The sequence below is a fragment of the Schistocerca nitens genome, chromosome 6 (genome assembly GCF_023898315.1).
Source record: "Schistocerca nitens isolate TAMUIC-IGC-003100 chromosome 6, iqSchNite1.1, whole genome shotgun sequence".
Lineage (NCBI taxonomy): Eukaryota > Metazoa > Arthropoda > Insecta > Orthoptera > Acrididae > Schistocerca > Schistocerca nitens.
Genome location: NC_064619.1, coordinates 728,925,622 through 729,069,800, shown reverse-complemented (window position 1 = coordinate 729,069,800; position 144,179 = coordinate 728,925,622). Strand labels below are relative to the sequence as shown.

Genomic DNA, 144,179 nt, shown 5'->3' with positions numbered 1-144,179 from the left:
ACAGAAACGTTACTCGATTTAGAAGGAGAAGTCATAGAACCCATAGTATTTCGTAGCGACGCAGTTTCTGTGTTAATTCGTCAATGTGAGGCAGCGAGGGATGCAGTAAAGAAGGAATAGTGCATCGGAAAGGAGATACTCGAATCCCAAAAGAAAATCCTGGCGTTTCCATAGAAACGGTACTCGATTTAGATGGAGAAGTCATAGAACCCATAGTATTTCAGAGCGACGCAATTTCTGTGTTAATTCGTCAATGCGAGGGAGCGAGGGATGCAGTGAAGAAGGAATAGTGCATCGGAAAGGAGATACTCGTATCCCAAAAGAAAATCCTGCCGTTTCCATAGAAACGTTACTCGATTTAGATGGAGACGTCATAGAACCCATAGTAATTCATAGCGACGCAATTTCTGTGTTAATTCGTCAATCTGAGGGAGCGATGGATGCAGTAAAGAAGGAATAGTGCATCGGAAAGGAGATACTCGTATCCCAAAAGAAAATCCTGGCGTTTCCATAGAAACGTTACTCGATTTACATAGAGAATTCATGGAACACATAGTATTTCATAGCGACGCAAATTCGGTGTTAATTCGTCAAATCGAGGGAGCGAGGGATGCAGTAAAGAAGGAATAGTGCATCGGAGGAGAGATACTCTTATCCCAAAAGAAAATCCTGGCGTTTCCATAGAAACGTTACTCGATTTAGAAGGAGATCTCATAGAACCCATAGCATTTCATAGCGACGCAGTGTCTGTGTTTGTTCGTCAAAGCGAGGGAGCGAGGGATGCAGTAAAGAAGGAATAGTGCATCGGGAAGGAGATACTCGTATCCCAACAGAAAATCCTGGCGTTTCCATAGAAACGTTACTCGATTTAGAAGGAGATCTCATAGAACCCATAGTATTTCATAGCGACGCAATATCTGTGTTAATTCGTCAAATCGAGGGAGCGAGGGATCCAGTAAAGAAGGAATAGTGCATCGGAAGAGAGATACTCTTATCCCAAAAGAAAATCTTGGCGTTTCCATAGAAACGTTACTCGATTTAGAAGGAGAAGTCATAGAACACATAGTATTTCATAGCGACGCAATTTCTGTGTTAATTCGTCAATGTGACTGAGCGAGGGATGCAGTAAAGAAGGAATAGTGCATCGGAAAGGAGATACTCGTATCCCAAAAGAAAATCCTGGCGTTTCCATAGAAACGTTACTCGATTTATAAGGAGATCTCATAGAACCCATAGTATTTCATAGCGACGCCGTTTCTGTGTTAATTCGTCAATGCGAGGGAGCGAGGAATGCAGTAAAGAAGGAATAGTGCATCCGAAAGGAGCTACTCGTATCCCAAAATAAAATCCTGTCATTTCCATAGAAACGGTACTCGATTTAAATGGAGAAGTCACAGAACCCATAGCATTTCATAGCGACGCAATTTCTGTGTTAATTCGTCAATGTGAGGGAGCGAGGGATGCAGTAAAGAAGGAATAGTGCATCGGAAAGGAGATTCTCGTATCCCAAAAGAAAATCCTGGCGTTTCCATAGAAACGTTACTCGATTTAGAAGGAGATCTCATAGAACCCATAGTATTTCATAGCGACGCAGTTTCTGTGTTAATTCGTCAATGCGAGGGAGCGAGGGATGCAGTAAAGAAGGAATAGTGCATCGGAAAGGAGATACTCGTATCCCAAAAAAAATCCTGTCGTTTCCATAGAAACGTTACTCGATTTAGAAGGAGAAGTCATAGAACCCATAGTATTTCGTAGCGACGCAGTTTCTGTGTTAATTCGTCAATGTGAGGCAGCGAGGGATGCAGTAAAGAAGGAATAGTGCATCGGAAAGGAGATACTCGAATCCCAAAAGAAAATCCTGGCGATTCCATAGAAACGTTACTCGATTTAGATGGAGAAGTCATAGAACCCATAGTATTTCAGAGCGACGCAATTTCTGTGTTAATTCGTTAATGCGAGGGAGCGAGGGATGCAGTGAAGAAGGAATAGTGCATCGGAAAGGAGATACTCGTATCCCAAAAGAAAATCCTGCCGTTTCCATAGAAACGTTACTCGATTTAGATGGAGACGTCATAGAACCCATAGTAATTCATAGCGACGCAATTTCTGTGTTAATTCGTCAATCTGAGGGAGCGATGGATGCAGTAAAAAAGGAGTAGTGCATCGGAAAGGAGATACTCGTATCCCAAAAGAAAATCCTGGCGTTTCCATAGAAACGTTACTCGATTTACATAGAGAATTCATAGAACCCATAGTATTTCATAGCGACGCAAATTCTGTGTTAATTCGTCAAATCGAGGGAGCGAGGGATGCAGTAAAGAAGGAATAGTGCATCGGAAAGGAGATACTCGTAACCCAAAAGAAAATCCTGGCGTTTCCATAAAAATGTTACTCGATTTAGAAGGAGATCTCATAGAACCCATAGCATTTCATAGCGACGCAGTGTCTGTGTTAGTTCGTCAAAGCGAGGGAGCGAGGGATGCAGTAAAGAAGGAATAGTGCATCGGAAAGGAGATACTCGTATCCCAAAAGAAAATCAGGGCGTTTCCATATAAACGTTACTCGATTTAGAAATAGATCTCGTAGAACCCATAGTATTTCATAGCGACGCAATTTCTGTGTTAATTCGTCAAATCGAGGGAGCGAGGGATGCAGTAAAGAAGGAATAGTGCATCGGACGGAGAGATACTCTTATCCCAAAAGAAAATCCTGGCGTTTCCATAGAAACGTTACTCGATTTAGAAGGAAAAGTCATAGAACCCATAGCATTTCATAGCGACGCAATTTCTGTGTTAATTCGTCAATGTGAGGGAGCGAGGGATGCAGTAAAGAAGGAATAGTGCATCAGAAAGGAGATTCTCGTATCCCAAAAGAAAATCCTGGCGTTTCCATATAAACGTTACTCGATTTAGAAGGAGATCTCACAGAACCCATACTATTTCATAGCGACGCAGTTTCTGTGTTAATTCGTCAATGCGAGGGAGCGAGGGATGCAGTAAAGAAGGAATAGTGCATCGGAAAGGAGCTACACGTATCCCAAAAGAAAATCCTGTCGTTTCAATAGAAACGTTACTCGATTTAGAAGGAGAAGTCATAGAACCCATAGTATTTCATAGCGACGCAGTTTCTGTGTTAATTCGTAAATGCGAGGGAGCGAGGGATGCAGTAAAAAAGGAATAGTGCATCGGAAAGGAGATACTCGTATCCCAAATGGAAATCCTGGCGTTTCCATAGAAACATTACTCGATTTAGAAGGAGATATCATAGAACCCATAGTATTTCATAGCGACGCAGTTTCTGTGTTAATTCGTCAATGCGAGGGAGCGAGGGATGCAGTAAAGAAGGAATAGTGCATCGGAAAGGAGATACTCGTAACCCATAAGAAAACCCTGGCGTTTCCATAGAAACGTTACTCGATTTAGAAGGAGATCTCATAGAACCCATAGCATTTCATAGCGACGCAGTGTCTGTGTTAGTTCGTCAAAGCGAGGGAGCGAGGGATGCAGTAAAGAAGGAATAGTGCTTCGGGAAGGAGATACTCGTATCCCAACAGAAAATCCTGGCGTTTCCATAGAAACGTTACTCGATTTAGAAGGAGATCTCATAGAACCCATAGTGTTTCATAGCGACGCAATATCTGTGTTAATTCGTCAAATCGAGGGAGCGAGGGATCCAGTAAAGAAGGAATAGTGCATCGGAAGAGAGATACTCTTATCCCAAAAGAAAATCCTGGCGTTTCCATAGAAACGTTACTCGATTTAGATGGAGAAGTCATAGAACCCATAGTATTTCAGAGCGACGCAATTTCTGTGTTAATTCGTCAATGCGAGGGAGCGAGGGATGCAGTGAAGAAGGAATAGTGCATCGGAAAGGAGATACTCGTATCCCAAAAGAAAATCCTGCCGTTTCCATAGAAACGTTACTCGATTTAGATGGAGACGTCATAGAACCCATAGTAATTCATAGCGACGCAATTTCTGTGTTAATTCGTCAATCTGAGGGAGTGATGGATGCAGTAAAGAAGGAATAGTGCATCGGAAAGGAGATACTCGTATCCCAAAAGAAAATCCTGGCGTTTCCATATAAACGTTACTCGATTTAGAAGGAGATCTCGTAGAACCCATAGTATTTCATAGCGACGCAATTTCTGTGTTAATTCGTCAAATCGAGGGAGCGAGGGATGCAGTAAAGAAGGAATAGTGCATCGGACGGAGAGATACTCTTATCCCAAAAGAAAATCCTGGCGTTTCCATAGAAACGTTACTCGATTTAGAAGGAGAAGTCATAGAACCCATAGTATTTCATAGCGACGCAATTTCTGTGTTAATTCGTCAATGTGACTGAGCGAGGGATGCAGTAAAGAAGGAATAGTGCATCGGAAAGGAGATACTCGTATCCCAAAAGAAAATCCTGTCGTTTCCATAGAAACGTTACTCGATTTAGAAGGAGATCTCATAGAACCCATAGTATTTCATAGCGACGCAGTTTCTGTGTTAATTCGTCAATGCGAGGGAGCGAGGAATGCAGTAAAGAAGGAATAGTGCATCCGAAAGGAGATACTCGTATCCCAAAAGAAAATCCTGGCGTTTCCATAGAAACGTTACTCGATTTACATAGAGAATTCATAGAACCCATAGTATTTCATAGCGACGCAAATTCTGTGTTAATTCGTCAAATCGAGGGAGCGAGGGATGCAGTAAAGAAGGAATAGTGCATCGGAAGAGAGATACTCTTATCCCAAAAGAAAATCCTGGCGTTTCCATTGAAACGTTACTCGATTAAGAAGGAGATCTCATAGAACCCATAGCATTTCATAGCGACGCAGTGTCTGTGTTAGTTCGTCAAAGCGAGGGAGCGAGGGATGCAGTAAAGAAGGAATAGTGCATCGGGAAGGAGATACTCGTATCCCAAAAGAAAATCCTGGCGTTTCCATAGAAACGTTACTCGATTTAGAAGGAGATCTCATAGAACCCATAGTATTTCATAGCGACGCAATATCTGTGTTAATTCGTCAAATCGAGGGAGCGAGGGATCCAGTAAAGAAGGAATAGTGCATCGGAAGAGAGATACTCTTATCCCAAAAGAAAATCCTGGCGTTTCCATAGAAACGTTACTCGATTTAGAAGGAGAAGTCATAGAACCCATAGTATTTCATAGCGACGCAATTTCTGTGTTAATTCGTCAATCTGACTGAGCGAGGGATGCAGTAAAGAAGGAATAGTGCATCGGAAAGGAGATACTCGTATCCCAAAAGAAAATCCTGGCGTTTCCATAGAAACGTTACTCGATTTAGAAGGAGATCTCATAGAACCCATAGTATTTCATAGCGACGCCGTTTCTGTGTTAATTCGTCAATGCGAGGGAGCGAGGAATGCAGTAAAGAAGGAATAGTGCATCCGAAAGGAGCTACTCGTATCCCAAAATAAAATCCTGTCATTTCCATAGAAACGGTACTCGATTTACATGGAGAAGTCACAGAACCCATAGTATTTCATAGCGACGCAATTTCTGTGTTAAATCGTCAATGTGAGGGAGCGAGGGATGCAGTAAAGAAGGAATAGTGCATCGGAAAGGAGATACTCGTATCCCAAAAGAAAATCCTGGCGTTTCCATAGAAACGTTACTCGATTTAGAAGGAGATCTCATAGAACCCATAGTATTTCATAGCGACGCAGTTTCTGTGTTAATTCGTCAATGCGAGGGAGCGAGGGATGCAGTAAAGAAGGAATAGTGCATCGGAAAGGAGATACTCGTATCCCAAAAAAAATCCTGTCGTTTCCATAGAAACGTTACTCGATTTAGAAGGAGAAGTCATAGTACCCATAGTATTTCGTAGCGACGCAGTTTCTGTGTTAATTCGTCAATGTGAGGCAGCGAGGGATGCAGTAAAGAAGGAATAGTGCATCGGAAAGGAGATACTCGAATCCCAAAAGAAAATCCTGGCGTTTCCATAGAAACGTTACTCGATTTAGATGGAGAAGTCATAGAACCCATAGTATTTCAGAGCGACGCAATTTCTGTGTTAATTCGTCAATGCGAGGGAGCGAGGGATGCAGTGAAGAAGGAATAGTGCATCGGAAAGGAGATACTCGTATCCCAAAAGAAAATCCTGCCGTTTCCATAGAAACGTTACTCGATTTAGATGGAGACGTCATAGAACCCATAGTAATTCATAGCGACGCAATTTCTGTGTTAATTCGTCAATCTGAGGGAGCGATGGATGCAGTAAAAAAGGAATAGTGCATCGGAAAGGAGATACTCGTATCCCAAAAGAAAATCCTGCCGTTTCCATATAAACGTTACTCGATTTAGAAGGAGATCTCGTAGAACCCATAGTATTTCATAGCGACGCAATTTCTGTGTTAATTCGTCAAATCGAGGGAGCGAGGGATGCAGTAAAGAAGGAATAGTGCATCGGACGGAGAGATACTCTTATCCCAAAAGAAAATCCTGGCGTTTCCATAGAAACGTTACTCGATTTAGAAGGAGAAGTCATAGAACCCATAGTATTTCATAGCGACGCAATTTCTGTGTTAATTCGTCAATGTGACTGAGCGAGGGATGCAGTAAAGAAGGAATAGTGCATCGGAAAGGAGATACTCGTATCCCAAAAGAAAATCCTGTCGTTTCCATAGAAACGTTACTCGATTTAGAAGGAGATCTCATAGAACCCATAGTATTTCATAGCGACGCAGTTTCTGTGTTAATTCGTCAATGCGAGGGAGCGAGGAATGCAGTAAAGAAGGAATAGTGCATCCGAAAGGAGATACTCGTATCCCAAAAGAAAATCCTGGCGTTTCCATAGAAACGTTACTCGATTTACATAGAGAATTCATAGAACCCATAGTATTTCATAGCGACGCAAATTCTGTGTTAATTCGTCAAATCGAGGGAGCGAGGGATGCAGTAAAGAAGGAATAGTGCATCGGAAGAGAGATACTCTTATCCCAAAAGAAAATCCTGGCGTTTCCATTGAAACGTTACTCGATTAAGAAGGAGATCTCATAGAACCCATAGCATTTCATAGCGACGCAGTGTCTGTGTTAGTTCGTCAAAGCGAGGGAGCGAGGGATGCAGTAAAGAAGGAATAGTGCATCGGGAAGGAGATACTCGTATCCCAACAGAAAATCCTGGCGTTTCCATAGAAACGTTACTCGATTTAGAAGGAGATCTCATAGAACCCATAGTATTTCATAGCGACGCAATATCTGTGTTAATTCGTCAAATCGAGGGAGCGAGGGATCCAGTAAAGAAGGAATAGTGCATCGGAAGAGAGATACTCTTATCCCAAAAGAAAATCCTGGCGTTTCCATAGAAACGTTACTCGATTTAGAAGGAGAAGTCATAGAACCCATAGTATTTCATAGCGACGCAATTTCTGTGTTAATTCGTCAATCTGACTGAGCGAGGGATGCAGTAAAGAAGGAATAGTGCATCGGAAAGGAGATACTCGTATCCCAAAAGAAAATCCTGGCGTTTCCATAGAAACGTTACTCGATTTAGAAGGAGATCTCATAGAACCCATAGTATTTCATAGCGACGCCGTTTCTGTGTTAATTCGTCAATGCGAGGGAGCGAGGAATGCAGTAAAGAAGGAATAGTGCATCCGAAAGGAGCTACTCGTATCCCAAAATAAAATCCTGTCATTTCCATAGAAACGGTACTCGATTTACATGGAGAAGTCACAGAACCCATAGTATTTCATAGCGACGCAATTTCTGTGTTAAATCGTCAATGTGAGGGAGCGAGGGATGCAGTAAAGAAGGAATAGTGCATCGGAAAGGAGATACTCGTATCCCAAAAGAAAATCCTGGCGTTTCCATAGAAACGTTACTCGATTTAGAAGGAGATCTCATAGAACCCATAGTATTTCATAGCGACGCAGTTTCTGTGTTAATTCGTCAATGCGAGGGAGCGAGGGATGCAGTAAAGAAGGAATAGTGCATCGGAAAGGAGATACTCGTATCCCAAAAAAAATCCTGTCGTTTCCATAGAAACGTTACTCGATTTAGAAGGAGAAGTCATAGTACCCATAGTATTTCGTAGCGACGCAGTTTCTGTGTTAATTCGTCAATGTGAGGCAGCGAGGGATGCAGTAAAGAAGGAATAGTGCATCGGAAAGGAGATACTCGAATCCCAAAAGAAAATCCTGGCGTTTCCATAGAAACGTTACTCGATTTAGATGGAGAAGTCATAGAACCCATAGTATTTCAGAGCGACGCAATTTCTGTGTTAATTCGTCAATGCGAGGGAGCGAGGGATGCAGTGAAGAAGGAATAGTGCATCGGAAAGGAGATACTCGTATCCCAAAAGAAAATCCTGCCGTTTCCATAGAAACGTTACTCGATTTAGATGGAGACGTCATAGAACCCATAGTAATTCATAGCGACGCAATTTCTGTGTTAATTCGTCAATCTGAGGGAGCGATGGATGCAGTAAAAAAGGAATAGTGCATCGGAAAGGAGATACTCGTATCCCAAAAGAAAATCCTGGCGTTTCCATAGAAACGTTACTCGATTGACATAGAGAATTCATAGAACCCATAGTATATCATAGCGACGCAAATTCTGTGTTAGGTCGTCAAATCGAGGGAGCGAGGGATGCAGTAAAAAAGGAATAGTGCATCGGAAAGGAGATACTCGTAACCCAAAAGAAAATCCTGGCGTTTCCATAAAAACGTTACTCGATTTAGAAGGAGATCTCATAGAACCCATAGTATTTCATAGCGACGCAGTTTCTGTGTTAGTTCGTCAAAGCGAGGGAGCGAGGGATGCAGTAAAGAAGGAATAGTGCATCGGAAAGGGGATACTCGTAACCCAAAAGAAAATCCTGGCGTTTCCATAAAAACGTTACTCGATTTAGAAGGAGATCTCATAGAACCCATAGCATTTCATAGCGACGCAGTGTCTGTGTTAGTTCGTCAAAGCGAGGGAGCGAGGGATGCAGTAAAGAAGGAATACTGCATCGGAAAGGAGATACTCGTATCCCAAAAGAAAATCAGGGCGTTTCCATATAAACGTTACTCGATTTAGAAATAGATCTCGTAGAACCCATAGTATTTCATAGCGACGCAATTTCTGTGTTAATTCGTCAAATCGAGGGAGCGAGGGATGCAGTAAAGAAGGAATAGTGCATCGGACGGAGAGATACTCTTATCCCAAAAGAAAATCCTGGCGTTTCCATAGAAACGTTACTCGATTTAGAAGGAAAAGTCATAGAACCCATAGTATTTCATAGCGACGCAATTTCTGTGTTAATTCGTCAATGTGAGGGAGCGAGGGATGCAGTAAAGAAGGAATAGTTCATCGGAAAGGAGATACTCGTAACCCAAAAGAAAATCCTGGCGTTTCCATAAAAACGTTACTCGATTTAGATGGAGACGTCATAGAACCCATAGTAATTCATAGCGACGCAAATTCTGTGTTAATTCGTCAAATCGAGGGAGCGAGGGATTCAGTAAAGAAGGAATAGTGCATCGGAAAGGAGATACTCGTAACCCAAAAGAAAATCCTGGCGTTTCCATAAAAACGTTACTCGATTTAGAAGGAGATCTCATAGAACCCATAGCATTTCATAGCGACGCAGTGTCTGTGTTAGTTCGTCAAAGCGAGGGAGCGAGGGATGCAGTAAAGAAGGAATAGTGCATCGGAAAGGAGATACTCGTATCCCAAAAGAAAATCAGGGCGTTTCCATATAAACGTTACTCGATTTAGAAATAGATCTCGTAGAACCCATAGTATTTCATAGCGACGCAATTTCTGTGTTAGTTCGTCAAATCGAGGGAGCGAGGGATGCAGTAAAGAAGGAATAGTGCATCGGACGGAGAGATACTCTTATCCCAAAAGAAAATCCTGGCGTTTCCATAGAAACGTTACTCGATTTAGAAGGAAAAGTCATAGAACCCATAGTATTTCATAGCGACGCAATTTCTGTGTTAATTCGTCAATGTGAGGGAGCGAGGGATGCAGTAAAGAAGGAATAGTTCATCGGAAAGGAGATACTCGTATCCCAAAAGAAAATCCTGGCGTTTCCATAGAAACGTTACTCGATTTAGAAGGAGATCTCACAAAACCCATAGTATTTCATAGCGACGCAGTTTCTGTGTTAATTCGTCAATGCGAGGGAGCGAGGGATGCAGTAAAGAAGGAATAGTGCATCGGAAAGGAGCTACTCGCATCCCAAAAGAAATTCCTGTCGTTTCAATAGAAACGTTACTCGATTTAGAAGGAGAAGTCATAGAACCCATAGTATTTCATAGCGACGCAGTTTCTGTGTTAATTCGTCAATGCGAGGGAGCGAGGGATGCAGTAAAAAAGGAATAGTGCATCGGAAAGGAGATACTCGTATCCCAAATGGAAATCCTGGCGTTTCCATAGAAACATTACTCGATTTAGAAGGAGATCTCATAGAACCCATAGTATTTCATAGCGACGCAGTTTCTGTGTTAATTCGTCAATGCGAGGGAGCGAGGGATGCAGTAAAGAAGGAATAGTGCATCGGAAGAGAGATACTCTTATCCCAAAAGAAAATCCTGGCGTTTCCATAGAAACGTTACTCGATTTAGATGGAGAAGTCATAGAACCCATAGTATTTCAGAGCGACGCAATTTCTGTGTTAATTCGTCAATGCGAGGGAGCGAGGGATGCAGTGAAGAAGGAATAGTGCATCGGAAAGGAGATACTCGTATCCCAAAAGAAAATCCTGCCGTTTCCATAGAAACGTTACTAGATTTAGATGGAGACGTCATAGAATTCATAGTAATTCATAGCGACGCAATTTCTGTGTTAATTCGTCAATCTGAGGGAGCGATGGATGCAGTAAAGAAGGAATAGTGCATCGGAAAGGAGATACTCGTATCCCAAAAGAAAATCCTGGCGTTTCCATATAAACGTTACTCGATTTAGAAGGAGATCTCGTAGAACCCATAGTATTTCATAGCGACGCAATTTCTGTGTTAATTCGTCAAATCGAGGGAGCGAGGGATGCAGTAAAGAAGGAATAGTGCATCGGACGGAGAGATACTCTTATCCCAAAAGAAAATCCTGGCGTTTCCATAGAAACGTTACTCGATTTAGAAGGAGAAGTCATAGAACCCATAGTATTTCATAGCGACGCAATTTCTGTGTTAATTCGTCAATGCGACTGAGCGAGGGATGCAGTAAAGAAAGAATAGTGCATCGGAAAGGAGATACTCGTACCCCAAAAGAAAATCCTGGCGTTTCCATAGAAACGTTACTCGATTTAGAAGGAGATCTCATAGAACCCATAGTATTTCATAGCGACGCAGTTTCTGTGTTAATTCGTCAATGCGAGGGAGCGAGGAATGCAGTAAAGAAGGAATAGTGCATCCGAAAGGAGCTACTCGTATCCCAAAATAAAATCCTGTCATTTCCATAGAAACGGTACTCGATTTAGATGGAGAAGTCATAGAACCCATAGTATTTCATAGCGACGCAATTTCTGTGTTAATTCGTCAATGTGAGGGAGCGAGAGATGCAGTAAAGAACGAATAGTGCATCGGAAAGGAGATACTCGTATCCCAAAAGAAAATCCTGGCGTTTCCATAGAAACGTTACTCGATTTAGAAGGAGATCTCATAGAACCCATAGTATTTCATAGCGACGCAGTTTCTGTGTTAATTCGTCAATGCGAGGGAGCGAGGGATGCAGTAAAGAAGGAATAGTGCATCGGAAAGGAGATACTCGTATCCCAAAAAAAATCCTGTCGTTTCCATAGAAACGTTACTCGATTTAGAAGGAGAAGTCATGGAACCCATAGTATTTCGTAGCGACGCAGTTTCTGTGTTAATTCGTCAATGTGAGGCAGCGAGGGATGCAGTAAAGAAGGAATAGTGCATCGGAAAGGAGATACTCGAATCCCAAAAGAAAATCCTGGCGTTTCCATAGAAACGTTACTCGATTTAGATGGAGAAGTCATAGAACCCATAGTATTTCAGAACGTCGCAATTTCTGTGTTAATTCGTCAATCTGAGGGAGCGATGGATGCAGTAAAGAAGGAATAGTGCATCGGAAAGGAGATACTCGTATCCCAAAAGAAAATCCTGGCGTTTCCATAGAAACGTTACTCGATTTACATAGAGAATTCATAGAACCCATAGTATTTCATAGCGACGCAAATTCTGTGTTAATTCGTCAAATCGAGGGAGCGAGGGATGCAGTAAAGAAGGAATAGTGCATCGGAAAGGAGATACTCGTAACCCAAAAGAAAATCCTGGCGTTTCCATAAAAACGTTACTCGATTTAGAAGGAGATCTCATAGAACCCATAGTAATTCATAGGGACGCAATTTCTGTGTTAATTCCTCAAAGCGAGGGAGCGAGGAATGCAGTAAAGAAGGAATAGTGCATCGGACGGAGAGATACTCTTATCCCAAAAGAAAATCCTGGCGTTTCCATAGAAACGTTACTCGATTTAGATGGAGAAGTCATAGAACCCATAGTATTTCAGAACGTCGCAATTTCTGTGTTAATTCGTCAATCTGAGGGAGCGATGGATGCAGTAAAGAAGGAATAGTGCATCGGAAAGGAGATACTCGTATCCCAAAAGAAAATCCTGGCGTTTCCATAGAAACGTTACTCGATATAGAAGGAGATCTCACAGAACCCATAGTATTTCATAGCGACGCAGTTTCTGTGTTAATTCTTCAATGCGAGGGAGCGAGGGATGCAGTAAAGAAGGAATAGTGCATCGGAAAGGAGCTACTCGTATCCCAAAAGAAAATCCTGTCGTTTCAATAGAAACGTTACTCGATTTAGAAGGAGAAGTCATAGAACCCATAGTATTTCATAGCGACGCAGTTTCTGTGTTAATTCGTCAATGCGAGGGAGCGAGGGATGCAGTAAAAAAGGAATAGTGCATCGGAAAGGAGATACTCGTATCCCAAAAGGAAATCCTGGCGTTTCCATTGAAACATTACTCGATTTAGAAGGAGATTTCATAGAACCCATAGTATTTCATAGCGACGCAGTTTCTGTGTTAATTCGTCAATGCGAGGGAGCGAGGGATGCAGTAAAGAAGGAATAGTGCATCGGAAAGGAGATACTCGTAACCCATAAGAAAACCCTGGCGTTTCCATAGAAACGTTACTCGATTTAGAAGGAGATCTCATAGAACCCATAGCATTTCATAGCGACGCAGTGTCTGTGTTAGTTCGTCAAAGCGAGGGAGCGAGGGATGCAGTAAAGAAGGAATAGTGCATCGGGAAGGAGATACTCGTATCCCAACAGAAGATCCTGGCGTTTCCATAGAAACGTTACTCGATTTAGAAGGAGATCTCATAGAACCCATAGTATTTCATAGCGACGCAATATCTGTGTTAATTCGTCAAATCGAGGGAGCGAGGGATCCAGTAAAGAAGGAATAGTGCATCGGAAGAGAGATACTCTTACCCAAAAGAAAATCCTGGCGTTTCCATAGAAACGTTACTCGATTTAGAAGGAGAAGTCATAGAACCCATAGTATTTCATAGCGACGCAATTTCTGTGTTAATTCGTCAATGTGACTGAGCGAGGGATGCAGTAAAGAAGGAATAGTGCATCGGAAAGGAGATACTCGTATCCCAAAAGAAAATCCTGGCGTTTCCATAGAAACGTTACTCGATTTAGAAGGAGATCTCATAGAACCCATAGTATTTCATAGCGACGCAGTTTCTGTGTTAATTCGTCAATGCGAGGGAGCGAGGAATGCAGTAAAGAAGGAATAGTGCATCGGAAAGGAGATACTCGTATCCCAAAAAAAATCCTGTCGTTTCCATAGAAACGTTACTCGATTTAGAAGGAGAAGTCATAGAACCCATAGTATTTCATAGCGACGCAGTTTCTGTGTTAATTCGTCAATGTGACTGAGCGAGGGATGCAGTAAAGAAGGAATAGTGCATCGGAAAGGAGATACTCGTATCCCAAAAGAAAATCCTGGCGTTTCCATAGAAACGTTACTCGATTTAGAAGGAGATCTCACAGAACCCATAGTATTTCATAGCGACGCAGTTTCTGTGTTAATTCGTCAATGCGAGGGAGCGAGGGATGCAGTAAAGAAGGAATAGTGCATCGGAAAGGAGCTACACGTATCCCAAAAGAAAATCCTGTCGTTTCAATAGAAACGTTACTCGATTTAGAAGGAGAAGTCATAGAACCCATAGTATTTCATAGCGACGCAGTTTCTGTGTTAATTCGTAAATGCGAGGGAGCGAGGGATGCAGTAAAAAAGGAATAGTGCATCGGAAAGGAGATACTCGTATCCCAAATGGAAATCCTGGCGTTTCCATAGAAACATTACTCGATTTAGAAGGAGATATCATAGAACCCATAGTATTTCATAGCGACGCAGTTTCTGTGTTAATTCGTCAATGCGAGGGAGCGAGGGATGCAGTAAAGAAGGAATAGTGCATCGGAAAGGAGATACTCGTAACCCATAAGAAAACCCTGGCGTTTCCATAGAAACGTTACTCGATTTAGAAGGAGATCTCATAGAACCCATAGTATTTCATAGGGACGCAGTGTCTGTGTTAGTTCGTCAAAGCGAGGGAGCGAGGGATGCAGTAAAGAAGGAATAGTGCATCGGACGGAGAGATACTCTTATCCCAAAAGAAAATCCTGGCGTTTCCATAGAAACGTTACTCGATTTAGAAGGAAAAGTCATAGAACCCATAGTATTTCATAGCGACGCAATTTCTGTGTTAATTCGTCAATGTGAGGGAGCGAGGGATGCAGTAAAGAAGGAATAGTGCATCAGAAAGGAGATACTCGTATACCAAAAGAAAATCCTGGCGTTTCCATGGAAACGTTACTCGATTTAGAAGGAGATCTCACAGAACCCATAGTATTTCATAGCGACGCAGTTTCTGTGTTAATTCGTCAATGCGAGGGAGCGAGGGATGCAGTAAAGAAGGAATAGTGCATCGGAAAGGAGCTACACGTATCCCAAAAGAAAATCCTGTCATTTCAATAGAAACGTTACTCGATTTAGAAGGAGAAGTCATAGAACCCATAGTATTTCATAGCGACGCAGTTTCTGTGTTAATTCGTAAATGCGAGGGAGCGAGGGATGCAGTAAAAAAGGAATAGTGCATCGGAAAGGAGATACTCGTATCCCAAATGGAAATCCTGGCGTTTCCATAGAAACATTACTCGATTTAGAAGGAGATCTCATAGAACCCATACCATTTCATAGCGACGCAGTGTCTGTGTTAGTTCGTCAAAGCGAGGGAGCGAGGGATGCAGTAAAGAAGGAATAGTGCTTCGGGAAGGAGATACTCGTATCCCAACAGAAAATCCTGGCGTTTCCATAGAAACGTTACTCGATTTAGAAGGAGATCTCATAGAACCCATAGTATTTCATAGCGACGCAATATCTGTGTTAATTCGTCAAATCGAGGGAGCGAGGGATCCAGTAAAGAAGGAATAGTGCATCGGAAGAGAGATACTCTTATCCCAAAAGAAAATCCTGGCGTTTCCATAGAAACGTTACTCGATTTAGATGGAGAAGTCATAGAACCCATAGTATTTCAGAGCGACGCAATTTCTGTGTTATTCGTCAATGCGAGGGAGCGAGGGATGCAGTGAAGAAGGAATAGTGCATCGGAAAGGAGATACTCGTATCCTAAAAGAAAATCCTGGCGTTTCCATAGAAACGTTACTCGATTTAGATGGAGACGTCATAGAACCCATAGTAATTCATAGCGACGCAATTTCTGTGTTAATTCGTAAATCTGAGGGAGTGATGGATGCAGTAAAGAAGGAATAGTGCATCGGAAAGGAGATACTCGTATCCCAAAAGAAAATCCTGGCGTTTCCATATAAACGTTACTCGATTTAGAAGGAGATCTCGTAGAACCCATAGTATTTCATAGCGACGCAATTTCTGTGTTAATTCGTCAAATCGAGGGAGCGAGGGATGCAGTAAAGAAGGAATAGTGCATCGGACGGAGAGATACTCTTATCCCAAAAGAAAATCCTGTTGTTTCCATAGAAACGTTACTCGATTTAGATGGAGAAGTCATAGAACCCATAGTATTTCAGAGCGACGCAATTTCTGTGTTAATTCGTCAATGCGAGGGAGCGAGGGATGCAGTGAAGAAGGAATAGTGCATCGGAAAGGAGATACTCGTATCCCAAAAGAAAATCCTGCCGTTTCCATAGAAACGTTACTCGATTTAGATGGAGACGTCATATAACCCATAGTAATTCATAGCGACGCAATTTCTGTGTTAATTCGTCAATCTGAGGGAGCGATGGATGCAGTAAAGAAGGAATAGTGCATCGGAAAGTAGATACTCGTATCCCAAAAGAAAATCCTGGCGTTTCCATAGAAATGTTACTCGATTTACATAGAGAATTCATAGAACCCATAGTATTTCATAGCGACGCAAATTCTGTGTTAATTCGTCAAATCGAGGGAGCGAGGGATGCAGTAAAGAAGGAATAGTGCATCGGAAGAGAGATACTCTTATCCCAAAAGAAAATCCTGGCGTTTCCATTGAAACGTTACTCGATTTAGAAGGAGATCTCATAGAACCCATAGCATTTCATAGCGACGCAGTGTCTGTGTTAGTTCGTCAAAGCGAGGGAGCGGGGGATGCAGTAAAGAAGGAATAGTGCATCGGGAAGGAGATACTCGTATCCCAACAGAAAATCGTGGCGTTTCCATAGAAACGTTACTCGATTTAGAAGGAGATCTCATAGAACCCATAGTATTTCATAGCGACGCAATATCTGTGTTAATTCGTCAAATCGAGGGAGCGAGGGATCCAGTAAAGAAGGAATAGTGCATCGGAAGAGAGATACTCTTATCCCAAAAGAAAATCCTGGCGTTTCCATAGAAACGTTACTCGATTTAGAAGGAGAAGTCATAGAACCCATAGTATTTCATAGCGACGCAATTTCTGTGTTAATTCGTCAATGTGACTGAGCGAGGGATGCAGTAAAGAAGGAATAGTGCATCGGAAAGGAGATACTCGTATCCCAAAAGAAAATCCTGGCGTTTCCATAGAAACGTTACTCGATTTAGAAGGAGATCTCATAGAACCCATAGTATTTCATAGCGACGCCGTTTCTGTGTTAATTCGTCATTGCGAGGGAGCGAGGAATGCAGTAAAGAAGGAATAGTGCATCCGAAAGGAGCTACTCGTATCCCAAAATAAAATCCTGTCATTTCCATAGAAACGGTACTCGATTTACATGGAGAAGTCACAGAACCCATAGTATTTCATAGCGACGCAATTTCTGTGTTAATTCGTCAATGTGAGGGAGCGAGGGATGCAGTAAAGAAGGAATAGTGCATCGGAAAGGAGATACTCGTATCCCAAAAGAAAATCCTGGCGTTTCCATAGAAACGTTACTCGATTTAGAAGGAGATCTCATAGAACCCATAGTATTTCATAGCGACGCAGTTTCTGTGTTAATTCGTCAATGCGAGGGAGCGAGGGATGCAGTAAAGAAGGAATAGTGCATCGGAAAGGAGATACTCGTATCCCAAAAAAAATCCTGTCGTTTCCATAGAAACGTTACTCGATTTAGAAGGAGAAGTCATAGTACCCATAGTATTTCGTAGCGACCCAGTTTCTGTGTTAATTCGTCAATGTGAGGGAGAGAGGGATGCAGTAAAGAAGGAATAGTGCATCGGAAAGGAGATACTCGAATCCCAAAAGAAAATCCTGGCGTTTCCATAGAAACGTTACTCGATTTAGATGGAGAAGTCATAGAACCCATAGTATTTCAGAGCGACGCAATTTCTGTGTTAATTCGTCAATGCGAGGGAGCGAGGGATGCAGTGAAGAAGGAATAGTGCATCGGAAAGGAGATACTCGTATCCCAAAAGAAAATCCTGCCGTTTCCATAGAAACGTTACTCGATTTAGATGGTGACGTCATAGAACCCATAGTAATTCATAGCGACGCAATTTCTGTGTTAATTCGTCAATCTGAGGGAGCGATGGATGCAGTAAAAAAGGAATAGTGCATCGGAAAGGAGATACTCGTATCCCAAAAGAAAATCCTGGCGTTTCCATAGAAACGTTACTCGATTGACATAGAGAATTCATAGAACCCATAGTATTTCATAGCGACGCAAATTCTGTGTTAATTCGTCAAATCGAGGGAGCGAGGGATGCAGTAAAGAAGGAATAGTGCATCGGAAAGGAGATACTCGTAACCCAAAAGAAAATCCTGGCGTTTCCATAAAAACGTTACTCGATTTAGAAGGAGATCTCATAGAACCCATAGCATTTCATAGCGACGCAGTGTCTGTGTTAGTTCGTCAAAGCGAGGGAGCGAGGGATGCAGTAAAGAAGGAATAGTGCATCGGAAAGGAGATACTCGTATCCCAAAAGAAAATCAGGGCGTTTCCATATAAACGTTACTCGATTTAGAAATAGATCTCGTAGAACCCATAGTATTTCATAGCGACGCAATTTCTGTGTTAATTCGTCAAATCGAGGGAGCGAGGGATGCAGTAAAGAAGGAATAGTGCATCGGACGGAGAGATACTCTTATCCCAAAAGAAAATCCTGGCGTTTCCATAGAAACGTTACTCGATTTAGAAGGAAAAGTCATAGAACCCATAGTATTTCATAGCGACGCAATTTCTGTGTTAATTCGTCAATGTGAGGGAGCGAGGGATGCAGTAAAGAAGGAATAGTTCATCGGAAAGGAGATACTCGTATCCCAAAAGAAAATCCTGGCGTTTCCATAGAAACGTTACTCGATTTAGAAGGAGATCTCACAGAACCCATAGTATTTCATAGCGACGCAGTTTCTGTGTTAATTCGTCAATGCGAGGGAGCGAGGGATGCAGTAAAGAAGGAATAGTGCATCGGAAAGGAGCTACTCGTATCCCAAAAGAAAATCCTGTCGTTTCAATAGAAACGTTACTCGATTTAGAAGGAGAAGTCATAGAACCCATAGTATTTCATAGCGACGCAGTTTCTGTGTTAATTCGTCAATGCGAGGGAGCGAGGGATGCAGTAAAAAAGGAATAGTGCATCGGAAAGGAGATACTCGTATCCCAAATGGAAATCCTGGCGTTTCCATAGAAACATTACTCGATTTAGAAGGAGATCTCATAGAACCCATAGTATTTCATAGCGACGCAGTTTCTGTGTTAATTCGTCAATGCGAGGGAGCGAGGGATGCAGTAAAGAAGGAATAGTGCATCGGAAGAGAGATACTCTTATCCCAAAAGAAAATCCTGGCGTTTCCATAGAAACGTTACTCGATTTAGATGGAGAAGTCATAGAACCCATAGAATTTAAGAGCGACGCAATTTCTGTGTTAATTCGTCAATGCGAGGGAGCGAGGGATGCAGTGAAGAAGAAATAGTGCATCGGAAAGGAGATACTCGTATCCCAAAAGAAAATCCTGCCGTTTCCATAGAAACGTTACTCGATTTAGATGGAGACGTCATATAACCCATAGTAATTCATAGCGACGCAATTTCTGTGTTAATTCGTCAATCTGAGGGAGCGATGGATGCAGTAAAGAAGGAATAGTGCATCGGAAAGGAGATACTCGTATCCCAAAAGAAAATCCTGGCGTTTCCATATAAACGTTACTCGATTTAGAAGGAGATCTCGTAGACCCATAGTATTTCATAGCGACGCAATTTCTGTGTTAATTCGTCAAATCGAGGGAGCGAGGGATGCAGTAAAGAAGGAATAGTGCATCGGACGGAGAAGTACTCTCATCCCAAAAGAAAATCCTGGCGTTTCCATAGAAACGTTACTCGATTTAGAAGGAGAAGTCATAGAACCCATAGTATTTCATAGCGACGCAATTTCTGTGTTAATTCGTCAATGTGACTGAGCGAGGGATGCAGTAAAGAAAGAATAGTGCATCGGAAAGGAGATACTCGTATCCCAAAAGAAAATCCTGGCGTTTCCATAGAAACGTTACTCGATTTAGAAGGAGATCTCATAGAACCCATAGTATTTCATAGCGACGCTGTTTCTGTGTTAATTCGTCAATGCGAGGAAGCGAGGGATGCAGTAAAGAAGGAATAGTGCATCGGAAAGGAGATACTCGTATCCCAAAAAAAATCCTGTCGTTTCCATAGAAACGTTACTCGATTTAGAAGGAGAAGTCATAGAACCCATAGTATTTCGTAGCGACGCAGTTTCTGTGTTAATTCGTCAATGTGAGGCAGCGAGGGATGCAGTTAAGAAGGAATAGTGCATCGGAAAGGAGATACTCGAATCCCAAAAGAAAATCCTGGCGTTTCCATAGAAACGTTACTCGATTTAGATGGAGAAGTCATAGAACCCATAGTATTTCAGAACGTCGCAATTTCTGTGTTAATTCGTCAATCTGAGGGAGCGATGGATGCAGTAAAGAAGGAATAGTGCATCGGAAAGGAGATACTCGTATCCCAAAAGAAAATCCTGGCGTTTCCATAGAAACGTTACTCGATTTACATAGGGAATTCATAGAACCCATAGTATTTCATAGCGACGCAAATTCTGTGTTAATTCGTCAAATCGAGGGAGCGAGGGATGCAGTAAAGAAGGAATAGTGCATCGGAAAGGAGATACTCGTAACCCAAAAGAAAATCCTGGCGTTTCCATAAAAACGTTACTCGATTTAGAAGGAGATCTCATAGAACCCATAGTAATTCATAGCGACGCAATTTCTGTGTTAATTCCTCAAAGCGAGGGAGCGAGGGATGCAGTAAAGAAGGAATAGTGCATCGGACGGAGAGATACTCTTATCCCAAAAGAAAATCCTGGCGTTTCCATAGAAACGTTACTCGATTTAGATGGAGAAGTCATAGAACCCATAGTATTTCAGGACGTCGCAATTTCTATGTTAATTCGTCAATCTGAGGGAGCGATGGATGCAGTAAAGAAGGAATAGTGCATCGGAAAGGAGATACTCGTATCCCAAAAGAAAATCCTGGCGTTTCCATAGAAACGTTACTCGATTTACATAGAGAATTCATAGAACCCATAGTATTTCATAGCGACGCAAATTCTGTGTTAATTCGTCAAATCGAGGGAGCGAGGGATGCAGTAAAGAAGGAATAGTGCATCGGAAAGGAGATACTCGTAACCCAAAGGAAAATCCTGGCGTTTCCATAAAAACGTTACTCGATTTAGAAGGAGATATCATAGAACCCATAGCATTTCATAGCGACGCAGTGTCTGTGTTAGTTCGTCAAAGCGAGGGAGCGAGGGATGCAGTAAAGAAGGAATAGTGCATCGGAAAGGAGATACTCGTATCCCAAAAGAAAATCAGGGCGTTTCCATATAAACGTTACTCGATTTAGAAGGAGATCTCGTAGAACCCATAGTATTTCATAGCGACGCAATTTCTGTGTTAATTCGTCAAATCGAGGGAGCGAGGGATGCAGTAAAGAAGGAATAGTGCATCGGACGGAGAGATACTCTTATCCCAAAAGAAAATCTTGGCGTTTCCATAGAAACGTTACTCGATTTAGAAGGAGAAGTCATAGAACCCATAGTATTTCATAGCGACGCAATTTCTGTGTTAATTCGTCAATGTGAGGGAGCGAGGGATGCAGTAAAGAAGGAATAGTGCATCGGAAAGGAGATACTCGTATCCCAAAAGAAAATCCTGGCGTTTCCATAGAAACGTTACTCGATATAGAAGGAGATCTCACAGAACCCATAGTATTTCATAGTGACGCAGTTTCTGTGTTAATTCTTCAATGCGAGGGAGCGAGGGATGCAGTAAAGAAGGAATAGTGCATCGGAAAGGAGCTTCTCGTATCCCAAAAGAAAATCCTGTCTTTTCAATAGAAACGTTACTCGATTTAGAAGGAGAAGTCATAGAACCCATAGTATTTCATAGCGACGCAGTTTCTGTGTTAATTCGTCAATGCGAGGGAGCGAGGGATGCAGTAAAAAAGGAATAGTGCATCGGAAAGGAGATACTCGTATCCCAAAAGGAAATCCAGGCGTTTCCATAGAAACATTACTCGATTTAGAAGGAGATTTCATAGAACCCATAGTATTTCATAGCGACGCAGTTTCTGTGTTAATTCGTCAATGCGAGGGAGCGAGGGATGCAGTAAAGAAGGAATAGTGCGTCGGAAAGGAGATACTCGTAACCCATAAGAAAACCCTGGCGTTTCCATAGAAACGTTACTCGATTTAGAAGGAGATCTCATAGAACCCATAGTATTTCATAGCGACGCAATATCTGTGTTAATTCGTCAAATCGAGGGAGCGAGGGATCCAGTAAAGAAGGAATAGTGCATCGGAAGAGAGATACTCTTATCCCAAAAGAAAATCCTGGCGTTTCCATAGAAACGTTACTCGATTTAGAAGGAGAAGTCATAGAACCCATAGTATTTCATAGCGACGCAATTTCTGTGTTAATTCGTCAATGTGACTGAGCGAGGGATGCAGTAAAGAAGGAATAGTGCATCGGAAAGGAGATACTCTTATCCCAAAAGAAAATCCTGGCGTTTCCATAGAAACGTTACTCGATTTAGAAGGAGAAGTCATAGAACCCATAGTATTTCATAGCGACGCAATTTCTGTGTTAATTCGTCAATGTGACTGAGCGAGGGATGCAGTAAAGAAGGAATAGTGCATCGGAAAGGAGATACTCGTATCCCAAAAGAAAATCCTGGCGTTTCCATAGAAACGTTACTCGATCTAGAAGGAGATCTCATAGAACCCATAGTATTTCATAGCGACGCAGTTTCTGTGTTAATTCGTCAATGCGAGGGAGCGAGGAATGCAGTAAAGAAGGAATAGTGCATCGGAAAGGAGATACTCGTATCCCAAAAAAAATCCTGTCGTTTCCATAGAAACGTTACTCGATTTAGAAGGAGAAGTCATAGAACCCATAGTATTTCATAGCGACGCAGTTTCTGTGTTAATTCGTCAAGGTGACTGAGCGAGGGATGCAGTAAAGAAGGAATAGTGCATCGGAAAGGAGATACTCGTATCCCAAAAGGAAATCCTGGCGTTTCCATAGAAACATTACTCGATTTAGAAGGAGATTTCATAGAACCCATAGTATTTCATAGCGACGCAGTTTCTGTGTTAATTCGTCAATGCGAGGGAGCGAGGGATGCAGTAAAGAAGGAATAGTGCATCGGAAAGGGGATACTCGTAACCCATAAGAAAACCCTGGCGTTTCCATAGAAACGTTACTCGATTTAGAAGGAGATCTCATAGATCCCATAGCATTTCATAGCGACGCAGTGTCTGTGTTAGTTCGTCAAAGCGAGGGAGCGAGGGATGCAGTAAAGAAGGAATAGTGCATCGGGAAGGAGATACTCGTATCCCAACAGAAAATCCTGGCGTTTCCATAGAAACGTTACTCGATTTAGAAGGAGATCTCATAGAACCCATAGTATTTCATAGCGACGCAATATCTGTGTTAATTCGTCAAATCGAGGGAGCGAGGGATCCAGTAAAGAAGGAATAGTGCATCGGAAGAGAGATACTCTTATCCCAAAAGAAAATCCTGGCGTTTCCATAGAAACGTTACTCGATTTAGAAGGAGAAGTCATAGAATCCATAGTATTTCATAGCGACGCAATTTCTGTGTTAATTCGTCAATGTGAGGGAGCGAGGGATGCAGTAAAGAAGGAATAGTGCATCGGAAAGGAGATACTCGTATCCCAAAAGAAAATCCTGGCGTTTCCATAGAAACGTTACTCGATTTAGAAGGAGATCTCATAGAACCCATAGTATTTCATAGCGACGCAGTTTCTGTGTTAATTCGTCAATGTGAGGGAGCGAGGGATGCAGTAAAGAAGGAATAGTGCATTGGAAAGGAGATACTCGTATCCCAAAAAAAATCCTGTCGTTTCCATAGAAACGTTACTCGATTTAGAAGGAGAAGTTATAGAACCCATAGTATTTCGTAGCGACGCAGTTTCTGTGTTAATTCGTCAATGTGAGGCAGCGAGGGATGCAGTAAAGAAGGAATAGTGCATCGGAAAGGAGATACTCGAATCCCAAAAGAAAATCCTGGCGTTTCCATAGAAACGTTACTCGATTTAGATGGAGAAGTCATAGAACCCATAGTATTTCATAGCGACGCAAATTCTGTGTTAATTCGTCAAATCGAGGGAGCGCGGGATGCAGTAAAGAAGGAATAGTGCATCGGAAGAGAGATACTCTTATCCCAAAAGAAAATCCTGACGTTTCCATAGAAACGTTACTCGATTTAGAATGAGATCTCATAGAACCCATAGTATTTCATAGCGACGCAATTTCTGTGTTAATTCGTCAATGTGACTGGGCGAGGGATGCAGTAAAGAAGGAATAGTGCATCGGAAAGGAGATACTCGTATCCCAAAAGAAAATCCTGGCGTTTCCATAGAAACGTTACTCGATTTAGAAGGAGATCTCATAGAACCCATAGTATTTCATAGCGACGCAGTGTCTGTGTTAGTTCGTCAAAGCGAGGGAGCGAGGGATGCAGTAAAGAAGGAATAGTGCATCGGAAAGGAGATACTCGTATCCCAACAGAAAATCCTGGCGTTTCCATAGAAACGTTACTCGATTTAGAAGGAGATCTCATAGAACCCATAGTATTTCATAGCGACGCAATATCTGTGTTAATTCGTCAAATCGAGGGAGCGAGGGATGCAGTAAAGAAGGAATAGTGCATCGGAAGAGAGATACTCTTATCCCAAAAGAAAATCCTGGCGTTTCCATAGAAACGTTACTCGATTTAGAAGGAGATCTCATAGAACCCATAGTATTTCATAGCGACGCAATTTCTGTGTTAATTCGTCAATGTGACTGAGCGAGGGATGCAGTAAAGAAGGAATAGTGCATCGGAAAGGAGATACTCGTATCCCAAAAGAAAATCCTGGCGTTTCCATAGAAACGTTACTCGATTTAGAAGGAGATCTCATAGAACCCATAGTATTTCATAGCGACGCAGTGTCTGTGTTAGTTCGTCAAAGCGAGGGAGCGAGGGATGCAGTAAAGAAGGAATAGTGCATCGGAAAGGAGATACTCGTATCCCAAAAGAAAATCCTGGCGTTTCCATAGAAACGTTACTCGATTTAGAAGGAGATCTCATAGAAACCATAGTATTTCATAGCGACGCAATGTCTGAGTTAGTTCGTCAAAGCGAGGGAGCGAGGGATGCAGTAAAGAAGGAATAGTGCATCGGAAAGGAGATACTCGTATCCCAACAGAAAATCCTGGCGTTTCCATAGAAACGTTACTCGATTTAGAAGGAGATCTCATAGAACCCATAGTATTTCATAGCGACGCAATATCTGTGTTAATTCGTCAAATCGAGGGAGCGAGGGATGCAGTAAAGAAGGAATAGTGCATCGGAAGAGAGATACTCTTATCCCAAAAGAAAATCCTGGCGTTTCCATAGAAACGTTACTCGATTTAGAAGGAGAAGTCATAGAACCCATAGTATTTCATAGCGACGCAATTTCTTTGTTAATTCGTCAATGTGACTGAGCGAGGGATGCAGTAAAGAAGGAATAGTGCATCGGAAAGGAGATACTCGTATCCCAAAAGAAAATCCTGGCGTTTCCATAGAAACGTTACTCGATTTAGAAGGAGATCTCATAGAACCCATAGTATTTCATAGCGACGCAGTTTCTGTGTTAATTCGTCAATGCGAGGGAGCGAGGAATGCAGTAAAGAAGGAATAGTGCATCCGAAAGGAGCTACTCGTATCCCAAAATAAAATCCTGTCATTTCCATAGAAACGGTGCTCGATTTAGATGGAGAAGTCATAGAACCCATAGTATTTCATAGCGACGCAATTTCTGTGTTAATTCGTCAATGTGAGGGAGCGAAGGATGCAGTAAAGAAGGAATAGTGCATCGGAAAGGCGATACTCGTATCCCAAAACAAAATCCTGGCGTTTCCATAGAAACGTTACTCAATTTAGAAGGAGATCCCATAGAACCCATAGTATTTCATAGCGACGCAGTTTCTGTGTTAATTCGTCAATGCGAGGGAGCGAGGGATGCAGTAAAGAAGGAATAGTCCATCGGAAAGGAGATACTCGTATCCCAAAAGAAAATCCTGTCGTTTCCATAGAAACGTTACTCGATTTAGAAGGAGAAGTCAAAGAACCCATAGTATTTCGTAGCGACGCAGTTTCTGTGTTAATTCGTCAATGTGAGGCAGCGAGGGATGCAGTAAAGAAGGAATAGTGCATCGGAAAGGAGATACTCGTATCCCAAAAGAAAATCCTGGCGTTTCCATAGAAACGTTACTCGATTTAGATGGAGAAGTCATAGAACCCATAGTATTTCAGAGCGACGCAATTTCTGTGTTAATTCGTCAATGCGAGGGAGCGAGGGATGCATTGAAGAAGGAATAGTGCATCGGAAAGGAGATACTCGTATCCCAAAAGAAAATCCTGCCGTTTCCATAGAAACGTTAGTCGATTTAGATGGAGACGTCATAGAACCCATAGTAATTCATAGCGACGCAATTTCTGTGTTAATTCGTCAATCTGAGGGAGCGATGGATGCAGTAAAGAAGGAATAGTGCATCGGAAAGGAGATACTCGTATCCCAAAAGAAAATCCTGTCGTTTCCATAGAAATGTTACTCGATTTAGATAGAGAATTCATAGAACCCATAGTATTTCATAGCGACGCAAATTCTGTGTTAATTCGTCAAATCGAGGGAGCGAGGGATGCAGTAAAGAAGGAATAGTGCATCGGAAGAGAGATACTCTTATCCCAAAAGAAAATCCTGGCGTTTCCATAGAAACGTAACTCGATTTAGAAGGAGATGTCATAGAACCCATGGTATTTCATAGCGACGCAATTTCTGTGTTAATTCGTCAATGTGAGGGAGCGAGGGATGCAGTAAAGAAGGAATAGTGCATCGGAAAGGAGATACTCGTATCCCAAAAGAAAATCCTGGCGTTTCCATAGAAACGTTACTCGATTTAGAAGGAGATCTCATAGAACCCATAGTATTTCATAGAGACGCAGTTTCTGTGTTAATTCGTCAATGCGAGGGAGCGAGGGATGCAGTAAAGAAGGAATAGTGCATCGGAAAGGAGATACTCGTATCCCAAAAGAAAATCCTGTCGTTTCCATAGAAACGTTACTCGATTTAGAAGGAGAAGTCATAGAACCCATAGTATTTCGTAGCGACGCAGTTTCTGTGTTAATTCGTCAATGCGAGGGAGCGAGGGATGCAGTAAAAAAGGAATAGTGCATCGGAAAGGAGATACTCGTATCCAAAAGGAAATCCTGGCGTATCCATAGAAACGTTACTCGATTTAGAAGGAGATCTCATAGAACCCATAGCATTTCATAGCGACGCAGTGTCTGTGTTAGTTCGTCAAAGCGAGGGAGCGAGGGATGCAGTAAAGAAGGAATAGTGCTTCGGAAAGGAGATACTCGTATCCCAAAAGAAAATCCTGGCGTTTCCATAGAAACGTTACTCGATTTAGAAGGAGATCTCATAGAACCCATAGTATTTCATAGCGACGCAATTTCTGTGTTAATTCGTCAAATCGAGGGAGCGAGGGATGCAGTAAAGAAGGAATAGTGCATCGGAAGAGAGATACTCTTATCCCAAAAGAAAATCCTGGCGTTTCCATAGAAACGTTACTCGATTTAGAAGGAGAAGTCATAGAATCCATAGTATTTCATAGCGACGCAATTTCTGTGTTAATCCGTCAATGTGAGGGAGCGAGGCATGCAGTAAAGAATGAATAGTACATCGGAAAGGAGATACTCGTATCCCAAAAGAAAATCCTGGCGTTTCCATAGAAACGTTACTCGATTTAGAAGGAGATCTCATACAACCCATAGTATTTCATAGCGACGCAGTTTCTGTGTTAATTCGTCAATGCGAGGGAGCGAGGGATGCAGTAAAGAAGGAATAGTGCATCGGAAAGGAGCTACTCGTATCCCAAAAGAAAATCCTGTCGTTTCCATAGAAACGTTACTCGATTTAGAAGGAGAAGTCATAGAACCCATAGTATTTCATAGCGACGCAATTTCTGTGTTAATTCGTCAATGCGAGTTAGCGAGGTATGCACTGAAGAAGGAATAGTGCATCGGAAAGGAGATACTCGTATCCCAAAAGAAAATCCTGGCGTTTCCATAGAAACGTTACTCGATTTAGAAGGAGAAGTCATAGAACCCATAATATTTCATAGCGACGCAATTTCTGTGTTAATTCGTCAATGTGAGGGAGCGAGGGATGCAGTAAAGAAGGAATAGTGCATCGGAAAGGAGATACTCGTATCCCAAAAGAAAATCCTGGCGTTTCCATAGAAACGTTACTCGATTTAGAAGGAGAAGTCATAGAACCCATAGTATTTCATAGCGACGCAATTTCTGTGTTAATTCGTCAATGCGAGGGAGCGAGGGATGCAGTAAAGCAGGAGTAGTGCATCGGAGAGGAGATGTATCCCAAAAGAAAATCCTGTCGTTTCCATAGAAACGTTACTCGATTTAGATGGAGAAGTCATAGAACCCATAGTATTTCATTGAAACGCAATTTCTGTGTTAAATCGTCAATGTGAGGGAGCGAGGGCTGCAATAAAGAAGGAATAGGGCATCGGAAAGGAGATACTCGTATCCCAAATGGAAATGCTGTCGTTTCCATAGAAACGTTACTCGATTTAGATGGAGAAGTCATAGAACCCATAGTATTTCATAGCGACGCAATATCTGTATTAATACGTCAATGCGAGGGAGCGAGGGATGCAGTAAAGAAGGAATAGTGTATCGGAAAGGAGATACTCGTATCCCAAATGGAAATGCTGTCGTTTCCATAGAAACGTTACTCGATTTAGATAGAGAAGTCAGAGAACCCATAGTATTTCACAGCGACGCAATTTCTGTGTTAATTCGTCAATGTGAGGGAGCGAGGGATAAAATAAAGAAGGAATAGTGCTTCGGAAAGGAGATACTCGTATCCCAAATGGAAATCCTGTCGTTTCCACAGAAACGTTACTCGATTTAGAAGGAGAAGTCAATATACCCATAGTATTTCATAGCGACGCAATTTCTGTGTCAATTCGTCAATGCGAGGGAGCGAGGGATGCAGTAATGAAGGAATAGTGCATCGGAAAGGAGATACTCGTAACCCAAAAGAAAATCCTGTCGTTTCCATAGAAACGTTACTCGATTTAGAAGGAGATCTCATAGAACACATAGTATTTCATAGCGACGCAGTTTCTGTGTTAATTCGTCAATGCGAGGGAGCGAGGGATGCAGTAAAGAAGGAATAGTGCATCGGAAAGGAGATACTCGTATCCCAAATGGAAATCCTTTCCTTTCCATAGAACCGTTACTAGATTTAGAAGGAGATGTCATAGAACCTATAGTAATTCATAGCGACGCAGTTTCTGTGTTAATTTGTCAATGCGAGGGAGCGAGGGATGCAGTAAAGAAGGAATAGTGCATCGGAAGGAGATACTCGTATCCCAAAAGAAAATCCTGTCGATTCCATAGAAACGTTACTCGATTTAGAAGGAGAAGTCATAGAACCCATAGTATTTCATAGCGACGCAATTTCTGTGTTAATTCGTCAATGCGAGTTAGCGAGGTATGCACTGAAGAAGGAATAGTGCATCGGAAAGGAGATACTCGTATCCCAAAAGAAAATCCTGGCGTTTCCATAGAAACGTTACTCGATTTAGATGGAGACGTCATAGAACCCATAGTAATTCATAGCGACGCAATTTCTGTGTTAATTCGTCAATGCGAGGGAGCGAGGGATGCAGTAATGAAGGAATAGTGCATCGGAAAGGAGATACTCGTATCCCAAAAGAAAATCCTGGCGTTTCCATAGAAACGTTACTCGATTTAGAAGGAGATCTCATAGAACCCATAGTATTTCATAGCGACGCAATTTCTGTGTTAATTCGTCAAATCGAGGGAGCGAGGGATGCAGTAAAGAAGGAATAGTGCATCGGAAGAGAGATACTCTTATCCCAAAAGAAAATCCTGTCGTTTCCATAGAAACGTTACTCGATTTAGAAGGAGAAGTCATAGAACCCATAGTATTTCATAGCGACGCAATTTCTGTGTTAATTCGTCAATGCGAGTTAGCGAGGTATGCACTGAAGAAGGAATAGTGCATCGGAAAGGAGATACTCGTATCCCAAAAGAAAATCCTGGCGTTTCCATAGAAACGTTACTCGATTTAGAAGGAGAAGTCATAGAACCCATAATATTTCATAGCGACGCAATTTCTGTGTTAATTCGTCAATGTGAGGGAGCGAGGGATGCAGTAAAGAAGGAATAGTGCATCGGAAAGGAGATACTCGTATCCCAAATGGAAATGCTGTCGTTTCCACAGAAACGTTACTCGATTTAGAAGGAGAAGTCATTATACCCATAGTATTTCATAGCGACGCAATTTCTGTGTTAATTCGTAAATGCGAGGGAGCGAGGGATGCAGTAATGAAGGAATAGTGCATCGGAAAGGAGATACTCGTATCCCAAAAGAAAATCCTGTCGTTTCCATAGAAACGTTACTCGATTTAGATGGAGAAGTCATAGAACCCATAGTATTTCATAGCGACGCAATTTCTGTGTTAATTCGTCAATGCGAGGGAGCGAGGGATGCAGTAAAGAAGGAATAGTGCATCGGAGAGGAGATGTATCCCAAAAGAAAATCCTGTCGTTTCCATAGAAACGTTACTCGATTTAGATGGAGAAGTCATAGAACCCATAGTATTTCATTGAAACGCAATTTCTGTGTTAATTCGTCAATGTGAGGGAGCGAGGGCTGCAATAAAGAAGGAATAGGGCATCGGAAAGGAGATACTCGTATCCCAAATGGAAATGCTGTCGTTTCCATAGAAACGTTACTCGATTTAGATGGAGAAGTCATAGAACCCATAGTATTTCATAGCGACGCAATATCTGTGTTAATACGTCAATGCGAGGGAGCGAGGGATGCAGTAAAGAAGGAATAGTGTATCGGAAAGGAGATACTCGTATCCCAAATGGAAATGCTGTCGTTTCGATAGAAACGTTACTCGATTTAGATAGAGAAGTCAGAGAACCCATAGTATTTCACAGCGACGCAATTTCTGTGTTAATTCGTCAATGTGAGGGAGCGAGGGATAAAATAAAGAAGGAATAGTGCTTCGGAAAGGAGATACTCGTATCCCAAATGGAAATCCTGTCGTTTCCACAGAAACGTTACTCGATTTAGAAGGAGAAGTCATTATACCCATAGTATTTCATAGCGACGCAATTTCTGTGTTAATTCGTCAATGCGAGGGAGCGAGGGATGCAGTAATGAAGGAATAGTGCATCGGAAAGGAGATACTCGTATCCCAAAAGAAAATCCTGTCGTTTCCATAGAAACGTTACTCGATTTAGAAGGAGATCTCATAGAACACATAGTATTTCATAGCGACGCAGTTTCTGTGTTAATTCGTCAATGCGAGGGAGCGAGGGATGCAGTAAAGAAGGAATAGTGCATCGGAAAGGAGATACTCGTATCCCAAATGGAAGTCCTTTCCTTTCCATAGAACCGTTACTAGATTTAGAAGGAGATGTCATAGAACCTATAGTATTACATAGCGACGCAGTTTCTGTGTTAATTTGTCAATGCGAGGGAGCGAGGGATGCAGTAAAGAAGGAATAGTGCATCGGAAGGAGATACTCGTATCCCAAAAGAAAATCCTGTCGATTCCATAGAAACGTTACTCGATTTAGAAGGAGATCTCATAGAACACATAGTATTTCATAGCGACGCAGTTTCTGTGTTAATTCGTCAATGCGAGGGAGCGAGGGATGCAGTAAAGAAGGAATAGTGCATCGGAAAGGAGCTACTCGTATCCCAAAAGAAAATCCTGTCGTTTCCATAGAAACGTTACTCGATTTAGATGGAGAAGTCAGAGAACACATAGTATTTCACAGCGACGCAATTTCTGTGTTAATTCGTCAATGTGAGGGAGCGAGGGACAAAATAAAGAAGGAATAGTGCATCGGAAAGGAGATACTTGTATCCCAAATGGAAATCCTGTCGTTTCCATAGAAACGTTACTCGATTTAGAAGGAGAAGTCATTAAACCCATAGTATTTCATAGCGACGCAATTTCTGTGTTAATTCGTAAATGCGAGGGAGCGAGGGATGCAGTAATGAAGGAATAGTGCATCGGAAAGGAGATACTCGTATCCCAAAAGAAAATCCTGTCGTTTCCATAGAAACGTTACTCGATTTAGATGGAGAAGTCATAGAACCCATAGTATTTCATAGCGACGCAATTTCTGTGTTAATTCGTCAATGCGAGGGAGCGAGGGATGCAGTAAAGAAGGAATAGTGCATCGGAGAGGAGATGTATCCCAAAAGAAAATCCTGTCGTTTCCATAGAAACGTTACTCGATTTAGATGGAGAAGTCATAGAACCCATAGTATTTCATTGAAACGCAATTTCTGTGTTAATTCGTCAATGTGAGGGAGCGAGGGCTGCAATAAAGAAGGAATAGGGCATCGGAAAGGAGATACTCGTATCCCAAATGGAAATGCTGTCGTTTCCATAGAAACGTTACTCGATTTAGATGGAGAAGTCATAGAACCCATAGTATTTCATAGCGACGCAATATCTGTGTTAATACGTCAATGCGAGGGAGCGAGGGATGCAGTAAAGAAGGAATAGTGTATCGGAAAGGAGATACTCGTATCCCAAATGGAAATGCTGTCGTTTCGATAGAAACGTTACTCGATTTAGATAGAGAAGTCAGAGAACCCATAGTATTTCACAGCGACGCAATTTCTGTGTTAATTCGTCAATGTGAGGGAGCGAGGGATAAAATAAAGAAGGAATAGTGCTTCGGAAAGGAGATACTCGTATCCCAAATGGAAATCCTGTCGTTTCCACAGAAACGTTACTCGATTTAGAAGGAGAAGTCATTATACCCATAGTATTTCATAGCGACGCAATTTCTGTGTTAATTCGTCAATGCGAGGGAGCGAGGGATGCAGTAATGAAGGAATAGTGCATCGGAAAGGAGATACTCGTATCCCAAAAGAAAATCCTGTCGTTTCCATAGAAACGTTACTCGATTTAGAAGGAGATCTCATAGAACACATAGTATTTCATAGCGACGCAGTTTCTGTGTTAATTCGTCAATGCGAGGGAGCGAGGGATGCAGTAAAGAAGGAATAGTGCATCGGAAAGGAGATACTCGTATCCCAAATGGAAGTCCTTTCCTTTCCATAGAACCGTTACTAGATTTAGAAGGAGATGTCATAGAACCTATAGTATTACATAGCGACGCAGTTTCTGTGTTAATTTGTCAATGCGAGGGAGCGAGGGATGCAGTAAAGAAGGAATAGTGCATCGGAAGGAGATACTCGTATCCCAAAAGAAAATCCTGTCGATTCCATAGAAACGTTACTCGATTTAGAAGGAGATCTCATAGAACACATAGTATTTCATAGCGACGCAGTTTCTGTGTTAATTCGTCAATGCGAGGGAGCGAGGGATGCAGTAAAGAAGGAATAGTGCATCGGAAAGGAGCTACTCGTATCCCAAAAGAAAATCCTGTCGTTTCCATAGAAACGTTACTCGATTTAGATGGAGAAGTCAGAGAACACATAGTATTTCACAGCGACGCAATTTCTGTGTTAATTCGTCAATGTGAGGGAGCGAGGGACAAAATAAAGAAGGAATAGTGCATCGGAAAGGAGATACTTGTATCCCAAATGGAAATCCTGTCGTTTCCATAGAAACGTTACTCGATTTAGAAGGAGAAGTCATTAAACCCATAGTATTTCACAGCGACGCAATTTCTGTGTTAATTCGTCAAAGTGAGGGAGCGAGGGATGCAGTAAAGACGGAATAGTGCATCGGAAAGGAGATACTCGTATCCCAAAAGAAAATCCTGGCGTTTCCATAGAAACGTTACTCGATTTAGAAGGAGATCTCATAGAACCCACAGTATTTCATAGCGACGCAATTTCTGTGTTAATTCGTCAATGCGAGGGAGCGAGGGATGCAGTAAAGAATGAATAGTGCTTCGGAAAGGAGATACTCGTATCCCAAATGAAAATCCTGGCGTTTCCATAGAAACGTTACTGGATTTAGATGGAGAAGTCGTAGAACACATAGTATTTCATAGCGACGCAATTTCTGTGTTAATTCGTCAATGTGAGGGAGCGAGGGATGCAGTAAAGAAGGAATAGTGCATCGGAAAGGAGATACTCGTATCCCAAAAGAAAATCCTGGCGTTTCCATAGAAACGTTACTCGATTTAGAAGGAGAAGTCATAGAACCCATAGTATATCATAGCGACGCAATTTCTGTGTTAATTCGTCAATGTGAGGGAGCGAGGGATGCAGTAAAGAAGGAATAGTGCATCGGAAAGGCGCTACTCGTATCCCAAATGGAAATCCTTTCCTTTCCATAGAACCGTTACTAGATTTAGAAGGAGATGTCATAGAACCTATAGTATTTCATAGCGACGTAGTTTCTGTGTTAATTCGTCAATGCGAGGGAGCGAGGGATGCAGTATAGAAGGAATAGTGCATCGGAAGGAGATACTCGTATCCCAAAAGAAAATCCTGTCGATTCCATAGAAACGTTACTCGATTTAGAAGGAGATCTCATAGAACACATAGTATTTCATAGCGACGCAGTTTCTGTGTTAATTCGTCAATGCGAGGGAGCGAGGAATGCAGTAAAGAAGGAATAGTGCATCGGAAAGGAGCTACTCGTATCCCAAAAGAAAATCCTGTCGTTTCCATAGAAACGTTACTCGATTTAGATGGAGAAGTCAGAGAACACATAGTATTTCACAGCGACGCAATTTCTGTGTTAATTCGTAAATGTGAGGGAGCGAGGGACAAGATAAAGAAGGAATAGTGCATCGGAAAGGAGATACTTGTATCCCAAATGGAAATCCTGTCGTTTCCATAGAAACGTTACTCGATTTAGAAGGAGAAGTCATAGAACCCATAGTATTTCACAGCGACGCAATTTCTGTGTTAATTCGTCAATGTGAGGGAGCGAGGGATGCAGTAAAGACGGAATAGTGCATCGGAAAGGAGATACTCGTATCCCAAACGAAAATCCTGGCGTTTCCATAGAAACGTTACTCGATTTAGAAGGAGATCTCATAGAACCCATAGTATTTCATAGCGACGCAATTTCTGTGTTAATTCGTCAATGCGAGGGAGCGAGGGATGCAGTAAAGAATGAATAGTGCATCGGAAAGGAGATACTCGTATTCCAAAAGAAAATCCTGGCGTTTCCATAGAAACGTTACTGGATTTAGATGGAGAAGTCGTAGAACCCATAGTATTTCATAGCGACGCAATTTCTGTGTTAATTCGTCAATGTGAGGGAGCGAGTATAAAGGCACATTTGCATGCCGAGCGTGGGTTTCCGCGGAAACGCGAGATATTAATTAAATATATAATCAGTGACTGATAAATAAAGCCTATGGCACACAACTGCAGCGCTGTGTCGCTGATAAGACAAAAGAATAATTACGACACTCATATGTCTGATTAAGACAAGAGAGCTCAGGTAGAAGTGGTGCGAGAAGCACGTATTTTATTTTATTGTCTGGCACACCGCCATATTTTCATGTTATAGATGAACACTGCGAGTTGCAACTACACTAGGCACTCGATTCTGTATTGAATATATATTTATAAAAGTAAGTAGGATTATGAACTGTAGACTATTTCATTGAATATATCTGATTTAACTAACTGTGTAACTTTTTATGTTTAGTAGACAATCACCTCTGTACGACGTATTGGCATGGCTGGCAAATCATTGTAATATTGAATTTAGATTATGAGTCCGCACCTACCGCAGCAGTCTTTGGAAACGAATTAATTACGAAGTCCGATTATTTCAGTTTTATTTCACGGTCAACTACGAGTAACATTGCCTTTACCAAATAGCCATTGTCAAGCGTCTGATTTCGAATAATTAAACGTCCACGCACCAGATAAGATCATTTACAACCAATCAACATCATACATTAATATTTTTAAATAATATTATATATTTTTTATTTTATTTCATTTTTAATTATTTTATATTGGCGACTGCGTGTCGGACTTGTTATTTTGTCAATTGTTACATTGTTCTTTTTGTTTCATGTCAAAAATCAACTTTCTGGACCTGGACGTGAATGTATGAGAGATAACAAAAATCTGAAGATATTTGCCAATTATAAAGTTTTGCCGGAAGACGCAATGAAGCTTCCAGCAAAATAAGGTAAGACGCAGCATCTTTGCATTAGCAGGCTTGACCAGACGTATAAATTCAGTGTATTAGCTTTTCAGTAAATTCTGTAGTGTTTCTTTCGCGCATAACAGTTTTGTCATAAATTTCATTCTCAGTACTTTTCCCTAAACAATAACGTATGCAACAATACCAATACACGAGTGTACAATATGGCCGACTTCTGTACGATATGATGTAACATGGCCAGCAGCCATTACCAATAATTTCAAATTCATTTTATATTTTTAAATTAACAGACAGCCATTGTTGCTACGAGCGATTCATGCTCATCTGCATTTTATTTTAAAATCAGTGTCAAATATTTTTCTTCAAACATATATCACGTGTGGCATGGTAATAACCAGAAATCAATACGCAAAAATGGAACAGCAAAGACGAACTATTCAGACGCAATCCGACTCGGACGAGAGACAAATGTTAGAAAATGACTTTACGACAGCAACCGGTAGTGACCATTCATTAAATATTGACGCAAGTGTTGACGGAAATTTCGACAATAGGCCGTCCACCACAAAAATTTCAAAGTCTCAGTCAGAGCCCATGTTAATGCATGACGTCACGTCTAATGACGCGGCGGGGGCACAGACCTTGCAAACGGTAAACATTGCCGAAATGTTACAAATGCTGATGAAACAGAATGCCGAAAACATGGCAATCTTACAGACACAAAATGAACAGTTACAGACACAAAATGACGAAATTAAATCTGATCTCATAGCAATTAAGACAAGTAATGACGCTTTATGTAAACGTGTGGAACTTATAGACGCCACACTGACCAAACAGATGAATGAACTCAGTACTAAATTTTCCCAGCTTAATACGAGACAAGAAAAGACTACAACTGACGTAGCACTTTTACAGACACAAGTAAAAAACCTCAATGTCACGTGTGAAGTTCTTACTGAACAAATTCAAACATATCCTTCAGTACGCGACAACCTTGAAAAACGAATTACTGACGTACAGAATAAATTTGACAATGTTGAACAACACCTGACTGACATCTTACAATCTGATGCCACAGCTCATTTACAAAACATTAATAAAGAATTTCATGATTGGGTAGTGAACAAAGACAAACATTTTGATAGATGCTTACGTGAAAATTTACCAACAATTGTGCACGACTCCGTAGCGGAATACATCACTAATAACAAACAGCTGATTACTGACGCAGTGCAGTCTGTCACTGCACCAGTGACGCAATTCACCGATCGACCACAGTCTGAATGTAACGAAAATATCAGTCAAAATGCACAGTTCAGAAACCAATATACATTCGAGTATGATACACACATACCGCACACGACAGACACACGAGAGCAAAACACACCACGACTACAACACATACCACGATGTGCAACCACAAACACAAGCTATTATCTTGGTAAACCACAGCAACATTATCGTAATTACTCGCCAGCAGAACATAGCAGTAATTACGGTGGAATAAATCCATATCACAATGCGAAGGAAGAAGAAAGCTTAATGAAACACAGGCAATTTCAGATTTTTATCCCAGAAAAACGAACCATTCATCCGGTGATTTTTCTTAAATCTTTTAGTAACGCATTTCCACGCACTTGGAGTGACCGGAAAAAGATTTCATATATTGTCGGTTACATCCAAGGCGATGCAGCTGTCTGGGCATACAGTCAAGCTGACGTATGTACCACGTACAGTGAGTTTGAGCGTGCTTTTCTAAACAAATTCTGGTCGCAATCCGTCCAGGAGCGACTCAGAAGACAAATTCTAGAACCTGAAACATTTAACAGTAAAAATGACAACTTACGCAGATACTTTGAAAAATACTTGAACATGGGACACTTTTTAGATGAACCAGTCGCAACACGCGATATACTCCGTGCGTTGAAGGCCAAATTGCCTTTCAACATTAAAGAAAAACTCCTATATATCCCGGATGACGATCCAGACTATTTCTTAACAGCTTTAGATTCGGTTGACATGTTACTTGAAGATCAGCGCTTCGCGCGGCAGAACAGCAGCCACAATGTTTACACTAGTGGGATGCAAAACATGCAGGCTTGCCAACTCAATTCTGGCGCGCCCACAGTTGGAAACGCGGTACCGCAAAAACAGCAAACTCACATGCCGACGCAATACGGAAACCAAAATCAACACGCGTATTCCAATACAAACAACAGTTACAACAGTAATAACACTTCATGCGGCAATCCATACAAAAGGCACCGCGGTAATAACTACAACGGTAACAAAGCATACATTGGCAATAACAAAAACACAAACAGAAATAGAAATAATAATAACTACGAGCCAAGACAGCGTCAAGGCTGGACTCGTAACGATCAGTACTTTCATTCAAACACTGCTTTACCACAGCAGTCACCAGGACAAAATTGGAGCATACCTTACGACCGACAGGTAAGTTGTAATGCGCAACAGCAACAACAACCGCAAAAGTTTGGAGATCACAATAGGCAATATCCGAATGTGAATATAATAGAAATGACACCTGATACACAACCTCAATCTGTGTCAGTACCTAGTACAAATGCTAATCCAACAAACTAGAAACAGTCACTTCTATGCCCCGGGTCGTGGCTGAAGAATTCTTGGGGGGCGACTTCAATGTTAATCAGTTATTTGACACCACAATTGAACAACAAAATAATGATATGCCTAATAATTCTAAACAAAAACTACCTGTTTTATTTATAAGATACAACCATAATGACAATATATCAGATGAACTTTTGCAAGACAGTACACAATGTCGTTCAAACACAAATGAAATTGTTTTAGCATCCACCACTGGTGTAGTAGGAGGGATTCCAACTACTATTATCTTAGATACAGGTGCAGCTGTGAGCGTTTTGTCTTTTAATTTCTATAAAAAGATGTGTGAATTGGAACCTGTGCCAGAGTTTCCTGCCCAAAACTGTAAAATAACTACTGCACTAGGTAATAAGTCATGTAGGGTTACGAAGCAAGTTTTTGTAAACATTAAAATAGGTAATGGAACCGTACAATGGCCATGCCTGGTTGTACAAAACCTTGTGACAAATTGCATATTAGGAATAGATATTATGAGCGAGAAGGACTGCATTATAGACTTCTCCAAACGTAAATGTATTTTAAATGATAGAGGCAGTGTAATTATTATTGATTTGGACAGGAGAACTCTAAAGCATGACAAACACTGTACAGGGTACAAGGTTCAGTTAGTACTTGACAATGACATTCAAGACACGCACACACACTCATCTGACACAGAGCTAATGGACTTAAAAACATTGCTTGATCATAAGATAAATGAAGCTACAGCTCTCAGTTTACATGAACGTATAAAACTACAGGAAGTGTTATCCAGATATTTACAAGTTTTTACCAAACGAATAGGTGTTATCAACACGTATGTGTACAAGATTGAAGTTAAGCCTCACAAGATCTTCTACCACAAGACATATAACGTACCGTTATCTCAACGACCTGCTGTGTGGCAAGAATTAAAACAAATGTTAGACTGGAAGGTCATTGAACCATCCACCTCACCTTACTGTAGTCCTCTACTTGTTGTCAAAAAATCAAATGGAAGCATTAGGTTAGTGTTAGACGCACGAGCAATTAATGAAATAATTTTACCAGTTCACACAAAACCCGAAAATTTAGAAGAGCAATTACAGAAATTTCTAGATGCAAAGTATTTTTCCACAATAGATCTCGCTAATTCATTTTGGCAGGTGGGTATTACTCCTGATTCTCGGAAATATACTGCATTTATGTTCGGGGGGCGAACCTATCAGTTTTGTGTTCTACCTTTCGGACTGAATGTCAGTTCTGGGGTATTCATTACAGCCCTGGATACCGTGCTTGGCGATGATTTAGTTGAGACAGTCACACACTATGTAGATGATATACTGATAGCTACACAGTCTTGGAATGAACACGTTGACACACTTCAAAGAATTTTAGAGAAATTTGCACAAGCTGGAGTCACAGCCAATCTTAGAAAATCAAAGTTTGGTTGCAGTGAGATACAATATTTAGGACATATCATTAATTCACAGGGCATACGTCCTGATCCCAGTAAATTAGATGCTATCAGAAACTTTCCTAGCCCTCGAACTAAAAAGCAGTTAAAATCATTCCTTGGGCTATGTTCATTTTTCAGACGTTTTTTACCACAACCACTTTTGAACAGTAAACATCTGCTAAATCTACTCAGAAAGAATCAAGTTTGGATCTGGTCGGAACAGTGCCAGAATGACTTTAATACAATTAAACATGCCTTAGTGAATGCAAACTTATTGAGCCATCCAGATTTCAATTTAGATTTTTGTATGACTTGTGACGCTTCACGCACTGGCTTGGGATGTTGCTTATTTCAAGTTGTAAAGAATAAAGAAAAGGAACAGATAAGAATTATTGGGTTTGCGAGTCGTACTCTATCTGAATGTGAGCGTACATACTCCACTACTGAGTTAGAAACACTTTCCATAGTATGGGCATTCAAGAAATTCAATTACTATTTATTTGGAAAACACACAGTAATTTACACCGACCACCAGGCCCTGACATTTTTGTTAACTTGTAAACTTGTACATCCTAGACTATCACGATGGGCAGTTACACTTCAGAACTACTCTTTTGAAATTAAATACATAAGAGGTAACGATAACACCATTGCAGACACTTTGTCTAGACTTCCACAAGGTATGAATGAAACCAACAGTGACTTAGAAAATATAAATGACTACAGGATTCTCTTAATGCAAGACAAGCAGTATCACCAATATTATATTGATATGTGCAGAAACATGGCTGAATTACAAAATTCTGATCCTCACTGGTATAAGATAATAACATTGCTGGTAGAAAAACACAATCATCCTTTGACTAAGCATTACAAGTTACACAATGATGTGTTATTTTATCGCCGACATCCAAATGCTACTAACTGGTGTGTATGCATTCCCAAGGAGTCTGAACGTAATCTTATTTGGCACACGCACATAGTTTGGGGTCATTATGGGACAAAAAAGTGTTTGGCGAAGCTCAGCACATACTGTTATTTTAGCAATATGAGAAGAAAAATTTACAGGGAACTGAAAACATGTGTCATATGTCAAAAATCAAAACCTCAGAATTTATCCACAAAAACAGATTTACATTCCATTTTACCCAGTAAACCCCTGGAAATTCTGTGTACTGACATCAGTGGACCGCATCCAGCAAGCTCTGGAGGCGTCAAATATATTTTGGCTTTTTACGATATATTTTCTAAACATGTAAAACTTTATGCTTTAAAATCCGCCACTGCAAATGCTATAATACGAAGATTCTCAAGTGATTACCTGACGCACGTGGGAAAACCTAAAGCAATTCTGTCAGATAATGCAGCATACTACTCTGGGTACAAATGGAGAAATTTCTTGAAGGACAATAACATTAAAGGTATATTTATTTCGAGGTTTAGTCCACAATGTAACGCGACTGAGAGACTTTTCCGTGAATTAAACCGATTCATGAGGACCTATATTTCATCAAAACATACTAATTGGGTGTCCTACCTAAGCCTTTTCGAAGACGTACACAATAACTTAAATATTTACGATACAAATTACACACCTAACGAGATCATGTTCAATTGCAAACAGAACGATCAGTGGATAGAACCATTACCTAAGTTGTCAGACAAGGAAATCACACCTGAACAGAAAATAAAAGAAGTTTTGACTACACTGACACATCACGCACAGATACGAAACAAACATCACAGAAACATAATAAAAAGAAAACAAAAATTCGAGGTAGGAATGCTTGTACTACTTCGTACTCATTACAAATCTGTAGCACTCAAACGACGCAACGCTAAGTGGCGTCTGCTATATGAAGGACCTTATATAATTGTTAACATACCGCATCCTGGCGCGTATTTGTTACAACACCGTAGAACTAACAAGATTATTGGGCTATACGCACACCGAGATCTTAGAGCATTTCATGCTGAATAATGTCAAAGTCATATCCATCAAAACATTGCTAAGCAACTCGGAAAAACTCTGTTGCTACAACTTAGATAATAAGTAGTATAGAAATTTTCATTTCAGCGGTTCCAGTGACGCAGTTGAAGACAGAAGAACTCTTCTTTCAGCGCGCGCCACCACCGAGAAGACGGAATATTAAAATAAAATTTATGTTTACGTAGCAGTGAATGATATATCAATTTTTCACGGAACATTTGTGACTGTAGGTATCACTGACTTGGTATGACACCTGACGAACCGACAGACGTCATCTGTGAAGCGATCTTTTACTTTGAGAAATAGATTAGACGCACATCTCTCAACACGAAAAGCATCTATCAGTAGTCAAGGCCACACAGACACTATACACACACGCACAAAACGCGAGGAATCAAACATTTTCTCTCTCTTACTATTTTGAATATTTATTGAGTAGTGAAAATGCCTGGTCTTGCCTACTGATGTAATGAATGTTGTGTCTAACCTATCTTAATTTCAGATGACAACACAAAATAAACATCGATAAAATCCCAGCAAAACTCAAAGAGGATGTAAATATCTGCAATTCATGTAATCAAAGGTGATACAATGTAATAACTCATAGCTATGTAATGATGATGTAAACATGTTTATGTGCAACTGTATTATGTTTATGCTAGGAAAATATGTGACGTGTGTATGTATAATTACTTATGTTATTTTTCTCTTTCAATGATGTATATTGTAACTGTTACTATGTAAAAAAAAATTTTTTAACAAAACGAGTGCCAAAAGGACATTGCATAGTGAACCACTGTTCACGGACATTAATGAACATTACTAACTCTGCAACTACGCAAAAACCTATGTGAAGGAAACTGTTAATGACATTCATTATGCAGCGTACCTATGTAAACGCGATGAACGATTTCTTTGATTAATAACTACGAACATTTAGGTGAGTGCATCGTCTAGTGACATTACTACAGTACCTAACTTCAAGATGTTAACGGGATTAAATGGACACAAAGTGCCTGTCCAGAAAACGACACGACGGGTGGAAGAATTTTGGTTGGAACTTCAGGGAATGAAATGTTCTCGAAATGTGACGGACACTCTTACCTGGACTATCCAAGGATCGACGTCAGCTACGTACCGTCTGAGGTTCTGCAACCAAGCTTCCACGGAATGTAAAAAAAAAAAAAACGAACTGCATGGGGACCAATTACTCGACGGGTCACGTCAGATCTGTAATAAACAATGCTTCTTGTCACAACGAACTGCATCACAACGACTATTATGGAAATGGGAAATGGACACGCTTATGTATTAATCACGTTGTTATACAACGATGTTACTGTGATCAAAAAAAAAAAAAAAAAAAAAAAAAAAAAAAAAAACTTTACCACGACAACACCAACCTGTAAAAAATGATTGTGCAGCTGATGACTGTGAACTGAAATAACGACACGATGTGTATAGGTCAACGCACCTGAAACATACGGACAATTTTCTTTGCAGTATTTCAAAACAATACTATGTAACTAAGAAACATTCAACAATCTGAGTTGTATTGTGTTATAACAAATATTGTAAATTTAAAACTAAGTTACCTGTCATAGAATGTAGTCTTCATATGTAATCTTGGTTGAATATTTTCCTTGTGCAACGACTAAGATACGCGCACACACGAACAATATGGACTGCAATACTGTGCCGCGTGATCTAACTGTACGATATAACGGCAATGCCGGAGTCACACAGACGCTTCAGCGCATGCGCGCACTCTATTTGCCAACATAAGAACTTTTACGGCGCACACGCGTCATTCAAATTTTGTACATAATGTGTATAATGTAAGTCATGTAAATAGTTGTAGATATAGATTTTCTTGTGCCTTTAGGTGAATTGCTCGCCTGCAGGTGTGTCCTTTCGCCTCGCAATTCAGGGGGCAATATAAAGGCACATTTGCATGCCGAGCGTGGGTTTCCGCGGAAACGCGAGATATTAATTAAATATATAATCAGTGACTGATAAATAAAGCCTATGGCACACAACTGCAGCGCTGTGTCGCTGATAAGACAAAAGAATAATTACGACACTCATATGTCTGATTAAGACAAGAGAGCTCAGGTAGAAGTGGTGCGAGAAGCACGTATTTTATTTTATTGTCTGGCACACCGCCATATTTTCATGTTATAGATGAACACTGCGAGTTGCAACTACACTAGGCACTCGATTCTGTATTGAATATATATTTATAAAAGTAAGTAGGATTATGAACTGTAGACTATTTCATTGAATATATCTGATTTAACTAACTGTGTAACTTTTTATGTTTAGTAGACAATCACCTCTGTACGACGTATTGGCATGGCTGGCAAATCATTGTAATATTGAATTTAGATTACGAGTCCGCACCTACCGCAGCAGTCTTTGGAAACGAATTAATTACGAAGTCCGATTATTTCAGTTTTATTTCACGGTCAACTACGAGTAACATTGCCTTTACCAAATAGCCATTGTCAAGCGTCTGATTTCGAATAATTAAACGTCCACGCACCAGATAAGATCATTTACAACCAATCAACATCATACATTAATATTTTTAAATAATATTATATATTTTTTATTTTATTTCATTTTTAATTATTTTATACGAGGGATGCAGTAAAGAAGGAATAGTGCATCGGAAAGGAGATACTCGTATCCCAAAAGAAAATCCTGGCGTTTCCATAGAAACGTTACTCGATTTAGAAGGAGAAGTCATAGAACCCATAGTATATCATAGCGACGCAATTTCTGTGTTAATTCGTCAATGTGAGGGAGCGAGGGATGCAGTAAAGAAGGAATAGTGCATCGGAAAGGAGCTACTCGTATCCCAAATGGAAATCCTTTCCTTTCCATAGAAACGTTACTAGATTTAGAAGGTGATGTCATAGAACCCATAGTGTTTCATAGCGACGCGGTTTCTGTGTTAATTCGTCAATGCGAGGGAGCGAGGGATGCAGTAAAGAAGGAATAGTGAATCGGAAGGAGATACTCGTATCCCAAATGGAAATCCTTTCCTTTCCATAGAATCGTTACTAGACGTAGAAGGAGATGTCATAGAACCCATAGTATTCCATAGCGACGCAGTTTCTGTGTTAATTCGTCAATGTGACGGAGCGAGGGATGCAGTAAAGAAGGAATAGTGCATCGGAAGGAGATACTCGTATCCCAAAAGAAAATCCTGTCGTTTCCATAGAAACGTTACTCGATTTAGAAGTAGATCTCACAGAACCCATAGTATTTCATAGCGACGCAGTTTCTGTGTTAATTCGTCAATGCGAGTGAGCGAGGGTTGCAGTAAAGAAGGAATAGTGCATCGGAAAGGAGCTACTCGTATCCTAAAAGAAAAAGCTGTCGTTTCCATAGAAACGTTACCCGATTTAGATGGAGAAGTCATAGAACCCATAGTATTTCACAGCGACGCAATTTCTGTGTTAATTCGTCAATGTGAGGGAGCGAGGGATAAAATAAAGAAGGAATAGTGCATCGGAAGGCAGATACTCGTATCCCAAATGGAAATCCTGTCGTTTCCACAGAAACGTTACACGATTTAGAAGGAGAAGTCATTAAACCCATAGTATTTCTCAGCGACGCAATTTCTGTGTTAATTCGTCAATTTGAGGGAGCGAGGGATGCAGTAAAGATGGAATAGTGCATCGGAATGGAGATACTCATATCCCAAAAGAAAACCCTGGCGTTTCCATAGAAACGTTACTCGATTTAGAAGGAGATCTCATAGAACCCATAGTATTTCATAGCAACGCAATTTCTGTGTTAATTCGTCAATGCGAGGAAGCGAGGGATGCAGTAAAGAAGGAATAGTGCATCGGAAAGGAGATACTCGTATCCCAAAAGAAAATCCTGTCGTTTCCATAGAAACGTTACTCGATTTAGATGGAGAAGTCATAGAACCCATAGTATTTCATAGCGACGCAATTTCTGTGTTAATTCGTCAATTTGAGGGAGCGAGGGATGCAGTAAAGAAGGAATAGTGCATCGGAAAGGAGATACTCGTATCCCAAAAGGACATCCTGGCGTTTCCATAGAAACGTTACTCGATTTAGATGGAGAAGTCATAGAACACATAGTATTTCATTGCTCGTCAATTTCTGTGTTAATTCGTCAATGTGAGGGAGCGAGGGATGCAGTAAAGGGGGAATAGTGCATCGGAAAGGAGATACTCGTATCCCAAAAGAAAATCCTGGCGCTTCCATAGAAACGTTACTCGATTTAGAAGGAGATCTCATAGAACCAATAGTATATCATAGCGACGCCATTTCTGTGTTAATTCGTCAATTGGAGGGAGCGAGGGATGCAGTAAAGAAGGAATAGTGCATCGGAAAGGAGCTACTCGTATCCCAAAAGAAAATCCTGTCGTTTCCATAGAATCGTTATTCGATATAGAAGGAGAAGTCATAGAACCCATAGTATTTCATAGCGACGCAGTTTCTGTGTTAATTCGTCAATGCGAGGGAGCGAGGGATTCAGTAAAGATGGAATAGTGCATCGGAAAGAGCTACTCGTATCCCAAAAGAAAATCCTGGCGTTTCCATAGAAACGTTACGCGATTTAGATGGAGAAGTCATAGAACCCATAGTATTTCATAGCGTCGCAATTTCTGTGTTAATTCGTCATTGTGAGGGAGCGATGGATGAAGTAAAGAAGGAATAGTGCACCATAAAGGAGATACTCGTGTCCCAAAAGAAAATCCTGGCGTTTCCATAGAAACGTTACTCGATTTAGAAGGAGATCTCATAGAACCCATAGCATTTCATAGCGACGCAGTTTCTGTGTTAATTCGTCAATGCGAGGGAGCGAGGGATGCAGTAAAGAAGGAATGGTGCATCGGAAAGGAGATACTCGTATCCCAAAAGAAAATCCTGGCGTTTCCATAGAAACGTTACTCGATTTAGAAGGAGATCTCATAGAACCCATAGTATTTCATAACGACGCAATTTCTGTGTTAATTCGTCAAATCGAGGGAGCGAGGGATGCAGTAAAGAAGGAATAGTGCATCGGAAGAGAGATACTCGTAAGCCAAAAGAAAATCCTGGCGTTTCCATAGAAACGTTACTCGATTTAGAAGGAGAAGTCATAGAACCCATAGTATTTCATAGCGACGCAATTTCTGTGTTAATTCGTCAATGTGAGGGAGCGAGGGATGCAGTAAAGAAGGAATAGTGCATCGGAAAGGAGATACTCGTATCCCAAAAGAAAATCCTGGCGTTTCCATAGAAACGTTACTCGATTTAGAAGAAGATGTCATAGAACCCATAGTATTTAATAGCGACGCAGTTTCTGTGTTAATTCGTCAATGCGAGGAAGCAAGGAATGCAGTAAAGAAGGAATAGTGCATCGGAAAGGAGCAACTCGTATCCCAAAAGATAATCCTGGCGTTTCCATAGAAACGTTACTCGATTTAGAAGGAGAAGTCATAGAAGCCATAGTATTTCATAGCGACGCAATTTCTGTGTTAATTCGTCAATGCGAGGGAGCGAGGGATGCAGTGAAGAAGGAATAGTGCATCGGAAAGGAGATACTCGTATCCCAAAAGAAAATCCTGGCGTTTCCATAGAAACGTTACTCGATTTAGATGGAGAAGTCATAGAACCCATAGTATTTCATTGCGACGCAATTTCTGTTTTAATTCATCAATGTGAGGGAGCGAGAAATGCAATAAAGAAGGAATAGTGCATCGGAAAGGAGCAACTCGTATCCCAAAAGATAATCCTGGCGTTTCCATAGAAACGTTACTCGATTTAGAAGGAGAAGTCATAGAAGCCATAGTATTTCGTAGCGAAGCAATTTCTGTGTTAATTCGTTAATGCGAGGGAGCGAGGGATGCAGTGAAGAAGGAATAGTGCATCGGAAAGGAGATACTCGTATCCCGAAAGAAAATCCTGGCGTTTCCATAGAAACGTTACTCGATTTAGAAGGAGAAGTCATAGAACCCATAGTATTTCATAGCGACGCAATTTCTGTGTTAATTCGTCAATGCGAGGGAGCGAGGGATGCAGTAAAGAAGGAATAGTGCATCGGAAAGGAGATGTATCCCAAAAGAAAATCCTGTCGTTTCCATAGAAACGTTACTCGATTTAGATGGAGAAGTCATAGAACCCATAGTATTTCATTGCGACGCAATTTCTGTGTTAATTCGTCAATGTGAGGGAGCGAGGGATTCAGTAAAGAAGGAATAGTGCATCGGAAAGGAGATATTCGTATCCCAAAAGAAAATCCTGTCGTTTCCATAGAAACGTTACTCGATTTAGAAGGAGATCTCATAGAACCCATAGCATTTCATAGCGACGCAGTTTCTGTGTTAATTCGTCAATGCGAGGGAGCGAGGGATGCAGTAAAGAAGGAATGGTGCATCGGAAAGGAGATACTCGTATCCCAAAAGAAAATCCTGGCGTTTCCATAGAAACGTTACTCGATTTAGAAGGAGATCTCATAGAACCCATAGTATTTCATAGCGACGCAATTTCTGTGTTAATTCGTCAATGCGAGGGAGCGAGGGATGCAGTAAAGAATGAATAGTGCATCGGAAAGGAGATACTCGTATCCCAAAAGAAAATCCTGGCGTTTCCATAGAAACGTTACTCGATTTAGATGGAGAAGTCGTAGAACACATAGTATTTCATAGCGACGCAATTTCTGTGTTAATTCGTCAATGTGAGGGAGCGAGGGATGCAGTAAAGAAGGAATAGTGCATCGGAAAGGAGCTACTCGTATCCCATATGGAAATCCTTTCCTTTCCATAGAAACGTTACTAGATTTAGAAGGTGATGTCATAGAACCCATAGTGTTTCATAGCGACGCTGTTTCTGTGTTAATTCGTCAATGCGAGGGAGCGAGGGATGCAGTAAAGAAGGAATAGTGCATCGGAAAGGAGATACTCGTATCCCAAATGGAAATCCTTTCCTTTCCATAGAATCGTTACTAGATGTCGAAAGAGATGTCATAGAACCCATAGTATTCCATAGCGACGCAGTTTCTGTGTTAATTCGTCAATGCGAGGGAGCGAGGGATGCAGTAAAGAAGGAATAGTGCATCGGAAAGGAGATACTCGTATCCCAAAAGAAAATCCTGTCGTTTCCCTAGAAACGTTACTCGATTTAGATGGAGAAGTCATAGAACCCACAGTATTTCATAACGACGCAATTTCTGTGTTAATTCGTCAAATCGAGGGAGCGAGGGATGCAGTAAAGAAGGAATAGAGCATCGGAAGAGAGATACTCGTAAGCCAAAAGAAAATCCTGGCGTTTCCATAGAAACGTTACTCGATTTAGAAGGAGAAGTCATAGAACCCATAGTATTTCATAGCGACGCAATTTCTGTGTTAATTCGTCAATGTGAGGGAGCGAGGGATGCAGTAAAGAAGGAATAGTGCATCGGAAAGGAGATACTCGTATCCCAAAAGAAAATCCTGGCGTTTCCATAGAAACGTTACTCGATTTAGAAGAAGATCTCATAGAAGCCATAGTATTTAATAGCGACGCAGTTTCTGTGTTAATTCGTCAATGCGAGGAAGCAAGGGATGCAGTAAAGAAGGAATAGTGCATCGGAAAGGAGCAACTCGTATCCCAAAAGATAATCCTGGCGTTTCCATAGAAACGTTACTCGATTTAGAAGGAGAAGTCATAGAACCCAAAGTATTTCATAGCGACGCAATTTCTGTGTTAATTCGTCAATGCGAGGGAGCGAGGGATGCAGTAAAGAAGGAATAGTGCATCGGAAAGGAGATGTATCCCAAAAGAAAATCCTGTCGTTTCCATAGAAACGTTACTCGATTTAGATGGAGAAGTCATAGAACCCATAGTATTTCATTGCGACGCAATTTCTGTGTTAATTCGTCAATGTGAGGGAGCGAGGGATTCAGTAAAGAAGGAATAGTGCATCGGAAAGGAGATACTCGTATCCCAAAAGAAAATTCTGTCGTTTCCATAGAAACGTTACTCGATTTAGAAGGAGATCTCATAGAACCCATAGCATTTCATAGCGACGCAGTTTCTGTGTTAATTCGTCAATGCGAGGGAGCGAGGGATGCAGTATAGAAGGAATGGTGCATCGGAAAGGAGATATTCGTATCCCAAAAGAAAATCCTGGCGTTTCCATAGAAACGTTACTCGATTTAGAAGGAGATCTCATAGAACCCATAGTATTTCATAACGACGCAATTTCTGTGTTAATTCGTCAAATCGAGGGAGCGAGGGATGCAGTAAAGAAGGAATAGTGCATCGGAAGAGAGATAGTCGTAAGCCAAAAAAAATCCTGGCGTTACTCGATTTAGAAGGAGAAGTCATAGAACCCATAGTATTTCATAGCGACGCAATTTCTGTGTTAATTCGTCAATGCGAGGGAGCGAGGGATGCAGTAAAGAAGGAATAGTGCATCGGAAAGGAGATACTCGTATCCCAAAAGAAAATCCTGTCGTTTCCATAGAAACGTTACTCGATTTAGAAGAAGATCTCATAGAACCCATAGTATTTAATAGCGACGCAGTTTCTGTGTTAATTCGTCAATGCGAGGAAGCAAGGGATGCAGTAAAGAAGGAATAGTGCATCGGAAAGGAGCAACTCGTATCCCAAAAGATAATCCTGGCGTTTCCATAGAAACGTTACTCTATTTAGAAGGAGAAGTCATAGAAGCCATAGTATTTCATAGCGACGCAATTTCTGTGTTAATTCGTCAAATCAAGGGAGCGAGGGATGCAGTGAAGAAGGAATAGTGCATCGGAAAGGAGATACTCGTATCCCAAAAGAAAATCCTGGCGTTTCCATAGAAACGTTACTCGATTTAGAAGGAGAAGTCATAGAACCCATAGTATTTCATAGCGACGCAATTTCTGTGTTAATTCGTCAATGCGAGGGAGCGAGGGATGCAGTAAAGAAGGAATAGTGCATCGGAAAGGAGATGTATCCCAAAAGAAAATCCTGTCCTTTCCATAGAAACGTTACTCGATTTAGATGGAGAAGTCATAGAACCCATAGTATTTCATTGCGACGCAATTTCTGTGTTAATTCGTCAATGTGAGGGAGCGAGGGATGCAATAAAGAAGGAATAGTGCATCGGAAAGGAGCAACTCGTATCCCAAAAGATAATCCTGGCGTTTCCATAGAAACGTTACTCGATTTAGAAGGAGAAGTCATAGAAGCCATAGTATTTCATAGCGACGCAATTTCTGTGTTAATTCGTCAATGCGAGGGAGCGAGGGATGCAGTGAAGAAGGAATAGTGCATCGGAAAGGAGATACTCGTATCCCAAAAGAAAATCCTGGCGTTTCCATAGAAACGTTGCTCGATTTAGAAGGAGAAGTCATAGAACCCAAAGTATTTCATAGCGACGCAATTTCTGTGTTAATTCGTCAATGCGAGGGAGCGAGGGATGCAGTAAAGAAGGAATAGTGCATCGGAAAGGAGATGTGTCCCAAAAGAAAATACTGTCGTTTCCATAGAAACGTTACTCGATTTAGATGGAGAAGTCATAGAACCCATAGTATTTCATAACGACGCAATTTCTGTGTTAATTCATCAAATCGAGGGAGCGAGGGATGCAGTAAAGAAGGAATAGTGCATCGGAAGAGAGATAGTCGTAAGCCAAAAAAAATCCTGGCGTTTCCATAGAAACGTTACTCGATTTAGAAGGAGAAGTCATAGAAGCCATAGTATTTCATAGCGACGCAATTTCTGTGTTAATTCGTCAATGCGAGGGAGCGAGGGATGCAGTGAAGAAGGAATAGTGCATCGGAAAGGAGATACTCGTATCCCAAAAGAAAATCCTGGCGTTTCCATAGAAACGTTACTCGATTTAGAAGGAGAAGTCATAGAACCCATAGTATTTCATAGCGACGCAATTTCTGTGTTAATTCGTCAATGCGAGGGAGCGAGGGATGCAGTAAAGAAGGAATAGTGCATCGGAAAGGAGATGTATCCCAAAAGAAAATCCTGTCGTTTCCATAGAAACGTTACTCGATTTAGATGGAGAAGTCATAGAACCCATAGTATTTCATTGCGACGCAATTTCTGTGTTAATTCGTCAATGTGAGGGAGCGAGGGATGCAATAAAGAAGGAATAGTGCATCGGAAAGGAGCTACTCGTATCCTAAAAGAAAATTCTGTCGTTTCCATAGAAACGTTACCCGATTTAGATGGAGAAGTCATAGAACCCATAGTATTTCACAGCGACGCAATTTCTGTGTTAATTCGTCAATGTGAGGGAGCGAGGGATAAAATAAAGAAGGAATAGTGCATCGGAAGGCAGATACTCGTATCCCAAATGGAAATCCTGTCGTTTCCACAGAAACGTTACACGATTTAGAAGGAGAAGTCATTAAACCCATAGTATTTCTCAGCGACGCAATTTCTGTGTTAATTCGTCAATGTGAGGGAGCGAGGGATGCAGTAAAGATGGAATAGTGCATCGGAATGGAGATACTCGTATCCCAAAAGAAAACCCTGGCGTTTCCATAAAAACGTTACTCGATTTAGAAGGAGACCACATAGAACCCATAGTATTTCATAGCGACGCAATTTCTGTGTTAATTCGTCAATGTGAGGCAGCGAGGGATGCAGTAAAGAAGGAATAGTGCATCGGAAAGGAGTTACTCGTATCCCAAAAGAACATCCTGGCGTTTCCATAGAAACGTTACTCGATTTAGATGGAGAAGTCATAGAACCCATAGTATTTCATTGCTCGTCAATTTCTGTGTTAATTCGTCAATGTGAGGGAGCGGGGGGTGCAGTAAAGGAGGAATAGTGCATCGGAAAGGAGATACTCGTATCCCAAAAGAAAATCTTGGCGTTTCCATAGAAACGTTACTCGATTTAGAAGGAGATCTCATAGAACCAATAGTATTTCATAGCGACGCAATTTCTGTGTTAATTCGTCAATGTGAGGGAGCGAGGGATGCAGTAAAGAAGGAATAGTGCATCGGAAAGGAGATACTCGTATCCCAAAAGAAAATCCTGGCGTTTCCATAGAAACGTTACTCGATTTAGAAGAAGATCTCATAGAAGCCATAGTATTTAATAGCGACGCAGTTTCTGTGTTAATTCGTCAATGCGAGGAAGCAAGGGATGCAGTAAAGAAGGAATAGTGCATCGGAAAGGAGCAACTCGTATCCCAAAAGATAATCCTGGCGTTTCCATAGAAACGTTACTCGATTTAGAAGGAGAAGTCATAGAACCCAAAGTATTTCATAGCGACGCAATTTCTGTGTTAATTCGTCAATGCGAGGGAGCGAGGGATGCAGTAAAGAAGGAATAGTGCATCGGAAAGGAGATGTATCCCAAAAGAAAATCCTGTCGTTTCCATAGAAACGTTACTCGATTTAGATGGAGAAGTCATAGAACCCATAGTATTTCATTGCGACGCAATTTCTGTGTTAATTCGTCAATGTGAGGGAGCGAGGGATTCAGTAAAGAAGGAATAGTGCATCGGAAAGGAGATACTCGTATCCCAAAAGAAAATTCTGTCGTTTCCATAGAAACGTTACTCGATTTAGAAGGAGATCTCATAGAACCCATAGCATTTCATAGCGACGCAGTTTCTGTGTTAATTCGTCAATGCGAGGGAGCGAGGGATGCAGTATAGAAGGAATGGTGCATCGGAAAGGAGATACTCGTATCCCAAAAGAAAATCCTGGCGTTTCCATAGAAACGTTACTCGATTTAGAAGGAGATCTCATAGAACCCATAGTATTTCATAACGACGCAATTTCTGTGTTAATTCGTCAAATCGAGGGAGCGAGGGATGCAGTAAAGAAGGAATAGTGCATCGGAAGAGAGATAGTCGTAAGCCAAAAGAAATCCTGGCGTTACTCGATTTAGAAGGAGAAGTCATAGAACCCATAGTATTTCATAGCGACGCAATTTCTGTGTTAATTCGTCAATGCGAGGGAGCGAGGGATGCAGTAAAGAAGGAATAGTGCATCGGAAAGGAGATACTCGTATCCCAAAAGAAAATCCTGTCGTTTCCATAGAAACGTTACTCGATTTAGAAGAAGATCTCATAGAACCCATAGTATTTAATAGCGACGCAGTTTCTGTGTTAATTCGTCAATGCGAGGAAGCAAGGGATGCAGTAAAGAAGGAATAGTGCATCGGAAAGGAGCAACTCGTATCCCAAAAGATAATCCTGGCGTTTCCATAGAAACGTTACTCTATTTAGAAGGAGAAGTCATAGAAGCCATAGTATTTCATAGCGACGCAATTTCTGTGTTAATTCGTCAAATCGAGGGAGCGAGGGATGCAGTGAAGAAGGAATAGTGCATCGGAAAGGAGATACTCGTATCCCAAAAGAAAATCCTGGCGTTTCCATAGAAACGTTACTCGATTTAGAAGGAGAAGTCATAGAACCCATAGTATTTCATAGCGACGCAATTTCTGTGTTAATTCGTCAATGCGAGGGAGCGAGGGATGCAGTAAAGAAGGAATAGTGCATCGGAAAGGAGATGTATCCCAAAAGAAAATCCTGTCGTTTCCATAGAAACGTTACTCGATTTAGATGGAGAAGTCATAGAACCCATAGTATTTCATTGCGACGCAATTTCTGTGTTAATTCGTCAATGTGAGGGAGCGAGGGATGCAATAAAGAACGAATAGTGCATCGGAAAGGAGCAACTCGTATCCCAAAAGATAATCCTGGCGTTTCCATAGAAACGTTACTCGATTTAGAAGGAGAAGTCATAGAAGCCATAGTATTTCATAGCGACGCAATTTCTGTGTTAATTCGTCAATGCGAGGGAGCGAGAGATGCAGTGAGGAAGGAATACTGCATCGGAAAGGAGATACTCGTATCCCAAAAGAAAATCCTGGCGTTTCCATAGAAACGTTACTCGATTTAGAAGGAGAAGTCATAGAACCCAAAGTATTTCATAGCGACGCAATTTCTGTGTTAATTCGTCAATGCGAGGGAGCGAGGGATGCAGTAAAGAAGGAATAGTGCATCGGAAAGGAGATGTGTCCCAAAAGAAAATACTGTCGTTTCCATAGAAACGTTACTCGATTTAGATGGAGAAGTCATAGAACCCATAGTATTTCATAACGACGCAATTTCTGTGTTAATTCGTCAATGCGAGGGAGCGAGGGATGCAGTGAAGAAGGAATAGTGCATCGGAAAGGAGATACTCGTATCCCAAAAGAAAATCCTGGCGTTTCCATAGAAACGTTACTCGATCTAGAAGGAGAAGTCATAGAACCCATAGTATTTCATAGCGACGCAATTTCTGTGTTAATTCGTCAATGCGAGGGAGCGAGGGATGCAGTAAAGAAGGAATAGTGCATCGGAAAGGCGATGTTTCCCAAAAGAAATCCTGTCGTTTCCATAGAAACGTTACTCGATTTAGAAGGAGATCTCATAGAACCCATAGTATTTCATAGCGACGCAGTGTCTGTGTTAGTTCGTCAAAGCGAGGGAGCGAGGGATGCAGTAAAGAAGGAATAGTGCATCGGAAAGGAGATACTCGTATCCCAAAAGAAAATCCTGGCGTTTCCATAGAAACGTTACTCGATTTAGAAGGAGATCTCATAGAACCCATAGTATTTCATAGCGATGCAATATCTGAGTTACTTCGTCAAAGCGAGGGAGCGAGGGATGCAGTAAAGAAGGAATAGTGCATCGGAAAGGAGATACTCGTATCCCAACAGAAAATCCTGGCGTTTCCATAGAAACGTTACTCGATTTAGAAGGAGATCTCATAGAACCCATAGTATTTCATAGCGACGCAATATCTGTGTTAATTCGTCAAATCGAGGGAGCGAGGGATGCAGTAAAGAAGGAATAGTGCATCGGAAGAGAGATACTCTTATCCCAAAAGAAAATCCTGGCGTTTCCATAGAAACGTTACTCGATTTAGAAGGAGAAGTCATAGAATCCATAGTATTTCATAGCGACGCAATTTCTGTGTTAATTCGTCAATGTGACTGAGCGAGGGATGCAGTAAAGAAGGAATAGTGCATCGGAAAGGAGATACTCGTATCCCAAAAGAAAATCCTGGCGTTTCCATAGAAACGTTACTCGATTTAGAAGGAGATCTCATAGAACCCATAGTATTTCATAGCGACGCAGTTTCTGTGTTAATTCGTCAATGCGAGGGAGCGAGGAATGCAGTAAAGAAGGAATAGTGCATCCGAAAGGAGCTACTCGTATCCCAAAATAAAATCCTGTCATTTCCATAGAAACGGTACTCGATTTAGATGGAGAAGTCATAGAACCCATAGTATTTCATAGCGACGCAATTTCTGTGTTAATTCGTCAATGTGAGGGAGCGAAGGATGCAGTAAAGAAGGAATAGAGCATCGGAAAGGCGATACTCGTATCCCAAAAGAAAATCCTGGCGTTTCCATAGAAACGTTACTCGATTTAGAAGGAGATCGCATAGAACCCATAGTATTTCATAGCGACGCAGTATCTGTGTTAATTCGTCAATGCGAGGGAGCGAGGGATGCAGTAAAGAAGGAATAGTCCATCGGAAAGGAGATACTCGTATCCCAAAAGAAAATCCTGTCGTTTCCATAGAAACGTTAATCGATTTAGAAGGAGAAGTCAAAGAACCCATAGTATTTCGTAGCGACGCAGTTTCTGTGTTAATTCGTCAATGTGAGGCAGCGAGGGATGCAGTAAAGAAGGAATAGTGCATCGGAAAGGAGATACTCGTATCCCAAAAGAAAATCCTGTCGTTTCCATAGAAACGTTACTCGATTTAGATGGAGAAGTCATAGAACCCATAGTATTTCATAGCGACGCAATTTCTGTGTTAATTCGTCAATTGGAGGGAGCGAGGGATGCAGTAAAGGAGGAATAGTGCATCGGAAAGGAGCTACTCGTGTCCCAAAAGAAAATCCTGTCGTTTCCATAGAATCGTTATTCGATTTAGAAGAAGAAGTCATAGAACCCATAGTATTTCATAGCGACGCAGTTTCTGTGTTAATTCGTCAATGCGAGGGAGCGAGGGATTCAGTAAAGAAGGAATAGTGCATCGGAAAGGAGCTACTCGTATCCCAAAAGAAAATCGTGGCGTTTCCATAGAGACGTTACGCGATTTAGATGGAGAAGTCATAGAACCCATAGTATTTCATAGCGACGCTATTTCTGTGTTAATTCGTCATTGTGAGGGAGCGAGGGATGAAGTAAAGAAGGAATAGTGCATCATAAAGGAGATACTCGTGTCCCAAAAGAAAATCCTGTCGTTTCCATAGAAACGTTACTCGATTTAGAAGGAGATCTCATAGAACCCATAGCATTTCATAGCGACGCAGTTTCTGTGTTAATTCGTCAATGCGAGGGAGCGAGGGATGCAGTAAAGAAGGAATGGTGCATCGGAAAGGAGATACTCGTATCCCAAAAGAAAATCCTGGCGTTTCCATAGAAACGTTACTCGATTTAGAAGGAGATCTCATAGAACCCATAGTATTTCATAACGACGCAATTTCTGTGTTAATTCGTCAAATCGAGGGAGCGAGGGATGCAGTAAAGAAGGAATAGTGCATCGGAAGAGAGATACTCGTAAGCCAATAGAAAATACTGGCGTTTCCATAGAAACGTTACTCGATTTAGAAGGAAAAGTCATAGAACCCATAGTATCTCATAGCGACGCAATTTCTGTGTTAATTCGTCAATGTGAGGGAGCGAGGGATGCAGTAAAGAAGGAATAGTGCATCGGAATGGAGATACTCGTATCCCAAAAGAAAATCCTGGCGTTTCCATAGAAACGTTACTCGATTTAGAAGAAGATCTCATAGAACCCATAGTATTTAATAGCGACGCAGTTTCTGTGTTAATTCGTCAATGCGAGGAAGCAAGGGATGCAGTAAAGAAGGAATAGTGCATCGGAAAGGAGCAACTCGTATCCCAAAAGATAATCCTGGCGTTTCCATAGAAACGTTACTCGATTTAGAAGGAGAAGTCATAGAAGCCATAGTATTTCATAGCGACGCAATTTCTGTGTTAATTCGTCAATGCGAGGGAGCGAGGGATGCAGTGAAGAAGGAATAGTGCATCGGAAAGGAGATACTCGTATCCCAAAAGAAAATCCTGGCGTTTCCATAGAAACGTTACTCGATTTAGAAGGAGAAGTCATAGAACCCATAGTATTTCATAGCGACGCAATTTCTGTGTTAATTCGTCAATGCGAGGGAGCGAGGGATGCAGTAAAGAAGGAATAGTGCATCGGAAAGGAGATGTTTCCCAAAAGAAATCCTGTCGTTTCCATAGAAACGTTACTCGATTTAGAAGGAGATCTCATAGAACCCATAGTATTTCATAGCGACGCAGTGTCTGTGTTAGTTCGTCAAAGCGAGGGAGCGAGGGATGCAGTAAAGAAGGAATAGTGCATCGGAAAGGAGATACTCGTATCCCAAAAGAAAATCCTGGCGTTTCCATAGAAACGTTACTCGATTTAGAAGGAGATCTCATAGAACCCATAGTATTTCATAGCGACGCAATATCTGAGTTAGTTCGTCAAAGCGAGGGAGCGAGGGATGCAGTAAAGAAGGAATAGTGCATCGGAAAGGAGATACTCGTATCCCAACAGAAAATCCTGGCGTTTCCATAGAAACGTTACTCGATTTAGATGGAGATCTCATAGAACCCATAGTATTTCATAGCGACGCAATATCTGTGTTAATTCGTCAAATCGAGGGAGCGAGGGATGCAGTAAAGAAGGAATAGTGCATCGGAAGAGAGATACTCTTATCCCAAAAGAAAATCCTGGCCTTTCCATAGAAACGTTACTCGATTTAGAAGGAGAAGTCATAGAACCCATAGTATTTCATAGCGACGCAATTTCTGTGTTAATTCGTCAATGTGACTGAGCGAGGGATGCAGTAAAGAAGGAATAGTGCATCGGAAAGGAGATACTCGTATCCCAAAAGAAAATCCTGGCGTTTCCATAGAAACGTTACTCGATTTAGAAGGAGATCTCATAGAACCCATAGTATTTCATAGCGACGCAGTTTCTGTGTTAATTCGTCAATGCGAGGGAGCGAGGAATGCAGTAAAGAAGGAATAGTGCATCCGAAAGGAGCTACTCGTATCCCAAAATAAAATCCTGTCATTTCCATAGAAACGGTACTCGATTTAGATGGAGAAGTCATAGAACCCATAGTATTTCATAGCGACGCAATTTCTGTGTTAATTCGTCAATGTGAGGGAGCGAAGGATGCAGTAAAGAAGGAATAGTGCATCGGAAAGGCGATACTCGTATCCCAAAAGAAAATCCTGGCGTTTCCATAGAAACGTTACTCGATTTAGAAGGAGATCTCATAGAACCCATAGTATTTCATAGCGACGCAGTTTCTGTGTTAATTCGTCAATGCGAGGGAGCGAGGGATGCAGTAAAGAAGGAATAGTCCATCGGAAAGGAGATACTCGTATCCCAAAAGAAAATCCTGTCGTTTCCATAGAAATGTTACTCGATTTAGAAGGAGAAGTCAAAGAACACATAGTATTTCGTAGCGACGCAGTTTCTGTGTTAATTCGTCAATGTGAGGCAGCGAGGGATGCAGTAAAGAAGGAATAGTGCATCGGAATGGAGATACTCGTATCCCAAAAGAAAATCCTGGCGTTTCCATAGAAACGTTACTCGATTTAGATGGAGAAGTCATAGAACCCATAGTATTTCAGAGCGACGCAATTTCTGTGTTAATTCGTCAATGCGAGGGAGCGAGGGATGCAGTGAAGAAGGAATAGTGCATCGGAAAGGAGATACTCGTATCCCAAAAGAAAATCCTGCCGTTTCCATAGAAACGTTACTCGATTTAGATGGAGACGTCGTAGAACCCATAGTAATTCATAGCGACGCAATTTCTGTGTTAATTCGTCAATCTGAGGGAGCGATGGATGCAGTAAAGAAGGAATAGTGCATCGGAAAGGAGATACTCGTATCCCAAAAGAAAATCCTGTCGTTTCCATAGAAACGTTACTCGATTTAGAAGGAGAAGTCATAGAACCCATAGTATTTCGTAGCGACGCAGTTTCTGTGTTAATTCGTCAATGCGAGGGAGCGAGGGATGCAGTAAAGAAGGAATAGTGCATCGGAAAGGAGATACTCGTATCCCAAAAGAAAATCCTGTCGTTTCCATAGAAACGTTACTCGATTTAGAAGGAGATCTCATAGAACCCATAGTATTTCATAGAGACGCAGTTTCTGTGTTAATTCGTCAATGCGAGGGAGCGAGGGATGCAGTAAAGAAGGAATAGTGCATCGGAAAGGAGATACTCGTATCCCAAAAGAAAATCCTGTCGTTTCCATAGAAACGTTACTCGATTTAGAAGGAGAAGTCATAGAACCCATAGTATTTCGTAGCGACGCAGTTTCTGTGTTAATTCGTCAGTGCGAGGGAGCGAGGGATGCAGTAAAAAAGGTATAGTGCATCGGAAAGGAGATACTCGTATCCAAAAGGAAATCCTGGCGTTTCCATAGAAACGTTACTCGATTTAGAAGGAGATCTCATAGAACCTATAGCATTTCATAGCGACGCAGTGTCTGTGTTAGTTCGTCAAAGCGAGGGAGCGAGGGATGCAGTAAAGAAGGAATAGTGCATCGGAAAGGAGATACTGGTATCCCAAAAGAAAATCCTTGCGTTTCCATAGAAACGTTACTCGATTTAGAAGGAGATCATATAGAACCCATAGTATTTCATAGCGACGCAATTTCTGTGTTAATTCGTCAAATCGAGGGAGCGAGGGATGCAGTAAAGAAGGAATAGTGCATCGGAAGAGAGATACTCTTATCCCAAAAGAAAATCCTGGCGTTTCCATAGAAACGTTACTCGATTTAGAAGGAGAAGTCATAGAATCCATAGTATTTCATAGCGACGCAATTTCTGTGTTAATTCGTCAATGTGAGGGAGCGAGGCATGCAGTAAAGAAGGAATAGTGCATCGGAAAGGAGATACTCGTATCCCAAAAGAAAATCCTGGCGTTTCCATAGAAATGTTACTCAATTTAGAAGGAGATCTCATAGATCCCATAGTATTTCATAGCGACGCAGTTTCTGTGTTAATTCGTCAATGCGAGGGAGCGAGGGATGCAGTAAAAAAGGAATAGTGCATCGGAAAGGAGCTACTCGTATCCCAAAAGAAAATCCTGTCGTTTCCATAGAAACGTTACTCGATTTAGAAGGAGAAGTCATAAAACCCATAGTATTTCATAGCGACGCAATTTCTGTGTTAATTCGTCAATGCGAGGGAGCGAGGGATGCAGTGAAGAAGGAATAGTGCATCGGAAGGAGATACTCGTATCCCAAAAGAAAATCCTGGCGTTTCCATAGAAACGTAACTCGATTTAGAAGGAGATCTCATAGAACCCATAGTATTTCATAGCGACGCAGTGTCTGTGTTAATTCGTCAATGCGAGGGAGCGAGGGATTCAGTAAAAAAGGAATAGTGCATCGGAAAGGAGCTACTCGTATCCCAAAAGAAAATCCTGTCGTTTCCATAGAAACGTTACTCGATTTAGAAGGAGAAGTCATAGAACCCATAGTATTTCATAGCGACGCAATTTCTGTGTTAATTCGTCAATGCAAGGGAGCGAGGGATGCAGTGAAGAAGGAATAGTGCATCGGAAAGGAGATACTCGTAGCCCAAAAGAAAATCCTGGCGTTTCCATAGAAACGTAACTCGATTTAGAAGGAGATCTCATAGAACCCATAGTATTTCATAGCGACGCAGTGTCTGTGTTAATTCGTCAATGCGAGGGAGCGAGGGATTCAGTAAAAAAGGAATAGTGCATCGGAAAGGAGCTACTCGTATCCCAAAAGAAAATCCTGGCGTTTCCATAGAAACGTTACTCGATTTAGAAGGAGATCTCATAGAACCCATAGTATTTCATAGCGACGCAGTTTCTGTGTTAATTCGTCAATGCGAGGGAGCGAGGGATGCAGTAAAGAAGGAATAGTGCATCGGAAAGGAGATACTCGTAGCCCAAAAGAAAATCCTGGCGTTTCCATAGAAACGTTACTCGATTTAGAAGGAGATCTCATAGAACCCATAGCATTTCATAGCGACGCAGTGTCTGTGTTAGTTCGTCAAAGCGAGGGAGCGAGGGATGCAGTAAAGAAGGAATAGTGCATCGGAAAGGAGATACTCGTATCCCAAAAGAAAATCCTGGCGTTTCCATAGAAACGTTACTCGATTTAGAAGGAGATCTCATAGAACCCATAGTATTTCATAGCGACGCAATTTCTGTGTTAATTCGTCAAATCGAGGGAGCGAGGGATGCAGTAAAGAAGGAATAGTGCATCGGAAAGGAGATACTCGTATCCCAAAAGAAAATCCTGGCGTTTCCATAGAAACGTTACTCGATTTAGAAGGAGATCTCATAGAACCCATAGTATTTCATAGCGACGCAGTTTCTGTGTTAATTCGTCAATGCGAGGGAGCGAGGAATGCAGTAAAGAAGGAATAGTGCATCGGAGAGGAGATGTATCCCAAAAGAAAATCCTGTCGTTTCCATAGAAACGTTACTCGATTTAGAAGGAGAAGTCATAGAAACCATAGTATTTCATAGCGACGCAATTTCTGTGTTAATTCGTCAATGTGACTGAGGGAGGGATGCAGTAAAGAAGGAATAGTGCATCGGAAAGGAGATACTCGTATCCCAAAAGAAAATCCTGGCTTTTCCATAGAAACGTTACTCGATTTAGAAGGAGATCTCATAGAACCCATAGTATTTCATAGCGACGCAGTTTCTGTGTTAATTCGTCAATGTGACTGAGCGAGGGATGCAGTAAAGAAGGAATAGTGCATCGGAAAGGAGATACTCGTATCCCAAAAGAAAATCCTGGCGTTTCCATAGAAACGTTACTCGATTTAGAAGGAGATCTCATAGAACCCATAGTATTTCATAGCGACGCAGTTTCTGTGTTAATTCGTCAATGCGAGGGAGCGAGGAATGCAGTAAAGAAGGAATAGTACATCCGAAAGGAGCTACTCGTATCCCAAAATAAAATCCTGTCATTTCCATAGAAACGGTACTCGATTTAGATGGAGAAGTCATAGAACCCATAGTATTTCATAGCGACGCAATTTCTGTGTTAATTCGTCAATGTGAGGGAGCGAAGGATGCAGTAAAGAAGGAATAGTGCATCGGAAAGGCGATACTCGTATCCCAAAAGAAAATCCTGGCGTTTCCATAGAAACGTTACTCGATTTAGAAGGAGATCTCATAGAACCCATAGTATTTCATAGCGACGCAGTTTCTGTGTTAATTCGTCAATGCGAGGGAGCGAGGGATGCAGTAAAGAAGGAATAGTCCATCGGAAAGGAGATACTCGTATCCTAAAAGAAAATCCTGTCGTTTCCATAGAAACGTTACTCGATTTAGAAGGAGAAGTCAAAGAACCCATAGTATTTCGTAGCGACGCAGTTTCTGTGTTAATTCGTCAATGTGAGGCAGCGAGGGATGCAGTAAAGAAGGAATAGTGCATCGGAATGGAGATACTCGTATCCCAAAAGAAAATCCTGGCGTTTCCATAGAAACGTTACTCGATTTAGATGGAGAAGTCATAGAACCCATAGTATTTCAGAGCGACGCAATTTCTGTGTTAATTCGTCAATGCGAGGGAGCGAGGGATGCAGTGAAGAAGGAATAGTGCATCGGAAAGGAGATACTCGTATCCCAAAAGAAAATCCTGCCGTTTCCATAGAAACGTTACTCGATTTAGATGGAGACGTCATAGAACCCATAGTAATTCATAGCGACGCAATTTCTGTGTTAATTCGTCAATCTGAGGGAGCGATGGATGCAGTAAAGAAGGAATAGTGCATCGGAAAGGAGATACTCGTATCCCAAAAGAAAATCCTGTCGTTTCCATAGAAACGTTACTCGATTTAGAAGGAGAAGTCATAGAACCCATAGTATTTCGTAGCGACGCAGTTCCTGTGTTAATTCGTCAATGCGAGGGAGCGAGGGATGCAGTAAAGAAGGAATAGTGCATCGGAAAGGAGATACTCGTATCCCAAAAGAAAATCCTGTCGTTTCCATAGAAACGTTACTCGATTTAGAAGGAGATCTCATAGAACCCATAGTATTTCATAGAGACGCAGTTTCTGTGTTAATTCGTCAATGGGAGGGAGCGAGGGATGCAGTAAAGAAGGAATAGTGCATCGGAAAGGAGATACTCGTATCCCAAAAGAAAATCCTGTCGTTTCCATAGAAACGTTACTCGATTTAGAAGGAGAAGTCATAGAACCCATAGTATTTCGTAGCGACGCAGTTTCTGTGTTAATTCGTCAGTGCGAGGGAGCGAGGGATGCAGTAAAAAAGGTATAGTGCATCGGAAAGGAGATACTCGTATCCAAAAGGAAATCCTGGCGTTTCCATAGAAACGTTACTCGATTTAGAAGGAGATCTCATAGAACCTATAGCATTTCATAGCGACGCAGTGTCTGTGTTAGTTCGTCAAAGCGAGGGAGCGAGGGATGCAGTAAAGAAGGAATAGTGCATCGGAAAGGAGATACTCGTATCCCAAAAGAAAATCCTTGCGTTTCCATAGAAACGTTACTCGATTTAGAAGGAGATCATATAGAACCCATAGTATTTCATAGCGACGCAATTTCTGTGTTAATTCGTCAAATCGAGGGAGCGAGGGATGCAGTAAAGAAGGAATAGTGCATCGGAAGAGAGATACTCTTATCCCAAAAGAAAATCCTGGCTTTTCCATAGAAACGTTACTCGATTTAGAAGGAGAAGTCATAGAATCCATAGTATTTCATAGCGACGCAATTTCTGTGTTAATTCGTCAATGTGAGGGAGCGAGGCATGCAGTAAAGAAGGAATAGTGCATCGGAAAGGAGATACTCGTATCCCAAAAGAAAATCCTGGCGTTTCCATAGAAATGTTACTCGATTTAGAAGGAGATCTCATAGATCCCATAGTATTTCATAGCGACGCAATTTCTGTGTTAATTCGTCAAATCGAGGGAGCCAGGGATGCAGTAAAGAAGGAATAGTGCATCGGAAGAGAGATACTCTTATCCCAAAAGAAAATCCTGGCGTTTCCATAGAAACGTTACTCGATTTAGAAGGAGAAGTCATAGAATCCATAGTATATCATAGCGACGCAATTTCTGTGTTAATTCGTCAATGTGAGGGAGCGAGGCATGCAGTAAAGAATGAATAGTACATCGGAAAGGAGATACTCGTATCCCAAAAGAAAATCCTGGCGTTTCCATAGAAACGTTACTCGATTTAGATGGAGATCTCATACAACCCATAGTATTTCATAGCGACGCAGTTTCTGTGTTAATTCGTCAATGCGAGGGAGCGAGGGATGCAGTAAAGAAGGAATAGTGCATCGGAAAGGAGCTACTCGTATCCCAAAAGAAAATCCTGGCGTTTCCATAGAAACGTTACTCGATTTAGATGGAGATCTCATACAACCCATAGTATTTCATAGCGACGCAGTTTCTGTGTTAATTCGTCAATGCGAGGGAGCGAGGGATGCAGTAAAGAAGGAATAGTGCATCGGAGAGGAGATGTATCCCAAAAGAAAATCCTGTCGTTTCCATAGAAACGTTACTCGATTTAGATGGAGAAGTCATAGAACCCATAGTATTTCATTGAAACGCAATTTCTGTGTTAATTCGTCTATGTGAGGGAGCGAGGGCTGCAATAAAGAAGGAATAGGGCATCGGAAAGGAGATACTCGTATCCCAAATGGAAATGCTGTCGTTTCCATAGAAACGTTACTCGATTTAGATTGAGAAGTCGTAGAACCCATAGTATTTCATAGCGACGCAATATCTGTGTTAATACGTCAATGCGAGGGAGCGAGGGATGCAGTAAAGAAGGAATAGTGTATCGGAAAGGAGATACTCGTATCCCAAATGGAAATGCTGTCGTTTCCATAGAAACGTTACTCGATTTAGATGGAGAAGTCAGAGAACCCATAGTATTTCACAGCGACGCAATTTCTGTGTTAATTCGTCAATGTGAGGGAGCGAGGGATAAAATAAAGAAGGAATAGTGCTTTGGAAAGGAGATACTCGTATCCCAAATGGAAATCCTGTCGTTTCCACAGAAACGTTACTCGATTTAGAAGGAGAAGTCATTATACCCATAGTATTTCATAGCGACGCAATTTCTGTGTTAATTCGTCAATGCGAGGGAGCGAGGGATGCAGTAATGAAGGAATAGTGCATCGGAAAGGAGATACTCGTATCCCAAAAGAAAATCCTGTCGTTTCCATAGAAACGTTACTCGATTTAGAAGGAGATCTCATAGAACACATAGTATTTCATAGCGACGCAGTTTCTGTGTTAATTCGTCAATGCGAGGGAGCGAGGGATGCAGTAAAGAAGGAATAGTGCATCGGAAAGGAGATACTCGTATCCCAAATGGAAATCCTTTCCTTTCCATAGAACCGTTATTAGATTTAGAAGGAGATGTCATAGAACCTATAGTATTTCATAGCGACGCAGTTTCTGTGTTAATTCGTCAATGCGAGGGAGCGAGGGATGCAGTAAAGAAGGAATAGTGCATCGGAAGGAGATACTCGTATCCCAAAAGAAAATCCTGTCGATTCCATAGAAACGTTACTCGATTTAGAAGGAGATCTCATAGAACACATAGTATTTCATAGCGACGCAGTTTCTGTGTTAATTCGTCAATGCGAGGGAGCGGGGGATGCAGTAAAGAAGGAATAGTGCATCGGAAAGGAGCTACTCGTATCCCAAAAGAAAATCCTGTCGTTTCCATAGAAACGTTACTCGATTTAGATGGAGAAGTCAGAGAACACATAGTATTTCACAGCGACGCAATTTCTGTGTTAATTCGTCAATGTGAGGGAGCGAGGGATAAAATAAAGAAGGAATAGTGCTTCGGAAAGGAGATACTCGTATCCCAAATGGAAATCCTGTCGTTTTCACAGAAACGTTACTCGATTTAGAAGGAGAAGTCATTATACCCATAGTATTTCATAGCGACGCAATTTCTGTGTTAATTCGTCAATGTGAGGGAGCGAGGGATGCAGTAAAGACGGAATAGTGCATCGGAAAGGAGATACTCGTATCCCAAAAGAAAATCCTGGCGTTTCCATAGAAACGTTACTCGATTTAGAAGGAGATCTCATAGAAGCCATAGTATTTCATAGCGACGCAATTTCTGTGTTAATTCGTCAATGCGAGGGAGCGAGGGATGCAGTAAAGAATGAATAGTGCATCGGAAAGGAAATACTCGTATCCCAAAAGAAAATCCTGGCGTTTCCATAGAAACGTTACTGGATTTAGATGGAGAAGTCGTAGAACCCATAGTATTTCATAGCGACGCAATTTCTGTGTTAATTCGTCAATGTGAGGGAGCGAGGGATGCAGTAAAGAAGGAATAGTGCATCGGAAAGGAGATACTCGTATCCCAAAAGAAAATCCTGGCGTTTCCATAGAAACGTTACTCGATTTAGAAGGAGAAGTCATAGAACCCATAGTATATCATAGCGACGCAATTTCTGTGTTAATTCGTCAATGTGAGGGAGCGAGGGATGCAGTAAAGAAGGAATAGTGCATCGGAAAGGAGCTACTCGTATCCCAAATGGAAATCCTTTCCTTTCCATAGAAACGTTACTAGATTTAGAAGGTGATGTCATAGAACCCATAGTGTTTCATAGCGACGCGGTTTCTGTGTTAATTCGTCAATGCGAGGGAGCGAGGGATGCAGTAAAGAAGGAATAGTGAATCGGAAGGAGATACTCGTATCCCAAATGGAAATCCTTTCCTTTCCATAGAATCGTTACTAGATGTAGAAGGAGATGTCATAGAACCCATAGTATTCCATAGCGACGCAGTTTCTGTGTTAATTCGTCAATGTGACGGAGCGAGGGATGCAGTAAAGAAGGAATAGTGCATCGGAAGGAGATACTCGTATCCCAAAAGAAAATCCTGTCGTTTCCATAGAAACGTTACTCGATTTAGAAGTAGATCTCATAGAACCCATAGTATTTCATAGCGACGCAGTTTCTGTGTTAATTCGTCAATGCAAGTGAGCGAGGGTTGCAGTAAAGAAGGAATAGTGCATCGGAAAGGAGCTACTCGTATCCTAAAAGAAAAAGCTGTCGTTTCCATAGAAACGTTACCCGATTTAGATGGAGAAGTCATAGAACCCATAGTATTTCACAGCGACGCAATTTCTGTGTTAATTCGTCAATGTGAGGGAGCGAGGGATAAAATAAAGAAGGAATAGTGCATCGGAAGGCAGATACTCGTATCCCAAAAGAAAATCCTGGCGTTTCCATAGAAACGTTACTCGATTTAGAAGGAGAAGTCATAGAACCCATAGTATTTCATAGCGACGCAGTTCTGTGTTAATTCGTCAATGCGAGGGAGCGAGGGATTCAGTAAAGAAGGAATAGTGCATCGGAAAGAGCTACTCGTATCCCAAAACAAAATCCTGGCGTTTCCATAGAAACGTTACGCGATTTAGATGGAGAAGTCATAGAACCCATAGTATTTCATAGCGTCGCAATTTCTGTGTTAATTCGTCATTGTGAGGGAGCGATGGATGAAGTAAAGAAGGAATAGTGCATCATAAAGGAGATACTCGTGTCCCAAAAGAAAATCCTGACGTTTCCATAGAAACGTTACTCGATTTAGAAGGAGATCTCATAGAACCCATAGTATTTCATAGCGCGCAGTTTCTGTGTTAATTCGTCAATGCGAGGGAGCGAGGGATGCAGTAAAGAAGGAATAGTGCATCGGAAAGGAGATACTCGTATCCCAAAAGAAAATCCTGTCGTTTCCATAGAAACGTTACTCGATTTAGAAGGAGATCTCATAGAACCCATAGCATTTCATAGCGACGCAGTTTCTGTGTTAATTCGTCAATGCGAGGGAGCGAGGGATGCAGTAAAGAAGGAATGGTGCATCGGAAAGGAGATACTCGTATCCCAAAAGTAAATCCTGGCGTTTCCATAGAAACGTTACTCGATTTAGAAGGAGATCTCATAGAACCCATAGTATTTCATAACGACGCAATTTCTGTGTTAATTCGTCAAATCGAGGGAGCGAGGGATGCAGTAAAGAAGGAACAGTGCATCGGAAGAGAGATACTCGTAAGCCAAAAGAAAATCCTGGCGTTTCCATAGAAACGTTACTCGATTTAGAAGGAGAAGTCATAGAACCCATAGTATTTCATAGCGACGCAATTTCTGTGTTAATTCGTCAATGTGAGGGAGCGAGGGATGCAGTAAAGAAGGAATAGTGCATCGGAAAGGAGATACTCTTATCCCAAAAGAAAATCCTGGCGTTTCCATAGAAACGTTACTCGATTTAGAAGAAGATGTCATAGAACCCATAGTATTTCATAGCGACGCAGTTTCTGTGTTAATTCGTCAATGTGAGGGAGCGAGAAATGCAATAAAGAAGTAATAGTGCATCGGAAAGGAGCAACTCGTATCCCAAAAGATAATCCTGGCGTTTCCATAGAAACGTTACTCGATTCAGAAGGAGACGTCATAGAAGCCATAGTATTTCGTAGCGACGCAATGTCTGTGTTAATTCGTCAATGCGAGGGAGCGAGGGATGCAGTGAAGAAGGAATAGTGCATCGGAAAGGAGATACTCGTATCCCGAAAGAAAATCCTGGCGTTTCCATAGAAACGTTACTCGATTTAGAAGGAGAAGACATAGAACCCATAGTATTTCATAGCGACGCAATTTCTGTGTTAATTCGTCAATGCGAGGGAGCGAGGGATGCAGTAAAGAAGGAATAGTGCATCGGAAAGGAGATGTATCCCAAAAGAAAATCCTGTCGTTTCCATAGAAACGTTACTCGATTTAGATGGAGAAGTCATAGAACCCATAGTATTTCATTGCGACGCAATTTCTGTGTTAATTCGTCAATGTGAGGGAGCGAGGGATTCAGTAAAGAAGGAATAGTGCATCGGAAAGGAGATACTCGTATCCCAAAAGAAAATCCTGTCGTTTCCATAGAAACGTTACTCGATTTAGAAGGAGATCTCATAGAACCCATAGCATTTCATAGCGACGCAGTTTCTGTGTTAATTCGTCAATGCGAGGGAGCGAGGGATGCAGTAAAGAAGGAATGGTGCATCGGAAAGGAGATACTCGTATCCCAAAAGAAAATCCTGGCGTTTCCATAGAAACGTTACTCGATTTAGAAGGAGATCTCATAGAACCCATAGTATTTCATAGCGACGCAATTTCTGTGTTAATTCGTCAATGCGAGGGAGCGATGGATGCAGTAAAGAATGAATAGTGCATCGGAAAGGAGATACTCGTATCCCAAAAGAAAATCCTGGCGTTTCCATAGAAACGTTACTGGATTTAGATGGAGAAGTCGTAGAACCCATAGTATTTCATAGCGACGCAATTTCTGTGTTAATTCGTCAATGTGAGGGAGCGAGGGATGCAGTAAAGAAGGAATAGTGCATCGGAAAGGAGATACTCGGATCCCAAAAGAAAATCCTGCCGTTTTCATAGAAACGTTACTCGATTTAGAAGGAGAAGTCATAGAACCCATAGTATATCATAGCGACGCAATTTCTGTGTTAATTCGTCAATGTGAGGGAGCGAGGGATTCAGTAAAGAAGGAATAGTGCATCGGAAAGGAGCTACTCGTATCCCATATGGAAATCCTTTCCTTTCCATAGAAACGTTACTAGATTTAGAAGGTGATGTCATAGAACCCATAGTGTTTCATAGCGACGCTGTTTCTGTGTTAATTCGTCAATGCGAGGGAGCGAGGGATGCAGTAAAGAAGGAATAGTGCATCGGAAGGAGATACTCATATCCCAAATGGAAATCCTTTCCTTTCCATAGAATCGTTACTAGATGTCGAAAGAGATGTCATAGAACCCATAGTATTCCATAGCGACGCAGTTTCTGTGTTAATTCGTCAATGTGACGGAGCGAGCAATGCAGTAAAGAAGGAAGAGTGCATCGGAAGGAGATGTATCCCAAAAGAAAATCCTTGATTTAGATGGAGAAGTCATAGAACACATAGTATTTCATTGCTCGTCAATTTCTGTGTTAATTCGTCAATGTGAGGGAGCGAGGGATGCAGTAAAGGAGAAATAGTGCATCGGAAAGGAGATACTCGTATCCCAAAAGAAAATCCTGGCGTTTCCATAGAAACGTTACTCGATTTAGAAGGAGATCTCATAGAACCAATAGTATATCATAGCGACGCCATTTCTGTGTTAATTCGTCAATTGGAGGGAGCGAGGGATGCAGTAAAGAAGGAATAGTGCATCGGAAAGGAGCTACTCGTATCCCAAAAGAAAATCCTGTCGTTTCCATAGAATCGTTATTCGATTTAGAAGGAGAAGTCATAGAACCCATAGTATTTCATAGCGACGCAGTTCTGTGTTAATTCGTCAATGCGAGGGAGCGAGGGATTCAGTAAAGAAGGAATAGTGCATCGGAAAGAGCTACTCGTATCCCAAAAGAAAATCCTGGCGTTTCCATAGAAACGTTACGCGATTTAGATGGAGAAGTCATAGAACCCATAGTATTTCATAGCGTCGCAATTTCTGTGTTAATTCGTCATTGTGAGGGAGCGATGGATGAAGTAAAGAAGGAATAGTGCATCATAAAGGAGATACTCGTGTCCCAAAAGAAAATCCTGACGTTTCCATAGAAACGTTACTCGATTTAAAAGGAGATCTCATAGAACCCATAGTATTTCATAGCGCGCAGTTTCTGTGTTAATTCGTCAATGCGAGGGAGCGAGGGATGCAGTAAAGAAGGAATAGTGCATCGGAAAGGAGATACTCGTATCCCAAAAGAAAATCCTGTCGTTTCCATAGAAACGTTACTCGATTTAGAAGGAGATCTCATAGAACCCATAGCATTTCATAGCGACGCAGTTTCTGTGTTAATTCGTCAATGCGAGGGAGCGAGGGATGCAGTAAAGAAGGAATGGTGCATCGGAAAGGAGATACTCGTATCCCAAAAGAAAATCCTGGCGTTTCCATAGAAACGTTACTCGATTTAGAAGGAGATCTCATAGAACCCATAGTATTTCATAACGACGCAATTTCTGTGTTAATTCGTCAAATCGAGGGAGCGAGGGATGCAGTAAAGAAGGAACAGTGCATCGGAAGAGAGATACTCGTAAGCCAAAAGAAAATCCTGGCGTTTCCATAGAAACGATACTCGATTTAGAAGGAGAAGTCATAGAACCCATAGTATTTCATAGCGACGCAATTTCTGTGTTAATTCGTCAATGTGAGGGAGCGAGGGATGCAGTAAAGAAGGAATAGTGCATCGGAAAGGAGATACTCTTATCCCAAAAGAAAATCCTGGCGTTTCCATAGAAACGTTACTCGATTTAGAAGAAGATGTCATAGAACCCATAGTATTTAATAGCGACGCAGTTTCTGTGTTAATTCGTCAATGCGAGGAAGCAAGGAATGCAGTAAAGAAGGAATAGTGCATCGGAAAGGAGCAACTCGTATCCCAAAAGATAATCCTGGCGTTTCCATAGAAACGTTACTCGATTTAGAAGGAGAAGTCATAGAAGCCATAGTATTTCATAGCGACGCAATTTCTGTGTTAATTCGTCAATGCGAGGGAGCGAGGGATGCAGTGAAGAAGGAATAGTGCATCGGAAAGGAGATACTCGTATCCCAAAAGAAAATCTTAGCGTTTCCATAGAAACGTTACTCGATTTAGAAGGAGAAGTCATAGAACCCATAATATTTCATAGCGACGGAATTTCTGTGTTAATTCGTCAATGCGAGGGAGCGAGGGATGCAGTAAAGAAGGAATAGTGCATCGGAAAGGAGATGTATCCCAAAAGAAAATCCTGTCGTTTCCATAGAAACGTTACTCGATTTAGATGGAGAAGTCATAGAACACATAGTATTTCATTGCGACGCAATTTCTGTGTTAATTCGTCAATGTGAGGGAGCGAGAAATGCAATAAAGAAGGAATAGTGCATCGGAAAGGAGCAACTCGTATCCCAAAAGATAATCCTGGCGTTTCCATAGAAACGTTACTCGATTTAGAAGGAGAAGTCATAGAAGCCATAGTATTTCGTAGCGACGCAAATTCTGTGTTAATTCGTCAAATCGAGGGAGCGAGGGATGCAGTGAAGAAGGAATAGTGCATCGGAAAGGAGATACTCGTATCCCGAAAGAAAATCCTGGCGTTTCCATAGAAACGTTACTCGATTTAGAAGGAGAAGTCATAGAACCCATAGTATTTCATAGCGACGCAATTTCTGTGTTAATTCGTCAATGCGAGGGAGCGAGGGATGCAGTAAAGAAGGAATAGTGCATCGGAAAGGAGATGTATCCCAAAAGAAAATCCTGTCGTTTCCATAGAAACGTTACTCGATTTAGATGGAGAAGTCATAGAACCCATAGTATTTCATTGCGACGCAATTTCTGTGTTAATTCGTCAATGTGAGGGAGCGAGGGATTCACTAAAGAAGGAATAGTGCATCGGAAAGGAGATACTCGTATCCCAAAAGAAAATCCTGTCGTTTCCATAGAAACGTTACTCGATTTAGAAGGAGATCTCATAGAACCCATAGCATTTCATAGCGACGCAGTTTCTGTGTTAATTCGTCAATGCGAGGGAGCGAGGGATGCAGTAAAGAAGGAATGGTGCATCGGAAAGGAGATACTCGTATCCCAAAAGAAAATCCTGTCGTTTCCATAGAATCGTTATTCGATTTAGAAGGAGAAGTCATAGAACCCATAGTATTTCATAGCGACGCAGTTCTGTGTTAATTCGTCAATGCGAGGGAGCGAGGGATTCAGTAAAGAAGGAATAGTGCATCGGAAAGAGCTACTCGTATCCCAAAAGAAAATCCTGGCGTTTCCATAGAAACGTTACGCGATTTAGATGGAGAAGTCATAGAACCCATAGTATTTCATAGCGTCGCAATTTCTGTGTTAATTCGTCATTGTGAGGGAGCGATGGATGAAGTAAAGAAGGAATAGTGCATCATAAAGGAGATACTCGTGTCCCAAAAGAAAATCCTGACGTTTCCATAGAAACGTTACTCGATTTAGAAGGAGATCTCATAGAACCCATAGTATTTCATAGCGCGCAGTTTCTGTGTTAATTCGTCAATGCGAGGGAGCGAGGGATGCAGTAAAGAAGGAATAGTGCATCGGAAAGGAGCTACTCGTATCCCAAAAGAAAATCCTGTCGTTTCCATAGAAACGTTACTCGATTTAGAAGGAGATCTCATAGAACCCTTAGCATTTCATAGCGACGCAGTTTCTGTGTTAATTCGTCAATGCGAGGGAGCGAGGGATGCAGTAAAGAAGGAATGGTGCATCGGAAAGGAGATACTCGTATCCCAAAAGAAAATCCTGGCGTTTCCATAGAAACGTTACTCGATTTAGAAGGAGATCTCATAGAACCCATAGTATTTCATAACGACGCAATTTCTGTGTTAATTCGTCAAATCGAGGGAGCGAGGGATGCAGTAAAGAAGGAACAGTGCATCGGAAGAGAGATACTCGTAAGCCAAAAGAAAATCCTGGCGTTTCCATAGAAACGATACTCGATTTAGAAGGAGAAGTCATAGAACCCATAGTATTTCATAGCGACGCAATTTCTGTGTTAATTCGTCAATGTGAGGGAGCGAGGGATGCAGTAAAGAAGGAATAGTGCATCGGAAAGGAGATACTCTTATCCCAAAAGAAAATCCTGGCGTTTCCATAGAAACGTTACTCGATTTAGAAGAAGATGTCATAGAACCCATAGTATTTAATAGCGACGCAGTTTCTGTGTTAATTCGTCAATGCGAGGAAGCAAGGAATGCAGTAAAGAAGGAATAGTGCATCGGAAAGGAGCAACTCGTATCCCAAAAGATAATCCTGGCGTTTCCATAGAAACGTTACTCGATTTAGAAGGAGAAGTCATAGAAGCCATAGTATTTCATAGCGACGCAATTTCTGTGTTAATTCGTCAATGCGAGGGAGCGAGGGATGCAGTGAAGAAGGAATAGTGCATCGGAAAGGAGATACTCGTATCCCAAAAGAAAATCTTGGCGTTTCCATAGAAACGTTACTCGATTTAGAAGGAGAAGTCATAGAACCCATAGTATTTCATAGTGACGGAATTTCTGTGTTAATTCGTCAATGCGAGGGAGCGAGGGATGCAGTAAAGAAGGAATAGTGCATCGGAAAGGAGATGTATCCCAAAAGAAAATCCTGTCGTTTCCATAGAAACGTTACTCGATTTAGATGGAGAAGTCATAGAACACATAGTATTTCATTGCGACGCAATTTCTGTGTTAATTCGTCAATGTGAGGGAGCGAGAAATGCAATAAAGAAGGAATAGTGCATCGGAAAGGAGCAACTCGTATCCCAAAAGATAATCCTGGCGTTTCCATAGAAACGTTACTCGATTTAGAAGGAGAAGTCATAGAAGCCATAGTATTTCGTAGCGACGCAATTTCTGTGTTAATTCGTCAATGCGAGGGAGCGAGGGATGCAGTGAAGAAGGAATAGTGCATCGGAAAGGAGATACTCGTATCCCGAAAGAAAATCCTGGCGTTTCCATAGAAACGTTACTCGATTTAGAAGGAGAAGTCATAGAACCCATAGTATTTCATAGCGACGCAATTTCTGTGTTAATTCGTCAATGCGAGGGAGCGAGGGATGCAGTAAAGAAGGAATAGTGCATCGGAAAGGAGATGTATCCCAAAAGAAAATCCTGTCGCTTCCATAGAAACGTTACTCGATTTAGATGGAGAAGTCATAGAACCCATAGTATTTCATTGCGACGCAATTTCTGTGTTAATTCGTCAATGTGAGGGAGCGAGGGATTCACTAAAGAAGGAATAGTGCATCGGAAAGGAGATACTCGTATCCCAAAAGAAAATCCTGTCGTTTCCATAGAAACGTTACTCGATTTAGAAGGAGATCTCATAGAACCCATAGCATTTCATAGCGACGCAGTTTCTGTGTTAATTCGTCAATGCGAGGGAGCGAGGGATGCAGTAAAGAAGGAATGGTGCATCGGAAAGGAGATACTCGTATCCCAAAAGAAAATCCTGGCGTTTCCATAGAAACGTTACTCGATTTAGAAGGAGATCTCATAGAACCCATAGTATTTCATAGCGACGCAATTTCTGTGTTAATTCGTCAATGCGAGGGAGCGATGGATGCAGTAAAGAATGAATAGTGCATCGGAAAGGAGATACTCGTATCCCAAAAGAAAATCTTGGCGTTTCCATAGAAACGTTTCTGGATTTAGATGGAGAAGTCGTAGAACCCATAGTATTTCATAGCGACGCAATTTCTGTGTTAATTCGTCAATGTGAGGGAGCGAGGGATGCAGTAAAGAAGGAATAGTGCATCGGAAAGGAGATACTCGTATCCCAAAAGAAAATCCTGGCGTTTCCATAGAAACGTTACTCGATTTAGAAGGAGAAGTCATAGAACCCATAGTATATCATAGCGACGCAATTTCTGTGTTAATTCGTCAATGTGAGGGAGCGAGGGATTCAGTAAAGAAGGAATAGTGCATCGGAAAGGAGCTACTCGTATCCCATATGGAAATCCTTTCCTTTCCATAGAAAAGTTACTAGATTTAGAAGGTGATGTCATAGAACCCATAGTGTTTCATAGCGACGCTGTTTCTGTGTTAATTCGTCAATGCGAGGGAGCGAGGGATGCAGTAAAGAAGGAATAGTGCATCGGAAGGAGATACTCGTATCCCAAATGGAAATCCTTTCCTTTCCATAGAATCGTTACTAGATGTCGAAAGAGATGTCATAGAACCCATAGTATTCCATAGCGACGCAGTTTCTGTGTTAATTCGTCAATGTGACGGAGCGAGGGATGCAGTAAAGAAGGAAGAGTGCATCGGAAGGAGATGTATCCCAAAAGAAAATCCTGTCGTTTCCATAGAAACGTTACTCGATATAGAAGTAGATCTCACAGAACCCATAGTATTTCATAGCGACGCAGTTTCTGTGTTAATTCGTCATTGCGAGGGAGCGAGGGTTGCAGTAAAGAAGGAATAGTGCATCGGAAAGGAGCTACTCGTATCCTAAAAGAAAATGCTGTCGTTTCCATAGAAACGTTGCCCGATTTAGATGGAGAAGTCATAGAACCCATAGTATTTCACAGCGACGCAATATCTGTGTTAATTCGTCAATGTGAGGGAGCGAGGGATAAAATAAAGAAGGAATAGTGCATCGGAAGGCAGATACTCGTATCCCAAATGGAAATCCTGTCGTTTCCACAGAAACGTTACACGATTTAGAAGGAGAAGTCATTAAACCCATAGTATTTCTCAGCGACGCAATTTCTGTGTTAATTCGTCAATGTGAGGGAGCGAGGGATGCAGTAAAGATGGAATAGTGCGTCGGAATGGAGATACTCGTATCCCAAAAGAAAACCCTGGCGTTTCCATAGAAACGTTACTCGATTTAGAAGGAGATCTCATAGAACCCATAGTATTTCATAGCAAAGCAATTTCTGTGTTAATTCGTCAATGCGAGGGAGCGAGGGATGCAGTAAAGAAGGAATGGTGCATCGGAAAGGAGATACTCGTATCCCAAAAGAAAATCCTGTCGTTTCCATAGAAACGTTACTCGATTTAGCTGGAGAAGTCATAGAACCCATAGTATTTCATAACGACGCAATTTCTGTGTTAATTCGTCAAATCGAGGGAGCGAGGGATGCAGTAAAGAAGGAACAGTGCATCGGAAGAGAGATACTCGTAAGCCAAAAGAAAATCCTGGCGTTTCCATAGAAACGATACTCGATTTAGAAGGAGAAGTCATAGAACCCATAGTATTTCATAGCGACGCAATTTCTGTGTTAATTCGTCAATGTGAGGGAGCGAGGGATGCAGTAAAGAAGGAATAGTGCATCGGAAAGGAGATTCTCTTATCCCAAAAGAAAATCCTGACGTTTCCATAGAAACGTTACTCGATTTAGAAGAAGATGTCATCGAACCCATAGTATTTAATAGCGACGCAGTTTCTGTGTTAATTCGTCAATGCGAGGAAGCAAGGAATGCAGTAAAGAAGGAATAGTGCATCGGAAAGGAGCAACTCGTATCCCAAAAGATAATCCTGGCGTTTCCATAGAAACGTTACTCGATTTAGAAGGAGAAGTTATAGAAGCCATAGTATTTCATAGCGACGCAATTTCTGTGTTAATTCGTCAATGCGAGGGAGCGAGGGATGCAGTGAAGAAGGAATAGTGCATCGGAAAGGAGATACTCGTATCCCAAAAGAAAATCTTGGCGTTTCCATAGAAACGTTACTCGATTTAGAAGGAGAAGTCATAGAACCCATAGTATTTCATAGCGACGGAATTTCTGTGTTAATTCGTCAATGCGAGGGAGCGAGGGATGCAGTAAAGAAGGAATAGTGCATCGGAAAGGAGATGTATCCCAAAAGAAAATCCTTTCGTTTCCATAGAAACGTTACTCGATTTAGATGGAGAAGTCATAGAACACATAGTATTTCATTGCGACGCAATTTCTGTGTTAATTCGTCAATGTGAGGGAGCGAGAAATGCAATAAAGAAGGAATAGTGCATCGGAAAGGAGCAACTCGTATCCCAAAAGATAATCCTGGCGTTTCCATAGAAACGTTACTCGATTTAGAAGGAGAAGTCATAGAAGCCATAGTATTTCGTAGCGACGCAATTTCTGTGTTAATTCGTCAATGCGAGGGAGCGAGGGATGCAGTGAAGAAGGAATAGTGCATCGGAAAGGAGATACTCGTTTCCCGAAAGAAAATCCTGGCGTTTCCATAGAAACGTTATTCGATTTAGAAGGAGAAGTCATAGAACCCATAGTATTTCATAGCGACGCAATTTCTGTGTTAATTCGTCAATGCGAGGGAGCGAGGGATGCAGTAAAGAAGGAATAGTGCATCGGAAAGGAGATGTATCCCAAAAGAAAATCCTGTCGTTTCCATAGAAACGTTACTCGATTTAGATGGAGAAGTCATAGAACCCATAGTATTTCATTGCGACGCAATTTCTGTGTTAATTCGTCAATGTGAGGGAGCGAGGGATTCACTAAAGAAGGAATAGTGCATCGGAAAGGAGATACTCGTATCCCAAAAGAAAATCCTGTCGTTTCCATAGAAACGTTACTCGATTTAGAAGGAGATCTCATAGAACCCATAGCATTTCATAGCGACGCAGTTTCTGTGTTAATTCGTCAATGCGAGGGAGCGAGGGATGCAGTAAAGAAGGAATGGTGCATCGGAAAGGAGATACTCGTATCCCAAAAGAAAATCCTGGCGTTTCCATAGAAACGTTACTCGATTTAGAAGGAGATCTCATAGAACCCATAGTATTTCATAGCGACGCAATTTCTGTGTTAATTCGTCAATGCGAGGGAGCGATGGATGCAGTAAAGAATGAATAGTGCATCGGAAAGGAGATACTCGTATCCCAAAAGAAAATCTTGGCGTTTCCATAGAAACGTTTCTGGATTTAGATGGAGAAGTCGTAGAACCCATAGTATTTCATAGCGACGCAATTTCTGTGTTAATTCGTCAATGTGAGGGAGCGAGGGATGCAGTAAAGAAGGAATAGTGCATCGGAAAGGAGATACTCGTATCCCAAAAGAAAATCCTGGCGTTTCCATAGAAACGTTACTAGATTTAGAAGGTGATGTCATAGAACCCATAGTGTTTCATAGCGACGCTGTTTCTGTGTTAATTCGTCAATGCGAGGGAGCGAGGGATGCAGTAAAGAAGGAATAGTGCATCGGAAGGAGATACTCGTATCCCAAATGGAAATCCTTTCCTTTCCATAGAATCGTTACTAGATGTCGAAAGAGATGTCATAGAACCCATAGTATTCCATAGCGACGCAGTTTCTGTGTTAATTCGTCAATGTGACGGAGCGAGGGATGCAGTAAAGAAGGAAGAGTGCATCGGAAGGAGATGTATCCCAAAAGAAAATCCTGTCGTTTCCATAGAAACGTTACTCGATATAGAAGTAGATCTCACAGAACCCATAGTATTTCATAGCGACGCAGTTTCTGTGTTAATTCGTCAAAGCGAGGGAGCGAGGGATGCAGTAAAGAAGGAATAGTGCATCGGAAAGGAGATACTCGTATCCCAAAAGAAAATCCTGTCGCTTCCATAGAAACGTTACTCGATTCAGCTGGAGAAGTCATAGAACCCATAGTATTTCATAACGACGCAATTTCTGTGTTAATTCGTCAAATCGAGGGAGCGAGGGATGCAGTAAAGAAGGAATAGAGCATCGGAAGAGATATACTCGTAAGCCAAAAGAAAATCCTGGCGTTTCCATAGAAACGTTACTCGATTTAGAAGGAGGAGTCATAGAACCCATAGTATTTCATAGCGACGCAATTTCTGTGTTAATTCGTCAATGTGAGGGAGCGAGGGATGCAGTAAAGAAGGAATAGTGCATCGGAAAGGAGATACTCGTATCCCAAAAGAAAATCCTGGCGTTTCCATAGAAACGTTACTCGATTTAGAAGGAGATCTCATAGAACCCATAGTATTTCATAACGACGCAATTTCTGTGTTAATTCGTCAAATCGAGGGAGCGAGGGATGCAGTAAAGAAGGAATAGTGCATCGGAAGAGAGATAGTCGTAAGCCAAAAAAAATCCTGGCGTTTCCATAGAAACGTTACTCGATTTAGAAGGAGAAGTCATAGAACCCATAGTATTTCATAGCGACGCAATTTCTGTGTTAATTCGTCAATGTGAGGGAGCGAGGGATGCAGTAAAGAAGGAATAGTGCATCGGAAAGGAGATACTCGTATCCCAAAAGAAAATCCTGGCGTTTCCATAGAAACGTTACTCGATTTAGAAGGAGAAGTCATAGAACCCATAGTATTTCATAGCGACGCAATTTCTGTGTTAATTCGTCAATGCGAGGGAGCGAGGGATGCAGTAAAGAAGGAATAGTGCATCGGAAAGGAGATGTGTCCCAAAAGAAAATCCTGTCGTTTCCATAGAAACGTTACTCGATTTAGAAGGAGATCTCATAGAACCCATAGCATTTCATAGCGACGCAGTTTCTGTGTTAATTCGTCAATGCGAGGGAGCGAGGGATGCAGTATAGAAGGAATGGTGCATCGGAAAGGAGATACTCGTATCCCAAAAGAAAATCCAGGCGTTTCCATAGAAACGTTATTCGATTTAGAAGGAGATCTCATAGAACCCATAGTATTTCATAACGACGCAATTTCTGTGTTAATTCGTCAAATCGAGGGAGCGAGGGATGCAATAAAGAAGGAATAGTGCATCGGAAGAGAGATAGTCGTAAGCCAAAAAAAATCCTGGCGTTTCCATAGAAACGTTACTCGATTTAGAAGGAGAAGTCATAGAACCCATAGTATTTCATAGCGACGCAATTTCTGTGTTAATTCGTCAATGTGAGGGAGCGAGGGATGCAGTAAAGAAGGAATAGTGCATCGGAAAGGAGATACTCGTATCCCAAAAGAAAATCCTGGCGTTTCCATAGAAACGTTACTCGATTTAGAAGGAGATCTCATAGAACCCATAGTATTTAATAGCGACGCAGTTTCTGTGTTAATTCGTCAATGCGAGGAAGCAAGGGATGCAGTAAAGAAGGAATAGTGCATCGGAAAGGAGCAACACGTATCCCAAAAGACAATCCTGGCGTTTCCATAGAAACGTTACTCTATTTAGAACGAGAAGTCACAGAAGCCATAGTATTTCATAGCGACGCAATTTCTGTGTTAATTCGTCAATGCGAGGGAGCGAGGGATGCAGTAAAGAAGGAATAGTGCATCGGAAAGGAGATGTATCCCATAAGAAAATCCTGTCGTTTCCATAGAAACGTTATTCGATTTAGATGGAGAAGTCATAGAACCCATAGTATTTCATTGCGACGCAATTTCTGTGTTAATTCGTCAATGTGAGGGAGCGAGGGATGCAATAAAGAAGGAATAGTGCATCGGAAAGGAGCAACTCGTATCCCAAAAGATAATCCTGGCGTTTCCATAGAAACGTTACTCGATTTAGAAGGAGAAGTCATAGAAGCCATAGTATTTCATAGCGACGCAATTTCTGTGTTAATTCGTCAATGCGAGGGAGCGAGGGATGCAGTGAAGAAGGAATAGTGCATCGGAAAGGAGATACTCGTATCCCAAAAGAAAATCCTGGCGTTTCCATAGAAACGTTACTCGATTTAGAAGGAGAAGTCATAGAACCCATAGTATTTCATAGCGACGCAATTTCTGTGTTAATTCGTCAATGCGAGGGAGCGAGGGATGCAGTAAAGAAGGAATAGTGCATCGGAAAGGAGATGTATCCCAAAAGAAAATCCTGTCGTTTCCATAGAAACGTTACTCGATTTAGATGGAGAAGTCATAGAACCCATAGTATTTCATTGCGACGCAATTTCTGTGTTAATTCGTCAATGTGAGGGAGCGAGGGATGCAATAAAGAAGGAATAGTGCATCGGAAAGGAGCTACTCGTATCCTAAAAGAAAATGCTGTCGTTTCCATAGAAACGTTACCCGATTTAGATGGAGAAGTCATAGAACCCATAGTATTTCACAGCGACGCAATTTCTGTGTTAATTCGTCAATGTGAGGGAGCGAGGGATAAAATAAAGAAGGAATAGTGCATCGGAAGGGAGATACTCGTATCCCAAATGGAAATCCTGTCGTTTCCACAGAAACGTTACACGATTTAGAAGGAGAAGTCATTAAACCCATAGTATTTCTCAGCGACGCAATTTCTGTGTTAATTCGTCAATGTGAGGGAGCGAGGGATGCAGTAAAGATGGAATAGTGCATCGGAATGGAGATACTCGTATACCAAAAGAAAACCCTGGCGTTTCCATAAAAACGTTACTCGATTTAGAAGGAGACCTCATAGAACCCATAGTATTTCATAGCGACGCAATTTCTGTGTTAATTCGTCAATGCGAGGGAGCGAGGGATGCAGTAAAGAAGGAATAGTGCATCGGAAAGGAGATACTCGTATCCCAAAAGAAAATCCTGTCGTTTCCATAGAAACGTTACTCGATTTAGATGGAGAAGTCATAGAACCCATAGTATTTCATAGCGACGCAATTTCTGTGTTAATTCGTCAATGTGAGGGAGCGACGGATGCAGTAAAGAAGGAATAGTGCATCGGAAAGGAGTTACTCGTATCCCAAAAGAACATCCTGGCGTTTCCATAGAAACGTTACTCGATTTAGATGGAGAAGTCATAGAACCCATAGTATTTCATTGCTCGTCAATTTCTGTGTTAATTCGTCAATGTGAGGGAGCGAGGGATGCAGTAAAGGAGGAATAGTGCATCGGAAAAGAGATACTCGTATCCCAAAAGGAAATCCTGGCGTTTCCATAGAGACGTTACTCGATTTAGAAGGAGATCTCATAGAACCAATAGTAATTCATAGCGACGCAATTTCTGTGTTAATTCGTCAATTGGAGGGAGCGAGGGATGCAGTAAAGAAGGAATAGTGCATCGGAAAGGAGCTACTCGTGTCCCAAAAGAAAATCCTGTCGTTTCCATAGAATCGTTATTCGATTTAGAAGAAGAAGTCATAGAACCCATAGTATTTCATAGCGACGCAGTTTCTGTGTTAATTCGTCAATGCGAGGGAGCGAGGGATGCAGTAAAGAAGGAATAGTGCATCGGAAAGGAGCTACTCGTATCCCAAAAGAAAATCCTGGCGTTTCCATAGAGACGTTACGCGATTTAGATGAAGAAGTCATAGAACCCATAGTATTTCATAGCGACGCAGTTTCTGTGTTAATTCGTCATTGTGAGGGAGCGAGGGATGAAGTAAAGAAGGAATAGTGCATCATAAAGGAGATACTCGTGTCCCAAAAGAAAATCCTGTCGTTTCCATAGAAACGTTACTCGATTTAGAAGGAGATATCATAGAACCCATAGCATTTCATAACGACGCAATTTCTGTGTTAATTCGTCAAATCGAGGGAGCGAGGGATGCAGTAAAGAAGGAATAGTGCATCGGAAGAGAGATACTCGTAAGCCAAAAGAAAATACTGGCGTTTCCATAGAAACGTTACTCGATTTAGAAGGAGAAGTCATAGAACCCATAGTATTTCATAGCGACGCAATTTCTGTGTTAATTCGTCAATGTGAGGGAGCGAGGGATGCAGTAAAGAAGGAACAGTGCATCGGAAAGGAGATACTCATATCCCAAAAGAAAATCCTGGCGTTTCCATAGAAACGTTACTCGATTTAGAAGAAGATCTCATAGAACCCATAGTATTTAATAGCGACGCAGTTTCTGTGTTAATTCGTCAATGCGAGGAAGCAAGGGATGCAGTAAAGAAGGAATAGTGCATCGGAAAGGAGCAACTCGTATCCCAAAAGATAATCCTGGCGTTTCCATAGAAACGTTACTCGATTTAGAAGGAGAAGTCATAGAAGCCATAGTATTTCATAGCGACGCAATTTCTGTGTTAATTCGTCAATGCGAGGGAGCGAGGGATGCAGTGAAGAAGGAATAGTGCATCGGAAAGGAGATACTCGTATCCCAAAAGAAAATCCTGGCGTTTCCATAGAAACGTTACTCGATTTAGAAGGAGAAGTCATAGAACCCATAGTATTTCATAGCGACGCAATTTCTGTGTTAATTCGTCAATGCGAGGGAGCGAGGGATGCAGTAAAGAAGGAATAGTGCATCGGAAAGGAGATACTTGTATCCCAAATGGAAATGCTGTCGTTTCCATAGAAACGTTACTCGATTTAGATGGAGAAGTCATAGAACCCATAGTATATCATAGCGACGCAATTTCTGTGTTAATTGTCAATGTGAGGGAGCGAGGGATAAAATAAAAAAGGAATAGTGCATCGGAAAGGAGAAACTCGTATCCCAAATGGAAATCCTGTCGTTTCCACTGAAACGTTACTCGATTTAGAAGGAGAAGTCATTAAACCCATAGTATTTCACAGCGACGCAATTTCTGTGTTAATTCGTCAATGTGAGGGAGCGAGGGATGCAGTAAAGAAGGAATAGTGCATCGGAATGGAGATACTCGTATCCCAAATGAAAATCCTGGCGTTTCCATAGAAACGTTACTCGATTTAGAAAGAGATCTCATAGAACCCATAGTATTTCATAGCGACGCAATTTCTGTGTTAATTCGTCAATGTGAGGGAGCGAGGGATGCAGTAAAGGAGGAATAGTGCATCGGAAAGGAGATACTCGTATCCCAAAAGAAAATCCTGGCGTTTCCATAGAAACGTTACTCGATTTAGAAGGAGAAGTCATAGAACCCATAGTATTTCATAGCGACGCAATTACTGTGTTAATTCGTCAATGTGAGGGAGCGAGGGATGCAGTAAAGAAGGAATAGTGCATCGGAAAGGAGATACTCGTATCCCTAAAGAAAATCCTGTCGTTTCCATAGAAACGTTTCTCGATTTAGATGGAGAAGTCATAGAACACATAGTATTTCATAGCGACGCAATTTCTGTGTTAATTCGTCAATGTGAGCGAGCAAGGGATGCAGTAAAGAAGGAATAGTGCACCGTAAAGGAGACACTCGAATCCCAAAATAAAATCATGGCTTTTCCATAGAAACTTTACTCGATTTAGAAGGAGATCTCATAGAACCCATAGTATTTCATAGCGACGCAATTTCTGTGTTAATTCGTCAATGCGAGGGAGCGAGGGATGCAGTAAAGAAGGAATAGTGCATCGGAAAGGAGATACTCGTATCCCAAAAGAAAATCCTGTCGTTTCCATAGAAACGTTACTCGGTTTAGAAGGAGATCTCATAGAACCCATAGCATTTCATAGCGACGCAGTTTCTGTGTTAATTCGTCAATGCGAGGGAGCGAGGGATGCAGTATAGAAGGAATGGTGCATCGGAAAGGAGATACTCGTATCCCAAAAGAAAATCCTGGCGTTTCCATAGAAACGTTACTCGATTTAGAAGGAGATCTCATAGAACGCATAGTATTTCATAACGACGCAATTTCTGTGTTAATTCGTCAAATCGAGGGAGCGAGGGATGCAGTAAAGAAGGAATAGTGCATCGGAAGAGAGATACTCGTAAGCCAAAAGAAAATCCTGGCGTTTCCATTTAAACGTTACTCGATTTAGAAGGAGAAGTCATAGAACCCATAGTATTTCATAGCGACGCAATTTCTGTGTTAATTCGTCAATGTGAGGGAGCGAGGGATGCAGTAAAGAAGGAATAGTGCATCGGAAAGGAGATACTCGTATCCCAAAAGAAAATCCTGGCGTTTCCATAGAAACGTTACTCGATTTAGAAGAAGATCTCATTGAACCCATAGTATTTAATAGCGACGCAGTTTCTGTGTTAATTCGTCAATGCGAGGAAGCAAGGGATGCAGTAAAGAAGGAATAGTGCATCGGAAAGGAGCAACTCGTATCCCAAAAGATAATCCTGGCGTTTCCATAGAAACGTTACTCGATTTAGAAGGAGAAGTCATAGAAGCCATAGTATTTCATAGCGACGCAATTTCTGTGTTAATTCGTCAATGCGAGGGAGCGAGGGATGCAGTGAAGAAGGAATAGTGCATCGGAAAGGAGATACTCGTATCCCAAAAGAAAATCCTGGCGTTTTCATAGAAACGTTACTCGATTTAGAAGGAGAAGTCATAGAACCCATAGTAGTTCATAGCGACGCAATTTCTGTGTTAATTCGTCAATGCGAGGGAGCGAGGGATGCAGTAAAGAAGGAATAGTGCATCGGAAAGGAGATGTATCCCAAAAGAAAATCCTGTCGTTTCCATAGAAACGTTACTCGATTTAGATGGAGAAGTCATAGAACCCATAGTATTTCATTGCGACGCAATTTCTGTGTTAATTCGTCAATGTGAGGGAGCGAGGGATGCAATAAAGAAGGAATAGTGCATCGGAAAGGAGCTACTCGTATCCTAAAAGGAAATGCTGTCGTTTCCATAGAAACGTTACCCGATTTAGATGGAGAAGTCATAGAACCCATAGTATTTCACAGCGACGCAATTTCTGTGTTAATTCGTCAATGTGAGGGAGCGAGAGATAAAATAAAGAAGGAATAGTGCATCGGAAGGGAGATACTCGTATCCCAAATGGAAATCCTGTCGTTTCCACAGAAACGTTACACGATTTAGAAGGAGAAGTCATTAAACCCATAGTATTTCTCAGCGACGCAATTTCTGTGTTAATTCGTCAATGTGAGGGAGCGAGGGATGCAGTAAAGATGGAATAGTGCATCGGAATGGAGATACTCGTATCCCAAAAGAAAACCCTGGCGTTTCCATAGAAACGTTACTCGATTTAGAAGGAGATCTCATAGAACCCATAGTATTTCATAGCGACGCAATTTCTGTGTTAATTCGTCAATGCGAGGGAGCGAGGGATGCAGTAAAGAAGGAATAGTGCATCGGAAAGGAGATACTCGTATCCCAAAAGAAAATCCTGACGTTTCCATAGAAACGTTACTAGATTTAGATGGAGAAGTCATAGAACCCATAGTATTTCATAGCGACGCAATTTCTGTGTTAATTCGTCAATGTGAGGGAGCGAGGGATGCAGTAAAGAAGGAATAGTGCATCGGAAAGGAGATACTCGTATCCCAAAAGAAAATCCTGTCGTTTCCATAGAAACGTTACTAGATTTAGATGGAGAAGTCATAGAACCCATAGTATTTCATAGCGACGCAATTTCTGTGTTAATTCGTCAATGTGAGGGAGCGAGGGATGCAGTAAAGAAGGAATAGTGCATCGGAAAGGAGATACTCGTATCCCAAAAGAACATCCTGGCATTTCCATAGAAACGTTACTCGATTTAGATGGAGATGTCATAGAACACATAGTATTTCATTGCTCGTCAATTTCTGTGTTAATTCGTCAATGTGAGGGAGCGAGGGATGCAGTAAAGAAGGAATAGTGCATCGGAAAGGAGATACTCGTATCCCAAAAGAAAATCCTGGCGTTTCCACAGAAACGTTACTCGATTAGAAGGAGATCTCATAGAACCAATAGTATTTCATAGCGACGCAATTTCTGTGTTAATTCGTCAATTGGAGGGAGCGAGGGATGCAGTAAAGAAGGAATAGTGCATCGGAAAGGAGCTACTCGTATCCCAAAAGAAAATCCTGTCGTTTCCATAGAATCGTTATTCGATTTAGAAGGAGAAGTCATAGAACCCATAGTATTTCATAGCGACGCAATTTCTGTGTTAATTCGTCATTGTGAGGGAGCGAGGGATGAAGTAAAGAAGGAATAGTGCATCATAAAGGAGATACTCGTGTCCCAAAAGAAAATCCTGGCGTTTCCATAGAAACGTTACTCGATTTAGAAGGAGATCTCATAGAACGCATAGTATTTCATAGCGACGCAGTTTCTGTGTTAATTCGTCAATGCGAGGGAGCGAGGGATGCAGTAAAGAAGGAATAGTGCATCGGAAAGGAGATACTCGTATCCCAAAAGAAAATCCTGTCGTTTCCATAGAAACGTTACTCGATTTAGAAGGAGATCTCATAGAACCCATAGCATTTCATAGCGACGCAGTTTCTGTGTTAATTCGTCTATGCGAGGGAGCGAGGGATGCAGTAAAGAAGGAATGGTGCATCGGAAAGGAGATACTCGTATCCCAAAAGAAAATCCTGGCGTTTCCATAGAAACGTTACTCGATTTAGATGGAGATCTCATAGAACCCATAGTATTTCATAACGACGCAATTTCTGTGTTAATTCGTCAAATCGAGGGAGCGAGGGATGCAGTAAATAAGGAATAGTGCATCAGAAGAGAGATACTCGTAAGCCAAAAGAAAATACTGGCGTTTCCATAGAAACGTTACTCGATTTAGAAGGAGAGGTCATAGAACCCATAGTATCTCATAGCGACGCAATTTCTGTGTTAATTCGTCAATGTGAGGGAGCGAGGGATGCAGTAAAGAAGGAATAGTGCATCGGAAAGGAGATACTCGTATCCCAAAAGAAAATCCTGGCGTTTCCATAGAAACGTTACTCGATTTAGAAGAAGATCTCATAGAACCCATAGTATTTAATAGCGACGCAGTTTCTGTGTTAATTCGTCAATGCGAGGAAGCAAGGGATGCAGTAAAGAAGGAATAGTGCATCGGAAAGGAGCAACTCGTATCCCAAAAGATAATCCTGGCGTTTCCATAGAAACGTTACTCGATTTAGAAGGAGAAGTCATAGAAGCCATAGTATTTCATAGCGACGCAATTTCTGTGTTAATTCGTCAATGCGAGGGAGCGAGGGATGCAGTGAAGAAGGAATAGTGCATCGGAAAGGAGATACTCGTATCCCAAAAGAAAATCCTGGCGTTTCCATAGAAACGTTACTCGATTTAGAAGGAGAAGTCATAGAAACCATAGTATTTCATAGCGACGCAATTTCTGTGTTAATTCGTCAATGCGAGGGAGCGAGGGATGCAGTAAAGAAGGAATAGTGCATCGGAAAGGAGATGCATCCCAAAAGAAAATCCTGTCGTTTCCATAGAAACGTTACTCGATTTAGATGGAGAAGTCATAGAACCCATAGTATTTCATTGCGACGCAATTTCTGTGTTAATTCGTCAATGTGAGGGAGCGAGGGATGCAATAAAGAAGGAATAGTGCATCGGAAAGGAGATACTTGTATCCCAAATGGAAATGCTGTCGTTTCCATAGAAACGTTACTCGATTTAGATGGAGAAGTCATAGAACCCATAGTATATCATAGCGACGTAATTTCTGTGTTAATTGTCAATGTGAGGGAGCGAGGGATAAAATAAAGAAGGAATAGTGCATCGGAAAGGAGAAACTCGTATCACAAATGGAAATCCTGTCGTTTCCACAGAAACGTTACTCGATTTAGAAGGAGAAGTCATTAAACCCATAGTATTTCACAGCGACGCAATTTCTGTGTTAATTCGTGAATGTGAGGGAGCGAGGGATGCAGTAAAGAAGGAATAGTGCATCGGACTGGAGATACTCGTATCCCAAATGAAAATCCTGGCGTTTCCATAGAAACGTTACTCGATTTAGAAAGAGATCTCATAGAACCCATAGTATTTCATAGCGACACAATTTCTGTGTTAATTCGTTAATGCGAGGGAGCGAGAGATGCAGTAAAGAAGGAATAGTGCATCGGAAAGGAGATACTCGTATCCCAAAAGAAAAACCTGTCGTTTCCATAGAAACGTTACTCGATTTAGATGGAGAAGTCATAGAACCCATAGTATTTCATAGCGACGCAATTTCTGTGTTAATTCGTCAATGTGAGGGAGCGAGAGATGCAGTAAAGAAGGAATAGTGCATCGGAAAGGAGATACTCGTATCCCAGAAGAAAATCCTGGCGTTTCCATAGAAACGTTACTCGATTTAGAATGAGAGGTCATGGAACACATAGTATTTCATAGCGACGCAATTTCTGTGTTAATTCGTCAATGTGAGGGAGCGAGGGATGCAGTAAAGAAGGAATAGTGCATCGGAAAGGTGATACTCGTATCCGAAAAGAAAATTCTGGCGTTTCCATAGAAACGTTACTCGATTTAGAAGGAGAAGTCATAGAACCCATAGTATTTCATAGCGACGTAATTTCTGTGTTAATTCGTCAATGTGAGGGAGCGAGGGATGCAGTAAAGAAGGAATAGTGCATCGGAAAGGAGATACTCGTATCCCAAAAGAAAATCCTGTCGTTTCCATAGAAACGTTTCTCGATTTAGATGGGGAAGTCATAGAACACATAGTATTTCAAAGCGACGCAATTTCTGTGTTAATTCGTCAATGTGAGGGAGCAAGGGATGCAGTAAAGAAGGAATAGTGCACCGGAAAGGAGACACTCGAATCCCAAAATAAAATCATGGCTTTTCCATAGAAACTTTACTCGATTTAGAAGGAGATCTCATAGAACACATAGTATTTCATAGCGACGCAATTTCTGTGTTAATTCGTCAATGCGAGGGAGCGAGGAATGCAGTAAAGAAGGAATAGTGCATCGGAAAGGAGATACTCGTATCCCAAAAGAAAATCCTGGCGTTTCCATAGAAACGTTACTCTATTTAATATGAGATCACATAGAACCCATAGTATTTCATAGCGACGCAATTTCTGTGTTAATTCGTCAATGTGAGGGAGCGAGGCATGCAGTAAAGAATGAATAGTACATCGGAAAGGAGATACTCGTATCCCAAAAGAAAATCCTGGCGTTTCCATAGAAACGTTACTCGATTTAGAAGGAGAAGTCATAGAACCCATAGTATTTCATAGCGACGCAGTTTCTGTGTTAATTCGTCAATGCGAGGGAGCGAGGTGTGCAGTAAAGAAGGAATAGTGCATCGGAAAGAAGATACTCGTATCCCAAAAGAAAATCCTGTCGTTTCCATAGAAACGTTACTCGATTTAGATGGAGAATTCATAGAACCCATAGTATTTCATAGCGACGCAATTTCTGTGTTAATTCGTAAACGTGTGGGAGCGAGGGTTGCAGTAAAGAAGGAATAGTGCATCGCAAAAGTGCTACTCGTATCCCAAAAGAAAATCCTGTCGTTTCTATAGAAACGTTACTCGATTTGGATGCAGAAGTCATAGAACCCATAGTATTTCATAGCGACGCAATTTCTGTGTTAATTCGTCAATGTGAGGGAGCGAGGGAAGCAGTAAAGAAGGAATAGTGCATCGGAAAGGAGATACTCGTATCCCAAAAGAAAATCCTGGCGTTTCCATAGAAACGTTACTCGATTTAGAAGGAGATCTCATAGTACCCATAGTATTTCATAGCGACGCAGTTTCTGTGTTAATTCGTCAATGCGAGGGAGCGAGGGATGCAGTAAAGAACGAATAGCGCATCGGAAAGGAGCTACTCGTATCCCAAAAGAAAATCCTGTCGTTTCCATAGAAACGGTACTCGATTTAGAAGGAGAAGTCATAGAACCCATAGTATTTCATAGCGACGCAATTTCTGTGTTAATTCGTCAATGTAAGGGAGCGAGGGATGCAGTAAAGAAGGAATAGTGCATCGGAAAGGAGCTACTCGTATCCCAAAAGAAAATCCTGTCGTTTCCATAGAAACGTTACTCGATTTAGATGGAGAAGTCATAGAACACATAGTATTTCATAGCGACGCAGTTTCTGTGTTAATTCGTCAATGCGACGGAGCGAGGGATGCAGTAAAGAAGGAATAGTGCATCGGAAAGGAGCTACTCGTATCCCAAAAGAAAATCCTGGCGTTTCCATAGAAACTTTACGCGATTTAGATGGAGAAGTCATAGAACCCATAGTATTTTATAGCGACGCAATTTCTGTGTTAATTCGTCATTGTGAGGAAGCGAGGGATGCAGTAAAGAAGGAATAGTGCATCATAAAGGAGATACTCGTGTCTCAAAAGAAAATCCTGGCGTTTCCATAGAAACGTTACTCGATTTAGAAGGAGATCTCATAGAACCCATAGTATTTCATAGCGACGCAGTTTCTGTGTTAATTCGTCAATGCGAGGGAGCGAGGGATGCAGTAAAGAAGGAATAGTGCATCGGAAAGGAGATACTCGTATCCCAAAAGAAATTCCTGTCGTTTCCATAGAAACGTTACTCGATTTAGAAGGAGATCTCATAGAACCCATAGCATTTCATAGCGACGCAGTTTCTGTGTTAATTCGTCAATGCGAGGGAGCGAGGGATGCAGTAAAGAAGGAATGGTGCATCGGAAAGGAGATACTCGTATCCCAAAAGAAAATCCTGGCGTTTCCATCGAAACGTTACTCGATTTAGAAGGAGATCTCATAGAACCCATAGTATTTCATAGCGACGCAATTTCTGTGTTAATTCGTCAATGCGAGGGAGCGAGGGATGCAGTGAAGAAGGAATAGTGCATCGGAAAGGAGATACTCGTATCCCAAAAGAAAATCCCGGCGTTTCCATAGAAACATTACTCGATTTAGAAGGAGAAGTCATAGAACCCATAGTATTTCATAGCTACGCAATTTCGGTGTTAATTCGTCAATGTGAGGGAGCGAGGGATGCAGTAAAGAAGGAATAGTGCATCGGAAAGGAGATACTCGTATCCCAAAAGAAAATCCTGGCGTTTCCATAGAAACGTTACTCGATTTAGAAGGAGAAGTCATAGAACCCATAGTATTTCATAGCGACGCAATTTCTGTGTTAATTCGTCAATGCGAGGGAGCGAGGAATGCAGTAAAGAAAGAATAGTGCATGGGAAAGGAGATGTATCCCAAAAGAAAATCCTGTCGTTTCCATAGAAACGTTACTTGATTTAGATGGAGAAGTCATAGAACCCATTGTATTTCATTGCGACGCAATTTCTGTGTTAATTCGTCAATGTGAGGGAGCGAAGGATGCAATAAAGAAGGAATAGTGCATCGGAAAGGAGATACTCGTATCCCAAATGGAAATGCTGTCGTTTCCATAGAAACGTTACTCGATTTAGATGGAGAAGTCATAGAACCCATAGTATATCATAGCGACGCAATTTCTGTGTTAATTCGTCAATGCGAGAGAGCGAGAGATGCAGTAAAGAAGGAATGGTGCATCGGAAAGGAGATACTCGTATCCCAAAAGAAAATCCTGGCGATTCCATAGAAACGTTACTCGATTTAGAAGGAGATCTCATAGAACCCATAGTATTTCATAGCGACGCAATTTCTGTGTTAATTCGTCAAATCGAGGGAGCGAGGGATGCACTAAAGAATTAATAGTGCATCGGAAGAGAGATACTCGTAACCCAAAAGAAAATCCTGGCGTTTCCATAGAAACGTTACTCGATTTAGAAGGAGAAGTCATAGAAGCCATAGTATTTCATAGCGACGCAATTTCTGTGTTAATTCGTCAATGCGAGGGAGCGAGGGATGCAGTAAAGAAGGAATGGTGCATCGGAAAGGAGATACTCGTATCCCAAAAGAAAATCCTGGCGTTTCCATCGAAACGTTACTCGATTTAGAAGGAGATCTCATAGAACCCATAGTATTTCATAGCGACGCAATTTCTGTGTTAATTCGTCAAATCGAGGGAGCGAGGGATGCACTAAAGAAGGAATAGTGCATCGGAAGAGAGATACTCGTAACCCAAAAGAAAATCCTGGCGTTTCCATAGAAACGTTACTCGATTTAGAAGGAGAAGTCATAGAACCCATAGTATTTCATAGCGACGCAATTTCTGTGTTAATTCGTCAATGTGAGGGAGCGAGGGATGCAGTAAAGAAGGAATAGTGCATTGGAAAGGAGATCCTCGTATCCCAAAAGAAAATCCTGGCGTTTCCATAGAAACGTTACTCGTTTTAGAAGGAGATCTGATAGAACCCGTAGTATTTAATAGCGACGCAGTTTCTGTGTTAATTCGTCAATGCGAGGGAGCAAGGGATGCAGTAAAGAAGGAATAGTGCATCGGAAAGGAGCTACTCGTATCCCAAAAGATAATCCTGGCGTTTCCATAGATACGTTACTCGATTTAGAAGGAGAAGTCATAGAACCCATAGTATTTCATAGCGACGCAATTTCTGTGTTAATTCGTCAATGCGAGGGAGCGAGGGATGCAGTGAAGAAGGAATAGTGCATCGGAAAGGAGATACTCGTATCCCAAAAGAAAATCCCGGCGTTTCCATAGAAACATTACTCGATTTAGAAGGAGAAGTCATAGAACCCATAGTATTTCATAGCTACGCAATTTCGGTGTTAATTCGTCAATGTGAGGGAGCGAGGGATGCAGTAAAGAAGGAATAGTGCATCGGAAAGGAGATACTCGTATCCCAAAAGAAAATCCTGGCGTTTCCATAGAAACGTTACTCGATTTAGAAGGAGAAGTCATAGAACCCATAGTATTTCATAGCGACGCCATTTCTGTGTTAATTCGTCAATGCGAGGGAGCGAGGAATGCAGTAAAGAAGGAATAGTGCATCGGAAAGGAGATGTATCCCAAAAGAAAATCCTGTCGTTTCCATAGAAACGTTACTTGATTTAGATGGAGAAGTCATAGAACCCATTGTATTTCATTGCGACGCAATTTCTGTGTTAATTCGTCAATGTGAGGGAGCGAGGGATGCAATAAAGAAGGAATAGTGCATCGGAAAGGAGATACTCGTATCCCAAATGGAAATGCTGTCGTTTCCACAGAAACGTTACTCGATTTAGATGGAGAAGTCATAGAACCCATAGTATATCATAGCGACGCAATTTCTGTGTTAATTGTCAATGTGAGGGAGCGAGGGATAAAATAAAGAAGGAATAGTGCATCGGAAAGGAGATACTCGTATCCCAAATGGAAATCCTGTCGTTTCCATAGAAACGTTACTCGATTTAGAAGGAGAAGTCATTAAACCCATAGTATTTCACAGCGACGCAATTTCTGTGTTAATTCGTCAATGTGAGGGAGCGAGGGATGCAGTAAAGAAGGAATAGTGCATCGGAATGGAGATACTCGTATCCCAAAAGAAAATCCTGGCGTTTCCATAGAAACGTTACTCGATTTAGAAGGAGATCTCATAGAACCCATAGTATTTCATAGCGACGCAATTTCTGTGTTAATTCGTCAATGCGAGAGAGCGAGAGATGCAGTAAAAAAGGAATGGTGCATCGGAAAGGAGATACTCGTATCCCAAAAGAAAATCCTGGCGATTCCATAGAAACGTTACTCGATTTAGAAGGAGATCTCATAGAACCCATAGTATTTCATAGCGACGCAATTTCTGTGTTAATTCGTCAAATCGAGGGAGCGAGGGATGCACTAAAGAATAAATAGTGCATCGGAAGAGAGATACTCGTAACCCAAAAGAAAATCCTAGCGTTTCCATAGAAACGTTACTCGATTTAGAAGGAGAAGTCATAGAACCCATAGTATTTCATAGCGACGCAATTTCTGTGTTAATTCGTCAATGCGAGGGAGCGAGGGATGCAGTAAAGAAGGAATGGTGCATCGGAAAGGAGATACTCGTATCCCAAAAGAAAATCCTGGCGTTTCCATCGAAACGTTACTCGATTTAGAAGGAGATCTCATAGAACCCATAGTATTTCATAGCGACGCAATTTCTGTGTTAATTCGTCAAATCGAGGGAGCGAGGGATGCAGTAAAGAAGGAATAGTGCATCGGAAGAGAGATACTCGTAACCCAAAAGAAAATCCTGGCGTTTCCATAGAAACGTTACTCGATTTAGAAGGAGAAGACATAGAACCCATAGTATTTCATAGCGACGCAATTTCTGTGTTAATTCGTCAATGTGAGGGAGCGAGGGATGCAGTAAAGAAGGAATAGTGCATTGGAAAGGAGATATTCGTTTCCCAAAAGAAAATTCTGGCGTTTCCATAGAAACGTTACTCGATTTAGAAGGAGATCTGATAGAACCCGTAGTATTTAATAGCGACGCAGTTTCTGTGTTAATTCGTCAATGCGAGGGAGCAAGGGATGCAGTAAAGAAGGAATAGTGCATCGGAAAGGAGCTACTCGTATCCCAAAAGATAATCCTGGCGTTTCCATAGATACGTTACTCGATTTAGAAGGAGAAGTCATAGAACCCATAGTATTTCATAGCGACGCAATTTCTGTGTTAATTCGTCAATGCGAGGGAGCGAGGGATGCAGTGAAGAAGGAATAGTGCATCGGAAAGGAGATACTCGTATCCCAAAAGAAAATCCCGGCGTTTCCATAGAAACATTACTCGATTTAGAAGGAGAAGTCATAGAACCCATAGTATTTCATAGCTACGCAATTTCGGTGTTAATTCGTCAATGTGAGGGAGCGAGGGATGCAGTAAAGAAGGAATAGTGCATCGGAAAGGAGATACTCGTATCCCAAAAGAAAACCCTGGCGTTTCCATAGAAACGTTACTCGTTTTAGAAGGAGATCTGATAGAACCCGTAGTATTTAATAGCGACGCAGTTTTTGTGTTAATTCGTCAATGCGAGGGAGCAAGGGATGCAGTAAAGAAGGAATAGTGCATCGAAAAGGAGCTACTCGTATCCCAAAAGATAATCCTGGCGTTTCCATAGATACGTTACTCGATTTAGAAGGAGAAGTCATAGAACCCATAGTATTTCATAGCGACGCAATTTCTGTGTTAATTCGTCAATGCGAGGGAGCGAGGGATGCAGTGAAGAAGGAATAGTGCATCGGAAAGGAGATACTCGTATCCCAAAAGAAAATCCCGGCGTTTCCATAGAAACATTACTCGATTTAGAAGGACAAGTCATAGAACCCATAGTATTTCATAGCTACGCAATTTCGGTGTTAATTCTTCAATGTGAGGGAGCGAGGGATGCAGTAAAGAAGGAATAGTGCATCGGAAAGGAGATACTCGTATCCCAAAAGAAAATCCTGGCGTTTCCATAGAAACGTTACTCGATGTAGAAGGAGAAGTCATAGAACCCATAGTATTTCATAGCGACGCCATTTCTGTGTTAATTCGTCAATGCGAGGGAGCGAGGAATGCAGTAAAGAAGGAATAGTGCATCGGAAAGGAGAAGTATCCCAAAAGAAAATCCTGTCGTTTCCATAGAAACGTTACTTGATTTAGATGGAGAAGTCATAGAACCCATAGTATTTCATAGCGACGCAATTTCTGTGTTAATTCGTCAATGTGAGGGAGCGAGGGATGCAGTAAAGAAGGAATAGTGCATTGGAAAGGAGATATTCGTATCCCAAAAGAAAATTCTGGCGTTTCCATAGAAACGTTACTCGATTTAGAAGGAGATCTGATAGAACCCGTAGTATTTAATAGCGACGCAGTTTCTGTGTTAATTCGTCAATGCGAGGGAGCGAGGGATGCAGTGAAGAAGGAATAGTGCATCGGAAAGGAGATACTCGTATCCCAAAAGAAAATCCCGGCGTTTCCATAGAAACATTACTCGATTTAGAAGGAGAAGTCATAGAACCCATAGTATTTCATAGCTACGCAATTTCGGTGTTAATTCGTCAATGTGAGGGAGCGAGGGATGCAGTAAAGAAGGAATAGTGCATCGGAAAGGAGATACTCGTATCCCAAAAGAAAATCCTGGCGTTTCCATAGAAACGTTACTCGATTTAGAAGGAGAAGTCATAGAACCCATAGTATTTCATAGCGACGCAATTTCTGTGTTAATTCGTCAATGCGAGGAAGCGAGGAATGCAGTAAAGAAAGAATAGTGCATCGGAAAGGAGATGTATCCCAAAAGAAAATCCTGTCGTTTCCATAGAAACGTTACTTGATTTAGATGGAGAAGTCATAGAACCCATTGTATTTCATTGCGACGCAATTTCTGTGTTAATTCGTCAATGTGATGGAGCGAAGGATGCAATAAAGAAGGAATAGTGCATCGGAAAGGAGATACTCGTATCCCAAATGGAAATGCTGTCGTTTCCATAGAAACGTTACTCGATTTAGATGGTGAAGTCATAGAACCCATAGTATATCATAGCGACGCAATTTCTGTGTTAATTGTCAATGTGAGGGAGCGAGGGATAAAATAAAGAAGGAATAGTGCATCGTAAAGGATATACTCGTATCCCAAATGGAAATCCTGTCGTTTCCACAGAAACGTTACTCGATTTAGAAGGAGAAGTCATTAAACCCATAGTATTTCACAGCGACGCAATTTCTGTGTTAATTCGTCAATGTGAGGGAGCGAGGGATGCAGTAAAGAAGGAATAGTGCATCGGAATGGAGATACTCGTATCCCAAATGGAAATGCTGGCGTTTCCATAGAAACGTTACTCGATTTAGAAGGAGATCTCATAGAACCCATAGTATTTCATAGCGACGCAATTTCTGTGTTAATTCGTCAATGCGAGAGAGCGAGAGATGCAGTAAAGAAGGAATGGTGCATCGGAAAGGAGATACTCGTATCCCAAAAGAAAATCCTGGCGATTCCATAGAAACGTTACTCGATTTAGAAGGAGATCTCATAGAACCCATAGTATTTCATAGCGACGCAATTTCTGTGTTAATTCGTCAAATCGAGGGAGCGAGGGATGCACTAAAGAATTAATAGTGCATCGGAAGACAGATACTCGTAACCCAAAAGAAAATCCTGGCGTTTCCATAGAAACGTTACTCGATTTAGAAGGAGAAGTCATAGAACCCATAGTATTTCATAGCGACGCAATTTCTGTGTTAATTCGTCAATGCGAGGGAGCGAGGGATGCAGTAAAGAAGGAATGGTGCATCGGAAAGGAGATACTCGTATCCCAAAAGAAAATCCTGGCGTTTCCATCGAAACGTTACTCGATTTAGAAGGAGATCTCATAGAACCCATAGTATTTCATAGCGACGCAATTTCTGTGTTAATTCGTCAAATCGAGGGAGCGAGGGATGCACTAAAGAAGGAATAGTGCATCGGAAGAGAGATACTCGTAACCCAAAAGAAAATCCTGGCGTTTCCATAGAAACGTTACTCGATTTAGAAGGAGAAGTCATAGAACCCATAGTATTTCATAGCGACGCAATTTCTGTGTTAATTCGTCAATGTGAGGGAGCGAGGGATGCAGTAAAGAAGGAATAGTGCATTGGAAAGGAGATCCTCGTATCCCAAAAGAAAATCCTGGCGTTTCCATAGAAACGTTACTCGTTTTAGAAGGAGATCTGATAGAACCCGTAGTATTTAATAGCGACGCAGTTTCTGTGTTAATTCGTCAATGCGAGGGAGCAAGGGATGCAGTAAAGAAGGAATAGTGCATCGGAAAGGAGCTACTCGTATCCCAAAAGATAATCCTGGCGTTTCCATAGATACGTTACTCGATTTAGAAGGAGAAGTCATAGAACCCATAGTATTTCATAGCGACGCAATTTCTGTGTTAATTCGTCAATGCGAGGGAGCGAGGGATGCAGTGAAGACGGAATAGTGCATCGGAAAGGAGATACTCGTATCCCAAAAGAAAATCCCGGCGTTTCCATAGAAACATTACTCGATTTAGAAGGAGAAGTCATAGAACCCATAGTATTTCATAGCTACGCAATTTCGGTGTTAATTCGTCAATGTGAGGGAGCGAGGGATGCAGTAAAGAAGGAATAGTGCATCGGAAAGGAGATACTCGTATCCCAAAAGAAAATCCTGGCGTTTCCATAGAAACGTTACTCGATTTAGAAGGAGAAGTCATAGAACCCATAGTATTTCATAGCGACGCCATTTCTGTGTTAATTCGTCAATGCGAGGGAGCGAGGAATGCAGTAAAGAAGGAATAGTGCATCGGAAAGGAGATACTCGTATCCCAAAAGAAAATCCTGTCGTTTCCATAGAAACGTTACTTGATTTAGATGGAGAAGTCATAGAACCCATTGTATTTCATTGCGACGCAATTTCTGTGTTAATTCGTCAATGTGAGGGAGCGAGGGATGCAATAAAGAAGGAATAGTGCATCGGAAAGGAGATACTCGTATCCCAAATGGAAATGCTGTCGTTTCCATAGAAACGTTACTCGATTTAGATGGAGAAGTCATAGAACCCATAGTATATCATAGCGACGCAATTTCTGTGTTAATTGTCAATGTGAGGGAGCGAGGGATAAAATAAAGAAGGAATAGTGCATCGGAAAGAAGATACTCGTATCCCAAATGGAAATCCTGTCGTTTCCATAGAAACGTTACTCGATTTAGAAGGAGAAGTCATTAAACCCATAGTATTTCACAGCGACGCAATTTCTGTGTTAATTCGTCAATGTGAGGGAGCGAGGGATGCAGTAAAGAAGGAATAGTGCATCGGAATGGAGATACTCGTATCCCAAAAGAAAACCCTGGCGTTTCCATAGAAACGTTACTCGATTTAGAAGGAGATCTCATAGAACCCATAGTATTTCATAGCGACGCAATTTCTGTGTTAATTCGTCAATGCGAGAGAGCGAGAGATGCAGTAAAGAAGGAATGGTGCATCGGAAAGGAGATACTCGTATCCCAAAAGAAAATCCTGGCGTTTCCATCGAAACGTTACTCGATTTAGAAGGAGATCTCATAGAACCCATAGTATTTCATAGCGACGCAATTTCTGTGTTAATTCGTCAAATCGAGGGAGCGAGGTATGCAGTAAAGAAGGAATAGTGCATCGGAAGAGAGATACTCGTAACCCAAAAGAAAATCCTGGCGATTCCATAGAAACGTTACTCGATTTAGAAGGAGAAGTCATAGAACCCATAGTATTTCATAGCGACGCAATTTCTGTGTTAATTCGTCAATGTGAGGGAGCGAGGGATGCAGTAAAGAAGGAATAGTGCATTGGAAAGGAGATATTCGTATCCCAAAAGAAAATTCTGGCGTTTCCATAGAAACGTTACTCGATTAAGAAGGAGATCTGATAGAACCCGTAGTATTTAATAGCGACGCAGTTTCTGTGTTAATTCGTCAATGCGAGGGAGCAAGGGATGCAGTAAAGAAGGAATAGTGCATCGGAAAGGAGCTACTCGTATCCCAAAAGATAATCCTGGCGTTTCCATAGATACGTTACTCGATTTAGAAGGAGAAGTCATAGAACCCATAGTATTTCATAGCGACGCAATTTCTGTGTTAATTCGTCAATGCGAGGGAGCGAGGGATGCAGTGAAGAAGGAATAGTGCATCGGAAAGGAGATACTCGTATCCCAAAAGAAAATCCCGGCGTTTCCATAGAAACATTACTCGATTTAGAAGGAGAAGTCATAGAACCCATAGTATTTCATAGCTACGCAATTTCGGTGTTAATTCGTCAATGTGAGGGAGCGAGGGATGCAGTAAAGAAGGAATAGTGCATCGGAAAGGAGATACTCGTATCCCAAAAGAAAATCCTGGCGTTTCCATAGAAACGTTACTCGTTTTAGAAGGAGATCTGATAGAACCCGTAGTATTTAATAGCGACGCAGTTTCTGTGTTAATTCGTCAATGCGAGGGAGCAAGGGATGCAGTAAAGAAGGAATAGTGCATCGAAAAGGAGCTACTCGTATCCCAAAAGATAATCCTGGCGTTTCCATAGATACGTTACTCGATTTAGAAGGAGAAGTCATAGAACCCATAGTATTTCATAGCGACGCAATTTCTGTGTTAATTCGTCAATGCGAGGGAGCGAGGGATGCAGTGAAGAAGGAATAGTGCATCGGAAAGGAGATACTCGTATCCCAAAAGAAAATCCCGGCGTTTCGATAGAAACATTACTCGATTTAGAAGGACAAGTCATAGAACCCATAGTATTTCATAGCTACGCAATTTCGGTGTTAATTCGTCAATGTGAGGGAGCGAGGGATGCAGTAAAGAAGGAATAGTGCATCGGAAAGGAGATACTCGTATCCCAAAAGAAAATCCTGGCGTTTCCATAGAAACGTTACTCGATTTAGAAGGAGAAGTCATAGAACCCATAGTATTTCATAGCGACGCCATTTCTGTGTTAATTCGTCAATGCGAGGGAGCGAGGAATGCAGTAAAGAAGGAATAGTGCATCGGAAAGGAGATGTATCCCAAAAGAAAATCCTGTCGTTTCCATAGAAACGTTACTTGATTTAGAGGGACAAGTCATAGAACCCATTGTATTTCATTGCGACGCAATTTCGGTGTTAATTCGTCAAATCGAGGGAGCGAGGGATGCACTAAAGAATTAATAGTGCATCAAAAGAGAGATACTCGTAACCCAAAAGAAAATCCTGGCGTTTCCATAGAAACGTTACTCGATTTAGAGGGAGAAGTCATAGAACCCATAGTATTTCATAGCGACGCAATTTCTGTGTTAATTCGTCAATGCGAGGGAGCGAGGGATGCAGTAAAGAAGGAATAGTGCATCGGAAAGGAGATACTCGTATCCCAAAAGAAAATCCTGGCGTTTCCATAGAAACATTACTCGATTTAGAAGGACAAGTCATTAAACCCATAGTATTTCACAGCGTCGCAATTTCTGTGTTAATTCGTCAATGTGAGGGAGCGAGGGATGCAGTAAAGAGGGAATAGTGCATCGGAATGGAGATACTCGTATCCCAAAAGAAAATCCTGGCGTTTCCATAGAAACGTTACTCGATTTAGAAGGAGATCTCATAGAACCCATAGTATTTCATAGCGACGCAATTTCTGTGTTAATGCGAGAGAGCGAGAGATGCAGTAAAGAAGGAATGGTGCATCGGAAAGGAGATACTCGTATCCCAAAAGAAAATCCTGGCGTTTCCATCGAAACGTTACTCGATTTAGAAGGAGATCTCATAGAACCCATAGTATTTCATAGCGACGCAATTTCTGTGTTAATTCGTCAAATCGAGGGAGCGAGGGATGCACTAAAGAAGGAATAGTGCATCGGAATGGAGATACTCGTATCCCAAAAGAAAATCCTGGCGTTTCCATCGAAACGTTACTCGATTTAGAAGGAGATCTCATAGAACCCATAGTATTTCATAGCGACGCAATTTCTGTGTTAATTCGTCAAATCGAGGGAGCGAGGGATGCAGTAAAGAAGGAATAGTGCATCGGAAGAGAGATACTCGTAACCCAAAAGAAAATCCTGGCGTTTCCATAGAAACGTTACTCGATTTAGAAGGAGAAGTCATAGAACCCATAGTATTTCATAGCGACGCAATTTCTGTGTTAATTCGTCAATGTGAGGGAGCGAGGGATGCAGTAAAGAAGGAATAGTGCATTGGAAAGGAGATATTCGTTTCCCAAAAGAAAATTCTGGCGTTTCCATAGAAACGTTACTCGATTTAGAAGGAGATCTGATAGAACCCGTAGTATTTAATAGCGACGCAGTTTCTGTGTTAATTCGTCAATGCGAGGGAGCAAGGGATGCAGTAAAGAAGGAATAGTGCATCGGAAAGGAGCTACTCGTATCCCAAAAGATAATCCTGGCGTTTCCATAGATACGTTACTCGATTTAGAAGGAGAAGTCATAGAACCCATAGTATTTCATAGCGACGCAATTTCTGTGTTAATTCGTCAATGCGAGGGAGCGAGGGATGCAGTGAAGACCGAATAGTGCATCGGAAAGGAGATACTCGTATCCCAAAAGAAAATCCCGGCGTTTCCATAGAAACATTACTCGATTTAGAAGGAGAAGTCATAGAACCCATAGTATTTCATAGCTACGCAATTTCGGTGTTAATTCGTCAATGTGAGGGAGCGAGGGATGCAGTAAAGAAGGAATAGTGCATCGGAAAGGAGATACTCGTATCCCAAAAGAAAACCCTGGCGTTTCCATAGAAACGTTACTCGTTTTAGAAGGAGATCTGATAGAACCCGTAGTATTTAATAGCGACGCAGTTTCTGTGTTAATTCGTCAATGCGAGGGAGCAAGGGATGCAGTAAAGAAGGAATAGTGCATCGAAAAGGAGCTACTCGTATCCCAAAAGATAATCCTGGCGTTTCCATAGATACGTTACTCGATTTAGAAGGAGAAGTCATAGAACCAATAGTATTTCATAGCGACGCAATTTCTGTGTTAATTCGTCAATGCGAGGGAGCGAGGGATGCAGTGAAGAAGGAATAGTGCATCGGAAAGGAGATACTCGTATCCCAAAAGAAAATCCCGGCGTTTCCATAGAAACATTACTCGATTTAGAAGGACAAGTCATAGAACCCATAGTATTTCATAGCTACGCAATTTCGGTGTTAATTCTTCAATGTGAGGGAGCGAGGGATGCAGTAAAGAAGGAATAGTGCATCGGAAAGGAGATACTCGTATCCCAAAAGAAAATCCTGGCGTTTCCATAGAAACGTTACTCGATGTAGAAGGAGAAGTCATAGAACCCATAGTATTTCATAGCGACGCCATTTCTGAGTTAATTCGTCAATGCGAGGGAGCGAGGAATGCAGTAAAGAAGGAATAGTGCATCGGAAAGGAGAAGTATCCCAAAAGAAAATCCTGTCGTTTCCATAGAAACGTTACTTGATTTAGATGGAGAAGTCATAGAACCCATTGTATTTCATTGCGACGCAATTTCTGTGTTAATTCGTCAATGTGAGGGAGCGAGGGATGCAATAAAGAAGGAATAGTGCATCGGAAAGGAGATACTCGTATCCCAAATGGAAATGCTGTCGTTTCCATAGAAACCTTACTCGATTTAGATGGAGAAGTCATAGAACCCATAGTATATCATAGCGACGCAATTTCTGTGTTAATTGTCAATGTGAGGGAGCGAGGGATAAAATAAAGAAGGAATAGTGCATCGGAAAGGAGATACTCGTATCCCAAATGGAAATCCTGTCGTTTCCACAGAAACGTTACTCGATTTAGAAGGAGAAGTCATTAAACCCATAGTATTTCACAGCGACGCAATTTCTGTGTTAATTCGTCAATGTGAGGGAGCGAGGGATGCAGTAAAGAAGGAATAGTGCATCGGAATGGAGATACTCGTATCCCAAAAGAAAATCCTGGCGTTTCCATAGAAACGTTACTCGATTTAGAAGGAGATCTCATAGAACCCATAGTATTTCATAGCGACGCAATTTCTGTGTTAATTCGTCAATGCGATAGAGCGAGAGATGCAGTAAAGAAGGAATGGTGCATCGGAAAGGAGATACTCGTATCCCAAAAGAAAATCCTGGCGTTTCCATCGAAACGTTACTCGATTTAGAAGGAGATCTCATAGAACCCATAGTATTTCATAGCGACGCAATTTCTGTGTTAATTCGTCAAATCGAGGGAGCGAGGGATGCAGTAAAGAAGGAATAGTGCATCGGAGGAGAGATACTCGTAACCCAAAAGAAAATCCTGGCGTTTCCATAGAAACGTTACTCGATTTAGAAGGAGAAGTCATAGAACCCATAGTATTTCATAGCGACGCAATTTCTGTGTTAATTCGTCTATGTGAGGGAGCGAGGGATGCAGTAAAGAAGGAATAGTGCATTGGAAAGGAGATATTCGTATCCCAAAAGAAAATTCTGGCGTTTCCATAGAAACGTTACTCGATTTAGAAGGAGATCTGATAGAACCCGTAGTATTTAATAGCGACGCAGTTTCTGTGTTAATTCGTCAATGCGAGGGAGCGAGGGATGCAGTGAAGAAGGAATAGTGCATCGGAAAGGAGATACTCGTATCCCAAAAGAAAATCCCGGCGTTTCCATAGAAACATTACTCGATTTAGAAGGAGAAGTCATAGAACCCATAGTATTTCATAGCTACGCAATTTCGGTGTTAATTCGTCAATGTGAGGGAGCGAGGGATGCAGTAAAGAAGGAATAGTGCATCGGAAAGGAGATACTCGTATCCCAAAAGAAAATCCTGGCGTTTCCATAGAAACGTTACTCGATTTAGAAGGAGAAGTCATAGAACCCATTGTATTTCATTGCGACGCAATTTCTGTGTTAATTCGTCAATGTGATGGAGCGAAGGATGCAATAAAGAAGGAATAGTGCATCGGAAAGGAGATACTCGTATCCCAAATGGAAATGCTGTCGTTTCCATAGAAACGTTACTCGATTTAGATGGTGAAGTCATAGAACCCATAGTATATCATAGCGACGCAATTTCTGTGTTAATTGTCAATGTGAGGGAGCGAGGGATAAAATAAAGAAGGAATAGTGCATCGTAAAGGATATACTCGTATCCCAAATGGAAATCCTGTCGTTTCCACAGAAACGTTACTCGATTTAGAAGGAGAAGTCATTAAACCCATAGTATTTCACAGCGACGCAATTTCTGTGTTAATTCGTCAATGTGAGGGAGCGAGGGATGCAGTAAAGAAGGAATAGTGCATCGGAATGGAGATACTCGTATCCCAAATGGAAATGCTGGCGTTTCCATAGAAACGTTACTCGATTTAGAAGGAGATCTCATAGAACCCATAGTATTTCATAGCGACGCAATTTCTGTGTTAATTCGTCAATGCGAGAGAGCGAGAGATGCAGTAAAGAAGGAATGGTGCATCGGAAAGGAGATACTCGTATCCCAAAAGAAAATCCTGGCGATTCCATAGAAACGTTACTCGATTTAGAAGGAGATCTCATAGAACCCATAGTATTTCATAGCGACGCAATTTCTGTGTTAATTCGTCAAATCGAGGGAGCGAGGGATGCACTAAAGAATTAATAGTGCATCGGAAGACAGATACTCGTAACCCAAAAGAAAATCCTGGCGTTTCCATAGAAACGTAACTCGATTTAGAAGGAGAAGTCATAGAACCCATAGTATTTCATAGCGACGCAATTTCTGTGTTAATTCGTCAATGCGAGGGAGCGAGGGATGCAGTAAAGAAGGAATGGTGCATCGGAAAGGAGATACTCGTATCCCAAAAGAAAATCCTGGCGTTTCCATCGAAACGTTACTCGATTTAGAAGGAGATCTCATAGAACCCATAGTATTTCATAGCGACGCAATTTCTGTGTTAATTCGTCAAATCGAGGGAGCGAGGGATGCACTAAAGAAGGAATAGTGCATCGGAAGAGAGATACTCGTAACCCAAAAGAAAATCCTGGCGTTTCCATAGAAACGTTACTCGATTTAGAAGGAGAAGTCATAGAACCCATAGTATTTCATAGCGACGCAATTTCTGTGTTAATTCGTCAATGTGAGGGAGCGAGGGATGCAGTAAAGAAGGAATAGTGCATTGGAAAGGAGATCCTCGTATCCCAAAAGAAAATCCTGGCGTTTCCATAGAAACGTTACTCGTTTTAGAAGGAGATCTGATAGAACCCGTAGTATTTAATAGCGACGCAGTTTCTGTGTTAATTCGTCAATGCGAGGGAGCAAGGGATGCAGTAAAGAAGGAATAGTGCATCGGAAAGGAGCTACTCGTATCCCAAAAGATAATCCTGGCGTTTCCATAGATACGTTACTCGATTTAGAAGGAGAAGTCATAGAACCCATAGTATTTCATAGCGACGCAATTTCTGTGTTAATTCGTCAATGCGAGGGAGCGAGGGATGCAGTGAAGACCGAATAGTGCATCGGAAAGGAGATACTCGTATCCCAAAAGAAAATCCCGGCGTTTCCATAGAAACATTACTCGATTTAGAAGGAGAAGTCATAGAACCCATAGTATTTCATAGCTACGCAATTTCGGTGTTAATTCGTCAATGTGAGGGAGCGAGGGATGCAGTAAAGAAGGAATAGTGCATCGGAAAGGAGATACTCGTATCCCAAAAGAAAATCCTGGCGTTTCCATAGAGACGTTACTCGATTTAGAAGGAGAAGTCATAGAACCCATAGTATTTCATAGCGACGCCATTTCTGTGTTAATTCGTCAATGCGAGGGAGCGAGGAATGCAGTAAAGAAGGAATAGTGCATCGGAAAGGAGATACTCGTATCCCAAAAGAAAATCCTGTCGTTTCCATAGAAACGTTACTTGATTTAGATGGAGAAGTCATAGAACCCATTGTATTTCATTGCGACGCAATTTCTGTGTTAATTCGTCAATGTGAGGGAGCGAGGGATGCAATAAAGAAGGAATAGTGCATCGGAAAGGAGATACTCGTATCCCAAATGGAAATGCTGTCGTTTCCATAGAAACGTTACTCGATTTAGATGGAGAAGTCATAGAACCCATAGTATATCATAGCGACGCAATTTCTGTGTTAATTGTCAATGTGAGGGAGCGAGGGATAAAATAAAGAAGGAATAGTGCATCGGAAAGAAGATACTCGTATCCCAAATGGAAATCCTGTCGTTTCCATAGAAACGTTACTCGATTTAGAAGGAGAAGTCATTAAACCCATAGTATTTCACAGCGACGCAATTTCTGTGTTAATTCGTCAATGTGAGGGAGCGAGGGATGCAGTAAAGAAGGAATAGTGCATCGGAATGGAGATACTCGTATCCCAAAAGAAAATCCTGGCGTTTCCATAGAAACGTTACTCGATTTAGAAGGAGATCTCATAGAACCCATAGTATTTCATAGCGACGCAATTTCTGTGTTAATTCGTCAATGCGAGAGAGCGAGAGATGCAGTAAAGAAGGAATGGTGCATCGGAAAGGAGATACTCGTATCCCAAAAGAAAATCCTGGCGTTTCCATCGAAACGTTACTCGATTTAGAAGGAGATCTCATAGAACCCATAGTATTTCATAGCGACGCAATTTCTGTGTTAATTCGTCAAATCGAGGGAGCGAGGTATGCAGTAAAGAAGGAATAGTGCATCGGAAGAGAGATACTCGTAACCCAAAAGAAAATCCTGGCGATTCCATAGAAACGTTACTCGATTTAGAAGGAGAAGTCATAGAACCCATAGTATTTCATAGCGACGCAATTTCTGTGTTAATTCGTCAATGTGAGGGAGCGAGGGATGCAGTAAAGAAGGAATAGTGCATTGGAAAGGAGATATTCGTATCCCAAAAGAAAATTCTGGCGTTTCCATAGAAACGTTACTCGATTTAGAAGGAGATCTGATAGAACCCGTAGTATTTAATAGCGACGCAGTTTCTGTGTTAATTCGTCAATGCGAGGGAGCAAGGGATGCAGTAAAGAAGGAATAGTGCATCGGAAAGGAGCTACTCGTATCCCAAAAGATAATCCTGGCGTTTCCATAGATACGTTACTCGATTTAGAAGGAGAAGTCATAGAACCCATAGTATTTCATAGCGACGCAATTTCTGTGTTAATTCGTCAATGCGAGGGAGCGAGGGATGCAGTGAAGAAGGAATAGTGCATCGGAAAGGAGATACTCGTATCCCAAAAGAAAATCCCGGCGTTTCCATAGAAACATTACTCGATTTAGAAGGAGAAGTCATAGAACCCATAGTATTTCATAGCTACGCAATTTCGGTGTTAATTCGTCAATGTGAGGGAGCGAGGGATGCAGTAAAGAAGGAATAGTGCATCGGAAAGGAGATACTCCTATCCCAAAAGAAAATCCTGCCGTTTCCATAGAAACGTTACTCGTTTTAGAAGGAGATCTGATAGAACCCGTAGTATTTAATAGCGACGCAGTTTCTGTGTTAATTCGTCAATGCGAGGGAGCAAGGGATGCAGTAAAGAAGGAATAGTGCATCGAAAAGGAGCTACTCGTATCCCAAAAGATAATCCTGGCGTTTCCATAGATACGTTACTCGATTTAGAAGGAGAAGTCATAGAACCCATAGTATTTCATAGCGACGCAATTTCTGTGTTAATTCGTCAATGCGAGGGAGCGAGGGATGCAGTGAAGAAGGAATAGTGCATCGGAAAGGAGATACTCGTATCCCAAAAGAAAATCCCGGCGTTTCCATAGAAACATTACTCGATTTAGAAGGACAAGTCATAGAACCCATAGTATTTCATAGCTACGCAATTTCGGTGTTAATTCGTCAATGTGAGGGAGCGAGGGATGCAGTAAAGAAGGAATAGTGCATCGGAAAGGAGATACTCGTATCCCAAAAGAAAATCCTGGCGTTTCCATAGAAACGTTACTCGATTTAGAAGGAGAAGTCATAGAACCCATAGTATTTCATAGCGACGCCATTTCTGTGTTAATTCGTCAATGCGAGGGAGCGAGGAATGCAGTAAAGAAGGAATAGTGCATCGGAAAGGAGATGTATCCCAAAAGAAAATCCTGTCGTTTCCATAGAAACGTTACTTGATTTAGAGGGACAAGTCATAGAACCCATTGTATTTCATTGCGACGCAATTTCGGTGTTAATTCGTCAAATCGAGGGAGCGAGGGATGCACTAAAGAATTAATAGTGCATCAAAAGAGAGATACTCGTAACCCAAAAGAAAATCCTGGCGTTTCCATAGAAACGTTACTCGATTTAGAGGGAGAAGTCATAGAACCCATAGTATTTCATAGCGACGCAATTTCTGTGTTAATTCGTCAATGCGAGGGAGCGAGGGATGCAGTAAAGAAGGAATAGTGCATCGGAAAGGAGATACTCGTATCCCAAAAGAAAATCCTGGCGTTTCCATAGAAACATTACTCGATTTAGAAGGACAAGTCATTAAACCCATAGTATTTCACAGCGTCGCAATTTCTGTGTTAATTCGTCAATGTGAGGGAGCGAGGGATGCAGTAAAGAGGGAATAGTGCATCGGAATGGAGATACTCGTATCCCAAAAGAAAATCCTGGCGTTTCCATAGAAACGTTACTCGATTTAGAAGGAGATCTCATAGAACCCATAGTATTTCATAGCGACGCAATTTCTGTGTTAATGCGAGAGAGCGAGAGATGCAGTAAAGAAGGAATGGTGCATCGGAAAGGAGATACTCGTATCCCAAAAGAAAATCCTGGCGTTTCCATCGAAACGTTACTCGATTTAGAAGGAGATCTCATAGAACCCATAGTATTTCATAGCGACGCAATTTCTGTGTTAATTCGTCAAATCGAGGGAGCGAGGGATGCACTAAAGAAGGAATAGTGCATCGGAAGAGGGATACTCGTAACCCAAAAGAAAATCCTGGCGTTTCCATAGAAACGTTACTCGATTTAGAAGGAGAAGTCATAGAACCCATAGTATTTCATAGCGACGCAATTTCTGTGTTAATTCGTCAATGTGAGGGAGCGAGGGATGCAGTAAAGAAGGAATAGTGCATTGGAAAGGAGATCCTCGTATCCCAAAAGAAAATCCTGGCGTTTCCATAGAAACGTTACTCGTTTTAGAAGGAGATCTGATAGAACCCGTAGTATTTAATAGCGACGCAGTTTCTGTGTTAATTCGTCAATGCGAGGGAGCAAGGGATGCAGTAAAGAAGGAATAGTGCATCGGAAAGGAGCTACTCGTATCCCAAAAGATAATCCTGGCGTTTCCATAGATACGTTACTCGATTTAGAAGGAGAAGTCATAGAACCCATAGTATTTCATAGCGACGCAATTTCTGTGTTAATTCGTCAATGCGAGGGAGCGAGGGATGCAGTGAAGAAGGAATAGTGCATCGGAAAGGAGATACTCGTATCCCAAAAGAAAATCCCGGCGTTTCCATAGAAACATTACTCGATTTAGAAGGAGAAGTCATAGAACCCATAGTATTTCATAGCTACGCAATTTCGGTGTTAATTCGTCAATGTGAGGGAGCGAGGGATGCAGTAAAGAAGGAATAGTGCATCGGAAAGGAGATACTCGTATCCCAAAAGAAAATCCTGGCGTTTCCATAGAAACGTTACTCGATTTAGAAGGAGAAGTCATAGAACCCATAGTATTTCATAGCGACGCCATTTCTGTGTTAATTCGTCAATGCGAGGGAGCGAGGAATGCAGTAAAGAAGGAATAGTGCATCGGAAAGGAGATGTATCCCAAAAGAAAATCCTGTCGTTTCCATAGAAACGTTACTTGATTTAGATGGAGAAGTCATAGAACCCATTGTATTTCATTGCGACGCAATTTCTGTGTTAATTCGTCAATGTGAGGGAGCGAGGGATGCAATAAAGAAGGAATAGTGCATCGGAAAGGAGATACTCGTATCCCAAATGGAAATGCTGTCGTTTCCATAGAAACGTTACTCGATTTAGATGGAGAAGTCATAGAACCCATAGTATATCATAGCGACGCAATTTCTGTGTTAATTGTCAATGTGAGGGAGCGAGGGATAAAATAAAGAAGGAATAGTGCATCGGAAAGGAGATACTCGTATCCCAAATGGAAATCCTGTCGTTTCCATAGAAACGTTACTCGATTTAGAAGGAGAAGTCATTAAACCCATAGTATTTCACAGCGACGCAATTTCTGTGTTAATTCGTCAATGTGAGGGAGCGAGGGATGCAGTAAAGAAGGAATAGTGCATCGGAATGGAGATACTCGTATCCCAAAAGAAAATCCTGGCGTTTCCATAGAAACGTTACTCGATTTAGAAGGAGATCTCATAGAACCCATAGTATTTCATAGCGACGCAATTTCTGTGTTAATTCGTCAATGCGAGAGAGCGAGAGATGCAGTAAAAAAGGAATGGTGCATCGGAAAGCAGATACTCGTATCCCAAAAGAAAATCCTGGCGATTCCATAGAAACGTTACTCGATTTAGAAGGAGATCTCATAGAACCCATAGTATTTCATAGCGACGCAATTTCTGTGTTAATTCGTCAAATCGAGGGAGCGAGGGATGCACTAAAGAATTAATAGTGCATCGGAAGAGAGATACTCGTAACCCAAAAGAAAATCCTGGCGTTTCCATAGAAACGTTACTCGATTTAGAAGGAGAAGTCATAGAACCCATAGTATTTCATAGCGACGCAATTTCTGTGTTAATTCGTCAATGCGAGGGAGCGAGGGATGCAGTAAAGAAGGAATGGTGCATCGGAAAGGAGATACTCGTATCCCAAAAGAAAATCCTGGCGTTTCCATCGAAACGTTACTCGATTTAGAAGGAGATCTCATAGAACCCATAGTATTTCATAGCGACGCAATTTCTGTGTTAATTCGTCAAATCGAGGGAGCGAGGGATGCAGTAAAGAAGGAATAGTGCATCGGAAGAGAGATACTCGTAACCCAAAAGAAAATCCTGGCGTTTCCATAGAAACGTTACTCGATTTAGAAGGAGAAGTCATAGAACCCATAGTATTTCATAGCGACGCAATTTCTGTGTTAATTCGTCAATGTGAGGGAGCGAGGGATGCAGTAAAGAAGGAATAGTGCATTGGAAAGTAGATATTCGTATCCCAAAAGAAAATTCTGGCGTTTCCATAGAAACGTTACTCGATTTAGAAGGAGATCTGATAGAACCCGTAGTATTTAATAGCGACGCAGTTTCTGTGTTAATTCGTCAATGCGAGGGAGCAAGGGATGCAGTAAAGAAGGAATAGTGCATCGGAAAGGAGCTACTCGTATCCCAAAAGATAATCCTGGCGTTTCCATAGATACGTTACTCGATTTAGAAGGAGAAGTCATAGAACCCATAGTATTTCATAGCGACGCAATTTCTGTGTTAATTCGTCAATGCGAGGGAGCGAGGGATGCAGTGAAGAAGGAATAGTGCATCGGAAAGGAGATACTCGTATCCCAAAAGAAAATCCCGGCGTTTCCATAGAAACATTACTCGATTTAGAAGGAGAAGTCATAGAACCCATAGTATTTCATAGCTACGCAATTTCGGTGTTAATTCGTCAATGTGAGGGAGCGAGGGATGCAGTAAAGAAGGAATAGTGCATCGGAAAGGAGATACTCGTATCCCAAAAGAAAATCCTGGCGTTTCCATAGAAACGTTACTCGATTTAGAAGGAGAAGTCATAGAACCCATAGTATTTCATAGCGACGCCATTTCTGTGTTAATTCGTCAATGCGAGGGAGCGAGGAATGCAGTAAAGAAGGAATAGTGCATCGGAAAGGAGATGTATCCCAAAAGAAAATCCTGTCGTTTACATAGAAACGTTACTTGATTTAGATGGAGAAGTCATAGAACCCATTGTATTTCATTGCGACGCAATTTCTGTGTTAATTCGTCAATGTGAGGGAGCGAGGGATGCAATAAAGAAGGAATAGTGCATCGGAAAGGAGATACTCGTATCCCAAATGGAAATGCTGTCGTTTCCATAGAAACGTTACTCGATTTAGATGGAGAAGTCATAGAACCCATAGTATATCATAGCGACGCAATTTCTGTGTTAATTGTCAATGTGAGGGAGCGAGGGATAAAATAAAGAAGGAATAGTGCATCGGAAAGGAGATACTCGTATCCCAAATGGAAATCCTGTCGTTTCCATAGAAACGTTACTCGATTTAGAAGGAGAAGTCATTAAACCCATAGTATTTCACAGCGACGCAATTTCTGTGTTAATTCGTCAATGTGAGGGAGCGAGGGATGCAGTAAAGAAGGAATAGTGCATCGGAATGGAGATACTCGTATCCCAAAAGAAAATCCTGGCGTTTCCATAGAAACGTTACTCGATTTAGAAGGAGATCTCATAGAACCCATAGTATTTCATAGCGACGCAATTTCTGTGTTAATTCGTCAATGCGAGAGAGCGAGAGATGCAGTAAAAAAGGAATGGTGCATCGGAAAGCAGATACTCGTATCCCAAAAGAAAATCCTGGCGATTCCATAGAAACGTTACTCGATTTAGAAGGAGATCTCATAGAACCCATAGTATTTCATAGCGACGCAATTTCTGTGTTAATTCGTCAAATCGACTGAGCGAGGGATGCACTAAAGAATTAATAGTGCATCGGAAGAGAGATACTCGTAACCCAAAAGAAAATCCTGGCGTTTCCATAGAAACGTTACTCGATTTAGAAGGAGAAGTCATAGAACCCATAGTATTTCATAGCGACGCAATTTCTGTGTTAATTCGTCAATGCGAGGGAGCGAGGGATGCAGTAAAGAAGGAATGGTGCATCGGAAAGGAGATACTCGTATCCCAAAAGAAAATCCTGGCGTTTCCATCGAAACGTTACTCGATTTAGAAGGAGATCTCATAGAACCCATAGTATTTCATAGCGACGCAATTTCTGTGTTAATTCGTCAAATCGAGGGAGCGAGGGATGCAGTAAAGAAGGAATAGTGCATCGGAAGAGAGATACTCGTAACCCAAAAGAAAATCCTGGCGTTTCCATAGAAACGTTACTCGATTTAGAAGGAGAAGTCATAGAACCCATAGTATTTCATAGCGACGCAATTTCTGTGTTAATTCGTCAATGTGAGGGAGCGAGGGATGCAGTAAAGAAGGAATAGTGCATTGGAAAGGAGATATTCGTATCCCAAAAGAAAATTCTGGCGTTTCCATAGAAACGTTACTCGATTTAGAAGGAGATCTGATAGAACCCGTAGTATTTAATAGCGACGCAGTTTCTGTGTTAATTCGTCAATGCGAGGGAGCAAGGGATGCAGTAAAGAAGGAATAGTGCATCGGAAAGGAGCTACTCGTATCCCAAAAGATAATCCTGGCGTTTCCATAGATACGTTACTCGATTTAGAAGGAGAAGTCATAGAACCCATAGTATTTCATAGCGACGCAATTTCTGTGTTAATTCGTCAATGCGAGGGAGCGAGGGATGCAGTGAAGAAGGAATAGTGCATCGGATAGGAGATACTCGTATCCCAAAAGAAAATCCCGGCGTTTCCATAGAAACATTACTCGATTTAGAAGGAGAAGTCATAGAACCCATAGTATTTCATAGCTACGCAATTTCGGTGTTAATTCGTCAATGTGAGGGAGCGAGGGATGCAGTAAAGAAGGAATAGTGCATCGGAAAGGAGATACTCGTATCCCAAAAGAAAATCCTGGCGTTTCCATAGAAACGTTACTCGTTTTAGAAGGAGATCTGATAGAACCCGTAGTATTTAATAGCGACGCAGTTTCTGTGTTAATTCGTCAATGCGAGGGAGCAAGGGATGCAGTAAAGAAGGAATAGTGCATCGAAAAGGAGCTACTCGTATCCCAAAAGATAATCCTGGCGTTTCCATAGATACGTTACTCGATTTAGAAGGAGAAGTCATAGAACCCATAGTATTTCATAGCGACGCAATTTCTGTGTTAATTCGTCAATGCGAGGGAGCGAGGGATGCAGTGAAGAAGGAATAGTGCATCGGAAAGGAGATACTCGTATCCCAAAAGAAAATCCCGGCGTTTCCATAGAAACATTACTCGATTTAGAAGGAGAAGTCATAGAACCCATAGTATTTCATAGCTACGCAATTTCGGTGTTAATTCGTCAATGTGAGGGAGCGAGGGATGCAGTAAAGAAGGAATAGTGCATCGGAAAGGAGATACTCGTATCCCAAAAGAAAATCCTGGCGTTTCCATAGAAACGTTACTCGATTTAGAAGGAGAAGTCATAGAACCCATAGTATTTCATAGCGACGCCATTTCTGTGTTAATTCGTCAATGCGAGGGAGCGAGGAATGCAGTAAAGAAGGAATAGTGCATCGGAAAGGAGATGTATCCCAAAAGAAAATCCTGTCGTTTACATAGAAACGTTACTTGATTTAGATGGAGAAGTCATAGAACCCATTGTATTTCATTGCGACGCAATTTCTGTGTTAATTCGTCAATGTGAGGGAGCGAGGGATGCAATAAAGAAGGAATAGTGCATCGGAAAGGAGATACTCGTATCCCAAATGGAAATGCTGTCGTTTCCATAGAAACGTTACTCGATTTAGATGGAGAAGTCATAGAACCCATAGTATATCATAGCGACGCAATTTCTGTGTTAATTGTCAATGTGAGGGAGCGAGGGATAAAATAAAGAAGGAATAGTGCATCGGAAAGGAGATACTCGTATCCCAAATGGAAATCCTGTCGTTTCCATAGAAACGTTACTCGATTTAGAAGGAGAAGTCATTAAACCCATAGTATTTCACAGCGACGCAATTTCTGTGTTAATTCGTCAATGTGAGGGAGCGAGGGATGCAGTAAAGAAGGAATAGTGCATCGGAATGGAGATACTCGTATCCCAAAAGAAAATCCTGGCGTTTCCATAGAAACGTTACTCGATTTAGAAGGAGATCTCATAGAACCCATAGTATTTCATAGCGACGCAATTTCTGTGTTAATTCGTCAATGCGAGAGAGCGAGAGATGCAGTAAAAAAGGAATGGTGCATCGGAAAGCAGATACTCGTATCCCAAAAGAAAATCCTGGCGATTCCATAGAAACGTTACTCGATTTAGAAGGAGATCTCATAGAACCCATAGTATTTCATAGCGACGCAATTTCTGTGTTAATTCGTCAAATCGAGGGAGCGAGGGATGCACTAAAGAATTAATAGTGCATCGGAAGAGAGATACTCGTAACCCAAAAGAAAATCCTGGCGTTTCCATAGAAACGTTACTCGATTTAGAAGGAGAAGTCATAGAACCCATAGTATTTCATAGCGACGCAATTTCTGTGTTAATTCGTCAATGCGAGGGAGCGAGGGATGCAGTAAAGAAGGAATGGTGCATCGGAAAGGAGATACTCGTATCCCAAAAGAAAATCCTGCCGTTTCCATCGAAACGTTACTCGATTTAGAAGGAGATCTCATAGAACCCATAGTATTTCATAGCGACGCAATTTCTGTGTTAATTCGTCAAATCGAGGGAGCGAGGGATGCAGTAAAGAAGGAATAGTGCATCGGAAGAGAGATACTCGTAACCCAAAAGAAAATCCTGGCGTTTCCATAGAAACGTTACTCGATTTAGAAGGAGAAGTCATAGAACCCATAGTATTTCATAGCGACGCAATTTCTGTGTTAATTCGTCAATGTGAGGGAGCGAGGGATGCAGTAAAGAAGGAATAGTGCATTGGAAAGGAGATATTCGTATCCCAAAAGAAAATTCTGGCGTTTCCATAGAAACGTTACTCGATTTAGAAGGAGATCTGATAGAACCCGTAGTATTTAATAGCGACGCAGTTTCTGTGTTAATTCGTCAATGCGAGGGAGCAAGGGATGCAGTAAAGAAGGAATAGTGCATCGGAAAGGAGCTACTCGTATCCCAAAAGATAATCCTGGCGTTTCCATCGAAACGTTACTCGATTTAGAAGGAGATCTCATAGAACCCATAGTATTTCATAGCGACGCAATTTCTGTGTTAATTCGTCAAATCGAGGGAGCGAGGGATGCAGTAAAGAAGGAATAGTGCATCGGAAGAGAGATACTCGTAACCCAAAAGAAAATCCTGGCGTTTCCATAGAAACGTTACTCGATTTAGAAGGAGAAGTCATAGAACCCATAGTATTTCATAGCGACGCAATTTCTGTGTTAATTCGTCAATGTGAGGGAGCGAGGGATGCAGTAAAGAAGGAATAGTGCATTGGAAAGGAGATATTCGTATCCCAAAAGAAAATTCTGGCGTTTCCATAGAAACGTTACTCGATTTAGAAGGAGATCTGATAGAACCCGTAGTATTTAATAGCGACGCAGTTTCTGTGTTAATTCGTCAATGCGAGGGAGCAAGGGATGCAGTAAAGAAGGAATAGTGCATCGGAAAGGAGCTACTCGTATCCCAAAAGATAATCCTGGCGTTTCCATAGATACGTTACTCGATTTAGAAGGAGAAGTCATAGAACCCATAGTATTTCATAGCGACGCAATTTCTGTGTTAATTCGTCAATGCGAGGGAGCGAGGGATGCAGTGAAGAAGGAATAGTGCATCGGATAGGAGATACTCGTATCCCAAAAGAAAATCCCGGCGTTTCCATAGAAACATTACTCGATTTAGAAGGAGAAGTCATAGAACCCATAGTATTTCATAGCTACGCAATTTCGGTGTTAATTCGTCAATGTGAGGGAGCGAGGGATGCAGTAAAGAAGGAATAGTGCATCGGAAAGGAGATACTCGTATCCCAAAAGAAAATCCTGGCGTTTCCATAGAAACGTTACTCGTTTTAGAAGGAGATCTGATAGAACCCGTAGTATTTAATAGCGACGCAGTTTCTGTGTTAATTCGTCAATGCGAGGGAGCAAGGGATGCAGTAAAGAAGGAATAGTGCATCGAAAAGGAGCTACTCGTATCCCAAAAGATAATCCTGGCGTTTCCATAGATACGTTACTCGATTTAGAAGGAGAAGTCATAGAACCCATAGTATTTCATAGCGACGCAATTTCTGTGTTAATTCGTCAATGCGAGGGAGCGAGGGATGCAGTGAAGAAGGAATAGTGCATCGGAAAGGAGATACTCGTATCCCAAAAGAAAATCCCGGCGTTTCCATAGAAACATTACTCGATTTAGAAGGAGAAGTCATAGAACCCATAGTATTTCATAGCTACGCAATTTCGGTGTTAATTCGTCAATGTGAGGGAGCGAGGGATGCAGTAAAGAAGGAATAGTGCATCGGAAAGGAGATACTCGTATCCCAAAAGAAAATCCTGGCGTTTCCATAGAAACGTTACTCGATTTAGAAGGAGAAGTCATAGAACCCATAGTATTTCATAGCGACGCCATTTCTGTGTTAATTCGTCAATGCGAGGGAGCGAGGAATGCAGTAAAGAAGGAATAGTGCATCGGAAAGGAGATGTATCCCAAAAGAAAATCCTGTCGTTTACATAGAAACGTTACTTGATTTAGATGGAGAAGTCATAGAACCCATTGTATTTCATTGCGACGCAATTTCTGTGTTAATTCGTCAATGTGAGGGAGCGAGGGATGCAATAAAGAAGGAATAGTGCATCGGAAAGGAGATACTCGTATCCCAAATGGAAATGCTGTCGTTTCCATAGAAACGTTACTCGATTTAGATGGAGAAGTCATAGAACCCATAGTATATCATAGCGACGCAATTTCTGTGTTAATTGTCAATGTGAGGGAGCGAGGGATAAAATAAAGAAGGAATAGTGCATCGGAAAGGAGATACTCGTATCCCAAATGGAAATCCTGTCGTTTCCATAGAAACGTTACTCGATTTAGAAGGAGAAGTCATTAAACCCATAGTATTTCACAGCGACGCAATTTCTGTGTTAATTCGTCAATGTGAGGGAGCGAGGGATGCAGTAAAGAAGGAATAGTGCATCGGAATGGAGATACTCGTATCCCAAAAGAAAATCCTGGCGTTTCCATAGAAACGTTACTCGATTTAGAAGGAGATCTCATAGAACCCATAGTATTTCATAGCGACGCAATTTCTGTGTTAATTCGTCAATGCGAGAGAGCGAGAGATGCAGTAAAAAAGGAATGGTGCATCGGAAAGCAGATACTCGTATCCCAAAAGAAAATCCTGGCGATTCCATAGAAACGTTACTCGATTTAGAAGGAGATCTCATAGAACCCATAGTATTTCATAGCGACGCAATTTCTGTGTTAATTCGTCAAATCGAGGGAGCGAGGGATGCACTAAAGAATTAATAGTGCATCGGAAGAGAGATACTCGTAACCCAAAAGAAAATCCTGGCGTTTCCATAGAAACGTTACTCGATTTAGAAGGAGAAGTCATAGAACCCATAGTATTTCATAGCGACGCAATTTCTGTGTTAATTCGTCAATGCGAGGGAGCGAGGGATGCAGTAAAGAAGGAATGGTGCATCGGAAAGGAGATACTCGTATCCCAAAAGAAAATCCTGCCGTTTCCATCGAAACGTTACTCGATTTAGAAGGAGATCTCATAGAACCCATAGTATTTCATAGCGACGCAATTTCTGTGTTAATTCGTCAAATCGAGGGAGCGAGGGATGCAGTAAAGAAGGAATAGTGCATCGGAAGAGAGATACTCGTAACCCAAAAGAAAATCCTGGCGTTTCCATAGAAACGTTACTCGATTTAGAAGGAGAAGTCATAGAACCCATAGTATTTCATAGCGACGCAATTTCTGTGTTAATTCGTCAATGTGAGGGAGCGAGGGATGCAGTAAAGAAGGAATAGTGCATTGGAAAGGAGATATTCGTATCCCAAAAGAAAATTCTGGCGTTTCCATAGAAACGTTACTCGATTTAGAAGGAGATCTGATAGAACCCGTAGTATTTAATAGCGACGCAGTTTCTGTGTTAATTCGTCAATGCGAGGGAGCAAGGGATGCAGTAAAGAAGGAATAGTGCATCGGAAAGGAGCTACTCGTATCCCAAAAGATAATCCTGGCGTTTCCATAGATACGTTACTCGATTTAGAAGGAGAAGTCATAGAACCCATAGTATTTCATAGCGACGCAATTTCTATGTTAATTCGTCAATGCGAGGGAGCGAGGGATGCAGTGAAGAAGGAATAGTGCATCGGATAGGAGATACTCGTATCCCAAAAGAAAATCCCGGCGTTTCCATAGAAACATTACTCGATTTAGAAGGAGAAGTCATAGAACCCATAGTATTTCATAGCTACGCAATTTCGGTGTTAATTCGTCAATGTGAGGGAGCGAGGGATGCAGTAAAGAAGGAATAGTGCATCGGAAAGGAGATACTCGTATCCCAAAAGAAAATCCTGGCGTTTCCATAGAAACGTTACTCGTTTTAGAAGGAGATCTGATAGAACCCGTAGTATTTAATAGCGACGCAGTTTCTGTGTTAATTCGTCAATGCGAGGGAGCAAGGGATGCAGTAAAGAAGGAATAGTGCATCGAAAAGGAGCTACTCGTATCCCAAAAGATAATCCTGGCGTTTCCATAGATACGTTACTCGATTTAGAAGGAGAAGTCATAGAACCCATAGTATTTCATAGCGACGCAATTTCTGTGTTAATTCGTCAATGCGAGGGAGCGAGGGATGCAGTGAAGAAGGAATAGTGCATCGGAAAGGAGATACTCGTATCCCAAAAGAAAATCCCGGCGTTTCCATAGAAACATTACTCGATTTAGAAGGAGAAGTCATAGAACCCATAGTATTTCATAGCTACGCAATTTCGGTGTTAATTCGTCAATGTGAGGGAGCGAGGGATGCAGTAAAGAAGGAATAGTGCATCGGAAAGGAGATACTCGTATCCCAAAAGAAAATCCTGGCGTTTCTATAGAAACGTTACTCGATTTAGAAGGAGAAGTCATAGAACCCATAGTATTTCATAGCGACGCCATTTCTGTGTTAATTCGTCAATGCGAGGGAGCGAGGAATGCAGTAAAGATGGAATAGTGCATCGGAAAGGAGATGTATCCCAAAAGAAAATCCTGTCGTTTCCATAGAAACGTTACTTGATTTAGATGGAGAAGTCATAGAACCCATTGTATTTCATTGCGACGCAATTTCTGTGTTAATTCGTCAATGTGAGGGAGCGAGGGATGCAATAAAGAAGGAATAGTGCATCGGAAAGGAGATACTCGTATCCCAAATGGAAATGCTGTCGTTTCCATAGAAACGTTACTCGATTTAGATGGAGAAGTCATAGAACCCATAGTATATCATAGCGACGCAATTTCTGTGTTAATTGTCAATGTGAGGGAGCGAGGGATAAAATAAAGAAGGAATAGTGCATCGGAAAGGAGATACTCGTATCCCAAATGGAAATCCTGTCGTTTCCACAGAAACGTTACTCGATTTAGAAGGAGAAGTCATTAAACCCATAGTATTTCACAGCGACGCAATTTCTGTGTTAATTCGTCAATGTGAGGGAGCGAGGGATGCAGTAAAGAAGGAATAGTGCATCGGAATGGAGATACTCGTATCCCAAAAGAAAATCCTGGCGTTTCCATAGAAACGTTACTCGATTTAGAAGGAGATCTCATAGAACCCATAGTATTTCATAGCGACGCAATTTCTGTGTTAATTCGTCAATGCGATAGAGCGAGAGATGCAGTAAAGAAGGAATGGTGCATCGGAAAGGAGATACTCGTATCCCAAAAGAAAATCCTGGCGATTCCATAGAAACGTTACTCGATTTAGAAGGAGATCTCATAGAACCCATAGTATTTCATAGCGACGCAATTTCTGTGTTAATTCGTCAAATCGAGGGAGCGAGGGATGCACTAAAGAATTAATAGTGCATCAAAAGAGAGATACTCGTAACCCAAAAGAAAATCCGGGCGTTTCCATAGAAACGTTACTCGATTTAGAGGGAGAAGTCATAGAACCCATAGTATTTCATAGCGACGCAATTTCTGTGTTAATTCGTCAATGCGAGGGAGCGAGGGATGCAGTAAAGAAGGAATGGTGCATCGGAAAGGAGATACTCGTATCCCAAAAGAAAATCCTGGCGTTTCCATCGAAACGTTACTCGATTTAGAAGGAGATCTCATAGAACCCATAGTATTTCATAGCGACGCAATTTCTGTGTTAATTCGTCAAATCGAGGGAGCGAGGGATGCAGTAAAGAAGGAATAGTGCATCGGAGGAGAGATACTCGTAACCCAAAAGAAAATCCTGGCGTTTCCATAGAAACGTTACTCGATTTAGTAGGAGAAGTCATAGAACCCATAGTATTTCATAGCGACGCAATTTCTGTGTTAATTCGTCAATGTGAGGGAGCGAGGGATGCAGTAAAGAAGGAATAGTGCATTGGAAAGGAGATATTCGTATCCCAAAAGAAAATTCTGGCGTTTCCATAGAAACGTTACTCGATTTAGAAGGAGATCTGATAGAACCCGTAGTATTTAATAGCGACGCAGTTTCTGTGTTAATTCGTCAATGCGAGGGAGCAAGGGATGCAGTAAAGAAGGAATAGTGCATCGGAAAGGAGCTACTCGTATCCCAAAAGATAATCCTGGCGTTCCCATAGATACGTTACTCGATTTAGAAGGAGAAGTCATAGAACCCATAGTATTTCATAGCGACGCAATTTCTGTGTTAATTCGTCAATGCGAGGGAGCGAGGGATGCAGTGAAGAAGGAATAGTGCATCGGAAAGGAGATACTCGTATCCCAAAAGAAAATCCCGGCGTTTCCATAGAAACATTACTCGATTTAGAAGGAGAAGTCATAGAACCCATAGTATTTCATAGCTACGCAATTTCGGTGTTAATTCGTCAATGTGAGGGAGCGAGGGATGCAGTAAGGAAGGAATAGTGCATCGGAAAGGAGATACTCGTATCCCAAAAGAAAATCCTGGCGTTTCCATAGAAACGTTACTCGATTTAGAAGGAGAAGTCATAGAACCCATAGTATTTCATAGCGACGCAATTTCTGTGTTAATTCGTCAATGCGAGGGAGCGAGGAATGCAGTAAAGAAGGAATAGTGCATCGGAAAGGAGAAGTATCCCAAAAGAAAATCCTGTCGTTTCCATAGAAACGTTACTTGATTTAGATGGAGAAGTCATAGAACACATTGTATTTCATTGCGACGCAATTTCTGTGTTAATTCGTCAATGTGAGGGAGCGAGGGATGCAATAAAGAAGGAATAGTGCATCGGAAAGGAGATACTCGTATCCCAAATGGAAATGCTGTCGTTTCCATAGAAACGTTACTCGATTTAGATGGAGAAGTCATAGAACCCATAGTATATCATAGCGACGCAATTTCTGTGTTAATTGTCAATGTGAGGGAGCGAGGGATAAAATAAAGAAGGAATAGTGCATCGGAAAGGAGATACTCGTATCCCAAATGGAAATCGTGTCGTTTCCACAGAAACGTTACTCGATTTAGAAGGAGAAGTCATTAAACCCATAGTATTTCACAGCGTCGCAATTTCTGTGTTAATTCGTCAATGTGAGGGAGCGAGGGATGCAGTAAAGAGGGAATAGTGCATCGGAATGGAGATACTCGTATCCCAAAAGAAAATCCTGGCGTTTCCATAGAAACGTTACTCGATTTAGAAGGAGATCTCATAGAACCCGTAGTATTTCATAGCGACGCAATTTCTGTGTTAATTCGTCAATGCGAGAGAGCGAGAGATGCAGTAAAGAAGGAATGGTGCATCGGAAAGGAGATACTCGTATCCCAAAAGAAAATCCTGGCGATTCCATAGAAACGTTACTCGATTTAGAAGGAGATCTCATAGAACCCATAGTATTTCATAGCGACGCAATTTCTGTGTTAATTCGTCAAATCGAGGGAGCGAGGGATGCACTAAAGAATTAATAGTGCATCGGAAGAGAGATACTCGTAACCCAAAAGAAAATCCTGGCGTTTCCATAGAAACGTTACTCGATTTAGAAGGAGATCTCATAGAACCCATAGTATTTCATAGCGACGCAATTTCTGTGTTAATTCGTCAATGTGAGGGAGCGAGGGATGCAGTAAAGAAGGAATAGTGCATTGGAAAGGAGATACTCGTATCCCAAAAGAAAATCCTGGCGTTTCCATAGAAACGTTACTCGATTTAGAAGGAGATCTCATAGAACCCATAGTTTTTATAGCGACGCATTTTCTGTGTTAATTCGTCAATGCGAGGGAGCAAGGGATGTAGTAAAGAAGGAATAGTGCATCGGAAAGGAGCTACTCGTATCCAAAAAGATAATCCTGTCGTTTCCATAGAAACGTTACTCGATTTAGATGGAGAAGTCATAGAACCCATAGTATTTCATAGCGACGCAATTTCTGTGTTAATTCCTCAATGCGAGGGAGCGAGGGATGCAGTGAAGAGGGAATAGTGCATCGGAAAGGAGATACTCGTATCCCAAAAGAAAATCCTGGCGTTTCCATAGAAACATTACTCGATTTAGAAGGAGAAGTCATAGAACCCATAGTATTTCATAGCGACGCAATTTCGGTGTTAATTCGTCAATGTGAGGGAGCGCGGGATGCAGTAAAGAAGGAATAGTGCATCGGAAAGGAGATACTCGTATCCCAAAAGAAAATCCTGGCGTTTCCATAGAAACGTTACTCGATTTAGAAGGAGAAGTCATAGAACCCATAGTATTTCATAGCGACGCCATTTCTGTGTTAATTCGTCAATGCGAGGGAGCGAGGAATGCAGTAAAGAAGGAATAGTGCATCGGAAAGGAGATGTATCCCAAAAGAAAATCCTGTCGTTTCCATAGAAACGTTACTTGATTTAGATGGAGAAGTCATAGAACCCATAGTATTTCATTGCGACGCAATTTCTGTGTTGATTCGTCAATGTGAGGGAGCGACGGATGCAATAAAGAAGGAATAGTGCATCGGAAAGGAGATACTCGTATCCCAAATGGAAATGCTGTCGTTTCCATAGAAACGTTACTCGATTTAGATGGAGAAGTCATAGAACCCATAGTATATCATAGCGACGCAATTTCTGTGTTAATTGACAATGTGAGGGAGCGAGGGATAAAATAAAGAAGGAATACTGCATCGGAAAGGAGATACTCGTATCCCAAATGGAAATCCTGTCGTTTCCACAGAAACGTTACTCGATTTAGAAGGAGAAGTCATTAAACACATAGTATTTCACAGCGACGCAATTTATGTGTTAATTCGTCAATGTGAGGGAGCGAGGGATGCAGTAAAGAAGGAATAGTGCTTCGGAATGGAGATTCTCGTATCCCAAAAGAAAATCCTGGCGTTTCCATAGAAACGTTACGCGATTTAGATGGAGAAGTCATAGAACCCATAGTATTTCATAGCGACGCAATTTCTGTGTTAATTCGTCAATACGAGGGAGCGAGAGATGCAGTAAAGAAGGAATAGTGCATCGGAAAGGAGATACTCGTATCTCAAAAGAAAATCCTGGCGTTTCCATAGAAACGTTACTCGATTTAGAAGGAGAAGTCATAGAACCCATAGTATTTCATAGCGACGCAATTTCTGTGTTAAATCGTCAATGTGAGGGAGCGAGGGATGCAGTAAAGAAGGAATAGTGCATCGGAAAGGAGATACTCGTATCCCAAAAGAAAATCCTGTCGTTTCCATAGAAACGTTACTCGATTTAGATGGAGAAGTCATAGAACACATAGTATTTCATAGCGACGCAATTTCTGTGTTAATTCGTCAATGTGAGGGAGCAAGGGATGCAGTAAAGAAGGAATAGTGCATCGGAAAGGAGACACTCGAATCCCAAAATAAAATCATTGCATTTCCATAGAAACTTTACTCGATTTAGAAGGAGATCTCATAGAACCCATAGTATTTCATAGCGACGCAATTTCTGTGTTAATTCGTCAATGCGAGGGAGCGAGGGATGCAGTAAAGAAGGAATAGTGCATCGGAAAGGAGATACTCGTATCCCAAAAGAAAATCCTGGCATTTCCATAGAAACGTTACTCGATTTAGAAGGAGATCTCATAGAACCCATAGTATTTCATAGCGACGCAATTTCTGTGTTAATTCGTCAATGCGAGGGAGCGAGGGATGCAGTAAAGAAGGAATAGTGCACCAGAAAGGAGATACTCGTATCCCAAAAGAAAATCCTGTCGTTTCCATAGAAACGTTACTCGATTTAGATTGAGAAGTCATAGAACCCATAGTATTTCATAGCGACGCAGTTCGTTGTGTTAATTCGTCAATGCGAGTGAGCGAGGGGTGCAGTAAAGAAGGAATAGTGCATCGGAAAGGAGATACTCGTATCCCAAAAGAAAATCCTGTCGTTTCCATAGAAACGTTACGCGATTTAGATGGAGAAGTCATAGAACCCATAGTATTTCATAGCGACGCTATTTCTCTGTTAATTCGTCAATGTGAGGGAGCGAGGGATGCAGTTAAGAAGGAATAGTGCATCGGATAGGAGATACTCGTATCCCAAAAGAAAATCCTGGCGTTTCCATAGAAACGTTACTCGATTTAGATGGAGAATTCATAGAACCCATAGTATTTCATAGCGACGCAATTTCTGTGTTAATTCGTAAATGTGGGGGAGCGAGGGTTGCAGTAAAGAAGGAATAGTGCATCGCAAAAGAGCTACTCGTATCCCAAAAGAAAATCCTGTCGTTTCCATAGAAACGTTACTCAATTTAGATGCAGAAGTCATAAAAACCCATAGTATTTCATAGCGACGCAATTTCTGTGTTAATTCGTCAATGTGAGGGAGCGAGGGATGCAGTAAAGAAGTAATAATGCATCGGAAAGTAATACTCGTATCTCAAAAGAAAATCCTGGCGTTTCCATAGCAACGTTACTCGATTAGATGGAGATCTCATAGAACCCATAGTATTTCATAGCTACGCAGTTTCTGCGTTAATTCGTCAATGCGAGGGAGCGAGGGATGCAGTAAAGAACGAATAGTGCATCGAAAGGAAGCTACTCGTATCCCAAAAGAAAATCCTGTCGTTTCCATAGAAACGTTACTCGATTTAGAAGGAGAAGTCATAGAACCCATAGTATTTCATAGCGACGCAGTTTCTGTGTTAATTCGTCAATGCGAGGGAGCGAGGGATGCAGTGAAGAAGGAATAGTGCATCGGAAAGGAGATACTCGTATCCCAAAAGAAAATCCTGGCGTTTCCATAGAAACGTTACTCGATTTAGAAGGAGAAGTCATAGAACCCATAGTATTTCATAGCGACGAAATTTCTGTGTTAATTCGTCAATGTGAGGGAGCTAGGGATGCAGTAAAGAAGGAATAGTGCATCGGAAAGGAGATACTCGTATCTCAAAAGAAAATCCTGGCGTTTCCATAGAAACGTTACTCGATTTAGATGGAGATCTCATAGAACCCATAGTATTTCATAGCTACGCAGTTTCTGCGTTAATTCGTCAATGCGAGGGAGCGAGGGATGCAGTAAAGAACGAATAGTGCATCGGAAAGGAGCTACTCGTATCCCAAAAGAAAATCCTGTCGCTTCCATAGAAACGTTACTCGATTTAGAAGGAGAAGTCATAGAACCCATAGCATTTCATAGCGACGCAATTTCTGGGTTAATTCGTGAATGTAAGGGAGCGAGGGATGCAGTAAAGAAGGAATATTGCATCGAAAAGAAGCTACTCGTATCCCAAAAGAAAATCTTGTCGTTTCCATAGAAACGTTACTCGATTTAGAAGGAGAAGTCATAGAACCCATAGTATTTCATAGCGACGCAGTTTCTGTGTTAATTCGTCAATGCGAGGGAGCGAGGGATGCAGTGAAGAAGGAATAGTGCATCGGAAAGGAGATACTCGTATCCCAAAAGAAAATCCTGGCGTTTCCATAGAAACGTTACTCGATTTAGAAGGAGATCTCATAGAACCCATAGTATTTCATAGCGACGCAATTTCTGTGTTAATTCGTCAATGCGAGAGAGCGAGAGATGCAGTAAAGAAGGAATGGTGCATCGGAAAGGAGATTCTCGTATCCCAAAAGAAAATCCTGGCGATTCCATAGAAACGTTACTCGATTTAGAAGGAGATCTCATAGAACCCATAGTATTTCATAGCGACGCAATTTCTGTGTTAATTCGTCAAATCGAGGGAGCGAGGGATGCACTAAAGAATTAATAGTGCATCGGAAGAGAGATACTCGTAACCCAAAAGAAAATCCTGGCGTTTCCATAGAAACGTTACTCGATTTAGAAGGAGAAGTCATAGAACCCATAGTATTTCATAGCGACGCAATTTCTGTGTTAATTCGTCAATGCGAGGGAGCGAGGGATGCAGTAAAGAAGGAATGGTGCATCGGAAAGGAGATACTCGTATCCCAAAAGAAAATCCTGGCGTTTCCATCGAAACGTTACTCGATTTAGAAGGAGATCTCATAGAACCCATAGTATTTCATAGCGACGCAATTTCTGTGTTAATTCGTCAAATCGAGGGAGCGAGGGATGCACTAAAGAATTAATAGTGCATCGGAAGAGAGATACTCGTAACCCAAAAGAAAATCCTGGCGTTTCCATAGAAACGTTACTCGATTTAGAAGGAGAAGTCATAGAAACCATAGTGTTTCATAGCGACGCAATTTCTGTGTTAATTCGTCACTGTGAGGGAGCGAGGGATGCAGTAAAGAAGGAATAGTGCATTGGAAAGGAGATACTCGTATCCCAAAAGAAAATCCTGGCGTTTCCATAGAAACGTTACTCGATTTAGAAGGAGATCTCATAGAACCCATAGTTTTTATAGCGACGCATTTTCTGTGTTAATTCGTCAATGCGAGGGAGCAAGGGATGCAGTAAAGAAGGAATAGTGCATCGGAAAGGAGCTACTCGTATCCCAAAAGATAATCCTGTCGTTTCCATAGAAACGTTACTCGATTTAGAAGGAGAAGTCATAGAACCCATAGTATTTCATAGCGACGCAATTTCTGTGTTAATTCCTCAATGCGAGGGAGCGAGGGATGCAGTGAAGAGGGAATAGTGCATCGGAAAGGAGATACTCGTATCCCAAAAGAAAATCCTGGCGTTTCCATAGAAACATTACTCGATTTAGAAGGAGAAGTCATAGAACCCATAGTATTTCATAGCGACGCAATTTCGGTGTTAATTCGTCAATGTGAGGGAGCGCGGGATGCAGTAAAGAAGGAATAGTGCATCGGAAAGGAGATACTCGTATCCCAAAAGAAAATCCTGTCGTTTCCATAGAAACGTTACTCGATTTAGAAGGAGAAGTCATAGAACCCATAGTATTTCATAGCGACGCAATTTCTGTGTTAATTCGTCAATGCGAGGGAGCGAGGAATGCAGTAAAGAAGGAATAGTGCATCGGAAAGGAGATGTATCCCAAAAGAAAATCCTGTCGTTTCCATAGAAACGTTACTTGATTTAGATGGAGAAGTCATAGAACCCATAGTATTTCATTGCGACGCAATTTCTGTGTTGATTCGTCAATGTGAGGGAGCGACGGATGCAATAAAGAAGGAATAGTGCATCGGAAAGGAGATACTCGTATCCCAAATGGAAATGCTGTCGTTTCCATAGAAACGTTACTCGATTTAGATGGAGAAGTCATAGAACCCATAGTATATCATAGCGACGCAATTTCTGTGTTAATTGTCAATGTGAGGGAGCGAGGGATAAAATAAAGAAGGAATAGTGCATCGGAAAGGAGATACTCGTATCCCAAATGGAAATCCTGTCGTTTCCACAGAAACGTACTCGATTTAGAAGGAGAAGTCATTAAACCCATAGTATTTCACAGCGACGCAATTTCTGTGTTAATTCGTGAATGTGAGGGAGCGAGGGATGCAGTAAAGAAGGAATAGTGCTTCGGAATGGAGATACTCGTATCCCAAAAGAAAATCCTGGCGTTTCCATAGAAACGTTACGCGATTTAGATGGAGAAGTCATAGAACCCATAGTATTTCATAGCGACGCAATTTCGGTGTTAATTCGTCAATGTGAGGGAGCGCGGGATGCAGTAAAGAAGGAATAGTGCATCGGAAAGGAGATACTCGTATCCCAAAAGAAAATCCTGTCGTTTCCATAGAAACGTTACTCGATTTAGAAGGAGAAGTCATAGAACCCATAGTATTTCATAGCGACGCAATTTCTGTGTTAATTCGTCAATGCGAGGGAGCGAGGAATGCAGTAAAGAAGGAATAGTGCATCGGAAAGGAGATGTATCCCAAAAGAAAATCCTGTCGTTTCCATAGAAACGTTACTTGATTTAGATGGAGAAGTCATAGAACCCATAGTATTTCATTGCGACGCAATTTCTGTGTTGATTCGTCAATGTGAGGGAGCGACGGATGCAATAAAGAAGGAATAGTGCATCGGAAAGGAGATACTCGTATCCCAAATGGAAATGCTGTCGTTTCCATAGAAACGTTACTCGATTTAGATGGAGAAGTCATAGAACCAATAGTATATCATAGCGACGCAATTTCTGTGTTAATTGTCAATGTGAGGGAGCGAGGGATAAAATAAAGAAGGAATAGTGCATCGGAAAGGAGATACTCGTATCCCAAATGGAAATCCTGTCGTTTCCATAGAAATGTTACTCGATTTAGAAGGAGAAGTCATTAAACCCATAGTATTTCACAGCGATGCAATTTCTGTGTTAATTCGTCAATGTGAGGGAGCGAGGGATGCAGTAAAGAAGGAATAGTGCTTCGGAATGGAGATACTCGTATCCCAAAAGAAAATCCTGGCGTTTCCATAGAAACGTTACGCGATTTAGATGGAGAAGTCATAGAACCCATAGTATTTCATAGCGACGCAATTTCTGTGTTAATTCGTCAATACGAGGGAGCGAGAGATGCAGTAAAGAAGGAATAGTGCATCGGAAAGGAGATACTCGTATCCCAAAAGAAATTCCTGGCGTTTCCATAGAAACGTTACTCGATTTAGAAGGAGAAGTCATAGAACCCATAGTATTTCATAGCGACGCAATTTCTGTGGTAAATCGTCAATGTGAGGGAGCGAGGGATGCAGTAAAGAAGGAATAGTGCATCGGAAAGGAGATACTCGTATCCCAAAAGAAAATCCTGTCGTTTCCATAGAAACGTTACTCGATTTAGATGGAGAAGTCTTAGAACACATAGTATTTCATAGCGACGCAATTTCTGTGTTAATTCGTCAATGTGAGGGAGCAAGGGATGCAGTAAAGAAGCAATAGTGCATCGGAAAGGAGACACTCGAATCCCAAAATAAAATCATGGCATTTCCATAGAAACTTTACTCGATTTAGAAGGAGATCTCATAGAACCCATAGTATTTCATAGCGACGCAATTTCTGTGTTAATTCGTCAATGCGAGGGAGCGAGGGATGCAGTAAAGAAGGAATAGTGCATCGGAAAGGAGATACTCGTATCCCAAAAGAAAATCCTGGCATTTCCATAGAAACCTTACTCGATTTAGAAGGAGATCACATAGAACCCATAGTATTTCATAGCGACGCAATTTCTGTGTTAATTCGTCAATGCGAGGGTGCGAGGGATGCAGTAAAGAAGGAATAGTGCACCGGAAAGGAGATACTCGTATCCCAAAAGAAAATCCTGTCGTTTCCATAGAAACGTTACTCGATTTAGATTGAGAAGTCATAGAACCCATAGTATTTCATAGCGACGCAGTTTGTTGTGTTAATTCGTCAATGCGAGGGAGCGAGGGGTGCAGTAAAGAAGGAATAGTGCATCGGAAAGGAGATACTCGTATCCCAAAAGAAAATCCTGTCGTTTCCATAGAAACGTTACGCGATTTAGATGGAGAAGTCATAGAACCCATAGTATTTCATAGCGACGCTATTTCTCTGTTAATTCGTCAATGTGAGGGAGCGAGGGATGCAGTTAAGAAGGAATAGTGCATCGGATAGGAGATACTCGTATCCCAAAAGAAAATCCTGTCGTTTCCATAGAAACGTTACTCGATTTAGATGCAGAAGTCATAAAAACCCATAGTATTTCATAGCGACGCAATTTCTGTGTTAATTCGTCAATGTGAGGGAGCGAGGGATGCAGTAAAGAAGTAATAATGCATCGGAAAGGAATACTCGTATCTCAAAAGAAAATCCTGGCGTTTCCATAGAAACGTTACTCGATTTAGATGGAGATCTCATAGAACCCATAGTATTTCATAGCTACGCAGTTTCTGCGTCAATTCGTCAATGCGAGGGAGCGAGGGATGCAGTAAAGAACGAATAGTGCATCGAAAAGAAGCTACTCGTATCCCAAAAGAAAATCCTGTCGTTTCCATAGAAACGTTACTCGATTTAGAAGGAGAAGTCATAGAACCCATAGTATTTCATAGCGACGCAGTTTCTGTGTTAATTCGTCAATGCGAGGGAGCGAGGGATGCAGTGAAGAAGGAAAAGTGCATCGGAAAGGAGATACTCGTATCCCAAAAGAAAATCCTGGCGTTTCCATAGAAACGTTACTCGATTTAGAAGGAGAAGTCATAGAACCCATAGTATTTCATAGCGACGAAATTTCTGTGTTAATTCGTCAATGTGAGGGAGCTAGGGATGCAGTAAAGAAGGAATAGTGCATCGGAAAGGAGATACTCGTATCCCAAAAGAAAATCCTGTCGTTTCCATAGAAACGTTACGCGTTTTAGATGGAGAAATCATAGAACCCATAGTATTTCATAGCGACGCAATTTCTGTGTTAATTCGTCAATGTGAGGGAGCGAGGGATGCAGTAAGGAAGTAATAGTGCATCGGAAAGGAGATACTCGTATCCCAAAAGAAAATCCTGTCGTTTCCATAGAAACGTTACGCGATTTAGATGGAGAAGTCATAGAACCCATAGTATTTCATAGCGACGCTATTTCTCTGTTAATTCGTCAATGTGAGGGAGCGAGGAATGCAGTTAAGAAGGAATAGTGCATCGGATAGGAGATACTCGTATCCCAAAAGAAAATCCTGTCGTTTCCATAGAAACGTTACTCGATTTAGATGCAGAAGTCATAAAAACCCATAGTATTTCATAGCGACGCAATTTCTGTGTTAATTCGTCAATGTGAGGGAGCGAGGGATGCAGTAAAGAAGTAATAATGCATCGGAAAGGAATACTCGTATCTCAAAAGAAAATCCTGGCGTTTCCATAGAAACGTTACTCGATTTAGATGGAGATCTCATAGAACCCATAGTATTTCATAGCTACGCAGTTTCTGCGTCAATTCGTCAATGCGAGGGAGCGAGGGATGCAGTAAAGAACGAATAGTGCATCGAAAAGAAGCTACTCGTATCCCAAAAGAAAATCCTGTCGTTTCCATAGAAACGTTACTCGATTTAGAAGGAGAAGTCATAGAACCCATAGTATTTCATAGCGACGCAGTTTCTGTGTTAATTCGTCAATGCGAGGGAGCGAGGGATGCAGTGAAGTAGGAAAAGTGCATCGGAAAGGAGATACTCGTATCCCAAAAGAAAATCCTGCCGTTTCCATAGAAACGTTACTCGATTTAGAAGGAGAAGTCATAGAACCCATAGTATTTCATAGCGACAAAATTTCTGTGTTAATTCGTCAATGTGAGGGAGCTAGGGATGCAGTAAAGAAGGAATAGTGCATCGGAAAGGAGACACTCGAATCCCAAAATAAAATCATGCCATTTCCATAGAAACTTTACTCGATTTACAAGGAGATCTCATAGAACCCATAGTATTTCATAGCGACGCAATTTCTGTGTTAATTCGTCAATGCGAGGGAGCGAGGGATGCAGTAAATAAGGAATAGTGCATCGGAAAGGAGATGTATCCCAAAAGAAAATCCTGGCATTTCCATAGAAACGTTACTCGATTTAGAAGGAGATCACATAGAACCCATAGTATTTCATAGCGACGCAGTTTCTGTGTTAATTCGTCAATGCGAGGGAGCGAGGGATGCAGTAAAGAAGGAATAGTGCATCGGAAAGGAGATACTCGTATCCCAAAAGAAAATCCTGTCGTTTCCATAGAAACGTTACGCGATTTAGATGTAGAAGTCATAGAACCCATAGAATTTCATAGCGACGCTATTTCTCTGTTAATTCGTCAATGTGAGGGAGCGAGGGATGCAGTCAAGAAGGAATAGTGCATCGGATAGGAGATACTCGTATCCCTAAAGAAAATCCTGTCGTTTCCATAGAAACGTTACTCGATTTAGATGGAGAATTCATAGAACCCATAGTATTTCATAGCGACGCAATTTCTGTGTTAATTCGTAAATGTGGGGGAGCGAGGGTTGCAGTAAAGAGGGAATAGTGCATCGCAAAAGAGCTACTCGTATCCCAAAAGAAAATCCTGTCGTTTCCATAGAAACGTTACACGATTTAGATGCAGAAGTCATAGAACCCATAGTATTTCATAGCTACGCAGTTTCTGCGTTAATTCGTCAATGCGAGGGAGCGAGGGATGCAGTAAAGAACGAATAGTGCATCGGAAAGGAGATACTCGTATCCCAAAAGAAAATCCTGGCGTTTCCATAGAAACGTTACTCGATTTAGAAGGAGAAGTCATAGAACCCATAGTATTTCATAGCGACGAAATTTCTGTGTTAATTCGTCAATGTGAGGGAGCTAGGGATGCAGTAAAGAAGGAATAGTGCATCGGAAAGGAGATACTCGTATCCCAAAAGAAAATCCTGTCGTTTCCATAGAAACGTTACGCGTTTTAGATGGAGAAATCATAGAACCCATAGTATTTCATAGCGACGCAATTTCTGTGTTAATTCGTCAATGTGAGGGAGCGAGGGATGCAGTAAGGAAGGAATAGTGCATCGGAAAGGAGATACTCGTATCCCAAAAGAAAATCCTGTCGTTTCCATAGAAACGTTACTCGATTTAGATGGAGAAGTCATAGAACACATAGTATTTCATAGCGACGTAATTTCTGTGTTAATTCGTCAATGTGAGGGAGCAAGGGATGCAGTAAAGAAGGAATAGTGCATCGGAAAGGAGACACTCGATTTAGAAGGAGAAGTCATAGAACCCATAGTATTTCATAGCGACGCAATTTCTGTGTTAATTCGTCAATGCGAGGGAGCGAGGGATGCAGTGAAGAAGGAATAGTGCATCGGAAAGGAGATACTCGTATCCCAAAAGAAAATCCTGGCGTTTCCATAGAAACGTTACTCGATTTAGAAGGAGAAGTCATAGAACCCATAGTATTTCATAGCGACGCAATTTCTGTGTTAATTCGTCAATGCGAGGGAGCGAGGGATGCAGTAAAGAAGGAATAGTGCATCGGAAAGGAGATACTCGTATCCCAAAAGAAAATCCTGTCGTTTCCATAGAAACGTTACTCGATTTAGATGCAGAAGTCATAGAACCCATAGTATGTCATAGCGACGCAATTTCTGTGTTAATTCGTCAATGTGAGGGAGCGAGGGATGCAGTAAAGAAGGAATAGTGCATCGGAAAGGAGATACTCGTATCTCAAAAGAAAATCCTGGCGTTTCCATAGAAACGTTACTCGATTTAGATGGAGATCTCATAGAACCCATAGTATTTCATAGCTACGCAGTTTCTGCGTTAATTCGTCAATGCGAGGGAGCGAGGGATGCAGTAAAGAACGAATAGTGCATCGGAAAGGAGCTACTCGTATCCCAAAAGAAAATCCTGTCGCTTCCATAGAAACGTTACTCGATTTAGAAGGAGAAGTCATAGAACCCATAGCATTTCATAGCGACGCAATTTCTGTGTTAATTCGTGAATGTAAGGGAGCGAGGTATGCAGTAAAGAAGGAATAGTGCATCGAAAAGAAGCTACTCGTATCCCAAAAGAAAATCCTGTCGTTTCCATAGAAACGTTACTCGATTTAGAAGGAGAAGTCATAGAACGCATAGTATTTCATAGCGACGCAGTTTCTGTGTTAATTCGTCAATGCGAGGGAGCGAGGGATGCAGTGAAGAAGGAATAGTGCATCGGAAAGGAGATACTCGTATCCCAAAAGAAAATCCTGGCGTTTCCATAGAAACGTTACTTGATTTAGATGGAGAAGTCATAGAACCCATAGTATTTCATTGCGACGCAATTTCTGTGTTGATTCGTCAATGTGAGGGAGCGACGGATGCAATAAAGAAGGAATAGTGCATCGGAAAGGAGATACTCGTATCCCAAATGGAAATGCTGTCGTTTCCATAGAAACGTTACTCGATTTAGATGGAGAAGTCATAGAACCCATAGTATATCATAGCGACGCAATTTCTGTGTTAATTGTCAATGTGAGGGAGCGAGGGATAAAATAAAGAAGGAATAGTGCATCGGAAAGGAGATACTCGTATCCCAAATGGAAATCCTGTCGTTTCCACAGAAACGTTACTCGATTTAGAAGGAGAAGTCATTAAACCCATAGTATTTCACAGCGACGCAATTTCTGTGTTAATTCGTCAATGTGAGGGAGCGAGGGATGCAGTAAAGAAGGAATAGTGCTTCGGAATGGAGATACTCCTATCTCAAAAGAAAATCCTGGCGTTTCCATAGAAACGTTACTCGATTTAGAAGGAGAAGTCATAGAACCCATAGTATTTCATAGCGACGCAATTTCTGTGTTAAATCGTCAATGTGAGGGAGCGAGGGATGCAGTAAAGAAGGAATAGTGCATCGGAAAGGAGATACTCGTATCCCAAAAGAAAATCCTGTCGTTTCCATAGAAACGTTACTCGATTTAGATGGAGAAGTCATAGAACACATAGTATTTCATAGCGACGCAATTTCTGTGTTAATTCGTCAATGTGAGGGAGCAAGGGATGCAGTAAAGAAGGAATAGTGCATCGGAAAGGAGACACTCGAATCCCAAAATAAAATCATGGCATTTCCATAGAAACTTTACTCCATTTAGAAGGAGATCTCATAGAACCCATAGTATTTCATAGCGACGCAATTTCTGTGTTAATTCGTCAATGCGAGGGAGCGAGGGATGCAGTAAAGAAGGAATAGTGCATCGGAAAGGAGATACTCGTATCCCAAAAGAAAATCCTGGCATTTCCATAGAAACGTTACTCGATTTAGAAGGAGATCTCATAGAACCCATAGTATCTCATAGCGACGCAATTTCTGTGTTAATTTGTCAATGCGAGGGAGCGAGGGATGCAGTAAAGAAGGAATAGTGCACCGGAAAGGAGATACTCGTAACCCAAAAGAAAATCCTGTCGTTTCCATAGAAACGTTACTCGATTTAGATTGAGAAGTCATAGAACCCATAGTATTTCATAGGGACGCCGTTTGTTGTGTTAATTCGTCAATGCGAGGGAGCGAGGGGTGCAGTAAAGAAGGAATAGTGCATCGGAAAGTAATACTCGTATCTCAAAAGAAAATCCTGTCGTTTCCATAGAAACGTTACTCGATTTAGATGGAGATCTCATAGAACCCATAGTATTTCATAGCTACGCAGTTTCTGCGTTAATTCGTCAATGCGAGGGAGCGAGGGATGCAGTAAAGAACGAATAGTGCATCGAAAAGAAGCTACTCGTATCCCAAAAGAAAATCCTGTCGTTTCCATAGAAACGTTACTCGATTTAGAAGGAGAAGTCATAGAACCCATAGTATTTCATAGCGACGCAGTTTCTGTGTTAATTCGTCAATGCGAGGGAGCGAGGGATGCAGTGAAGAAGGAATAGTGCATCGGAAAGGAGATACTCGTATCCCAAAAGAAAATCCTGGCGTTTCCATAGAAACGTTACTCGATTTAGAAGGAGAAGTCATAGAACCCATAGTATTTCATAGCGACGAAATTTCTGTGTTAATTCGTCAATGTGAGGGAGCAAGGGATGCAGTAAAGAAGGAATAGTGCATCGGAAAGGAGATACTCGTATCTCAAAAGAAAATCCTGGCGTTTCCATAGAAACGTTACTCGATTTAGATGGAGATCTCATAGAACCCATAGTATTTCATAGCTACGCAGTTTCTGCGTTAATTCGTCAACGCGAGGGAGCGAGGGATGCAGTAAAGAACGAATAGTGCATCGGAAAGGAGCTACTCGTATCCCAAAAGAAAATCCTGTCGCTTCCATAGAAACGTTACTCGATTTAGAAGGAGAAGTCATAGAACCCATAGCATTTCATAGCGACGCAATTTCTGTGTTAATTCGTGAATGTAAGGGAGCGAGGGATGCAGAAAAGAAGGAATAGTGCGTCGAAAAGAAGCTAGTTGTATCCCAAAAGAATATCCTGTCGTTTCCATAGAAACGTTACTCGATTTAGAAGGAGAAGTCATAGAACCCATAGTATTTCATAGCGACGCAGTTTCTGTGTTAATTCGTCAATGCGAGGGAGCGAGGGATGCAGTGAAGAAGGACTAGTGCATCGGAAAGGAGATACTCGTATCCCAAAAGAAAATCCTGGCGTTTCCATAGAAACGTTACTCGATTTAGAAGGAGATCTCATAGAACCCATAGTATTTCATAGCGACGCAATTTCTGTGTTAATTCGTCAATGCGAGAGAGCGAGAGATGCAGTAAAGAAGGAATGGTGCATCGGAAAGGATATACTCGTATCCCAAAAGAAAATCCTGGCGATTCCATAGAAACGTTACTCGATTTAGAAGGAGATCTCATAGAACCCATAGTATTTCATAGCGACGCAATTTCTGTGTTAATTCGTCAAATCGAGGGAGCGAGGGATGCACTAAAGAATTAATAGTGCATCGGAAGAGAGATACTCGTAACCCAAAAGAAAATCCTGGCGTTTCCATAGAAACGTTACTCGATTTAGAAGGAGAAGTCATAGAACCCATAGTATTTCATAGCGACGCAATTTCTGTGTTAATTCGTCAATGCGAGGGTTCGAGGGATGCAGTAAAGAAGGAATGGTGCATCGGAAAGGAAATACTCGTATCCCAAAATAAAATCCTGGCGTTTCCATCGAAACGTTACTCGATTTAGAAGGAGATCTCATAGAACCCATAGTATTTCATAGCGACGCAATTTCTCTGTTAATTCGTCAAATCGAGGGAGCGAGGGATGCACTAAAGAAGGAATAGTGCATCGACAGAGAGATACTCGTAACCCAAAAGAAAATCCTGGCGTTTCCATAGAAACGTTACTCGATTTAGAAGGAGAAGTCATAGAACCCATAGTATTTCATAGCGACGCAATTTCTGTGTTAATTCGTCAATGTGAGGGAGCGAGGGATGCAGTAAAGAAGGAATAGTGCATTGGAAAGGAGATACTCGTATCCCAAAATAAAATTCTGGCGTTTCCATAGAAACGTTACTCGATTTAGAAGGAGATCTGATAGAACCCGTAGTATTTAATAGCGACGCAGTTTCTGTGTTAATTCGTCAATGCGAGGGAGCAAGGGATGCAGTAAAGAAGGAATAGTGCATCGGAAAGGAGCTACTCGTATCCCAAAAGATAATCCTGGCGTTTCCATAGATACGTTACTCGGTTTAGAAGGAGAAGTCATAGAACCCATAGTATTTCATAGCGACGCAATTTCTGTGTTAATTCGTCAATGCGAGGGAGCGAGGGATGCAGTGAAGAAGGAATAGTGCATCGGAAAGGAGATACTCGTATCCCAAAAGAAAATCCCGGCGTTTCCATAGAAACATTACTCGATTTAGAAGGAGAAGTCATAGAACCCATAGTATTTCATAGCTACGCAATTTCGGTGTTAATTCGTCAATGTGAGGGAGCGAGGGATGCAGTAAAGAAGGAATAGTGCATCGGAAAGGAGATACTCGTAACCCAAAAGAAAATCCTGGCGTTTCCATAGAAACGTTACTCGATTTAGAAGGAGAAGTCATAGAACCCATAGTATTTCATAGCGACGCAATTTCTGTGTTAATTCCTCAATGCGAGGGAGCGAGGGATGCAGTGAAGAGGGAATAGTGCATCGGAAAGGAGATACTCGTATCCCAAAAGAAAATCCTGGCGTTTCCATAGAAACATTACTCGATTTAGAAGGAGAAGTCATAGAACCCATAGTATTTCATAGCGACGCAATTTCGGTGTTAATTCGTCAATGTGAGGGAGCGCGGGATGCAGTAAAGAAGGAATAGTGCATCGGAAAGGAGATACTCGTATCCCAAAAGAAAATCCTGTCGTTTCCATAGAAACGTTACTCGATTTAGAAGGAGAAGTCATAGAACCCATAGTATTTCATAGCGACGCAATTTCTGTGTTAATTCGTCAATGCGAGGGAGCGAGGAATGCAGTAAAGAAGGAATAGTGCATCGGAAAGGAGATGTATCCCAAAAGAAAATCCTGTCGTTTCCATAGAAACGTTACTTGATTTAGATGGAGAAGTCATAGAACCCATAGTATTTCATTGCGACGCAATTTCTGTGTTGATTCGTCAATGTGAGGGAGCGACGGATGCAATAAAGAAGGAATAGTGCATCGGAAAGGAGATACTCGTATCCCAAATGGAAATGCTGTCGTTTCCATAGAAACGTTACTCGATTTAGATGGAGAAGTCATAGAACCCATAGTATATCATAGCGACGCAATTTCTGTGTTAATTGTCAATGTGAGGGAGCGAGGGATAAAATAAAGAAGGAATAGTGCATCGGAAAGGAGATACTCGTATCCCAAATGGAAATCCTGTCGTTTCCACAGAAACGTTACTCGATTTAGAAGGAGAAGTCATTAACCCCATAGTATTTCACAGCGACGCAATTTCTGTGTTAATTCGTCAATGTGAGGGAGCGAGGGATGCAGTAAAGAAGGAATAGTGCTTCGGAATGGAGATACTCGTATCCCAAAAGAAAATCCTGGCGTTTCCATAGAAACGTTACGCGATTTAGATGGAGAAGTCATAGAACCCATAGTATTTCATAGCGACGCAATTTCTGTGTTAATTCGTCAATACGAGGGAGCGAGAGATGCAGTAAAGAAGGAATAGTGCATCGGAAAGGAGATACTCGTATCCCAAAAGAAAATCCTGGCGTTTCCATAGAAACGTTACTCGATTTAGAAGGAGAAGTCATAGAACCCATAGTATTTCATAGCGACGCAATTTCTGTGTTAAATCGTCAATGTGAGGGAGCGAGGGATGCAGTAAAGAAGGAATAGTGCATCGGAAAGGAGATACTCGTATCCCAAAAGAAAATCCTGTCGTTTCCATAGAAACGTTACGCGATTTAGATGGAGAAGTCATAGAACCCATAGTATTTCATAGCGACGCAATTTCTGTGTTAAATCGTCAATGTGAGGGAGCAAGGGATGCAGTAAAGAAGGAATAGTGCATCGCAAAGGAGACACTCGAATCCCAAAATAAAATCATGGCATTTCCATAGAAACTTTACTCGATTTAGAAGGAGATCTCATAGAACCCATAGTATTTCATAGCGACGCAATTTCTGTGTTAATTCGTCAATGCGAGGGAGCGAGGGATGCAGTAAAGAAGGAATAGTGCATCGGATAGGAGATACTCGTATCCCAAAAGAAAATCCTGGCATTTCCATAGAAACGTTACTCGATTTAGAAGGAGATCACATAGAACCCACAGTATTTCATAGCGACGCAATTTCTGTGTTAATTCGTCAATGCGAGGAAGCGAGGGATGCAGTAAAGAAGGAATAGTGCACCGGAAAGGAGATACTCGTATCCCAAAAGAAAATCCTGTCGTTTCCATAGAAACGTTACTCGATTTAGATTGAGAAGTCATAGAACCCATAGTATTTCATAGCGACGCAGTTTGTTGTGTTAATTCGTCAATGCGAGGGAGCGAGGGGTGCAGTAAAGAAGGAATAGTGCATCGGAAAGGAGATACTCGTATCCCAAAAGAAAATCCTGTCGTTTCCATAGAAACGTTACGCGATTTAGATGGAGAAGTCATAGAACCCATAGTATTTCATAGCGATGCTATTTCTCTGTTAATTCGTCAATGTGATGGAGCGAGGGATGCAGCTAAGAAGGAATAGTGCATCGGATAGGAGATACTCGTATCCCAAAAGAAAATCCTGTCGTTTCCATAGAAACGTTACTCGATTTAGATGGAGAATTCATAGAACCCATAGTATTTCATAGCGACGCAATTTCTGTGTTAATTCGTAAATGTGGGGGAGCGAGGGATGCAGTAAAGAAGTAATAATGCATCGGAAAGTAATACTCGTATCTCAAAAGAAAATCCTGGCGTTTCCATAGAAACGTTACTCGATTTAGATGGAGATCTCATAGAACCCATAGTATTTCATAGCTACGCAGTTTCTGCGTTAATTCGTCAATGCGAGGGAGCGAGGAATGCAGTGAAGAAGGAATAGTGCATCGGAAAGGAGATACTCGTATCCCAAAAGAAAATCCTGGCGTTTCCATAGAAACGTTACTCGATTTAGAAGGAGAAGTCATAGAACCCATAGTATTTCATAGCGACGAAATTTCTGTGTTAAATCGTCAATGTGAGGGAGCTAGGGATGCAGTAAAGAAGGAATAGTGCATCGGAAAGGAGATACTCGTATCTCAAAAGAAAATCCTGGCGTTTCCATAGAAACGTTACTCGATTTAGATTTAGATCTCATAGAACCCATAGTATTTCATAGCTACGCAGTTTCTGCGTTAATTCGTCAATGCGAGGGAGCGAGGGATGCAGTAAAGAACGAATAGTGCATCGGAAAGGAGCTACTCGTATCCCAAAAGAAAATCCTGTCGCTTCCATAGAAACGTTACTCGATTTAGAAGGAGAAGTCATAGAACCCATAGCATTTCATAGCGACGCAATTTCTGTGTTAATTCGTGAACGTAAGGGAGCGAGGGATGCAGTAAAGAAGGAATAGTGCATCGAAAAGAAGCTACTCGTATCCCAAAAGAAAATCCTGTCGTTTCCATAGAAACGTTACTCGATTTAGAAGGAGAAGTCATAGAACCCATAGTATTTCATAGCGACGCAGTTTCTGTGTTAATTCGTCAATGCGAGGGAGCGAGGGATGCAGTGAAGAAGGAATAGTGCATCGGAAAGGAGATACTCGTATCCCAAAAGAAAATACTGG

At 41.5% G+C, this 144,179-nt stretch overlaps 1 long non-coding RNA gene across 1 annotated transcript; it reads right to left on the bottom strand.

The window, feature by feature from the left end:
- Positions 1 to 43,393: 43,393 nt before the first annotated feature.
- Positions 43,394 to 43,925, bottom strand: LOC126263706 (uncharacterized). The gene is made up of 3 exons (XR_007546893.1): positions 43,789 to 43,925; positions 43,597 to 43,667; positions 43,394 to 43,423 (listed from the first exon to the last, which is right to left on the bottom strand). It is a non-coding gene; the product is annotated as an uncharacterized LOC126263706 (long non-coding RNA).
- Between the last annotated feature and the right edge of the window lie 100,254 nt (positions 43,926 to 144,179).